General features: G+C 42.7%; 1 protein-coding gene across 1 annotated transcript; it reads left to right on the plus strand.

Moving 5' to 3' along the window:
* The first annotated feature begins 2,901 nt into the window (after positions 1 to 2,901).
* Positions 2,902 to 117,048, plus strand: ADAMTS18 (ADAM metallopeptidase with thrombospondin type 1 motif 18). Its single transcript, XM_087827240.1, has 21 exons — positions 2,902 to 2,961; positions 50,082 to 50,368; positions 52,478 to 52,671; positions 52,940 to 53,023; positions 54,607 to 54,766; positions 56,106 to 56,211; positions 59,177 to 59,314; positions 61,966 to 62,119; positions 66,415 to 66,510; positions 74,291 to 74,439; positions 80,015 to 80,187; positions 84,106 to 84,236; positions 85,043 to 85,166; positions 86,110 to 86,354; positions 101,339 to 101,474; positions 103,770 to 103,896; positions 106,908 to 107,112; positions 108,381 to 108,566; positions 110,394 to 110,606; positions 112,836 to 112,983; positions 115,162 to 117,048. The coding sequence occupies exons 2-21, from the start codon at positions 50,107 to 50,109 to the stop codon at positions 115,275 to 115,277; spliced, it is 3,147 nt and encodes a 1,048-aa protein (XP_087683366.1). The 5' UTR covers positions 2,902 to 2,961; positions 50,082 to 50,106; the 3' UTR covers positions 115,278 to 117,048.
* The last annotated feature ends 27,131 nt before the right edge of the window (positions 117,049 to 144,179 follow it).

Raw genomic sequence — 144,179 nt, forward strand, 5'->3', positions numbered from 1 at the left:
CTCTGCACTTACCGAAAGAATCAGTGCCTCAAGCTCCAAGTCACATAGGTGAGAAAACAATACTTTCCCTTGTTCACAGATGGCTTAAGAAATAAAATCGTACCGCGGTGAGGAATGAGAAAGGAAGTGGGTCTGGGCCAGGCGGTTGATGTCTAAGGCACCTTCCTCCGCTCCTTCCTCTTCTGGGAAAGCCGGCGGGGACTCAGTCTTGCTGGGGATGAAAGAGCATGAACCCATTTCCTTCCCCGCACCTTTCCTCTCCACTTCACTTCCTTGTTTCCCCTTTCCTCTCCTCTCTCCATTTCTTTGCCAGTGTGTCCTGGGTTCCCAAAGGCCACTTAGAGGGAAGATGAAAGCTTGAGGTCTCCGGGGTCTTTCTCTCTGCCGAGGTTCCCCAGCCGAAAACCTCCAGAACACCCTTCACTTCTGTCATTTATTAACTTCTGGTGGCGCCCAGAAGGAAAATCCTTGTTTCTGTGTTGCCACCAGCCCGAGAGCAGCTGATCCCCGATCCAAGGTGTCTAGCAGGACCTTGATGTCCAGCGAGATTCTCTAATTTTTTAGCCTTGCAGGGTCCTCTCTCTCTCCTGTCAGGGGAGGAGGGATCCTGGCAGAGTTCATGGAGAGGGGCTGTGCCAGGGGGTGGGTGAGGGAACAGGACAGAGTCAGGAATGAGCTCTTCAGTTCATCTTTGGTCCAACCAGATAGGCCAGCTGCAGCGTCTAGAACAACCTGCCGGCGTCCCATCTGGTCAAATGGCCGCAGGTCCGCTCTGTCCCGGCGACCACCTGTAAGGACCTCATCTCGGGTCAGCCCTGAAGCTGGCTGATCAGATCGGTCTCCGCAGGGGACTCACTGCCCCTCTTGCATCGAGGACTGTGTTACCATCAGCCCGCTGACTCTCCCCTTGGAAACAAACTAGTAGCAGGTGTTGGTGTCTGAGCGGGTGGGGTTGGGGGGGCAGCTTTGGGGGCTGATCGCGTTCAAGGCTGGCTGGATAAGGCTCTTACGTGGCCTTCCAGCTAGGAGCAGGCAGGGTGTCAGATGGTTCTGGACAAGGGAGGTAAGACACAGCTTATTGCGGAGCACTCCTTTGCATGTGCCAGGGATGGTTTTCACAGTTAGGTTTTAGTGAGGGAGGAAGTGGATTTTCACTAAGAAAAAGCTGCAGTTCATCGAAAACCACACACCTGTAAAGCATCATAATAGAGATTTTTTAAAAGAAGAGAAATCGTGTACACCTGCTCTGTTTCTTAAGCGAGGAGAAAAACATGTTTTTCCCAATCATTTTTTTAAAATATATATGTCAATTCAATAGTATTTCTACTTAGAGTCAAGAGAGAGTGAGAGAGGCAGGACCTCAAGAATAGTGTAGGAATGAGAGTTGCTCAAGCAATAAGAGTCACAGATGGTCATACAGAGAAAACATTTTTAAATTGTCATATGGGTGGGTGTGTTTTTCCAAACATAATAATACTTAATGATTCCTGTTAGCTACAGGGCTTCTTTATCTTTTTTTTTTTTTAATGTTTTAGGTTGTTGACTATTTTGGGAAAAGGGAAATTCCTCTTTTCCTCCTATAACCAAGGGCCCAAGTGACTCAAACATGCCTCTTAGTTACTCAGAATCTTTCTAAACACTTTCCAAATTAGTTTCCCATTCTGCGCCCAGGACGTGGAAGTGCAAAGCGCTTTGTAATGCTCAGGGGGCATATTCCACATCATTTTTGCGGGATGCTACTTTTCAGTTTCAATGTTTTGTGATAGAAAGCAGTGTGCTGGCTTCATGTTTTTTTCAAGCAGCAAATTGTTTTCTTAGCTCCTCCTCTCTGGAACAAGCAGCAATTAGTGCTGCTCTGGGGAGCAGTGGGGAAGGTATTTCTAAACATGCCTCTCCAGGTGTCCCTGATCTGACAACATGTCTGAGCAGTTTTAAACATCAGGCTGTGTAGGAAAAGTTCTGACAATGCTGAGGCATTTTAATGCATCCACTGTATTGGGTGCTTACAGTGAAATAGGATTGTCCCTGTGAAAGCTCATAGTAAAACGTTAAAAGGGCTACAAGTTCTGGAATTTTATTGCCACATATAATTAATGTTGGAAGTAGGAAACTGTGGTTACTTGTACGTTTTTGAGGTATCCTCTCAAGTTACTCCTGCGCTGTGAGTTATCATTTGAAATTTAAATTCTGCCCCCCCCCCCCATCCCCAGTATGCTCCCAATTCTGGTTAAACACAAAGATAGTAATCTCCTTGAAAAAAATTTTCCTTTCCTTACTTTAGTAGTTTTATATTTATTCATTTTTGTCTCCAAAACCATCATTTTTTATGAATGAACAGCTCTGTGACGAATATATAAAAAGCCCATCTCTCTCTCCCCCCAGACCAGGAGAGTTTGTGGCCTTTCCCACAAACATTCTTGACCCTCATCAAGGTCATGCTTGGTGTTTAGTGTTTATAGGAACTGCTGAGGCAGAGCTAAGCGTCAAGACCACAGGGCCCTCCTCCGAATGATAGTCCATGTAGACGCATGGCCATAGGAACAAAGGTATCTTTGAGCTGTGCGGCGCTCTGCCAGCTTGCTGAGAAGTGATGGATCGGCAGTGCGGGCCCTGGGTGCTGACAGCTAACCCCTTCCCCTTGCAGATTACGTCTTTGTCACACCGGTAGAAGTGGACGCGGGCGGGTCATATATTTCACACGACATTTTGCACAGCGGCAGGAGGAAGCGATCTGCGCAGAGTGCCAGCAGCTCCCTGCATTACCGATTTTCAGCATTTGGACAGGAACTCCATTTAGAACTTAAGCCCTCGGCGATTTTGAGCAGTCACTTTATAGTCCAGGTACTTGGAAAAGATGGTGCTTCAGAGACTCGGGGACCCAGGGTGCAGCGATGTTTCTATCAGGGATTTATCAGGAATGACAGCTCCTCCTCCGTGGCCGTGTCTACTTGCGCCGGCCTGGTAAGTACCCCACACTTGGCGTCCGCTCCCTGTGTCGCGTGCGTTTTGTATAACTTGAATGAACAGATGTCTGCAATATTAAGTGCTCTTCCCGCCAGCTCGACCCATCCACACTGTCAGCTTTGATACTTATAATATTCTCAATTGGATTACTCTAATCTGCTCCCAGAAAGAGAAAATATAATAGAACTTTAATTACCATTTAGAGCTTTTCTTTTGATGTTTAATGGTCTTCATGCTCCATGGTTGAGACAGTCCCCAAGGAAATTAATTTGATGGATGCTGTTCGCATTGGGAAGTCTTGAGAGACCAGGCTTTATATAAATCTAACGAGCCGCACGCCTCCACGTTGCTTTGAAATGGGAAGACTAGTTCCGTGCAGAATTGCGTTCAGCAGCCCTGCTAAGCCCGACCTCCACGTAGAAGGGAGGCCTTTGGTCCTCTTTGATCTTTTCCTGTTGTCCTGCTCGTGTAAAATGTCCTCTTAGAGTGTGGTGTGTTCGAGGGCTGGCAGGGCTTCGAGGGTGCCGTCCAGGGCCGCATCGAGCTTAGAAGTGTTTGGGACAAGCTTCCCCCTCCGCGTGATCTTCATCTGCTGAGCTCCGGGCCGAGCATCTTCGTGTAAATGTACTTGTCTCGGAATCCAATCAAATATATGAGGCGGTAAATGGCCTTTGGGGTTGATTTCATTCTGTGTTGCAATTGAGAAGTGCCTTGAACTCACAGAACTGGGGCGGGGGGGGGGTGGAGACACATGCTGGACATGCTCTGGGATGGCTAGAAGGAGGGGAATGTGAGAAAGCCCAGTTGCATGTGTGCTTGGTAATAATGCACATGGTACATGATGACACAAAGCAAGGGTCACTTGGGTGCCGGTGAATGGGAACCCCCATGTTCCTGGCTAGTTGAAACTTTACTATTTAACAACCACCACCAGCCCCATATTGTGCTTTGAAATTTAGCTAAAATCATCACCATCAGAGCTATGCTATTCCTTCGTATAGCCTTTAAGGCATAGAGTGAAACAAAAACTTACCAGTTCCCAACTAAGCTTGATCCATTTAAATGATCAAGGTGGCTCTCTAATAACCTGTATATTATAACATGGCTATATACATGTACATGTGTGTGCACAAACACAAATACCTTTTTTGTTTTGTCATGAGTTTCCTGCTCTTTGGGGGGGGCGTCCTCCCACATTTCCCTCTCTCCTGTCTATTCCAGTGTCCTGATGTCTCAGTGGAGTGTAGGCACCCCACTATAGTGGTTTAGATGACCCCATTCCATAAAACAGTGGTTAAGAGCAGCCTGTCCAGGGTCATTCTCACACCAGCACTTACTAGTAGGACCTTGGGCAAGTTACTGGTCTCTGTGTCTTAGTTTCTTCATCTCTAAAATGGGATGGCAACAGTTTAGGTGATAGTGCTGTGGGGATGAAGCGACTTCTTACATGGGGAGAAGCTGTGACTTCTTACAGCTGTTCCTAGAAAGGAATCATTGCTCTATGTGTGTTCTGGTTCCTGTAGAACGTAGGTGCCTCGCATTTAGTGCTCTCAGGATTCCACTCTCTGTGAGTGATAGGAAATCTGATCAGTTGTCTCATATGAATAGATGTTGGGTTATATCTCCTAAGGAGGAGATTTTCTTTGGAACAGGGAGCAAATGCTCACTTAACACATAAGAATGAAGCGAGTTAATGTGATGGTTGTGAAAGAGGTAGTGGGCAATCACATCTGCATCTGTATAATCATGAAATTCAGATTCTATCCCACCGTTGTCCACCATATTCTTAATTATATTTATTTCTGTAGACCTCAGTTTACTCTCCTGAAACATGTAAGATGATTTCTATAACCACTGCCATTTCTAGGCATCTGCCTCTGATTATCCAATTCATTGGTCCTGGCAGGACCCATTTGGCATGCGGTAGGGAGATAATCAAGCTTATCTCATTTGCATTACCCACCTCCCCATGACCCTACAAAAAACATACACCCAGACTCTATTCAACAATAAGAAAATAAAACAAGAAAGGGCACAGAGCCACCACGGAGAAGCTGAGATACCACGCTGTATTAATTTGTGTAACCTTGTATTGAAATATAATGTATATGTAGAAAAATCATAGAGTACAGCTTAATGAATTTTGGAAAGGTTCACACCCATGTAACTACCAACCAGATCAAATAAGACATTACCAGTGCCCCAGCAGATACCTCATGTCCCTTTCCCAGTCACTACCCGTCATAGGTAACCACTGTTTCAACTTCTAACATTGCTTAATTTTGCCTATTTTAATATTTTACATAAATGGAAGCATACAGTATTCCTCTGTATGAACATTTCACAATGCTTCCATTTAATTATTAGTGGACATTCAAATTGTTTTCAGTTTTCAGTACTGCTGACCATTCTTGTGTATGCCGTTTGGTGAACTTATAGAGACATTCTAAGAATGAAGTTTCTGGGTGACAGGTTATGTGTATATTCAGCTTTAACAGATTCTACCAAACAGCTTTCCAAAGTGATTGCACGTATTTACACTCCCATCAGCAGTGTGTGAAAGTTCCAGTTGCTCCACATCCTCACCAACACTTGCTATTGTCTATCTTTTCCATTTTAGCCACTATCATGGCTGTAAAGTAGTTATGGGTTTAGTTTGTATTGTCCTGATGGGTGTTGAAGTTGAGTATAATTTTTTATGCTTTTTGGCCATTTGTATATTCTCTTTGGTGATCTATCTATATCATACATGGACAAGAAATAGTATAACTATTTTCAGCCTAAACTGTAGTGGTTTTTCCTTTCTCAGTGAATGGAAACAGGAATTCTGAGCAAAAACACCTTTGTCAGCTTAACATCATTGTTATTATGTCTTTGAGTCTCCAACGATGAGTTGACCTGCTTATGAAATCCTATCAAATAGGAGCAGTGACCCCTGTGAGATCACATGAGGCACCACATTGAGGGGACTGTTCACTAGGGACTTTGAGAAATGGGGATGGAGGGACATAATTATGTTGGGAGAAGGAATTTGTTCATCCTTTCTGCTACTTGGAAACCATAGACATTGCCCAGCTTCTTTGGCCAAACAAGAGGTTAATACTTTCTCTAAAGTTAATTAGCAACTACTGTAATGGACTCAGAATAGTGAATGATTTGAGAGTTCAGGAGAAAGACAACATACCTCTAACATGCTTGTTGGAGAGTCTCATCAAAGTCCACATGCTAGAAGAGAAGAACAACTCTTCTTAATACAGAAACTGACATGAGATGAATGAGACCAAGAGATGAAGCTTCTTCCACTTGATGTCTCTACACTAGTGTATCTGCAAGAGTGGGGCTGGGTGACTTGGCATTGGAATGCCTTTAGGGATCAGAGCAATCTCCTAGTGTGCGTGCAGTGTGCAGTAGGAAAGTCATAAGTCACCTTTGGATGACAAAGTACCAGTAGGGAAGCTAACCATTATCCTGACTGCCAGGGAAACCCCAGGAGAGAGTGAGAATGGCTGGAAGGGTTACAATAGTGAAATATAAGCACTTACATGGTTATGTGCCTACTCCAGCTAGGGTTTCTCTGGCAGGGAATTTCCCTCAATAATTCAGAATTAAACTCTACTTAGAATATTATCTGAAAAGGCACTCCCCTAAACTGACAGGTCTCACTTTATTCAGGAGATGCGTAGGCAGTTATTGACTTGGAGTAATTCATAAAACAGGAGTTGCGAACTTCCCTGAGTGAATTTTGCCTCCCTTTATGTCTGGGGTGATTGTTTTTTTAAATTTCAAATGCCTTCATCGAGGAGCAAGTCCTCTCCAGCTCACCACTGCCCCCTACACCTGGCTGCCTTGCACTCTGTGAAGGTATTTGGGTTTGCAGCCATTGTCCCAGAATCTCCGAGTTGCAGATTAATTTCATCCATGTCACCATCTGCCGTGCATGTCCTTCCTACTATATCCAGCCTCTTCTTGACTATCACAGTGATGCGAAGGCCATTAGATCCAGGAAGTCCGTGCTGTTGTTGAGACTCTTAATCTTGCTGTTGAACTTCCACCTACCTTTTTATAACTTTCACTAATATTTCTTAATTTTGTTTTCTGGTATGATAGGAAAAACCCTGTATCATTCTTCTTGCACACTGGGAGATCTAAAAGACCTTTCTTCCCAGAAATGTTCCCCTTTAGTGATCCTTTTTATCAGGACAGTGATTTTCAGTACAATCCGATGCATTACCTTTACCTGAGGTGTTAAAAATTTGGATTTCTTTACCCACAACAGAATGTCAGGGAAGCTGGGCCCAGGAATGGATATTTTTAATTCTCCAAGTGATTTGAATGCACACTAACAGTAGAGAACCATTGGATTAAGACTTTGGACATATAGGAAGATTGTTTCAATCTGATTTGTTGTTGTTTTGACAGATCGATCCCACTTTAGAAACTTAGTGCAAGTGTATTTTGAGAAGCGGCCAGAAAGACACATTGAAGGATTATTCTTTTTTCCAACAACTATTGATGAGCTTCTGTTATGTCAGGCACTGTTCAGAGCACAGTGAGTAAAACTAGGAATTTCACTCTATGGTAATTTTAGACCTAGAAACTGATATTTTATTTTGAACCAAGCAATGATTCAACAGAACCCTGGAACAAAGAGTTCATGGGATCTAGTTTTAGAAAAGGGGGCAACACTGTCAAATTAGTGCCAGTGCTACCTTTTGGAGTTTGACCACGCGCGTTAGCATATAATAACCAGAAATGTCCTACATTAAAGACATTGGTTTAACTCTGTTTAAACCTAGAGTTTCCCTAATTTATTTGGTCATGAAAATTTTTTTCAAGGAGCTTCTCTTTGCAGTCTTGTTGTAGTAAGAAAACCATCAAATCAATGATTCCCCAAAGAGATATTATAATATTATGTATTGATTTCCAACTGTTAAGTGATGCTTCAGGGGGGAAAAAGGGTTTCATGACCATATAAGTGGTTTCTTGGCTATATATTCCCATGTAGTTGGGGAAACATTAAATATAAATATAATTAGGCAAATGTGTTTTGTGTAATACATTTCATACCTTTTAATATGCCAGTGTGCATTGTGAAGCTCCAAAAGGTGGAATTTTGATACAAATTTAACTACCTCCTCCCTTTTTAAGCCATACTTCCATCAACAATTTGTCCAGGGTTCTGTGGTCTAGTATAAAGGAACAACATCTAGGTCTAAGATTATTTGCACTTTACTGGTACCTGATAAATCAAATATCCATGTGTTCCAGTTGGGCAAATGCACCCTTTGCTTAAGAAACTCTTAACACCAAACACCATTCACAACATGAGGACCAAGTGAAAAGACACGCAAAAACTGTCACCCCTATTGCATTTGTGCCCAGATCTGTAATAAATCAGAACTTTACCTTTGATTCATGACCTCACTTGGGGAGAGGGGTAGACTGCTGTGCTGCTCCTCTTGGCATTTTCGGTCCAGTCTCTGATTCAGTCCAGCCTGAGCACGGCATCAGGAGCTCAGTGTGAAATGTGTGCTGTGATCAAGACTGCCACCGGATCCCTCCAGCCTCGACTCGGATGCACTGTCCAATTTTGTCACTTGGCTTTCCTTCCTTTCTCTTTCCTTTGTCCCCAACAATTAAACTGTAAGTGGCATTTCTCCTCCATGGCTGGCTGCCCTAATGTCCTCATTGTATCTTTCTTAGTGGTGGCCTTTGTAGCCTGACGGCAGGGACCCATTCTCCAGAGAGCCTGGGTCCCTGCGAGGAACCTTGGAAGCAGTTAGGTTTCAGTGGGTGGCAGGGCCTTTTGATCTCTCCTTTTCAGAAGTATTTTATGACTCAGAAGGCTCAGCCATTGAGTTGTCTTTTGCTGGTCACTGCCTGCCCAGTAGTCTTTAGAAAGCCGATTTCCATTCATAAAAGGGCTGAAGTTAAATGACCTTGGTCCAGACAGGCAGCTCTGCTGCTTTGTGAAGCCTTGTTAGTTAGCAGGGGTTTGCGGAATTACATAGACCCCTTTGGAACTTTCCAGTCACTTGAGAGGATCATGTGAAATTAAGGATTAGCCTGGGTTGTATTTACAAGTTTTTGGGTGCAGGCTGACCCAAATCAGAGAGATTTTCTTGGGTTTATTACTTGATTCATCAAGGGTAAAAAAAAAAAAAAAAAAAACAATTTTTTTTTTTTTTTTGCCTCTCTTTTGTGTGCCTTCTTTTGACATGGTTTGTGAAGACAGTTGTTTGCCCATAGCAACATTTTTAGCAAAATTCCACCCAATCTCTTTTTTAAAAAAATAGCCAAAGTTTTAGCCTGAGAGCTGGACCCCAAGGCTGAGTTGAGGGGTGCTCACATGGGAGGGAGGCAGCAGGACTGATCCTTTCCCCCCGGCTATCTTCCTGTTTATGAGGCCACCAAAGCTTCGGACTCCCCAAGCTGCCTTCACAGCTCCGAGAGCTCCATGCCTTGGTTTTCACATCTGTGAAGTGGCCGTGGTAACGCTGTCTGTCGCATAGGACTGTGACACTTCACGATGTGCACTGAGCCTGGGTCGCTCTTGATTGATCTTGACTTTGGACGAGGAGAGCGTCCGGGAAGCAAATGACAGTGGAGGCTCCCGTCCTGGATTCTCTCCCAGCCGGTTCAGACAGGAAGAGAGCACTTGGACGTTCGCCACCATCCCACTGAGAACGTTTGGGGATTTTGTTGGGGGGGGGGGCGGGGAAACTAACCCTTTTATTTAATCAACTCTAAAGAAATAAAATGGGAGAAAGATAAAGAATCAAAGAGGAAGGATCCACAAGTAGATAAAGATACAGCTGCACGCATGTGCGCTAGAGCAGGTCAGTGTAACGGCTTTGAGGGCCGACTCCCAGGTCCCAGCTCTGGCCTTTCTTAACTGCATGACCCATGTCCAGTCACTTACCCTCTCTGGGCTTGATTTCCTCATTGGTAAGATGAGGATCATAGTAGTACCCCTCCCATGGGGTTTATGGATGCTTAACTGAAAGAAAAATACTCCATGTACAATGCTTAAACTAGTACCTGGCACCTAGTAGTAATATTGGCCATGGTAATGGGAGAGTAATGTCCTGATTGCAAACCTTCTTCCATAAAGGAGTTTTCAAAACTGGCTAATGTCAGTCCTCCTTACCACCCACAGGCAGGGAAGTTTTAGCCCAGACAATAAGAATCATTTCTATTTATGAGCACTTACTGGGCTATTAAAATTGGAGCCATGGAGAGAAGAATCAGCTGAGACCCAGACCTTGGCCTTTATAATATTTTCCCTCCACTCAGCATATGGGTATTCAAGGTCTGCAGTAACATATTTTTTTCTTTTCTCTGTACACTTCAAAAAGAACTGGACACTTTGGAAAAAACAAAAAACAACATACAGTTGGCCCCCACCCCTGCAAATTCAGGAGGCCCTGGGTAGGGCCTGATGTCCATTTGAGTAAAGGAGAGAAAAGCCTCAAGTAGTCCCAGCAGCCACTGGGGACTGTGAATCAGTGTCCTACAGGCGTCTGCAAAGGACCATCTCATGGCAGTGGAGCACTACTGGAACCTCTTCTGGAAGATTGCTTTTCTTGGTGGAAGGCATCACACTGTGTAAGTGTGGCTACCGATGCTCTGACTAGCGTTAGCCAGTATATATGCTAAGGTGGGCAGGTTGGGTGGCCAGGGTAAATCGAAATGTAGAGATTATTCTTATTTATATATTATAGGACTTTTCATTTGCAAGTAGACCAGTTCCATCTGCAACTAGGCTCAGCATTTTTAAAAATGGGGCTTTTTTGGCTCTGAAGTAATCCTTCAAACTCATCCCTCCCTGGGCTAGGATGGCTGGTTGTTAGCAAGGTTGGATCCAAGGTACCCAATGATGTTATCACTGTTTGGGTGTTTTGTTTTGTTTTGGGGTCTCTCAGCAATTGGCCGTTGCTAGACTTCCTTTAGCATACAGGACATCCTGAGCTCCAGAGATCATTCAAACATTTCCTCAAGTGGCTGGTATCTCATGAGACTTATTCAGCAATAATGCCACAGCTGTCACCTATATCGTACCTGACAACAAGAATGTGGGACTTGGGGCTTTCTTTGATCTCTCACCTGTCTGTAAACCCCAGAGAGCCACACTCAATTCATCTGTGTATCTGACTAAGGCTACCTTATATACCTTATATTTTAATTTATGTGTGGCTGTGTGAATTAATACATAGAAGGATGTCTGGCCTGTTGCACAGCAAGCCAGGAGCTCCACAGTTATCTGTCAGCTTGAGCTCTTTTTGAAACCAGAGTTTCTTATTTCTGTTGTGTGTGTGCACCCATGCATTTGAAATGCACATAAATTGCATTAGTCAATACTTTTCCTGAAGCATTTTGGGGAAGGAGGAGTGCTTTAGAATAATATGTCCCTTGGAGTTCCTTCCTTATTGCTACATATGCACCTATCTTGTTCTTTTAACTGCTGCATTTTTAATCATTACCTTCTGGTTCACGTTTGTTTTTTGTTTTTTTGCTGTTGCTGAAAAGAGCATGCATGTATATGGGTTGAATGCAGTTCTGTATTTTATGGGGGGGAGGGAAGAGAGAGAGAAGAGAGTGAGAGGCCTCCTTTGTGAGAAGCTGAGGTGCCAAACACATGTGGGACATGAGCTGTGGCCAGAAATTTGCTTGCTGATACTGATGTTAGTCACCCAGTATGGCTGTAGCTATCATCTTGGTTGTATAACATGCAACGTTACTGAGAGCTCATTTCATCTTTGTTTTCCCTGAGCCTACGACGGAGTCAATTCGAAGAGTAGTTCTGTCCCACGGAGCATACGTGTCGGTAAAACTGCATGCTGTTCCACCATCGGAAATAAACAACTTAAGAGAAAAATCATACTGACGTCCAACTATTTACAGGCCCAGTGATAGCCATGCACATGAAATCTTTCATAACCCAAAATATTTGCCTGGGCTTCCCGCAGCTCTCAGCCCGCGAGCCCAGGAGTTCTTCCTCCGTTACATCGAGTTATTCCCGTCGCAGCCCGTTCCCACGGTTTTCTCTCCAGTTACAGGGCGGGCCGCGCTCAGATACCACCCGGCGAGTCTGGCGAGAGGGGTCTGTTTGGACGGCAGGCTCACCTCTCCTGAAGGGCTGCCTTTGATGTATCTAAGGATTTCATTTTCAGCTGAATTCTTTTCATTGCTTATTCATGCTTAGCTGGGGAATGTTTTATCTGCCCCTGTTCCTACTACACGTCAAGGGGGATGCCTTCTAATATAAATTATCTAGTGCACATCACTAATTTACTAGACGTCGGCTGTGTGCACAGCCCTTCTTGGAGAGGCAGCCCTTGAAAGGGTTTGAGATAAGCTAGTCAAGGGAGGTTATCTTTCCGACGATTTACTGAGCTCTCCTCCAGCCGAGGGCCGGCTGGTGTCTGTGGGTTCATTCTGTGACTTTACAGCTCCTCACCCCTCTTTTATATTTTACTTGGCCATTTCCAGGCGGCAGAGAGTTACCCAACAGGAATTTCTCTGTGAATAAATAACAAACTCAATTTTTTGTTCCACTGTAATAGTTGAGTTTAGGTCTATTTTATGCAGCACAGAGATGGGGGAAAGAAAATATTAGCGAAATGCATTCTCTCAATTTGTGAGTGTGTTTTCCTACTTCTTAGTTTTACCATCTCTGGCTTTTGCAGTCCTTGCTTTCCAGTAAAATGCATTGAAGTAAGATGAATTTCATTCTTTCAAAAGGATTCCTTTGGTATGTAAAGTAAATACTAATTTCTGTTTAACAGACATATTTAACACTGTCATTTATAGTGTCTAGATCAGTGATTTGTAACATACATGGCTTTAAAAAATAGAGGCCCAGATCCCACTCCTGACCAATGAAAGCAAGGGTCTAAGGGCAGGGCCCAGGCATCTGTGTTCTTTAAAGGGTCCCCAGTTGGTTCTAATGCAGAGAAAAGATTGAGAACCCCTGGGCTAGATAAATGTCAGGAACTTTAGAGACACTATCACTTTAGAAATGCAATAATTTCAGAAAGCAGGATGTTATAATGCATGGGATTTTAGAAGCCTCTCTCTCTCACTTACTAGTTACATGATCCTGATGAAATTACTCTTTTTGAGGCATTTTATTTTGAAATAATTTTAGAGTCACAAGAAGTTGTGAAGATAATACAGAGGGTTCCCATGTACCCTTCGCCCAGTGTTGGGACATTATCAAATTATCTGAGAATCTAGTTTCTTCTTCCATAAAGTGGAGATGGAAGGACAACTTCAGAGGGCTGCTGTGAGAATTCAGTGAGATGACGATACCGTATACACATTGTGGTAGGTAGAATTCTAAGTTGGCCCCAAGCTTCTGGGCCCCTGGTATACACTATGCTCTCTTAAGGATTCAGTCAATCACTAACTCAGGTCCTGCCGGGGAGGGCTTTTACAGGTAGAATCAAGGCTTCAAATCAGTTGACCTTAAGAAAGGGGGATTTTCCAGGTAGGTTTGACCTAATCATAGAGAGTCAGGAAGAGTCAGAGAGGTTCATAGCTGGAGGGATTTACATGTGAGAAAGTCTCTGTTTCTCAGAGCTTGAGGGGGCCACGTGGCAAGGCATGCAGGTGGCCTCTCGGAGCCGAGTGGCCTCTAGCCGACAGCCAGCAAGGAAACAGGGCCTTAGCCCGACAACTGAAAGGAACCGAATTCTGCCAACAGTCTGAATGAACTCGAGGGTGGATTCTTTCCCAGAGCTTCCAGAGAGGAATGCAGCCTGGCGGACATCCTGATTTTAGCCTTAGGAAACCCTGAGCAGAGAACCCAGTCACACTGTGCCCAGACTTCTGACTTGCAGAACTGTGAGCTCATAAATGAGTGTTGTTTTAAGCTGCTGTATACATGTGGTAATTTGTTACACAGCAATAAAAAAAAGCTAATATAGAAAATTTCTATAGTGCTTACTCTGTAGCAGGTATGAACACCTAATGACTCTCTTTTCTTTCTGGAATCGGTCATCTTAAATCATCCATCAGCTACTCATACTAAATAGCAGGTAACTTTAGGGCTTATATTACTCGCTGTCAGCAGCTAATTGACATTTCTTCTTTGTTTTCCCTTTATTCCTTCCTCTTTCCTACCCACCCATGCTTTCACCCTCCCATTCATTCACCCACACATCCACCCACCCACCTATTCACCTCCTCACCCATCCACCCATCCTTCTAACCCAAAACATTTATTCCCAGGTCACTATGCACCTTAGTACTATGATAGACTATGGGAATTCAAAATTGATAATGTGGTTCCTAAATTCTAGGATATTCCAGTGGGAGAGTGGGGAGTAATAGTGATCGGAATATAAACACATAAAGACAGTGTGACAAAATCAATATTATGGTTAAGGTATGTTTAAAGCACCATGAGAGCACAACTGAGGGAGTGATGAGACCAATTTTTAACATGATGGGCAGGCAATTTCAATGATTGCATCAGCCTGTGAAGATATGTAGATGCCTGGCGATCTTACGCACACATCTGTGTCGATTTCAGTGCTTATAGGTCAACTCAAAATACCCCCGATTCTGACCACTTCTTATCACCTCCACTGCGACCACTGTGACCTAAGCCACCGTCACCCTCTCACCTGATTCCTGCCGTAGCCTCCTGTCTGATGATTCTCTCTCACCTCCTGTGTCCCCATAATCTATCCTTCCCACAGTAAATTTCACTTTCTTCTCGACCATCTAATGGCTTTTCCATTATCCGTAGCCTGTAATCCAAGTTTCTTACCATGGACTGCAAGGCCCTGTGTGATCCAGCCCCTTTGGCCTAGTTTCTACCCTTTTTACCATCACACACTACACCCCGGCCCTTCTGACCTCCGCTGCCTTTCAGTGTCCCCAGGTGCCCCTCCTCTAGTGACTTTGCCCATTGAAGGCTCTTCCCCAAGATACTCAACCGGTTCCTTCCTTCACTTCCTGTGCTCTTCAGTTCTCTGTGCAAATGTCACCATTGCAAAAAGTTCCTCTCTGACACCTGTCACTCCCCATTCCCTTGCCCTGTTATATTTTTCTTCATACTATTTACTTGTTTATATTTTCTTGTACATGCCACTTTCCCCTCTTGAATATCTGCTCCAGGAGGGCCTTTTTTGGTTAACCCAGTTTAACTTTAGTTTCATTTTGAAATGAAAGTCCTCACTGTGAGAGAGATGAGCAAGTTAGGGACACTTTCTGCAAAGTGCTCATAGTCTCACAGAGGACACGGGCAAGCATAATGCGGTAAGGGCCCTTGGCACAGAGTGGCCGACAGGTAAACGCAGTGGCGGTTGGCCTGCACGCATCGCGAAGCAGCGTTTATTGGGTGCGGTGCCCCACTGTGAGGGCTCACTGAAGCTAGCCTTGTCAATATTTGTTCCTGCTCTGTCAGTCGTCTGTCTTGCTGTTACACACCTCACTATGTCTGCCAACAATAACTGCAGATGACTTTAAAGCGGCAAATACAAGCGAGCGCGTTTTATGCCTGTCAGTGCGCAGTTGGAGGGAGATGGAGACGCGGTGGTTGGCTTAGAGGATGACTTCACACGCTGTATCCACTTTTAATTGACTTCTTTGATTTGTTTGGACAGTGACATGTGGGGCAGTGTTGTAAACCAAGAATGCTTATTGATGGGTTACATTGCTCAACATTCATATGCAGTTCATTTGTGTCTTTGAAGATGTTTATTTTAATGGATCTAATTTTAGTGTGCAGTAGATTTTTATTTTTAAGTAATGACAACATTTAAAAAATGTACCCCTCCCCCATACAATCCTCTTTTCTTTTTATGATGCATGGAATTCCATCTCCTCTTTGCTCTGGCACAGTGCTGTCTGGTAGAATGTAATGCAAGCTAGCATATGTAATTTTAAATTTTCTAGTGGTCATTTTAAAAGGTGAGGAAAAAGACAGGTGAAATTCATGCTGGTATTACATAGCTGCACATGGATTTTAGACTGAGCGGTAGGTTGGCCCCTCTAACCCCTGCTTTGTTCAAGAGTCAACTGTATGTTTTATTTAATCCAATATATCGAAAATATTATTTCAAGATATAACCTATACAAAATTATTAACGAGCTACTTTTATCTTATGTAATCCAGTGTGAGTATTACAATTACAGTTATTGGCCAGTACAAGTCTAGTCATCTCCTATCCTGAAGTTCCCTAACATGTACAGTGAAAGCAAACAGGCAGAAAAGATTCATTTTTTAAAAAATATATATGTTTTTATTGATTTCAGAGAGAGGAAGGGAGCGGGAGAGAGAGAGAGAGAAACATGAATGATGAGAGAGAATCATTGATCGGCTGCCTCCTGCACGCCCCCGACTGGGGATCGAGCCCGCAACCCAGGCATGTGCCCCGACAGAGAATCAAGCCATGACCTCCTGGCTCATGGGTTGACAGTTAACCACTGAGCCACGCCAGCCAGGTGAAAAGATTCAACTTTTGATTGACTAGCTTGTTAAAACTGCTTGTTTTCCAAACAACTTTCACAGCATCTTCAGGTTTCTTTTTTAATACTCTCTGCTGTGGACAGTCTGATGTTTTTGTCTGGAGGCATCACATTTATACAGTTACATAGATAATTGTACAATTTTGATAATGCTAAATTGAATATTTCCCTTGCAAATAAATGAAAGAGCTGTCTTGAAAATTTTCAGAATATGCACATGGATTTTCTTCTAATTATATATTTGATCATATCTTGCCAGTTTAACTTTCACTTTTCTAAAAAAATGGAAACTTTAGTAAGCCTCATCTTTCTGGTTTGTTTTAATAGTTATGCTAATTGACAGATTGCAGAAGCAAAGCAAAATATAGTTTTTAAAATATCCAGGTTCAGGACATTAAAAGCTAAAGGTACAGTATTTCAAAATTCTCTCTCTAACTGAGGGATTCAGTGGCAAAAATAATTGCAATCAGTGAGCATTTAAAAATATATGGTATCTGATTTAGGATTACATTTAATGTATCAGAATATTTAGTTAACTCATTGTATTTCTGCCCCAATGGATATCCGAGCAAATTTCCCTGGCTGGTAGCAATGCTAACTGAGGCTGGCAGGAGAAGTCGGCGGATAGGAGGTTTTCTCTGTGCCAACCCTGAAGTGGTGTCTGCCCCAGCTGGAGAGTTCAAGCGCCTGGCTTTGATTCTAATGTTATAATCCTTTGCCGAGTCTGACTTTCTTAGGCCAGAAAAGAAAAGGGTTTTCTCAGAAAGATTTGAAGTGAGGAGCAGGTGGCCTTTATTCTACAGAAAGAAAGGAGACATTCTTGGTCCAGGGAAATGGCAGTGGCTGCTTTTCAGGTGCACCCCCTTTCTCTTTCTATTTGTGGTGGTGGGCTCAGTGTGGGTGGAGCTGTATTAGGTTTCTCCGGAGAAATGCATGTGTATTATATATTAACATGTAATTATTATATAATACATTATTCATATATAATACATCAATATAATATATAACATTACATATATAAATATAAGGAATTGACTCGTGTATTATGGAGGCTGAGAAGTCCCAAGATCTGCAGTTAGCAGTGGGAGACTCAGGAGAGCCCTTGGTGTAAGGTCCAGTCATAGTCTGAACGCAGTAGATGACCAAGGTCCCAGCTCAAAGACAGAGAGAGCAAATGCAACCTTACTCAACCTTTTTGTTCTCTTCAGGCCTTCAACATTTGGATGAGGCCCACTCTCACTGGGGAGGGCAATCTGCTTTACTCTGTCTACTGATTCAAATGTTCATCTCATCCAGAAACACTCTCACAGGACACACCCTGAATATTTAACCAGCTATCTGGGCACCCTTTGTGGCTGATTTAACAAAACAGCCATTGCAGGGTATTTTTACCATCCTTTGATAAAGTTAATGTGGTGTCTTTCCTTCTCATAACATACTCCAGTTGTGCTTTTATAGTTAGTAATGTGGTTATTTTAATAATGCCTGTCTCCCAAGCTAGACGGCAAGAGTCATTGTAGCTCAAGGACCTGTCACAGTGCCTGACACTTGTTTACTTAGTCTTCAAATATATATATTCAAATATAAATATATACACATATGTAATTCCATATGTGCATTAGTCAGTTATGATGACCATTAGTAACGGGAAATATTATAGGTAGCATTAAGTACACTAGACTAGACAACTCTGGATTATTGTCTAGAAAGAGCATTGAATGAAGTTTTTCAATGTGGGTATGTGTGTGTGTGTGTTCACTAAGCCATGTTATAAAGTGTGGGGAGGCATGTATGCTAATATTTTAGACATGGCCTTTAGCCAAAACTGTTTAAGAGACACTATTATAGAGCATCTGTGTTTAACAGCTATGCAGTGTGGTTTGTGTAATTGTCCCTCAAGAAAGGGGTATTGTATGGGCCACTCAGACCCGACCCAGACAAACACTGAGGGTTGTACTGTGGTAACATTAGCAGGAGCTATGGAGTCACTGAATAAATGTCTTCACTATCACTGGTAGGTCTTAAAGATTATGTATATCTCTGTACATTTGTGCCATTACTTTTTTCTTTACCCCCAAAACACCAGAAAGGTTTCCATTAAGTATTTGAACAGAAACGGAGCATTTCCCCTCCCATGTTAGCAAATGCTTGCCTTTGATAGCCCAGCTTTTAGCTGAGCTCAGATTCAAGACAAGGCTTGTTTGACGAAGCAGACCTGTCAGAGTGCTTCGCCGTAAATGCCATAAACCTGTTGATTTAAGGGTTTCAGTGTACACTGTAGGTCATCAAGCCCCAAACAGAGCACATGGTTTTTGATCTGAGGATTCAGTTCTCCATTGTAAATCTGTCAGCCTCGGCTGTTGAGTCAGCTACTGAGAGCAGAATGTCTGTGATACTATTTATCCTGTCATATCAGCTTAGGTGAACAGTTTTTTGTTGCTCTCCCTGTTAAATGCTACTTTTGACTCTAATGCAGTCTCTTATCTCTACTTTCTGCACCGTCTGTTTCGGTGGGACAAGGCTTCAGGCAATGTAGCTTTAGTCTAGCTCTTGACTAAAATGTGGCCACTCAGTTTACAAGGTGCTTCTGAAATCCTGCATACCACTTCGCTCCTTTAAAGACTGTTTCAATTTCTTGCTCTAAAAAGTTAATTGAAATAGCATAAATATTAAAAGATACACAAATAATTAGTATAAAGCTCAATTAATTTTTTAGAAAGTAGCCACACTCGTGTAACTGCCACTGGATCAGAATATAGAATGTCACCAGCCCCCCAGAAGCCCTTCTCTGCCTTCTCTCAGTTCCTGTGCCACCTCTACTCCTCAGACACAACCATTACAATGACTTCTATCACTGGTAGATGTGCCTAGTATGTTCTTTTTTATTGAAACTTCTTGGGGGTTTTAATGCTTCCTGGATGTGTGGCTTGAAGTCATTATTAGTTTTGGAAAATTCTTGGACATTATATTTTCCGATATTTTGTCTGCTTTGTGTTATTTCATCTCCTCTTCTGAGACTTCAATTGCACATGTATCACACATATATCTTCAAATTACCCAGAGCATGTATATTATACATTTTCTACTGACCTGTTTTCCAAAACATTAATTCTCCCTTCAACAGAGTCTAAATTTTTGCGAAATCTTCTTGAGTTCTTCATTTCAATTATTATAACTTCCATTCTAAAACTTGACTTTTAAAATAAATTTTGGTTTTTGAGTGAAATTTTTCTCATCTCCTTATTTTCCTGAGCGTGTTAACCACAAGTACTTTAAAGTGGCTAGTAACATCAATATTAGCTTCACCTGAGGCTCTCTTCATAGTTTCTGGGGTTCACCCCCACTTTGGTCCTGTTTATTGTTATGCCTTGTGATTTTAATTACATGGTGAACTTTATGTATGAAAAATGATAGGGATTCCAGATGGGCTTTTAGCTTCTGAGGCAGGTAAGGGTAGAATCTATCAGGTAGATCGATTTAATCCAATCAGCTGTTTTGAGGATGAACTTCCGTTTTTGTAGAGTCTAGCCTACTTCCCATTTTCTGTTATGCCTAGGCTGCACTCCTTCAGGTGGGCTCAGCTGAAGACTGGAGGTGTTTACCAATTTTCTTCTTCCTCGGTAGTTACTGAACTCCATTTTCTTTTTGTCTCCCCATGAAACTGCCAATATCTTGGTTTAGCCCCCTCACATGTTGGGTTGGTTGTCACTTGCTGCTCAGCTTCTCTGAATTGGCACCATTTATTAAGTGGAAAATTCCTCCAAGAGATAAGTGTTTCAGACTATTGGGTTCATTTCTTTGTACTTCTCTTCTCTCTAGGATGTCGGCTCTTCTAAGTCCTGGATAGTTTGGTAGTCTGAAATACAAGTTTCTGTCTTCCTAGTTTCTTGACTCAGCAGAAAATTATGCTGAGGTTTCTGTCTCTGCATTTGCTTTAAATCAGTCTTTTTGGCTTCTTCAATGAATGCCTTGAGGGGAAAATGCTGTGGAACACGCAGATGACCTAATTGTGTTTCCCTTCCCTCTGAGATATTGACCCTTAGGGTCCTGAATGTTTTAATAGTTATTTAATGTCTTCAAATAGATGTGTTTGGGCTATGGGGGTGGAAATCTTATAAAGCTTATGTAGTTGTTATCAAGGATAATCTATAAGATAGTCTCAACTTATATGTCTTTATTAAGGACATATAGAAAAGAAAGAAAAGTAAAATTTGAGAATGATGGGAACGGCCAACATAAACTTCCATTGCACACCTGTTTTGTGGTTGGCACTGTGAGGAACTGAGAGACCAGCTACAAAGGTATTGACAAAGAGGAGTCATCATTTTGCATGTAATGCCACTTTATTTATTATAAGCCCTACTACTAACACTGTGAGCTCTTCCTAAGCAGGGTCATGTTTCTCTTTGTCCTATTTCTTTCCTTTCTTTTTTAATTTATCTTTATTGCTGAAAGTATTACCACAGACCATAGTGCACTTTATTTTTTATGAAGAGTTGTACTTAAGAAGGTAATGGAATAATTCATTCCCTTATTAGGATTCCTTCCACATATAGTAAGTTTAAATATTTTTTTTTGTCCAGGGCCTAATATTTTGAGCACTATGCTGTACTACCTTTCAATTGATAATAACAGTGTTTTCTTATTTTTTCAAATATGTTCTGAGTGCTTCACTTTGTAATTCAGCTATGTCTTATAATAATCACACAATAGAGGTTCATTATTATCACCATTTTACAGAAGAAGAAACTAAGTACTAGAGAGGCGTTATGAACTGAATGAACTGGACATTGCAAGATGTTCTCTCATGTGGGTTGGAAAGGTGCTCAAGATATTGAAAAGAATTCCATTGTTTCAGTTTTTCATCCATGGCTTAACTTTGGGATACATTTGACCAAGAGCTGCTTATCTGGACCTGAATGGGTTCACTTAGCTGTCAACATACCACTGAGGCATCCAGATTTTCTCTCCCTGTACCTGCACAAGGGTGGCCAAATGTTGCTTCAAGACAAAGTCTTAAATTGAGTCTCTCCTTTGCATTCCCCTTGCCTGCATATCAATGTCCCTTCTAGTCAGAGCTGACCTGCCCAAGATCACTTGGAATTTTTTTCCTCACCAGTGGCTAAGGTGGTTAACAGCAGCACTAAACACATTTTTCTGGAGGCTCCAGCCTTGTTCTTAAGATTTTGTTCAAACATCCTTTCACCAGGGAAATCTTCCCCCGATGCTCCCACGCTGAGTTAAGGACTCATGCCTTGTGCCCTCGGGGCTTACCTTTGCGTTGCAGTGACCCATTTACTTAGCTGTCATCCCCACGAGATAGGTAACTCCTTGAGGAAAGAGACCAGATTATAATCTTCGCCAGTCTCAGAAGCTGGCATCGAATCAGTCACACTAGATGCAAAGGATCACCGGGTGGCCTGGGTCAGAAACACAATACAAATCTACATGGACAAAATGACCTGGACTGGGCTTTGAGAATTTATAGCCTTTCATTATACAAACAGAACAAGCAAACAGAGAACTAGAGCATTATTAACTACCCCGTCTGCCATGTGTTTGAGAGTTGCCATGTTCGCTGTTGTTTCCCATGTTGATTTAAAAAAAACAGAAACCACTAGCCATGGTGTTTACAGTCAGTTTTCAATGATTTTATTTCTTTTTAAAGATTTTTAAAATTTGATTTTTAGAAAGAGAGGGAGGGAGCAGGAGGAAGAATCGAGAGAAAAGTCGATGTGATCAGCTGCCTCCTGCATGCCCCCTACCAAGGATCGAGCCTGCAACCAAGAGGCATGTGCCCGGACCGGGAATTGAACCAGCGACCTTTCGGTGCACAGGACTGTGCTTACCAACTGAGCCAAACCAGCCAGGGCAATGATTTTATTTCTTATTTTTTTGTTATATTACTCTCATTGGTTTGGTTATCAACTTGTAAAGAAGCTTTGGATCCATGTGGTAATATAGTAGAGTGGAATTGAGGTTCACACTCAAAATCCATTTTCTCTCAAGCCTATTATTTTGTAACCCTGAGAGGTTATCCTCAAAATCTACTTTCTTACCTCTCTGAGAAACACCCTCTTCTCTGGTCACAGGTGTCCATTGCCTCGTGGAGTTTTATGATGTTACACCAGGAATGCAGAACTCAGTTCAAGCTCTCGATTCGTTCGTTCATAGCTTTTTCTTTTCTGCTTCCTCCTCTGCAAGCAGACAGAGGATTCTTAAAGGCCAAGGCTTTTGATTTATAAAAATCAGCATCTGAAAACTTTTCAGAGGTCATGCCCTGAAGAAAGCTTGCCCCGTGTAACTCCAGTTGTCCTCAGGTCTCTGTTCCACCCTTAGGAAAACCCTCCCCCCAAAGTGGATCTATTCAAGTCCTTTTGGTTCACATGGTTCACAGCACCATGTCCCTTCTTTTCAGAGTGCACGTCTCTATTTGTAGTTGTACACTTAATTGTGTGGTTCTTTTGGGTATTGTTTATCTCTCCCACTAGACCATAAGATCTGTGAGGAAGGACTCTGTCTGATTTCGCTCACAATATCTGACATATACAAGTACTCCACATATAAATATTTTGGATGACATGAATGACTCTGTCTCCCCTAATAGTTAAGCTGGCTGAGACGGGAAGATCATTTAGATGGATGTTCAAAGGACCTAACTCAGCAACAGGCTGTATTCCAGGCAGAGGGACTTGGATGTTCAGAAGCAAGGAGACTGTTGACTTTTAACCATATGGGTCCCAGAGACCTCCCACTGCTCTTTCCCAGCCTCATATGTCATACTTTAGTGGGATGAAAGCACAGGCTCTAAACATAGACAATCCTAAGTTCAAACCCTGTCTCCGACACTTAATAGCATGTAACATTGCTAAAATTGCTTAAACCTTCATTTCTTTACACCGTCTTCCAAATATGGATAAAATATTCCCCACATTCAAAAATCATTATGTGGATTAAATGAGGTGACTCAAAGAAAGCATTCTCAATGTATTCATGCATTATTATTTCCAGTAATATCAAATCTTAGCCCCGGGATAAAGTCTCTCTTCACTTATATCATTCCACCTCTTAACAGATACCAACATCCTCTTATGATAAATTCCTGTATTTTCCTCTTATCTATATGATATTGGGCAACCTACTTAACCTCTTTGTCCATCAGTTGTCTTAACTATAAAGTTGACATTGTTAATATGGGCCTCATAGTTACAATGAGCATGAAATTGGGTTAATGCATGCAGAGAGGTTTAAACAGTACTTGGCACATCATAAGAAGTTAACATATTAGCTTTCTTTGTTATGATTTATAGTGATGATTATAAAAGTAGTAATTATTAATGCTGTACCACCATGTGATTGCCCAGTAATTGCTTCATGTGTATTTGATAAAGACTGTATTTTTATGACATTGTGGGGCATTTCCCACAGGGAAGCCAGATGCAGAGGTAAAGAATTCAGGGCATTCAACCATGGCCAGAGTTCTTGGTCTTGAGCCAGGCATCTCCTAAGTTAGGATACTTTTGTAAAAATAAGAACTGGAAAGGAAAAGCTTTGTGTTGTGTGTTTTTTTTGGGGGGGGGGGGGCAACAAATGCTAATCCAGTCTTCTTTGTTTTGTAAAAATGTATTTTCCACTGTTAGTTTTTAGATTAATTATCCATGTTGATCAAATGCAAGTTCATATATCCAAAGGAAGAGAAGGCATATAAACATTCTCCAACTTAAGGTTGATTTTTAAAGTTGTTTATATTCTATTTAAATCTGGAGCTTAAAAATTGACTCTCTGAGTTTAAGGTCCCATTAGTAATCTCAGCCAGCACTCAGAAGTGGACTCCTTCTCACTTCTCATGCACGAATCTCCCGGGCCACACTCTGGGATTTTCAGGAGCCTGGAAGAGCCCCCTCTGTGTTAGAATCTCTGCTTAGAAGGATGTCCCGGGACTGTCAGCATAATGAACACTGCTGGCCCCTGGGGTTGCCTCCATGGAGAGGACAACAGTGATGAGACGTAGGGGACTGGGCACCTCTCAACAGAATGGCCCACTCTTTGGTGGTTCATATTTTGTGCTGAAACTTAGGAACTTTAATATATCATTATATAACTAAAGTTCTTCTATAGCTATGCTTTCTCCACTGTTCTAGAAGGAGACGGAGCTTGCGAATTCTAGTGTCTGAGGAGGACAGGATAACAGTGATTAAGGCTCTGTCTGGAGCCAGACCAGGTTCGAATCCTGCTTCCGCCATTTAGTGGAAAGTTCCTTAAGTGCTCTGTACCTCAGTTTCCATGTATCTAAAGCAGGGTCAGTAATATGACTTACGCCCAAGGACTGATGAATTAATTTAAATAAAGCTCCGGAAATGGCACCTGGTATGCGGTAAACGTGTTTGCTGTGACTTCTTGGACTATGTGCCTTAACTCTGTCTTCATTTGGTTTCTCCCAAAGTAAAACCTGAGGCGAGGATTTGGGTGCTTTCTATTTTGGGTAGTTTATTTGGGAGATGATCCCAGAAGTGGGAAGGCAGGGAGAAGGTGATAAGCAAAGAAAAACAACAGTATTGGGGTGCTTTCTAGAGGATTCTTCTGGGGGCCCAGTGAGCTGTATTCTGCCAGGATATCTTGAGAAGCGCACATGTGCCCCCTGATCTCTCCCTGAGGGTGACTTTCCCTGAGTCCCATCCTTCACTGGTGGAGGGTTGTCCCAGGGCCCTTCACGCACTCCATGCTCAGTGCGGGGCCGGAGCTGAGTGCGTGGTGACAGAAGGCCATGAGGCAGCATGCAGCGTGCGAGCGCTGGCGCCGGCTTGGGAGGGCCATGGCCCGCTGCACGTAGCCGGAGCTCACTCTCAACTGGCCACGGTGGTTGGGGCTAAAGCCACAGGGGGCTGCGGGGGCTGCGATGCAAGCACCGCAGAGGGCTGCTGTGAGGTCCTGGATCGGGGGGGGGGGGCTTTCCACTGTGCAGGGTCAAAGGGTCCGCTTTCCACTTTATTAGCTTATTCGAGAGACCTGGCTGCAAACACTGGGTCACTCTAACCAGTGCCGCCCTGTGCTTCTTGGTACCAGAAAGTCTTTGTAGTTATTATAAAGAGACAGGTGCCTGGGCAGGTGTTCACATAAGCCACCATCTTCTTAAAGACAGACCCATGGAAGATGCTAGGCCGTAGGTAGCCAAGCTATCTGTACATCTCCAGAACAGTCACTCTATGGCCTTTCCTCATCAAACCTAAACTTCTAGATCCCATATATTTTAAATCCTTCCTGTATTTGTTCAGTTTTTGAATTTTTTACTTCTTAGCCCATTTCTATCTGTTTTCTACCTAGAACAACAGTTCTCAACCATAGGTGATGGGACATTGGGCAGTGTTGAGAGACATTTTTGGTTGTCACATCTAGGAGTGGGGAAGCAGCTGCTGGCATCTCGTGGGTCGAGGCCAGGGATGCTACTAAATATCCACTAACACACAGGACAGCCCAACACCACAAAGTCTTACCTGGGCCAAGGTATCAATAGTGCAGGCCCTAAGAAGCCAAGGTCTAGATCCATGCCTTAGAACTGCTGTGACCAAAATTACCATGCCCTCCTTTCGACCGAAGCTGGCACGTTGCTGATAGCCCTTAGGCAACCTGGCCTGTTAGAAGCATTTGACAGTTTTGATCATGGCCTTCTGGAAACCCTGCATTTCCTTGGAATGTGTGATTGTTACACCCCTGGTTTTCTGCTGTCCTTTTGACTGCTGCTTCCTGGTATCCTACGCTAACCATTCTTTTTATCAGGTGTCCCAAGTTCAAGTCCTGCAGCCAGGCAGGATACATGAGGAAATAAAGCAATCCTGATGCACGTGGGGTGAGGGAGGGGCACAGAGGGGTCGGTGTCATGCAGGGGCAGGGTCCTCCTCAAACCAGGGAAGCTGCTTGTCACCTCCGATTTCTCAGGAATGAGACACAGTGTCAACAGCGTCTCTGAGTTTCCCAGACAAGCCATATACCTGGACAGCCTGTGAAGTTTAATGTGAGCGACTGATTCAACATTTTCGTAAGAAGCTCTAGGTGGACAAAACAAGCACATCTCTGTGTTAGCAGTGTGTAGCCATGTCTGCCTTAACTATCAGAATTTCCTGGGCATCTTTTTTAATGAACCCAGTTTTCTTCTCCTGCTCTGTATAGTGGCAGGTTTACTCAGTTCCTTGGAATAAATATCAATATGCTAATGACTAAATTCTACAAGGTCTACGTATCTAGTCAAGAGGGTCTATTAAGCTTGTTAACAGAAGGGCACTCATTGGAATGGAGTTAATTATGCATTTTTTAATGTAATATCTGCTGGATGATGGTGGCGATGAAACCGATCACAGAGGGGAAAAGTTAACTTGATGTTGCCACAGCCATTGGGAAGTCTGACATCCTCTTACCTTTGTACCTAGGTAAATTTGGAAAAATGCGTGTCCTGCCCCTTTTTTCTATATATTTCACTTACATAGGAATCAATAAATCAGAAAAGAGTTCCTCTTTTCTATATGGTTGACTTTTCTTCAATCCCACATCTAAACAGATTCTAAAACTATTTTTTATTCTTTGTTCTACTTGTGGTAACAGTAGTATTAGATTTGGGATAATATGAGTGTATTGAAAAGCAATGCAGATTGGCACATGTTTAATGGACAAAACTGGGATATTGTTTAATGCAAACTCTCTGAAAACAATAATGTTTTTGGAATTCACCTGGTCTGTGACTTTGGTTTACAAAATAAACCAATCCCTGTTTCTCATATGCTTTCTTGGAATCTAGATTTCCTCTGTATGCTGGTATTTAGATCTTACTCTTTGCAGGTTTTCTCTTGACCAGTCATCCTACCTTCAACATTTGTTTTTCCATTAAGGTTTTTACCTTTGAATATTTCCTGCGGTTTTGGTCTAAAATGATTTTTCAACCTTGTGGTTCTGATAACAACTTCCTTCAAAAATTATACTAATCATGTGAAACTGGTACATAACCCATATGGTATCTGGAAATAGTTATTTTTAAATGACTTTATGCTGAAATGTAGTCATATTTTTGTAAAAAGGCTGTGATCTGTTTTTAATTTGCAGCAGTTTGAAGCAATATTGATATTTTTTTTTCTGCTGATATTTCAAATTTCCCTTTATGGCAAACACAGTAAGTCGATTAACCTCTTGACTTCCCTTGCAGTCAAGTGGCAATAGCTTTATTTACCCTATTGGAATGTCTAGAGATCAAAAATCCTTTGACCCAATGGAAGACTCGGGCGGAGTGTGGTGGGGAGCTATGTACAGAAGGCTGTGGTCTAGAGCTCCAGCTTGGTAGCCAAATGGTTAGTGAACACCCTGGCTTTCCCGGTTTCCCACACCAGCTGGGTGGCCCTGGGCAAGTTGCTTCACTTCTGCTGAGTCTCGGTTTCCTCATCTACAAAATATTAATAGCATTTTTCCTACTCTAGAGTAGGAAAACCGTTATGAGAACGAAATGAGATGAAGCAGCTTGGCACCCTGCCCTGCTCATAGTGGGAAATGCTTCGTAAGCGATGGAAAGCACTCCTCCTGACGCTGGTACTTGAGTCACTAGGGCAGCAGTAATAGTAGCCGCCGTCAGTCACATTTCTCTAGAGTGGATCTAAAGTAGCCTAAAGGCTGGTTTCAATTCGGGTTTCTCCAGAGTCCTGTTTGAGATTGTCCATTCCACCCTTTTATTGATTTTTTTAAAACTCCCACTGGATATCAGAGCCTTTGGTAGGTGCTAGAGACGGAGTGATTGCCTTTTTAAAAGGAATGCGCCTGCCCTTGTGGAGTGTGTAGCTTAGCACCTTGTGGGGGCAGATGTGTCCTTCAACGAACCGTAGAAACAGGCAACGAGAACTTTGGTGAGGCTGCAGCGGTGGGCAGGGCCCGGGCCCCGGGGACCTCGGTGGGCTTTCAGAGCGCTGTGGCCTCCTGTCTACCAAGCACTCTCCCGACCCACCTCACCCACCTTCTAAGCCCATCTCTAAGCACACGCACTAACTGATAATCGAGTCGGAAAGAAGATGTGGGTATGGTTTCTAGTTTCTCCAGAGGTAGATTGCACCAGCCGGCCTGAGGTCTCCTTTGGTACTTACTGTAGCTTACTCTCTCTCTCCTCACACCTACTGGGACCAGTAGTGAGACTGGTGGGCAGCTGGGCTGAGAAGGAAAGATTATCCATCGGTAGTTAAGCTTTTCTTTCTTGTGATGAGGACTTTTAAGATTTACTCTTACCGGCTTTCAAATATGCAATATAGTCACCATGCTGTACATTATACCCCCATGGATTATTTCTTTTATAACTGGAAGTTTATACCTTTTGACTCCTGTCACCCTTTCATCTGTCCCCCACCCCCTTACCCCCTACCCCCTTACCCCTTACCCACTACCCCACCACCCCACCCCAGCCTCTGGTAACCACCAATCTGTTCTCTGTATCTATGAGTTGGCTTTTGGGGTTTTTTTTCTTCTTAGATACCACTTATAAATGAAATTATACGATATTTGTCTTTGTCTGGCTCATTTCACTTAGTATAAGGCCCTCATGGTCCATCCATGACTTTGCAAATGGCGAGATTTCCTTCTTTTTATGGCCGAATACTATTCCATTGTGTAAATGTACCACATTCTTCTTTATTCATCCACCGAGGGACACGGAGGCTGCTTCCATATCTCTGCTAATGTAAATAATGCTGTGGCCAATGTGGGAGACCATGCATCTTTTCAAATTAGTGTTTTCGTTTTCTTAGAATAAATACCCAGAAGTGAATGTTTATGCTGGATTACATGGTAGTTCGATTGTAATTTTTTTGAGGAACTTTCCTACTATCTTCCATAGTGGCTGCACCAGTTTACATTCCCACCAGTTCTGCGCGAGGGTTCCCTTTTCTTCACGGCCTTGCCAACGTTTGTTATTTCTTGTCTTTTGTAGGAAGGGGAAGTTTTTTTATTCTTATTCATGAGGTAAATCAAATTCACTTTATCTTAATCTCTGGTGGATCTTTTTTCCTTTCTGTTTATTAGGATATTATAAAATACCGTTCAGTTCCCTTTGACTCAAATTTCTAATGCCTACATCACATTTGCTTTCTTCCAAACTTTTCCTCTCAAAATAACACTAATTAACGTTTGTCTGTGTACCAGGTATTGGATAAATACCTAATTCTCACGTCAGCCCCCCCAAAGAAAGCTTTTGTTTTCTAATTTTTTTAAATGAGACTACTGAATTTCAGAGAGGTTAAACAACCCGAGAAAGGCCACCTGTGACCAGGATTTGAAACTAGGCTAACTAAGCCCTTGCCTGTCCTGCGACCATGGGCTGTCCCCACATACAAAGCAATGCATAGTTTGTAAACAGACACTTAAGCGCAGGAACCTATTTGTGAAGTTAGGTTCAAAAATCTCTTGGAAGTGAGACCAGTATCCTCCCCACCCCCTACTCCACCCAAGTGGCTTCGAGGGTTGTATATTAATGGACAGTGATATCAAGTTTAATGGATTCTAGGGGATAAATCTTTACAACAAAGTTGATGGTCTTGAAAAAAACAAACAAAATTATCATTAATCATGTGAAGCCCTGTTAACGTGAATCAAATATCTCAGCAGCAGTAATCCCATTGGGCTACATGCAGGGTTCATAGCCAGGACATTTGTCAGTGTCAGAAGTTATTGGAAGAAAGAATGGACCTGGAGTGAGAGTCACATTAGAGGCCACTGGACCATAACGGGCCCGGCCCATTGGAGGTGTTTTTTCAGGCTGGTTTTTATGGCAGCTTGGGGTTTAGAAGACTGTCCATTGGGCTATGCATGATGTCAGTGAAAACTGCTGAGCCCATGCTGGCTCAAACCTGCCTGGCTCCCTGTTTGGGGTGAACTGCACACCCCCAGGGAGCCTTTCATGTTGAGACCCCTGCATTAAGCCCACGGTGCAGTAGAGGCTGTGCTGAACTGGTGACTAACTTGGGAGGGCTGCGCATTGGGTTGTAGGCAGACCTTAGCCACTCTATGACCTCATACAAGCTACACCAGCCTCTGGACAGCTATTTTCACCTCAAGGGTGACCAGATGGCCATTGGGAGCCCTTTTAGTTTTATATATTTTTAAATTACAATTGACATATAATATTATATTAGTTCACGTGTACAACATAGTAATTACACATTCAGACACCTCACAAAGTGATCATCCCCATAGGTCTAGTGCCCATCTGTCACCATATATAGATATTACAATATTACTAACTATATTCTCTATACTATACTTTACATCCCTGAGACTGTTTTTATAACTGGCAATTTATACTCCTTAATTCATTCACCTTTCTCATCTATCCCTTGAACCACTTCACATCTGGAAACCATTAATTAGTTCTCTGTATCTATGCGTTTGTTCCTGTTTTGTTTGTTCATTTATTTCCGTTTTTAGATTCCACATATAAGTGAGATCACATATGGTATTTCTCTTTCTCTGTATGATTTATTAAGCTTACCATAATACCCTCTAGGTCCATACATGTTGTCACAAATGACAAGATTTCATTCTTTGTTATGGCTGAGTAATATTCCATTGTATAAATGTACCATAGCATTATCCAGTTGTCTATCAATGGACGTTTAGGTTGCTTCCATATCTTGGCTGTTGTAAATAATGCTGGTAATGAACATAGGGATGCATATATGTTTTCAATTTAATGTTTTGGATTTCTTTCGATAAATACCCAGAAGTGGAGTTGCTGGGTCATATGGTAGTAGTATTATTAATTTTTTGAGGACCCTCCCTACTGGCTGCACCATTTACTGTCCTACTAATAGTATGTAAGGGTTATTTTTCTCCAAATCCTCACCAGCACTCATGGTTGATTTATTGATGATAGCCATTCTGACAGGTTTGAGGTGGCTTTATATTGTGGTCTTAATTTGCATTTCCCTAATGATTGGTGATGTTTGACATCTTTTCATGCGTATATATTGGCCATCTGTATGTATTCTTTGGAGAAATGTCTGTTCAGGTCCTCGGCCCATTTTTCAATCTGATTGTTTGTTTTGTTGGTGTTAAGTTGTATGAATTCTTTTGTAATTAGGATACTGACCCCTTACTGGATGTATCATTGGTGAATAACTTCTCCCATTCATTATGCTGTATTTTCATTTTATTGATGGCTTCCTTCAGAATGAAAGAACTTTTTAGTTTGGTGTAGACCCATTTATTTATTTATTTACTCATTTATTTCTTTTGTTTCCCTTGCCCAAGGAGACATATCCAAAAAAATATTGCTACAAGCAATGTCCAAGAGTTTACTGCCTATGTTTTCTTCTATGAGTTTTATGGTTTGGCATCTTACTTTTAAGTCTTTAATCCATTTTTAGTTTCTTTATATAAAGTATAAGAAAGTGATCCAGTTTCATTTGTTTATGTACCTGTTCAGTTCTCCCAACATCTTTTCTTGAAGAGACTGCCTTTACCTCATTGTATATTCCTGCCTCCTTTGTCATAGATTGACCATTAGGTGTGGGTTTTTCTCCAGACTCTATTTGGCTGCAGTGATCTATGTGTCTGTTTGTATGCCAAAACCATGCTATTTTGATTTCAATAGCCTTGTAGTATAGTTTGATATCAGGCAGTGTGATAACTCCAACTTTGTTCTTTCTCAATATTGCTTTGGCTATTCTGGGTATTTTGTGGTTATGTATAAACTTCAGAATTCTTTGTTCTACTTCTATGAAAAATGCCATTGGTATTTAATAGGGATTACACTGAATCTGTAGATTTCTTTGAGTAGTATGGACATTTTAACAATGCTAATTTTTTCTATCATGAGCATGGCTTATTGTTCCATTTATTTGTATCTTTTTCAGTTATTTTCTTCAGTGTCTTATAATTTTCTGTGTATAGGTCTTTTACCTCCTTGGTTAAATTTATTACTAGGGATTTTATTGTTTTCGGTGTAATTGTGAATGGGATTGTTTTCTTAATTTTTTCTTTCTGAGAGTTTGTTATTGGTGTATAAAAATGCAACTTAATTCTGAATATTTAGTTTGTATACTACTTTGCTGAATTCATTTATTAGCTCTTATAGTTTTTTTGTGTGTGAAATCTTTAGAGTATCATGTCATCTACAAATAATAGCAGTTTTACTTCCTCTTTTGCAATTTGGATACCTCTCATTTTTTTTCTTGTCTGATTGCTGTGGCTAGGACTTCCAATACTATGTTGAATAAAAGTTGTGAAAGTAGACATCCTTGTATTGTTAATGATCTCAAAAAGCTTTTAGCTTTCACCGAGTATGATGTTACTTATGGGTTTATGATATACGGCCTTTATTATGTTGAGGTATGTTCCCTCTATTGCCTCTGATGAGAGTTTTTATCGTAAATAACTGTTGGATTTTGTGGAATGCTTTTTCTGTAAGTACTGATAGGATCATGTGATTTTTATCCTTTATTTTGTTATGTGGTGTATCGTGTTAATTGATTTGTGGATGTCAAACCAACCTTGTGTCCTAGGAATAAATCCCATTTGATCATGGGGTATGGCCTTTTTTAGTGTATTGCTGAATTTGGTTTGCTAATGGTTTGTTGAGGATTTTTGTGTCTATGTTCATCAGGTATATTGGCCTATAATTTTCTTTTTTTGTAGTAATCCCGGCCATGTAAAAACAGTTTGGGAGCTTTCTTCCTCCTCAATTATTTGGAATAGTTTAAGGAGAATAGGAATTAATTCTTCTTTGAATGTTTGGTAAACTTTACCTGTGAAGTCATCTCATCCAGAACTTTTGTTTGTTGGGAGTTTTTTTGATTACTGATTGGATTTAGTTTGCAGTTATCAAGCTGTTTAGATTTTTCTCTTCCTGATTCAGTTTTTGTTTCTAGGAAGTTATCCATTTTTCTAGGTTGTCCAATCTGTTAGCATATAATTGTTTGTCATATTTTCTTAGAATCCTTTTTATTCAGCTGTCACTACTTCCCTTTCATTTCTGATTTTATTTGGAAACTTTTTTTTTTTTTGAGGGATCTGAATAAAGATTATCCCTGTCTTTAGAAGTAGTTTGACATCTTTTAGTTTAAAAAGGAAAACAAAATATAAATGTATGGGGTAATGGACAATTTATTAAAGTTGATGGGAGGATGGTGGCGTGGTTCAGCCAGTGCAACTTTCTGTTCTGTCTGGTGTGGTAGCCGCTAGCAGCATGTGACTAATGAGCACTTGGAATGTGGCTAGTGTAGCTAAGGAACTGCACTTTTTATTTTATTTTAACTTGATTTAATTTAAGCATAAATAGCCACATGTAGCTGCTAGCTACTGTATCAGACAGTAAAATTCTGGCTATTTGGACATCAGCTGAATGTAAGTTTTATGAAAGATGCTTTAATTTGGAATTACATGCGGGTACACATTATCTTACTAGTATTTAGGGCTTTTAAAAACCTGCCCCTTTCCACTCTCCGAAGAAGCATGTGCGTGCCAGTGCACATAACCATCCTGTGCTCAGCAAATCAAGTAGCTGCAGGCAACTGCGCGGCTCCTTCTCTTTCACCTTTGCTCCCTCACCTGGATACCTACCCCCGCCCCTTCGCCCGGCTGACACCAGCCTCATCAAAGACTGAGTTTAGATATTCCCTCTTCTAAGGAGCCTTTCTAAGAATTTGTTAGGTGCCCCTTCATGATCTCCCAAGCTCCTTGGGAGGCTGCCTTGTGATGTCTGCTTGGTCTCCCTGGTCAGAATCTCGGCACCCTGAGGTGCAGGGGCCAGAACTGTTTCATTCCCCATCCCCAGGGCTCAGGTCTGCGCCTAGTCCATTATAAAGGCTCAATATTTATTGAATGAGTTAATCTAACAGTCACATGCTATCATGTGGGGAGTTTTCCAGAACCCCCACCCCAAAGTAACAAATTAAAACCAAGCTTTTTATATATAGGTTGTCATTTTGTGTACTTTTTGTGGAACTAGATGATGCAAAGTTTGGGATATTCTTGTTTTTATTTGTATTGACTCACATCCCTGGATCTGCACCTAATGACTTCTTTACTTAGCCGACTGCCACCAACATCATTAGTAGCTGCTATCTTGTCACAAAAGCATCATCAGACACTACTCCTGGTTCCGAGAACTTAGGGACACACAAAAAGGGACAAGGTTCCTCCTCTCTGCTACCCCACTTGCTACTAGGAAAAAATAATCAGTCAGCCGAGAAACATAATACTTTCAGGTGGTGAAACAGCAAATGAAACAGACCGTTCAGACACTCACTGTATGTCAGAGACCGTTCTAAGTGGTTTACATGTATTAATGTCTTTCATTTATCCTCAGGAAACAAGCACAAGGGGTCAAGTAACTCAATCAAGGTCACAAGGAGTGGAGCCAGAACTTGAACCCCGATATTTGGTTCCAGTCTGTGGCATGACAACAATGTTGCCCACAGTCGTGGTGTCAGGAGGGGTGTTTTTAATTAGATGCTCGGGGAAGACTTTTCTGAGAAGGTGAATTCAGCCTTACAGAGAGCTTGGGCTTTACAGCATTCCTACTAGAGAAAGTCCCAAACAGGTTTGGCAAGTTTAAAGAACAGCAGCCAGGCCCGCATGCTTAGGACGTATTAAAGGGGGGCTGGGGCTGGGTGCAGTGGTGAGAGATGGACTCAGGGCCATAGAGCAGGCACTGTCTTCCCTACTGGAGCTGTGTAGGTGGGTCCACAGCACCCAAATGAGGGCCGCAGTCATCAGGTAAATAACGCAACTATTGCGTAGCAAAGGTACAGTTCTGCTCACAGTCTCGGTTGTTGACGGATAAGTGTAAGATATTAGCTGTAATCTCAGCACACGTGTTATCTTAGCTATGGTTGTAGAAACAAACAAAACTCTTCTTGGCAGAAGCTAAAGAACTCAGCATCCTGCTGCTGATTTTCTTACTGTGATCACGGTAAACCACTGATACGCAGCCTATAATCTCTGATTAAAAGGGAGACATGACAGCAAAAGCAGTTCGCTTTAAAATGCTTTACACTCCGAGAGAAGAACGGGCTGGGAGTAAACTGGAGCCGGTGTGTGAAGCACAAGCGCCGAGCTGTGAGAGCCGCCTTCGCGTGCACGCGCGCCCGGTGCACTTTGAGATCGCGGCCAAGCACCTCGTCGCCTGTTTTCCTCGGTCACCAGGAAGCCTGCACATACTTGGCTGGAAGCACAACTCACCCGAGGACAAGAGTGGCCAGAGCCGTCTGACATTCTGAGTAACTTTGTAAACTGATCTGTGACCCATGACAGACTAATATGTGACTATTGACATGGGATGGAAGTGACCCAACGTTTGGCGAGGGAGCCCCTTCTCGCCTTCCTGCCACACGGTGCTTGTAACAGGAAGCGAGCTTGCATGACATTTGGGTAAGCCAAGGAAACTATGAGAGCCGAGGAAAAACTTGGAAATCACCGCACATATTTAATTAATCCCTCTGTTAGATGTTAACGAGTTAACAGCGTATGCATTTGCCTGACATCCTATCTTATTTGTGTCATTCTGAAGCTGAATCTGGATGGAGGGCGTTGCTCTAATTTAACACAAATGGTCCTTTGCTATTTTTGCCCCCAGGCTCCCCTCCTCCACCCCCAGCATCTGTTTGGAGTAGTAACTTGGATGCTACAGAAGGCAAGTTTGGTTCACAGAACAGAAATGTTTACCCATTTGCAGGCTTCTGTAGTTTGTTTCTGCATGAAGGCACCAAATATTTGCAAACTCAGACTTTACAAGGTAAATAAACTATGCTGCTGTTGCAGCCTTCTAAGAAAGCCGTGTTTATCTGCCCGCCTCATGCAAACAGTGATCATTTATTGATCTCTTAATGAATGCCTGTCACCAAGCAGTGTGATTTACCTGATATCCCAAGCAATGCTAAAAAGTAGACTTCTAGGTCATTCTCATTTTACTGGTGAGGAAACTAAGGCTAAGGGGGGGAAGGAAGGGAATGCAAATGGTTCAAGGTTGCAAAGATTTTAAGGTGTGGAGTCAGACTCCAAATTCCAGCTCTTTTTCCCTTTGCTCCACATAGACTCTTCATTCATAACCAGATACTTTTGAGTCAGTAATTACACTTGTAGAGTTAGCACTGTGCTCGGTGATCCTGCAGATAAAAATGGAAGGAAAAAGAAATGTCTCTGATAATAAGACATCGCTCTTATATAACCAATACATCAAATACAGGGTTGAATTAGGGCAGAGGTCACAAACCCAAATGTCCACAGCCACTAGACTAACAATGTAATGAGGGACGTGGACAGTAGGGAAGGGTGGGCACTGCGATGAACTAAAGAGCATATACCATACCTGTTGCCTATAGGGAGGGATCCTCATCTCCACCTGTTGCTAGTGGGGGTGCATTTCTTGCAGTATCCCAAGAAAAAGAATTTTCTGAGACTTGCACAGGAAAACAAGAGGTTTTTATTTGCATGGAATCAAACCCTTGAGTTTCCAAGGTCTCATTTCCCTTTGTCCTGCCAAGAAAGAAGTCCCATTTTGCCTTTAGCAGGGCTAACATCAGAGCCAGTGTCTAGAGTTTCCTTTCCATGTTAGGGCATAGTCCAATCCAGCATCAGGCTAGCTTAGTTTGTGTTTCCCACTGCAGCCCATCAGTCCATTGCGTGTAGGGACCACATGGCCATGGGCCATATGGGCAAATGCAACAGAGCCAAGAGAGAGTCCAGAGCCAAGAGCCAGAAGAGAGAATTCCTTTATTTAGGGGATTTATATATATTCCCAACTTTTCGAGGGCTTGCGGTGGCCCCACCCATTCTGGCCAATGATCTCTGTTCCCAGTTTTGACTGACAGGAACCTTCCCTGCATCACCCTGACTTCACTGCACATGAGTCCATCTCCTGTTTGTCCAGTTCCTTCCCCCGCTGCTCTACAGATAATGGGCCAGTGGTTTCCTGGGGAGTGTGAAGTTGCAGCTTCCTGGTGAAGCTGCCCAGATGACACACCTATAATGTCTGGCTTTCCCCTTTGCTTCTTTCCTATTATTAACTAATTACAGTGCTATCATATCCTCAGGGGGCAGCCATAGCTGGTGACCAATAGTTGTATAAACAAAACAATTTCCGACTTCTTTTGAAAAATGGAATGAAATGACAAAATTGGGTTCAAATTCCTACATGGAAAAAAAGTGTTAACAGAGTTGTACAACAAAACCTGCTGATGGGAAAGTTTTCAGCAAGATGGTGGAGTAGAAGTTTCCAGTGCCTGTCCCCTCGTAGAAACATCAATTCGAACCACCATTCATGCATGAATAAACCTTCACAACAGCTAAGCTAAGTGAACTAAAGACTTAAATGTAATAGTGGACATTGTAAAAATATAAGAAGAGACTATAGGGGAAATGCTGCTTGACATTGGTCTGAGCAATGAATTTCTGGATATGACCCCAAAAGCACAGGCAACAAAATAAAAAATAGACAAATGGAATTGCATCTAACTAAAAAGCATCTACACAGCAAAGGAAAGAATGAACAAAATGAAAAGACAACTTACAGAATGAAAGAACATATTTGCACACTGTACACCTGATAAGTGGTTAATATCCAAAATATAGAAGGAATTCAATAGCAAGAAAACAAATACCCTGATTTTAAAATGTCCAAAGGACCTGATTAGGCATTTCTCGAAAGAAGGCATGCAAATGGCCAACAAGGATATGAAAAAATGCTCACCATCACTAATCATCAAGGAAATGCAAGGCAAAACCACAATGAGGTATCACCTGACACCTGTTAGAACAGATATAAAAGAGATGGGGAGATAACTATTGGGAAGGACGCTTGTACACTTGGTGAGAATGTACAGTCATTACTCAAAACAATGTGGAGGTTTCTCAAAAAAAAAAAATAGAACTGCCATCTAACCCAACAATTTCCCTTCTGGGTATATATATCCAAAGGAAAGGAAATCAGGGTCTCACAAAGATAGCTGCACACTCCCATGTTCATTGCAGCATCATTCACAACAGCCAAGCTATGGAAACAACTGAAGTGCCCATCAGCGGATGAGTGGATAAAGAAAATGTGGTATACACATACAGTGGAATATTATTCAGCCATTAAAAAGGAGGGGATCCTGTCCTTTGCAACAGCAAGGATGAGCATTTTGCTAAGTGAAATAAGCTAGGCACAGAAAGACAGATAATGCATGATTTCACTTATATGTGGAAAAAAAATCATACTCATAAGAATCAGAGAGTAGAATAGTAATTGCCAGGGACTAAAGGGTGGGGGAAATGGAGAGATGTTGGTTAAAGGGTACAAACTTTCAGTTATGCGGGATGAATAAGTTCTGAAGGTCTCAGGTGCAGCATGGTGACTATAGTTAATAGTACTGTATTGTATACTTGAAACTTGCCAGGAGACTAGGTCTTAAATGTCCTCACTACATATGCAAAATATATGGCAGCTGTGCGAAATGATAGATATATTAATTAGCTTGGTTTTGGTAATCATTTCACAGTGTGTACATATATCAAAATAAATATATACAATTTTTAATTGTTAATTATACCTCAATAAAAGGTGGGGAGGGAAACCCTATCAAAGGCCAGGTTGTGCCTACAGGCACCAGTTTGTAGTCTATTCTAGAAGACTGGTTGTCAAACTCTATAAATTGAGACTGAAGGTCTGAGTTTGGTACAGGTGTCTACACCTTTAAGCCTGATACTCAGCCAGGTTGAAGATGGGCTCCAAGGCGCCTAACTGGGTTCCGATGCTATGCAGCACTGTCAAGAAACATGTTTATTGCTACGTATGTACCAGGCTCTTACACAAGCTTGCTGTCTTTCTACACAAGAAATTGTATTCTGCATCACAATAAATAACCTGTATGTCATCCCAACTCATAAAAAGAATAGAATTACAGAAGTAGAAGGGCCCTTAAATGATCAAGTCCAATCTCTTAATAAGTAGGTGAGAAAACAAAATGCTAGGCAAGAATGATTGGCTGCTAAGCAGTTGTGAGACTTTGGGCAATTTCTTTGTTCTTTCTGGATCCTATTTCCTTTCTCTGTAAAATCAGGGGGATGAAGTACATAATTGCTAACATCCCATAATCCTGTGATTATTTTCCTTGGTTTTACCTTAAGGCAGGGAGTGAGGAGGGGCAGGAGAAGATAAATAACAGAGGAAAATTGGGAACAGCAGTTTCCAACATGGTGTTCATCTCTGGCTCTGCCACACCACCCCTGGGAGACCTTGGAAGGTCCAGTCAGTCACCCAGCCCTCGGTGCAGCTACCCAATGGGTTGACGCCACGTGGTGTGTACTTCATCACCTCTGTAACAGCTGGTTACTGGCATGGCTTCCAGCTCCAGCTGTCTTTTTAAAAAATGAATGCTGTTAGTTCCAAGGTGGGCAGGGCAAGGTAGGGTGGAGGGCTTGACATAACCCATCAGCACTACAGTAACAAGTATAAACATATGTCTTCCTGATGCTCTGCATCAGCAGGCAGCCGCCTTGGGAATGCAGGAGCACCATTTATTTCCAAGCTGATGGCTCCAGTATCTTGCAAGTAGAACAGACACTATTCATGCAGCGCCAGCTGAGTTACAGGACCCGTGTCAGCTGTTCCTCCTAGGAAAATCACTATTTTCAGCAAGTGTATATTAAGCATCAACTACGTAAATTCCTTCCTGTCCAAACTTAGGAACCAAATAAATTTGGATAGTGAGAAAATTTAAATAGCAAGGGACAACAATAATGTAGTGATTATTGATTTTCAGATGGCAAGGAGTTAGAGTTTTGATAGCAAAGGGTACTAATCTTGAAAATATTCACTGTAATTAATTTGATACTGAGAGTTAATTTTTTCTTTTAATTTTATTTTTCAATTATAGTTTACATTCAGTATTATTTTGTATTAGTTTCAAGCATACAGCATAGTGGTTAAACTTTAAAAGTGTTTCCCCCAATGTTTCCAGAACCCACCTGGCACCATACATAGTTATTAGAGTATTATTGACTATATTCCCTATCCTATACTTTATATCCCCATGACTGTTTTGTAGCTACCAATTTGTACTTCTTAATCCTGTCACCCTTTTCACCCAGTCCCCAACCTCCCTCCCCTCTGGCAACCATCAGTCTGTTCTCTGTCTGAATCTGTTTCAATTTTGTGTATTTTGTTCTTTAGATTTCACATGTAAGTGAAATCATATGGCTTTTGTCTTTCTCTGACTGATTTATTTCACTTAACATAATACCCCATGCTGTCACAAATGATAAGATTTTATTCTTTTTTGTGGCTGAGTAATATTCCATTGTATAGATGTACCACAGCATTTTTTATCCACCCGTCTTTTGATGGGCACTTGGATTGCTTTTATATCTTGGCTATTGTAAATAATACTGCAGTGAACATAGGGGTGCATGTATTTTTTCAAATTAGTGACTAGGGTTTCTTTGGACATATACTCAGAAGTGGAATCACTCTGTTATAAGGCAGTTTCATTTTCTGAGGGCCCTCCATACTGTTTTCCATAGTGGCTGCACCAATCTGCATTCCCATCAGTAGTGCACAAGGGCTCCCCTTTCTCCACACCCTCACCAGCATTTGTTGTTTGTTGTTTTATTGATGGTAGTTATTCTGACAGGTATGAGGTGTTCTCATTGTGGTTTTAATTTGCATCTCCCTGATGATGAATAACATTGAGCATCTTTTCATGGTTCTCTTGGCCATCTGTATGTCTTCTTTGGAGAAGTGTTTATTCAGGTCCTGTCCATTTGGTAATTGGATTGTTTGTTTTTTTCAGTGTTCATTTGTATGAATTCTTTAAAAATTTTAGATATTAACCCCTTATCTAATGTATCATTGGCAAATATCTTCTCCCATTTGGTAGGTTGTCCTTTGGTTTTGTTGATGGTTCCCTTTGCTGTGCAAAACCTTTTTAGTTTGATGTAGTCACATTTGTTTTTCTTTTGTTTCCCTTGCCTGATGAGATATATCAGAAAAAAATATTGCTAAGAGAAATGTCAGAGTTTACTGCCTATGTTTTTTTCTAGGAGTTTTATGGTTTTGAGTCTTACATTGAAGACTTTAACCCATTTTGAGTTTACCGTTGTATATGGTGTAGGAAGGTGGTCTAGTTTCATCTTTTGCTTGTATCTCTCCAATTTTCCCAGCACCATTTATTGAAGAGACTGTATTTACCTCATTGTATGTTCTTGCCTCCTTTGTTAAATATTGATCATATAGGTGTGGGTTTATTTCTGGGCTCTCTGTCCTATTCCATTGATCTATTTATCTGTTTTTATGCCAATGCCATGCTGTTTGGATTACTATGGCCTTGTAGTATAGTTTGATATCAAATAGTGTGATACCCCCAACATGTTCTTTTTCTCAGGCTTACTAAGGCTGTTTGGGGTCTTTTGTGGTTCTATATAAAATTTTGGATTATTTGTTCTAGTTCTGTGAAATACACCATTGGTATTTTGACAGGAATTGTATTGAATCTATAGATTGTTTTGGGTAGTATGGACATTTTAGTGATGCTAATTCTTCCTATCCATTAGCACAACGTATGCTTTCATTTATTTGCATATTGAGAGTTTAGATTTCCATACTTGAATACCTATATCTGTAATAATTAGGCTCTTTAAAAAAGAAATTTGAAGCAAAGACAGCCTAGTAAGAGTTGACAAACTGGATGTTAGCTAATGTGTGCTCATTATATAATTTTCGAGTCTTGTCTAAATTTTTTGACATATTTCACGATAATACCAGGCATAATATAACGTATCAAAATAGTTTATCCTTCACTGTTACAGGAGGCAGAGAGTCCCTACAACTTGGGTCCAGCTAGTTTTCTATAACAGATTGGTTCTTACAGCTTTTCCCTTCAAAACCTTCTGTGTTCCTCACTATACAAGAGCTTTGAATATTATCCTCAGAGGCGGTCTGCCATAGTAGAAGTGTCCTTAAGTGCAGGCACCAATGTGTTGCTTGCTCTATGTCTTCCTTAATTCCAAACATGTTGCCTTCTCTCTAGCTCATTCATTAATGCCACAAAGATTTACAGAACACCTACCATGTGCCAAACACTGGGTATACAAAAATGAGCAACATAAGACACAAGCCCCAGGTTTATGGAGTGAATAGGAGCCATGGGCAGTAAGCAGACAGCTACACAATGCACCATCAAGTAATGATGAAGGCTCTACAGAAAAGTAAAGCTGACTGACATGGAGAATGACCAGGTTTGCTTTGTTCATAGAGTGGTTTGAAGAGGTGGCCGTTGGGCAAAAACCTAAATGCAGTGAGGTATCTGGAGAAAGGACATTCTAGACCAGCAGTTTTCAATCTTTTTCATCTCACGGCACACATAAACTAATTACTAAAATTCTGCGGCACACCAAAAAATATGTTTTTTGTCGATCTGGCAAAAAAAAATAGATATAATTCTGATTTATTCACACCGAATGGCTATTGTTCTGTTGGCTGTTGCCATTTTTAAATTTGACAATCTAAGGGAAAAAGAGGTCAGTGCCCCTGGCTGAATTAGTCAGGTATGGCATGTTTTCAACATTCTTTCGGCACACCGGTTGAAAATCGCTGTTCTAGACACAAGAAACAGCAATCACAAAAGTCCTGAGGTGGGAGCTTGGCTGTCCTGTTGATGGAACATCAATGGAGCCAGTGTACCCTTCAGTCAAAAGGGGTAGAAGATGGGTAGAGAGGTGACCAGGCGCTGGATTTAGATTGAACTGGACTGCAAAGTTGTTTGAAATCCATATTTCTTGTTCTGTTATTACTCATCTTGTAATAATATGGCGTGAATGTGGCCTGTTCAAAGCGATGCTTTAGAAAAATGACTTTGGAGCAAGAGAGGGTAGGCACTGCCCACAGGGAGATGGGAGAGGAAGCCACTGCTTTATTCTAGGCTTGGGATGATGCATGACAAAACTGGAATCAGAACACAGGGAAGGACAGAGTTAGGAGCTCCAGAGATCAGTTGGATGTTGAAATTTGTCAACGTTGTTAACCGCATAATACTGCATTTGGTAGGATGTTATTTAGAGAAAATGGAAATTTGAGGTTGGGAGCACAAATTTGAATACTGAAATTGACATTAAAAACACACAACTCTGATGGGTATGAGTTATGACTGTCTCCTTCCAGACCTCTAGCATGCACCCCCTCTTCCAGAGGACGTTGACGTGACATGTGGAGGAGGCCTGTTATTAGCAGACACAGCACTAAAACCTGGAAAGATCTAGGGGGGAAGGCTGGCTGCGTGGTCCCATGTGAAGTTGGTGGAAAGTCTGGTTTCTGTTAAATCCAGACATACTAGCTCTCTCAACTTGGTCCCTCACAATTAACCAACAGCCATGATGGTCGTCATGTGTTTTCCAAATGGAATCCTTCCTTTGAAATGATTCTCAAGGAAAGACTGGAGCAAAGAGGATTGTGTGACACAAGACTGTCAGAGACCTCCTTCCTTAGTCTTCCCTCGATGAGAAAGTCTTCATGACCAAGCTGCTGGTACGACCATGCAGCTTTAACACGTGGCCTTTTTGATTGTCAGGGCATGTTTAGCTATTGGAGCGACAGAGAAGATGGGATGTCACTTATCACCCTCCCAAAGGTATGTGGTGTACCTCTGGCATACAGGATATGCCATGGCTGTTGCAAAGCAGAGCAGCCCAGCTGTGCCCTGCAAGTACTTGCAATACAGTAGAAGGGGGAACACAAGAGCATTGCAGGGTGAACCTGAACTAGCTTAGTAATGTCCAGAAAGGCCACATTCCAGAGAGGAGGCGAGCCAGTCATCTCCAGATCCGTGGAGCTTTCTCAGTGACACCGTTGGTGTGAAAATCGAGAGGGGAAGCCAGAAGGATGACTCTGGTTTTAGCATCACTTAACCCCAGCCTTCATTTCTAGAAGATCTGGGTTTATGGGTGTCTCTCAGTGTCCTATTCCATATGAAGTGGCAGTAAAAGGTAGTTGACAGGAGGTTAGCACTTATGTTAAGCCAGCCCAGAAGTGTTTTGTTCTTAAGAGTCAGACCTTATGAGTCAGTTATTTGGGCTGCTAGCCTACTCTCTGGAACCCTTCTTTTCTTTTTGAGCTTTATTGGGGTATAACTGATAAAATTGTAAGATATTTAAGGCCTATAACGTGATGATTTGACTACATCTACATAACGAAAAGAGTTTCCCCATCGAGCTAATGAACATGTTCTTCATCTCATAGATTTACCCTTTTTTTTATTTTTTATTTTTACAAATGCATTCAAGTTCTCTCTTAGTACATTTTAGTTATACAATGCAGTGTTTCTGGAATTTTTCCTGCATCCTAATGGGATGTGCGTTGAAGGCTGAGGGAAGGCTGTGTGATACAGAAAGTTTACTAAAAGCGTCCATCAAATAGGACTGCTGTGAGAGGCAGATGCAATTTTGCAGATAGGATGTTGCGCACAGTGTCCAGGACGTAGGAAATAGTGAACAACTGTTCCTCCACGTGGGGCCGGTAAAGGTAGGTGGGGAGAAAGGAGAGAGACATCTATTGCTCAGGTTCAAACTGCTTGGATTAGTTGACAGATGTTCAAATATAGATTTTGGCTGCTCATTAAAACTGTATGTATTTATGAGCATTTGTGGATTTATCTTTTTTTTTAAATTAATACTAAAATTTATACAATAAGCTATGGTAAACATGCCAACCATTTTTCTATTAATACATTGTTTAAAAAATAAAAGCTTTTTAGATGTATATGCCCTTCTGAGAATAGGCACAGCCATGTGTTGGACAGAATCGGCTCACAAGTCTCAACCCAATGTTGAATTGTAAGCCACTGTATTCTGGCCTCATGAGATTTGGGCTGTTGAAGTCATCAAGTAGTTATTTCAATAGAAATATTGTTAATTAGCCAAATAAGTAATTTTCATCACTATGTTATTAATATCTCTTTAAGAGCCACTAGAATGGCATAATCTATACCAGTAGAGACAGTTTATAGTTTAAATGCTTTGAAGAAGGGACTGAGACAATTTATCTTTGTGTCAGTAGCATAAACCATTGCATATGGTCAAAACAATTTTGGCTGATATTATTTTGGAGCCAAAATTCATTAGTATAAGTGAAAGAAAGGGATAATTTGTTTTGAGCCTACTGGAGTATTTGAAGGAGCTGAACATCCCAAGCTAGGAAAGAGCAAAGAGGCAAGCATTTCTGAGAACTGAAAAGCAAGAATTTTGGACTTTTTCCCCCCTAGTCCATCACTATCAGTGTGACTCAGAAAGCCATGGAGACGGAGAGTGCACGGAGACTCTACCTGCCTAGCTGAGGTCAGGGGTCACCTGCATCAACACCTCGGCCAGTGATGTAGCTGCTTGTACCACGGGCAGGGTGCTCGGTGAGCACCTGTTGAGCAGCCTTGGAGCGATCTGCCCAGGTGTTCACTGGGAGGAGGTGGGCCTTCGCCTGTCCCATCTAAACTGATGGCCAGCATGTGGCTCAGGAGCTCTAGTCCACAGCCGTGGGGTGTTCAGCCATATGCCCCAGAAAGTCCACTTTCTGTCTCCCAGCAGTAACTATCCATTTATTCCTGGAAGGCCGATCAAAAGTACTCTTTCCCCCGCGCTGCTCTTTCCCTCACTCCACTCTTTCAGTGGAGTGCAGGTGGATAAGAGATCTGGTGTTCAGAGTGGACCAAAGTGGGATTTAAACATTTTGACCCGTGAACATTATGGATCCAAATAGGGTCCTTGAAGAGGAGCAGTCCAGCAACTTCCTTCCAACGTGCCATCTCACTCTTATATTGAGCATTTTCCTTCATTCGTTGTCTTTCTGCTGTTCCATTTATCTTCATTTTGGTTGCTTCTTCCCAAAATCCTAAAATATCATCATGCGATGGTTTTTCTCAAACATTTCCTCGGCCTGCCTTTTCACTTCGTGGATGCTTTCTTCCCCCGCCCCCAAGCCCGGGACTGCAGACTTGTTTCATAGCAGCTACACTTTCTTAAGCTTCCGTTGAGTCTGAACTGAGGTTTCTCCTCTGGGTGGCCTCATACATGTTGGACAACAAATCAGTTATTCTCTAGTGCTGCTGTTTGGACAGGATAATTGTGTTTTGTTTTTTTTCAAAAAATGTGATCTCTTGACCAGAGTCACAGTATTTTTTGGTGCTGTTGATTGGAGATAGGTTAAAAATTACAAAGTGAAACTTAATTGACATTATTTGATTATAGCACTTTAAATTTATTGATAACCACAAATATATGTCTTTGCCAGTATTTCCCCGGCAGCTTCATGGGGGCTACTTTGTTAGTCTGTCAGTTAACCCTTACTAAAATTAGAAATAGAATATTGATACTGGCTGCGGGGATCCTTTTCAGTATTAGTTCAAGGTATTTCTCTGAGATATATTATCTCGCTTAAAGCTCTCGTTCACTTTCAGCAAACAACATTAATCCATTAAGTCTTTTAGTTCTTGATTATTTAACAGGTATAAGTGCTGGGATACAAGTCACCTAAGACATGGACCCTGCCTTCGGAGAGCTTGTAGCCTCCTAATTTTCATTGATCTTAAAGGCTGTTCACTCTAAACTTAGAAAAAAATTGTGCGTTCATACCACCACTGAATTAATCTGTTTCTGGAATCTGCACTCTCCCTTTTTCTGTTAATTCTAAAGCCTTTGATAGAGTTTAAATATGACCTATGGGGGGGTGTTTAAAAGGGAAACTGAGGGAATTTCTTGAAGCGTGCTTTACACCTGACACGAGTCCTTTGGGAATTATCCTGTCCACTGAAATCTAAAAGAAGAAACAACTGCTAATAAATAAAACATTTTATCTTATAGTATCTCCTTTTCAAAAGTATAAATGGTAAAATATAATCTGAATAGAATACTGACTCTTGGTCAATATCCATTTAATTTTTAAACTTAGCATTTAAATTATATGACTGAGTTTCTAGCTAGGTCTTTCAAACAAGAAAAGATTGAACACATAAGAAGTGAACAGTATTATGAGCAGACCTTTTGGTCCAGAGGGGACACAGCCAGTTCTTTATCTCTGGCTCCCTTGGTCTTCTGAGGAAAGGAGTCCCCTTGGGTGGGGAGTTGGGGTCGGCTCTCAGCTAACGTCACCCATGGACTTGGGGCCTTTCCTGTCCTCCTCTCGCCTAGGGGAAACCTAAGTGTGTCCTCATGCTCATTCCCCTCCTCAGCAGGTCACTGGGTCTCTGATTCCCTCCTCTCCCTCACCAACCTCTTCCCTCCTGAGTTCTGAGTTGCCCATCTCTTAATTCCATCAAGGCTTCCCCTGCACCCACCAGGAAAGGGCTTCTTCTCGGGGACAGTGCCCATCCTCAGCAAAGCCGCCCATCACCTCCCGCTCTCGAATTAGTTTCCCCATTCTCCTAACCCTTTCCGTTACTTTCTCTCATAGAACCCTGCTTTTTTTTCTTTATACTTTACACCAAAGAATATTTCATACCCATTCATGATCTTCATTTAATTCCTGCTTCACCCATTTAATCAGAAGCCACAGGAGAGCACCAATCCGTCAGAACATCACCTGTGCTCAGTAACTCCAAATGCTTCACACGTCCTACAAATACACAGACGACTCCTTTTTGGATGTACTGGGTTTATATTTTTAAACCATACAATGTGTTTATTTGGTTACACTCCATGGTTTTCAATCAAGCTAAACCCCTCCCCCCAAAGAATATTTTTTTCTTTAATATTCAGCACTGTAAAATCCTAGTTTTGTTACAAAGAATTGTTCTATTGTTCTAGATTTTTGTCCATGTCACTCTGAACTGAAAAACAGAGGGCCGCGTGGGTCCCGTGTGTGTCCCAACATAGGCTGAGAATGATTTTTTTGTATTGCTTTCTCAGAACAGAAGTTTTCGCTCTGTATTTGAGTTGCCTGCAATTCTCTTGAAATGGAAGAAAAAAGAAAGCTTCCAAACTGGTTAGTCCAGTTAAGGCACTTAAGTGGTTTAAGCCTTTGATATGAGTTTAACCAAGTTAGGAAGTTACTAAGGCTGGAGGGCTTTCAAGAATAATTCACTTTTTTTTTTTTTTCCAAACAGTTAAATCTGTCCACTGTGTTGGGGACTGTAAATGGTGTCCCTTGGAGTGGTGCAGCTGGGGAGAGGCGAGGGCCCTGTTCAGGGGACGGGGGCCTGAGTCCCACCCGTGCCCCCAGTGGAGCTTGGCTCACAGTAGCTGAGGGGTCTGGAGGGTCGCAGGGCGCATGCAGCGCTCTTCCCAGCCGCAGGGTGGGAGGGCTCCTGGTGTCTATGGACGTGAACATGTCACTTCCCAGTGGTGGTGGCATGTCCTCAGCATCCCCGCCACTCCGCGTTCCTTTAACTCACTTATTCAACACACGTTTGTCGGCTAATAGCTATTGATCGGCTGCTGCTGTGTGGCACGCACCAGGGACACCAGCGCAGCTCCCGCAGTGGCAGAGCGTCCCTTGAAATTGCACATCAGAGGTGGCCTGGGAAAGGCTGCAAAATAGACTGAAGCAAGTAGCCTGTGGCCCGAGGTGATTTGAAGTGGGGGAGGGTAGTGTGAAACGGGGTCCTGGGTGCAGCCGCCCTGAGGACCATGGTGTTTAAGCTGGGGCGCAGGCGATGGGCCCCAGGAAGCCAAGCCAGTTTGAGGGGGAAGAAGGTGGCGGGGAAGGAGGTGTGTGCAACCTCTCTTTTAAAGCGTGTGTGGGGGAGGAAACGTCACTTTGTCTTGACCCCCTATTAACCTAAACATGCAAAGCAAAGTGAGAGGCCACGAGCATTTATTTAAGATCCTAAAATTGCAGTCCCGGGGCCCAGAGTCGTGCAGAAGCCCAAGTTGTGTCCTGATTACAGGGTGAGGAGAGGGGCATTTGTGAGCCGTGCAAGGGAAACGGCTGCCTGAATCAAGGGAAGGCATTTCTGTCGGCGCTAACAAGTTGTTAATCTTTAGCTGTACACGCTGATTACTGATTCTATCTTCAGAGAGTCCACGATCACAGTCCTTGCGGCCAGGATGTCTGCTTTCCTGTTGGTTTTGCAAACAATTATATAGTATAAGACGACGTTGCTTTGGCTCAGTCCAAAGGTTATGTCGTCTAGTTCAAACTTTCCAAAGATTCAGGGAGCAAGACACTCGAGCGTTTCCTCTGGAATGGCTCCACTGTGCCAACTTTTCACACCTCCTAGGATCTTGGCTGAGATACGCCTGTAATAGAACAGATTTAAGGTGATGGCTTGGCCCATTTCCAGGACTTGCTCAGCTTTCCTGAGCATCTCCCATGCATACAGGAGGTATCCATGTTATTAAGCATCTGTTTGTTTTTCCCCTGTTAATTTCATTTTTCTTTTTTTATTGCAGGGGGTTCTCAGCCAAGAACCTAGAAGGATAGAGGGGAAATTATTTTTCCTTCCCCCTAGTGCCAGTATTCGCTTTCCCACTTACTGTCTTAGCCCCGGTTTCCTCATCCGCAAGCTGGGGGTGACAGGAGCTGCAGCTGCCGATGGTGCAGGTAAAATGAGGTGCTCCGTGCGGAGTGAGCGCAGGGCCTGCACACGGCGAGCAGCCGCTGAACAGCTGCGGGAACAGCACCCCTGGCGCCGTTAACGTCCTCTTTGTGTTTGGCTTTTTAGTCAGGCCTCATAAGGACACGAAAAAATGAATTCCTCATCTCGCCATTACCTCAGCTGCTGGCCCGGGAGCACAACTACAGGCCACCTGCAGGCCACCACCCTCACGTACTGTACAAGAGGACCGCCGAGGGGACCGTCCAGCGCTACCGTGGCTCCCTGGGCTCCAGCCGCAGCCACCCTGGCCGACCCCCAGGTCAGGCGCCCCCCACGGAGCGGAGTCAAGAAAGAGCGCAGCCCCGTCCAAGGGGGCCAAAGCAGCATTTTTGTGGACGACGCAAGAAATGTATGTAAGGAAACTTTTTCTCGTTCTGTTCTTACGTGGGCCCTCAATAGCTTTCCTTGGTTGCCAGCGGGTATGCTGACTTTGCAGGTTAAGATGGGGCTACACGGAGCACCCCCAGATTTTAGTCTTGGAGATGAGACAGACATCAGCAAACACTAGGTGATCAGTTCTCAATTTTTCTTGGGTAAACTAGAGAAGATTTTAATGTTTTTTTGTTGTTGTTCTTTTAGCATCTCCTACATTTTAGGCACAGATTCCAATGTTATCTCTGGGCTCATGAGAGAAGTTCCCAGTCTCCCAATAACTAAAGAAGTCAGAGGTGAACCCTCAGGGGTGGCTGGGTGTTCCTTTTAAGGATTTGAAGGAGAAACTTCCCAGGAAACAAGAACATTGGCACCTGAGTGGAGGTGGCAGTGAATTAGCTGGACCCATGGGCATGGTTTGCTGACCCAGGCACAGCCTTCTGCATTTTCTAGACCAGCAGTGTTCAGTAGAAATATAATGCCAGCCTCAACTGTAATTTTTAAATGTCCTAATATCCTCATTTTTAAAAAATTAAAAATAGTTAATTTTAGTAATATAGAGTTAATAAGATATTTTGTTTAACCCAGTATATACATAAAATATCATGTTGACATGTCATCAGTGTAATAACTTATTATTTTTATATTAGGTTTTGGAAATCTAGTATTTATTTTGCACTTAGAACACAGTTTTAACTGAGATGATAAACTGTCATCAGAAATGCTTAATCTGTAAGATTTCATAAAATTTAAGGTTGAAAAAGTAGATTTACATATTCAAGTTGTTCCAAATATACTTACATTTTTAATAACTGAATCAAGTGTTGTTTTTTTAAATATAAATGTGAATTAAATTTAAAATTAATGTCCTCCGTTGTCACCAACCACATTTCAAAGGCTCAGTGGCCACGAGTGGCAAGTGAGTTGGACAGGCAACCAAGTGATGGTTCCACCCCCGAGCAGGGAAGCTTCTGTCACTGAGATGTTGACCGGGAGCAATAACGAAAGACAGTGTTTTACCATTTTAATTGGTTTTTGCATTTGAAGTGTTATTGAAACATTCTCTTTTAGAGACACCCATTTGGCATGGATCTATAGTAATAGTAGTAGTAATAATTTTAATGATAATCATAGCAGCAATGAGATATGAAAACTGAACTCAAGGTCACTCACCAACATGGCCAACCTGAGGTTTTAAGTCCACCTCTAAATGGCTTGCTCTTTTAATTTCACTCTGTAGAGAGTGGACGTCACTATTTTAAATATACCAGTTGTTAAATACTAAAATAATTCTATATTAGTCTACATAGTCATTGTCCTGAGCTTTCCAGATGCCCTTTACCTTCCCAGCCACCCTTGGACTGTCACTGTCCATTCACTAAAGGGATCGTGCCTGGCCCAACGGGCGCGTTCAGGGCTCTGCTCAAAGGCTATGGCCAGTAACCATTCTGTTAAGGTGGTGTCCACACCTTACCTGTTAGGAAGTATTTGTACTTTTAAATATCCACCTGACTTTGCTGTTTCCCCATAACTAAATCAGTATCAGGCCAAAGACCTGATTGACCGCTTATTTTGTGCTACATCAAAGTTTGTGTTGACAAAACAAGAGTATAAGACTTAAGCAATGTTCTACAGGATATATATTTCTAAATTTTATTTAGGAAGTAATACATAAAGGGTTATCATGAATTCACATGCAAAGAATGATGTCTTTCTTCAGGGGTTTTTTAGCAATAAAATGAGCATTTTCTGTTTTTAAAGACTATTCTCACAAAATTAATTTTTCTTGACCCATTAGAATTGTAGCTTTTCTTTTACTCGTTAGAGCATTTTGAGTTATTGAACCCAGCCAGCCAGCCAGCCACCCACCCACCCACCCATTCTTCCATTCATCCATCCAATCTCCTATTGAATGAATCTTTCTTGACCACAACCTAGGTGCCAAGCCCCAGGACAGGCAATGACAGCGTTACCGATCAGTAGATGAGTGAAGTGTTGGTTACATAGTCCTGCTCCCCTCATTTAGATTTCTGTCTCACCCAAATGTTCTGTACTGATATCCCTTCCAAATGCTCTTGTGTTCATTGTAGATGCCCCCAAGCCTCCTGCAGAGGACACCTATCTCAGGTTTGATGAATACGGGAGCACGGGGCGGCCCAGAAGATCAGCTGGGAAGTTACAAAGGGGCCTCAACGTGGAAACCCTTGTGGTAGCAGACAGGAAAATGGTGGAAAAGCATGGCAAGGCAAACGTCACCACTTACATTCTCACAGTCATGAACATGGTAAGGGAGGCTGTCAGGGCTCCAACCCTCTGACTCTCCAAAACAGCTCGAAAGCCTAGAATTCTCTTGGGTGGGTTGATTAGTAGACGCAGCCATGTGTTTTTATTGAAAAAATTTGAGTTTTGAGGAAATTGGCTTCATCGTACATATATTTGGTAAAATTAAAGCCTTTATACGTACAAATATTTCTCATTGGTTTCCCCCTTACCCAGTTTTGGAAATTTTCAGATTCTGTTTATTTTATTTTTTACTTCAATTGTTCCAACAGGTTTCCAGCCTATTTAAAGATGGAACCATTGGAAGTGATATCAACATTGTAGTAGTGAGCCTCATCCTCCTGGAACAGGACCCTGTAAGTGAAAAACTGAATCTATTTCTTCGTTCGGATTCGCTTATTAAACACCTACTATGTACCAATCATGTACTTTCTGATCAATAAAAATTCACATTTGAAAATATGCTGACCCTAACCTCTAGGAAAGTACATTCTAATAGGATTGTGTATTCAAATAACTGAAACATTATAAAATAATTATCTGTCTATTACATGTGTATAACATATATGCATATATACACAATGGCACATAAAATATGATTGAATATGCATGTATAATATAAATGCAACTGTAAAATATAAATTTTACATTATATCCAAAAATATAAATATTATATAGATTTAAGGGTTAATTGGATTCTGAAAGTTGGATAGGCTGGGTAATAGCAAGTATATGCAAACGGATAATTTGAAAATAAGCCATCAGAAAATTCTTGTAGGAAACCTCCTGTCTCCCCAGCAGCATCTTGGGTACTTACAGAGAATAAACAAGGAATATTTAACTGCTCTGAATTCATTACAGTGAGGTGCAAGACAAAGACACAGGGTAAATTATAAAATCAGAACATATAATAAAATGTTAAAGTGCACGACACTCACTGCTTTGTGCTGTTTTGATGTTAAAGCTGTATTTTTCTGAGTTGGGGATTACCAATTAAAGAGACTATTTTTAAAGTCCGCTGTGGCTTTTTATCTTTATCTCTAGCCCAATAATGAATGTATAAAGCAGGGAGGCAGAGACAAGGCAAAAAGAACCTAATTGCCCAGCTGTGTAGAGCTGCAGAGGTTAACAACTTGTCAAGTGATTCTTGGAATTTTAGAAAGGTAGAAGGGGCAGGGGGGTGCTGTTTGGGAGACGCTTTTGTCTTAACCTACCCCTTACACTTTGCTCAAGGACATTGAAGCCAGCGGCATCCTAACTCACTCATAACTGAAGATCTTCTCCAAAAACCCTCAACCTGACCCAACTCAATAATTGTAAGGAAACGTTTTGATAAATAATTATTTTAAGGGTAGGTTCTACCTTACCCTTTCGAATCTTGTAACCGTGTTCCTTCATCCATTCAGTGAGCTTTCATTTGATTGCTCGGTTGGTTGGTCGGTTGATTGATTGATTGATTGATTGATTGACTGTAACCTATGATATACCAAGCCCTTTGCTGGAAATTTTGACATAGGGGTAGCTAAGGTACTCACTATCTTTCCCATGCTCTGTTGAAGAGGCATTGAACTTTATCACCACTAATTTATCATTATGTTCTAACAAAGTACTTTTGTAAAGGTGGTACCAGCAAGAGATGCACAAGGATGTTCCAGTCCAACGTCAGGTTACTTGTAGAAATATAATTGGTCGTAAACTACACTACTGAAACTCTATATTCACTTTAAATATTGTGAGCATTTACCCAAAATAGCTTTTAGGTTTTTCTCTTTTTTTTTTCTTTCTTTTTAACCAATTGTCATCAACCTTAGCTCAAGTTTTTTCCTCACCTTCCTCCCTGGAAACATGCTGCTTCTGTGTTTGCCTGTGGAAATGGACTGACTCCGCATTCTCATCGCTGTGACAAATTCACCCTCTGATTTGTGTGGCTTTCCCGCAGGGAGGATTATCGATCAACCATCATGCGGACCAGTCTCTGAACAGTTTTTGTCAGTGGCAGTCTGCCCTCGTTGGAAAGAATGGCAAGAGGCATGACCATGCCATCTTACTCACGGGATTTGACATTTGTTCCTGGAAGAATGAGCCGTGCGACACTTTAGGTACGGCATGAACAGATGCTTTGCGCACACCCCTGTTCACTGAAAACACAGTATGGAATTTTTCTGCTGGGTGGGTGGCCCTTAAGCTCGTTAATAAGGAGACTTAATATTCACATTGTGACGTATCCTCACTGTACCCTCTTGTGAGTGTCGTTCTATTTAACTGAGCTCGGCATGCAATGGGGAGCCCCTTTCTGTATTTTTCTGTTTAACTCTATGGATGCTCACTGAGGCACAAGATAAATTGTTTAACTAGACAAGCTGTGGTTTATTTTGTAAGCATCATGGCTGCAGAACTGGGTAGCTGAAGAGAATTTGATTGGTCTCCATGGTTCTTACCTGTACTCCTAGGTAGCAACATCTCCTTTAGAAAGTCACTTGACCTTTGAAGGTCTCAGGTCTTCTATATTTGTACACGATAGTGTGTAGGCACTGAATCTTTTGCATCTCTACTATATGTTCTAGTGTATTTTGCCGCAGATAGTAGGAACTCAACAATTTTTTAATGACTTAATGGTCCCCTAGATCAGTATTGGTGGTGGTGGTGGTGGTGGTGGTGGTGATGGTGCCACCCATGATACGTGCATTGGGTTCCCTAGAAGATCTCACACCATGACTGCAAGGTGGGTGCAGTCAGTTCACAAGTGTGCATTTAATACTAACTGGGTCCACAGCCTTGTTCTAGTTATAAGGACTCAAAACTGGGAAGAAAGACATTCACCACTATCATGTAGTTCAAGATGCAATCAGGGACTGGCTGGAATGATTTTATAACTGCTCTCAGAAGGAAGTCATTTTTGGAACAGGAATATTTATCACATTACAGTGAACAGGAGAAAATTGAATTTAATCTACTCACATTGTTCAGGCATTTTCATGTTATATGCTTTAAAAATAGACCAGAATGTGTGTCCTCTTAGAAAACAAACCTTGAGCTTTGATAATATTACTGTTGTGTGAGCATTTTGCATTGGTTTAGCTATTGTTTCAGCAGCTCCTTTGACCCAAATAATAAACTTAGATAAGGTATATGAATGTTCTGTGATTTACTATCCAACGTGTAAAGCAAGAATTGCAATATTCAGACCAACTTCACAAGGTTGCTAGGAGTTTCAATTAATGATACTATCTTAAGAAGAAAGAAAATATTAAATACTGCATTTATCTATTTGGACAGGAGAGAGAACCATATATCTCTAGTGTTTTACTGCCAAAGAAAACCCCAAACCCTTGAGTCCATTAAACTAAAACTGTGCAGAACATTTAGAGAACATAAGAAATGATGAAGTATTTGTGTGTGTTCCCTTTGGACTAACGTTTGAAATTGATCTTTCAATAGGCTTTGCCCCCATCAGTGGAATGTGTAGTAAGTACCGAAGTTGTACCATCAATGAGGACACAGGGCTTGGCCTGGCATTCACCATTGCTCATGAGTCAGGGCACAAGTAAGTGAAAACAGTTGGTTCATTCATTGGCATTCCTGTATTGATTACTATTGATCTAAGTAGAATAATTAGGATAAATCTTGTGTGGAGCTTAGAGTAGTGCCTGACTATAAGAAGGACTCAATAAAGGTCATTGTTGATGTTGTGCTTTTTAAACAACAACGTTTAGTAGCCACACAGTATTACAGTTGCAACAATGAACTGCAGGTTGTTCAATGGATCCTCTGGTAACTTAGGCATTTGTTTATTTTCTTTCATGTTTTACTGAAGAGACTTTTAGTTTATTATACTAAGGAAATAATCATGGAGACATGTAAATTCCAAGAATGTTAATGACATGTTAATGATTTTAAAACTTTTGATGCATATTGAGAGATTCTTTTAGTTGGCTTCATTGATGCACTTAATATTATTTTAATTGCTGCCAGCAAATCTTCCTTTTGTGAGAGTATAGTTAGAGATGAGGAATCAGAAACCTAAGAGAAAGAATATGAATGTATTTTACGAGGCATATAATCTCATATGGATACAATTCTACAGAGAATTTTCAAACACTATTTGAGCAACAGCATCTACATTAAAAAAGCATACCGTTTTGCAAAAATGTCTATTTCAAGGGCAAGCTCTTTGGATGTATGAGTTCAGGATTGTTTATGTGTGTGCCTTATATTCAACATTTATATTGAATGCTCATTTTCAGAGCATCCAGTTAACTTCTGACTTAAAAAATAAAAGCAAATGTCACCTATTCCACAACTATAATTTATATTTGATACTTTGGTGTTAGTATCTCATGAGCTAAATTTATTATCTCTAGGAAACTTGAATCTTGACCATTACTGTTATCTAACACTTTTCCAGAATTTTAAGTATGTACACATCTGCTTTCTAAGCAAGGTATGAATGAATCAATTTTACCATGATTGGTGGTGGTGCAAAAATGCCCATTAGGCACAAGACCCCTTTGTACAGAGCAGGAAATAAAATATCTATGAATGTCAAACGTGTGTCTAAATTTGTTTCACCAGCGTGAAATCCAAATTAACAGGTCTCTCACATTTCAAAATACTGGTTATTAAAAACTAATTATTCTTGGTTATGAGTTAAAGTTACCAAAATTGAAATCCAACGTAAGGAAAAACAAAGACATTCTGCAGATGGGGTGAGGAGAGAATGGTCAGAATTAGAAGAAAGAAAAGATATAAAATAAAATATACATACTCACACTCTAAATAACATAGCCTTATAGAGGTAAATTTTGAAACGGACATTTCATGAGATTTTGGTATGACTTTTGACATGTGCTAAGGAAAATGTATATTATTTTCTAAAAAGCTGTTGAATCAAAATAAATTAGAAAATGGAACCTTTTTAAGTTCAATTTAGTTCAAACTTGGTTTTATTATGTTCATAAAACTCCAGTGAAATGCTCATTTAATTACCATTTCTTCTTTGAGTAAAGGCTTTAATCTCTCCTCACCCCATCCCCATATGTCTGATTCTTACCCTTTCCTCTGGTACTTCACATATAAATTTCCTTCTGTTTTTGACTTTCACAAATATACTTAGAAGGGGGCATCTCCCAGACTAACCCCCTTAGCTTCTTGGTTCGGTATAAAGAAGAATTGAATTGGGCAAAGCTGAGGAAGAGAAAATGCTTTGCCTGAGTATATGTTGCAAGTTAATGAATACTTATTTGTGAATCTGTCGCCTCTAAATAGCTGGGCATTCACTGATGCTGTCACAGGATACAGTCATCTGGTATTACCTGCTTATACATCGAGAGGAATGTTAGAAAACTGGCTAGTTCTAGACACGAGTCGCAATAGAATCCCATCCGTGGTTATCACATAATTATGAATTTACATTATATTGTAATATATTATTTGGTGTAGGCTACCTTCAAGGGCTAACCGTGTTAACAAGGTTATATCAGAATGACACGTTTATTTCCGCAGGAATCCTATCTGCCTCATAAAAATATGTTCTTCAGAGGCATATGCTCCTTTTCCTAAGTAGGTTAAGAATAATCTAAATTAATGGTAAAATTGATATCTGTCTACCCTCTGCCTCCTTAGAAAAACCACAAACAGCTCTTTTGTGTACTGAACTCTCTAGAGATGATTAAGCCAGCTCTTCTCCTCTTCACCACTGGAACATAGCGCGTCTTTATGGCGTGGGTGTCGCATGTGGTGTACCCGCTACTTACTCTGCCAGTCAGGAGATTTGGGAACCATCTAGGGGTCATGCACATGATCTCTGGAGAGTAAACCACCTAAAATTAGTTTTACTCTGTGATTGCTAGGACCTTCTGTGGTGAAATGGGACAAATCAAAGCTTTCTCATAAAGTGCATTCCAAAAAACTCCTTTATATGCCTTCAATAGGGGGGTTCCACCACTAATCTTTAAAGATGTTTGTGACTTAAGGGAGTTTCATTATGATCAGCGTTGGCGATTTCAGCTCATAAATGGCTCGCGGTTAGAAGTGTGTATGTTGCGCTCGCTTTACGCGTGAACAGACCACAAACAACTTAAAATTGGCTTCTCTCCATCCCTACCTCCTCCTCGCTCTGAACTTCCTTACCACACTTCTGTGATTGGTGGCAAGAAAGAAAAAATTTTGCTATTTGAAAAAAAAAGAATTTGACTCTCTCATCACTTCAGTTTAGCTTCAAATTCTTGACCTAAATTTTCTCTCTTAAAATAGCTAGCAGATATGCCATCCTCTTATTTCTGCAGCCAAGACATACTGTAACAAAGCCCTGGGCAGCCTTTAAAATGTTCTCCATGAGCTGCACAGCGCTGTAAGCAGTCGTCCGTTTGTGCCTTTCCCTTTCCTCGCACCCTTGGTCAGCCCCCGTCCTTGGGCCCGTCCCTCCTTAGCGCGTCCCCCCCCCCCCCCCGGCCGCGGTCAGGGAAACGGGGTGCTCAGCGCAGGCTCTGTCGCTTTGCCTTGTGCTTCAGCTTCGGCATGATCCACGACGGCGAAGGCAACCCCTGCAGGAAGGCCGAAGGCAACATCATGTCCCCCACGCTGACCGGCAATAACGGGGTGTTTTCCTGGTCTTCGTGCAGCCGGCAGTATCTCAAGAAATTCCTCAGGTGAGACAGGCCGCGAACAGTGCTCCAGAGGCGCGAACACCCGCCGGGGAAGCCCCCCGCCCCCGACGGGGACGCGGATGGGGGACGGTGTCACTGTTGAAAAGCCAGAGGGAAGGCCTGGTGTGGCGCTCTGCGCGCTCCACACGATGCCGCCTTCGATCCTCGCAGCAACCCTTTTCCCCAGAAAGAGAGGGGACTGTGTGTGCAAGGTCCCGCAGCTGGTGGGCTGCACACATAAGACTCACACTTAGGTCTGCTATGACCCCAGGATGTGTGACTATAACTATTACTCTGTAATCTCCAGAGATTGCGAGATATGTTGCATTTTTACTGTGACTAGTTATTTTTAACCTGATTGATCAATCTGGCGGTAAGAGGAGTAAAAAATGCTAACGTGGTGTGCTGGATTTTAATGAATGGAGATGGTCTTGATTGGCTATTTTGGTTGGAATGGCGGGGAGCTAGCTGTATGTCCAAAAGCTATCCAAAGGGGTGATAGCGATGTAAAATTTTATTTTACTAATGAACTCTTAGGTTACATTAGTAAAGTGTGAATTAGAAAGGTAGTGCTACTTGATTCATCTTAACTGATGAACCCAAAGTTGAAACTCTTTGAAGTTTCCTTTAATTTTATTTAGCTATGATCTGTATTTGACTATTTGACCGTTGTAACAGCACTATAGCTGTTACATATATAAATATATGTAATTTTACATGCATGTAGCTATAGCTCATTAATCTGTGTTGACTCATAAGAACTGTCAGGTTCTAATCCCATCTCCCTTTGACCGGATGTTAGGGGAACTAACAGAGTTTCTCTGGGAATTGATATTGAAGCACTAGTCTCCTTCTCTGAGGTTTCAAAGACGTATGGTCAGCCATGGTCCAAAAATAGTAAGTGGAAAAATTCAGAAATTCAAAAATTCAGAAGTTTTAAGTTGCTCATCACTGTGAGTAGCGTGATGAAATCCACTCCATCCTGCTCGGGGTGCGAATCTTCCCTCTGTCCAGTGTATTCACACCATACACGCTACCCACCCGTCAGTCATTTAGCAGCTGCCTGAGTCATCAGGTCAGTTATCAGAGCGAGCAAGAAACCACGTTCACATAACTTATTGTAGTGTATTGTTATTATTTTATTTTATTACTAGTTATTGTTCATCTCTTATGGTGCCTAATTTATAAACTTTACCAGGGGTATGTATGCGTAGGAAAAAGCATAGTATATAAAGGGTTCAGTGCTGTCCACGGTTTTAGGCATCCACTGGGGGTCTTGGGATGTACCTCCTGCAGATAAGGGGAGTCTACTTTTTTTTTTTTTACACCTCTACCACTGCATATTACTTACAAATGTTTACAGAATTATCAATATTCACAGCACAGGCAAGGCTGATTCAATGTTAAGGTGTCTGACAAATGATGTCCCAAAAGGCAGTGAAAAACTGACAAACCTTTTGCTAATAATAAGCTTTGTCACATGGAAAATTTTCTTTTTAGTTTTAAGTCCATGACTTGGGGCCTGGAATTACCTTTTCTATCTCATGTGAGAATAAATATTATAAATCAAGGTCAACTATTTTAATATACAGAGTGGGGCAAAAGTAAGTTTACAGTTCATATGGAAGATAATACAATAATTAATAAATAATAATACAAGAATACAAGAATAAGCTCTGTTTCGGGTACTCACAACTGTAAGCCTACTTTTGCCCCACCCTGTAGATTCAGTATCCATCATTTATATGATACAGTTACATGCTTTTAGGTGATATTAATAGCAGCAGCAGCTAACTTTGAATGCTTACTATGCTGTGTTGAGTGCTTTGCATTTTCTTGTTTTATCTCTATAACAGATTTTATGGGCGTCATTGTCAGAAATGAGATGTATAAGAGTTGCATGGTTGACTTAGGACCCTGTCTGTCTGACTCCAAAGTCACACTTAGCCACCATGCCGTTTTACCTCTCATTGATAAATAGTTTAAGTAAGTCAATGGACATAAGGCTCTTTCTAAGAATATCCATGCCATCAAGACTGATTTTTTTTTTAATCTCAGCTCATCCCAGTTAAACATGCCTTAGGAAACTCTTCTGCCTTATGCTCCCATGTGTCCTTTCTCCTGATTCCTTTCAAAAAACCGATTCATTTTTTTTACTTCTAAAGATCCTTTGAGGTAAAGTACATGTTCGACTACTGCCCCATTATGTGTGAAAAAAGGTAGCATGACTTTCAACTCCATGAAGACAGGCACTCTCTCTGTGTTTGGTTTACTCTGTACCTTTAGGACTTAGCCTAATGCTGTCCACAGAGTAGGCACTCAATAAAAATTCGTTGGATATTGTTGAACCAGACCATTGGGGAGAGTTTTCAAATATGTAGACCTTTCCCATCTCTTAGTGGGCCAACCAGGTCACTAGGATGGCTACAACTTCAGTACCAGGTGAAACTCTTTACGTCTGTATAAATTTCATCTTCTTAGACCAGGGCAAAACTCACTATTTGGAATAAATATGCATTTTAACTTTAAGCATATTCCTGTTTTTTTTATCCATGTTATATTTTTCTCTGCATGAATGCATTCAGAGGTGTCTGATTTTAAGTGGCAGATCACAGATAAACAAGGTCATTAATAAAGATTTGTTATCACTGCAGTACACCTCAGGCTGGGTGTCTGGTGGATGAGCCCAAGCAAACAGGACAGTATAAATATCCGGACAAACTACCAGGACAGATTTATGATGCTGACACACAGTGCAAGTGGCAATTTGGAGCAAAAGCCAAGTTATGCAGCCTTGGTTTTGTGAAGGTATGTTTGCTTGTGATTCGAAACTTACTTTAAGATCCTGCAATGTGTCTGTGTACCTAACCGAAGTATAAACATTTAGTTTGCTAAGGCCAAGGGTTAGAGTCTGGGTTATCTCCAAACTGTCAGTTGTTTGGCATGATAATTAAGTGGCAATTTTGCTGTCAATGAATTATCCAGTCTTATCCCCCATAGACCATGCCTGGTTTTCATACCATCTGACTGCATCCTTGAAAGAACATTCCTCTGCAGTAGACCAAGATTTTTATCACAAATAGTAAATCTGGGTACAATAGCTTTTACCTACTGCTCATCTCTGCTTTCGAATGTGTTCACATTCCCTTTCGATATGATCTATTTGAAACAGTCACCACCCAAAATACATACATGTGCCTCTTATATTACACAAAAACTCTTGACGATAGCCAACTTTTTTTGATACGTAAAAATTCAAGGTGTATCTTGAGCCGTCTTAAGATATTTGTGTCAAGTCTTTCATTCAGCATTGTGAGAAAAATAGATGGGCAAAAGCAAGCTGAGGATGTAGAAATGGTAGGTGGACCCTGAATGTGGAATATTCCCCCCAATCCACAGCCGACCTTTCGGTATTGTTCCCAAACCTGTTTATAACTTGAGCCATGACTGCCTCTCTGAGGATCATAAATAGGTGCCTGCCAGGCCCTGAGGAGGAGGGGTTTTCAAAATAGCTGTCTCCTGTTCCTCCTGCTGGCTGCAGTGGGTCAGACCAGCTCCAGCAACACAAGAAAAGGGTGCGTTTCTGTTCAGGTTCTTCATCGTCTTACCATTATGATCCCTTTCTGACCTTTTCTCCTTGCAGCCTATTTTTTCCTCTGTGCCTCCTAGAAAGGCAGTTTTGCGTAGTGTTTAGAAGCAACAAGAGGGAAAAAATAAGAGGGTGTTTTCAAAGTGTCCTGTCAAACCAGCAGGTGCAGTGTATCAGCATCACCTGGAACTTGGTAGAAATGCGGACGCTCAGGTCTCATCCAGGCCTAGAGAGTGAGAACCTTTGGGGTGGGGCCTGGCGATCTGTGTTTGAACAGGGACTCTTAGTTGAGTCTGATGCATGCTCAAGCTCGGGAGCTACTGAATTGGACAGTTTTAAACTTTACACACACATACACATACACACGCACACTCAAGCTGGGGAGCTACTGAATTGGACAGTCTTAAACTTTACACACACACACACACATACACACCACCACCCCCCCCCCACCCCACCCCCCACCCCGGCTTTTGCAGTGAGATAGACCTGAGTTTACAATCTTATTCCACCACTTCCTAGAACCCTGGGCAAGTGACTTGACTTCTCGGCTTTCATGTCCACATTTGTAAGGCGAGGATAACAGCTCTATCCTGGTCATTGTGAGGATTAATCTTTTAGTACATTTTCAGCACTCCATAAATAATAAGGGCTTTCCTCTTGCGCTCCTCCCAGATCTCCAGTAGCATCATCACCATCACATCTGGTTGTTCCCTCACAGTGGCTTCCTTGTCAAAGGGCCTGGGGCTGGCTATTTTTATCACTTATCTTGTCTCCCCGCCTCTCCCAGCCTCATATCAAGCTGGATATCTGTTCCCTTTCAAAGTGTTCAGGAAAATGAGTGAATCTGGCGAATGGTTGCACATTTTTTGGACAGGCCTGAAGGAGGGAGCACTTGCATTGGATTATTATGTACATATTAAATGCTTACTGACTCAGTGAATGAGTCAGTGCTTCCTGCCAGAGTGCCCCAGCCTCTCAAAAGACTGATCCATGCTTCCATGCTGGTTATTTTACTGTGTTAGAAATGCTCAGCTCATACTCTGTGCCTCAGTAACCAGCAGTTACTGTCACATGGCAGGAGCTCAGTAAATGATCATTTATAGTAAATGATCATTTATAGACACACCAAGAGGACTTGAAGAAGACTAGGAATTATGGGAAAAGTATTTGAATTATCCTAAATAGTTTCGGGCTCGTCACTTTAGAGAGCATTCTCTTCGAAGGCAAAGGCATGCCAAATAAAATAGGATGAGCATGTTTTTCTTCTTTCGAGAATTTGACTTTGGCATCAAAGAATGGAGAGCCAAGAGGAACTTCCTAGTATCTAAATCACACCTACTTTGTAATCTGCTAAATTTACTACATCATATTTCAAGTTCCATTATCTTTCCCCATGGACTTATGTTCCAGCTGTATTGATGTCCTGGTATGTTTTTCAAACATTTCCTGCTCTCATATCTACAAGCCTTTGCATATATACTTCCCATTCTAGAAAGCTGCACAGTCATCCACGTGACAAATATCTAATCGTTTGTTGTCGTCGTCAAAGATTCAGCTCAAGTGTTACCTCTTCTCCCCCCGTCCCCCAAAGGAGACTTAAACACTCCTTTCTCTGGGCTCCATCTCCACCCTGTATGTCACCGTGGGAACTTTGTGATACTGTATTATACCCGTCTGTGCAGACCCCTTGCCCCAGTAGGTGGACAGTCCCTGCAATGCCTAGCATGCACCTGACGGATTAGCAAATGCTCAGTAGTTATTCATTGGATTCTCAGTGATAACCAAAGAAAACATTTTCTAGCACTCCCATTTTCATGAAGTGGAGGGGTTTTGCCCCGGTCCCTGTCTCATCTCAAGGAGACAGGAGTGACTTAATCTGGGAGAAAGAAGAGAGTCAAAGACGAGGCTGGGATTTATCAACTGAGCACCTAGCAGTGTGGAGGCGTCATAAAGTGAGCTGGGAGGGGCTGAACCTGGAGGAGGTTTGGGGGGACCGACGGGGAATCCCGTTTTAAAGGTGTTAAGTTTGAGATACTTTATGAACTTTGATTTGCAAGGACCGTGAACATTTTTTAGCATGTCGGGACTTATTGGAAGGGACATCTGTCCTTTGGAATACAGCTGGAGAAGTGGCCCCTGAGTGACACGACAGAAGGCATTGGGACTCTTCTCAAAAATCACATCCAGGCAACAGGAGACCTGGAAGTCTCTGGTTCTTTCTTTTTCCCTTAAATTATGACTTAAGCCTAGGGAATTACAGATAAGGAAAAGTTAGTCGAATATGCCGGGGGAATGAATTAAAAAAAAGTGCAAGCTCCCCTTTCTGCTTGCTTTGAAGGGAGCGTTCTCAGAGGCGCATGGTGGCCGAGGCGTGCGGCTGGCTGTAATTACGCGGGCCTTCTGGACGTCACCACGAGAGAAATAACATGTTCGCGCGGCCTGCCTTCCTTCACTCTGGAATCCCTGTGTTTTGGAGTGTTTGCTTTATTTCCCTGGCTTCTCCAGCTGCCCCTTCCCCTTAGCCCTGTGGCTTGGCATTGGCCGTGGAGACTGGGCCTCTCTGCTTCGGTCTGCCCCGGGGTCACTTCGGTGGCTGCCACATAGGTGATGGGTGTGCGTTAGGGCTTTCCCCTGGCTGTAAGAAGGAAAACAGTTTAATTCTGAAAGGCTTTCTCACTGTGGCTTTTATTGTTTCGATGGTTCCATCCCATTCTTCCGTTTTGATGTCGTCTCCCCTTTTCCCACATTATCTGGGCCGCCTCAGGCCCAGGGTGACACAGTAAGGCGGCTGGCGGGCAGGAACCTCATTCACGTCCCTGGAAGGCTGCCTTCCACTGTCTGCTCATGTCAGCGGCAGGTCCATCTCCGTGGGAAACATTTGCATGTTGTGTCTTCTGAGCTGTTGGGAGGTTTGGAAATGGTGTGCGTGGCACCTGTCTGGGCCTGTTGGTGGCAGGGCCGTTTCCAAGCAGTGTCCTGAACATCCTTCCAGTCTCTTTGGGGGAAGGGGAGACAGGATTTTATAGTCTATTAGAGCAGACTCACTACACGTATCTCTGGTCCCCTGTGTTTTCTTTTCTCAGTCCTGTGAAGATAAAAATAATAAAAGGCTTCTATAACACATCCATAGGACATGCAACCTGGAGTTCCAGGACAAAGCTTTGAATCAGGCCTTATTCCAGTCTTGGCCTCTTCTGCCTCACTGCTTGTTATATTGTTGTTGTTTCTGTTGTTTCTAGAAAACAGACCTTATAGCTTCAAGCCGAATGGTCTCTAAATTAACTATTGTTATGCCCCAGTCACTCCTAAACATACATGGATATGTGGGTAGTGTAGAAATCTCATTGGGTGGAACATAGCACTGGTTACCTTGCTACAACCAACTTCTCTTGCCTCTACTTTCTGAATAATGTCTCATTTCAGCCACCTCAGAATATAATGTGTACAAAAGCTTTGACTATTTTTGTTTTTATTGTATCATCACCCTGACCACTTCCCCCTTTCATTTCAGGACATTTGCAAGTCACTTTGGTGCCATCGGGTGGGTCACAGGTGTGAGACCAAGTTCATGCCTGCAGCGGAAGGGACCGCGTGTGGCTTGAGTATGGTAAACTGCGTACTTGTTAGTTTTTAGTTCTAGAAACTTGATGAAGTATAGAACCCAAACTCTTTGTGCTGTGTGACCTCAGGATGCATGTATTTTCTGACTTCTCTGTAAATTAACCAGCATTATCTAGCAGCTATTACTCAGCGCTAACATAAGCCAGTTGGCTCAGTTGTTTATGAAGATGATTTTTATTTTGCATTTTATGTTTATTTTTAATTTTAAATGGAGGTTTGGGTCAAAATATTTATCTTTCAATGAGCCAGTACGTGTCATTGTATGCTGTTTGTCTTTTAAACTTGATTTGGCATAGAAAGGCCTCAGGGAGCAGCCGGCCCTTTGAGTAACAAAGACAAGACTGTCCCTCCCTACAAGGCCTCTACTAATCCCTCACAGGACCCGTCACGGAGCTTGTGTTAGGCCCAGTAGACTCCCATCACATATAGCGACTCCTGCTGAAGGGTAAGCGACGTCTCCATCTACGTTGTATCAGAAAACCCTTTTGCTAGCCAGTGTCTTCAACCCTAAGAACCACTCCCATTGTGGAAGATTATGGGAGATTTTTGCATTTTGAATGAAGAACTCTCACATATTCGTTTCTCCTTTTCTTCACATTTCCCAGTAGAATCTGGAGGGAAAGGTACACTTGAAGTACAGGAAATCATCCAGATTTGGGGTGTTCCTTTGAAAGACCGAGAGAGGGGAGTGCAGAACAATGAAAGAGCATATGATGTTACAGGATTTTTTATCTCCGCTTTTGGCTCTCCTGAGACAGCACCAGGCTGCGTAGAAGAATTAGTCATTGAAAGTGAATTCAGTTCCACAATAATTTCCTGACTGTGTACTAAACATCAGAGACAGAAAGCTCTGGGGATGCCCAGATGGATAAAACTTACAGATGGATATCTCTTCAAGAACTTACCATCTAGTGGGGAAACCAGTAACTCTAACTTTCTTTATAAACACACCTTCTTGAAGCACGGAATTGCTTTCGAGGCCCAAATGAATGAGAAATGAATCTTGCTGGGGATCAGGTGTGCACTTAGAATAAACTACAATGAGTGGGTGCACCAAGGTGGATGCTGGAATTTGAATTGAAGCTCTTCGGTCGGATGAGAGACCTACAGTGACAGAGTAACAATAAAGGCAAGGACAGACACACATGAAAATAAATGTTCAGAAAATGCTTTCCGACATTTGTTAAGTCATTCAGCATCTCTTCAAAGATTTGCAATTTTTAACTATTTTTTTTTTTATGTTTTTATTGATTTTAGAGAGAGAGAGGAAGGGAAAGGGAGAGAAACCTTGATGAGAGAGAAACATCGATCCACTGCCTCCTGCACACCACCTGCTGGGGATCGTGCCTGCAACCCAGGAAGCAAACCTGCAACCTCTCAGTGCATGGGACGGTGCTCAACCAACTGAGCCACACCTGCCAGGGCTTAGCTCCTTTTATTTTAAAGAAAATAAATGTTTTAAAAGTTGAGGTGTGAGGAGGGGACCACGCCTTCCCAGTGAAACAACACGTCTAATGGCAGCAGCCAGGACAGGAGTCTTTGACCCCAGGTGACCACAGGAAAGGCTGTCCCACAGTGTGTGGCTTCCAGATATAAAGGGGCCAGAGGGCTGCGCTGAGCAGCCACCTACAGGGACCCCCTGCTTTCCTGCGGGCACTGTGTAGAACCCCAGAAAGCATTTGAGCTGTATGGCAAGTGGAAGGGGAAGAGAGCCCTCCCGCCGCTAGAGAGGGACCAGGGCCGCCAGCGGGGTGACCCCGGAGCTGCTGGTGGGGTGAATCTGAGATTTCTGACCCTGTCTGAGGGGAGCCGGGATAGCGGGCATGGGGCTGCCCCAGCTTTATTGAGGTCAGGAGTGCGGGGAGCTGACTTTGGGTCCCCTCCTGCTGGGGGCCTTGCTGGGCCGACTCTCTGCCTGTGTGTTGCTTTGTGCGGTTTTGAGTTTCTGATCCCTGAACTGGCCCCCACCTTCCTGGCTTGCACTGGGCAGGCAGACCAGCGGAGGCTGGGATTTGTGCGCAGAGCAGAGAGTTTGAAATATGCGTCCAGAGCAACCAGCCAACCAGAGCTGAGCAGGGAGGGGTGGAGCCGGCGGCCGCTCCCGCAGCCGGGAGCACCGCCCCCAACAGGACAGGGGCAGGTCCCGCTCACTGAGGCCCCAGACACCCCGCAGGGCACAGTCCTGAGGGGGAGGGGAGAGCAGCTCACAGGAGGACATCATAGGAATAAGACTCTCGGGGACTGTTGTTTGGGAGCTGGAGGAAACGCTGAACACCCCTGCTGGGGGCTGGGCAGGCAGAGGGCTCACTGGAATGTTCTTTAATCAAACCCACTGAGGCCAGGCTGCTGAAACGACCCAGACAGAAAAGACAACAGGTTGAAATCAATCTGAAGCTGCAGCAGGCCAGAGCCTGGGGAACTAGAATCAGAGGACAGGGGAGGGACTGAGGAGCTGGCGGTGGAGCAGAGACTAACTCCTGCACAGTGAGTGCCTGACAGCGACACCTCTACGGGGAGTGACACCCTGAGCTACACTAGCCACCCTGCACCCTAAAGACTCTACAGAAGACTCTGGAGCAAGACCAGGCAACCACAAGGGAGAGGCAAAATAGCTGACAGGAGGTGGCCTGTGGAGAGCCTCAGATCAACCATCTACCTAAGGACACCAGAGCCCAACCTAGACTGTTCCTCACATTGGCTGACACACAGGTACCTCCCTGGAGACCCGAAATCAGCCCACAAAACAGTGAGCCACAGACAACATAAGCTGCCCAGACAAAACTCACCTGATGGACTTTTTATAAAAAAAAAAAAAAAAAAAGAAACATTTCTTTTTTAAATTGTTTGTCATTAATTTTTAAAAAATTTGTTTTGCTTTGCTTGTTTTGTTTTTGTTCTATTATCAAGATTTTCTTCCTAGTCCCCGCTTAATTGCTGGGATATTATCATGATAACCAATACGTTTACTGCTTTTCTCTATTGTTTCCCCCATATCTCCTATTGGCCTCCATCCCTGCCCCTGCTTTACCCCGTCCCTCTTTCTCTCTCTTTTGATCCATTGGCATAACTTTTTTTTTTCCTTTTTCTCCCCTTTTATTCTCTGTCTTCCTGCCTTTTTGTTTGGTTGGTTGTTTCTGTTTGTCTCTATTGTATTTTTATTTTTTATTTTTCAACTATTTTTCTATCCTCTCTACCCTTAATTTTTTGCTTGCCCTTCTTTCAGAATCTTTCCTCTGCCCCTTTTATTTCCCAGCAGCATCTCTATTTTTTACTTTTTATTTTATTTTTTATTTTTCTTTACTATTAGCAATAATATCCTTTTTTCTCTCTCTCTCTTTTTTTTTTTTTTTTTTTGCCTTTTAGTATTTGTGTTCTCACTTCACTCTCCCAATTCTGTTTTCTCTTGGGATGTTTTCATTGTGATTGGAAGGATGTTTTATAAGATACTACTTGTTTCCTGGCAGTCTGGTTGTGTATTGTCCAGCTTTGCCAGCACCCGTACAACAGCTCACATGACATGGTTGGGGCTGAACCCCACAGTTAGCCAACTTGAGAGGAGAGTCCGCCCAAGGATGCGTCGATAATACTCTAGACCCGATCACAACAGGAGAGTACAAAGAACCCACAAAAGGGACACCCACAAAACGGACATACCTACAGCAAAGAGCTCAGAAGTATAAGGAAAACACACCTCTGGGTTCCACTGGGCACACACTACAAAATCCCACCCCACAAGACTGGGAGACAGCAAATATATCTAATATACGGATACAAACACTAAGAGAAACTAAAATAGGGAGACAAAGAAATACCCCCCCCCAAACTAAAGAAAAGGAAAAATCTCCAGAAAAAGACCTTGATGAGAAGGAGTTAAGTTATCAGAAACAGAGTTCAGAGTAGTGGTTATAAACATGTGCAAGGAAATTAATGAGAACCACAAGACACTTAATGGAAAGGTCCAGGAACTTGCTGAAAACATGAAAAAAGAGCTAGATATCATAAATAAGAACCAGGCAGAAGTGAAGAGTACTATATCTGATATCAAGAACACGCTGGAAGGAATTAAAAGCAGGCTCAATGAAGCAGAGGGTAGAATAAGTGACTTAGAAGATAAGGTAGAGGAGAACATATGTGCCAAGGATGCATCTGATAAGGGGCTAATTTCCAAAGTGTACAAAGAACTCATACAACTCAGCACGAGGAAAACAAAACAATCCAATTAAAAAATGGGCAAAGGACCTGAATAGACTCTTCTCCAAAGAGGACATACAGATGGCCAAGAGACATATGAAAAAATGCTCAACATCACTAATCATCAGAGAGATGCAAATTAAAACCGCAAAGAGGTATCACTTCGCACCTGTCAGAATGGCTACCATCAAGAAACCAACAAATGACTCCTGCTGGCGAGGGTGTGGAGAAAAGGGAACCCTAGTACACTGCTGGTGGGAATGCAGACTGGCGCAGCCACTATGGAAAATGGTGTGGAGGTTCCTCAAAAAATTAAAAATGGAGCTGCCGTTTGACCCAGTGATTCCACTCCTAGGAATATATCCTCAGAATCCTGAAACACTAATCAGAAAGAACTTATGCACCCCTATGTTCATAGCAGCACAATTTACAATAGCTAAGATCTGGAAACAGCCCAAGTGCCCATCAGTAGATGAGTGGATAAAAAAGCTGTGGGACATATATACGATGGAATACTACTCAGGCATAAAAAAGGACCTCTTACCCTTTGGGACAGCATGGATGGACCTGGAGAGTATTATGCTAAGCAAAATAAGCCAGGCAGAGAAAGACAAACATCACATGATCTCACTAATATATGGAATCTAAGGAACAAAATAAATTGACAAACAAGATAGGACCACAGACATGGAAGCATGAAACAGACTGACAGATCTTAGAGGGAAGGGAAGGTGTGGGTGGGTGGGGAGAGATTAACCAAAGAATTTATATGCATAACCCAAGGACACAGACAATAGTGTGGTGAGGGACCCGGGAGGAGTGTGGGTGCAGGGTGCAAGGGGTCAATGGGGAGAAGAGAGGACATCTGTAATATTTTGAACAGTAAAAATAAGTTGAGGCATTACATTCAATTTTTAGTCAGATGCACCTGTCTTAGGAAATCCCAATAAGGATTCTTATGAAAGCATGACCAGGATTGTTTTAGTTGTGATGGCACAAAACAATGAATGAATTAAATGATTGACAATATAGAGACTTCTCAAGTCATTTGTATTGTTAAAGCATCAAAGCTTAGAACTTGCAACTTGAGGATTCATAGATATTTTTGTCATTAAGAAAGCAACAGTATTAGACATAAGAGGCATGTACAAGAAAAGATTTATATAATAAATGAGGAAAATACGTGCAGCATGGCATAGGTCTAAGGTTTATTACATAAATACACCCTGGAGCTAGTTCCAGGGGGGCAAAAATGCCCCTGGGCTATACTTCAACCAATATAACATGTGACACATGAAACCAGCAGTTAGAAAACACCCCATTATTTTGAAAGACCACACTGTGGATGTATATACTGGGGGAAAGCCCTTAATTGTAAAGCCACCCTCAGTAGGAAATATTCTGGTAAGTTTCTTCCATCATCACTCCAGTATAATTATTATTCATTCATGTAGATGGTTCTCTTGAGTCTCCCTCCTCAGGGTGGGATGCAATGGGCTATTTATTAGACTGTAAACTCCGTGAGGCCAGGGCCATTCTCACTGTTGCTTTATCTCGAGGGTCTTGTGGGGAGTAGCAGTTGCTCCACATTTTATTTCTCTATAACTAGAACCCAGCTGAATCCTTCCCCATCGTTCAGTCCCTCCCTTGTCATTCAGTGAGAGCTGTGCCATGAATGTTCAGTAAATGTGCGAGGGTGTGAAAGCCCCATTGTTTTATCTAAGAGTACATGTGCAAGGAAAGAAAGGTCTGTGCTCGCTGTCTATCATTAAAGACATTTGCCCAGTTGGCCATTCCATTTGAAATTAGAAAGCAGTGCTAGAAATGCATCCGTGTGACTAGATACAGTTCTGTGTGTGTCTATTTAATATTTACATGTTATATGTGGAATTTTATATACACACGTGGATTGTGCATGTATGGACGTATATTCCTGTATGTTCCTGATTCCTATACTCATAGAAAAAACCGAGGAGACTGTCAGTCCTAGGATGAATACTGGCATTAAAGGAAGTCAAAATAATTGAAGGGTTGGAACAGATCTAAAAACCACATTCCTAAAAAAGAATTTAGATCAGAGGTTCAGGAGTTGTGGCTGCTGAGTTTAAATCCAGCCCCAGCTAGTTGTGTAGCTACTTGGGCAAGTTAGTACCTCTTTGCTCGAGTTATTGGCCCCTAAGCACTTTGTGACGGTTACGTTAGACACTGCGTGTGAAGCCCTCCCTTCCTCCCGTCTGCACCATTGGGGCACATAGATGGAACTTAATAAGCTGTAGCTGTAGCTGTAGCTGTAGCTGTTGCTGTTGCTGTTGCTGTTGTGGCTGCCGCCGTTGCTGTTTTGTCTCAGCCACTGAGCTCTGTCCCGGAGCGTTGCGGGGACTCCTGCGAGGGAAGAGCCAGAGATTCCTGCTTATGGTAGATGAACTCCTCAAATGACGGACTGCTCCCCGCCCCCTAAGTCCTCAACTGTGTTTTATGATTTCGTGCAAACTCTGAAATGGCAGTTAGTCCAAGGGAAAGAAAAATTATAAACAGAAGAGTTAATCAGTTCATGGCAAAAAAATTGAAGACAGGAAGCAGTATCTTGACCTAGACAAAGTGCACCAGCAACACAGTAAATAGCCACAAGCCAAATGCTTCACGGGGGAAGAGTGAAGATTTGAAAGTCAGACCTCCCCGTAATTCTGTAAGCGAACCCCACTCCCCGGCTGAACCTGGCGCAGTGCAGACCCCAGCCCTCTGGATCTGATTGCAGAGGCTTTCGGAGAAGTGTGCACTGATCTAAGTCGGGCAGAGCTTGCTCATCAGAAGAGCACCCCAAGAAAGACACCACTACCAGAGGCTCACGCAGCCCCCCGGGACAGAGATGACCGGCAGCGCCTGGACTGTGTTCTAGAGGAAAACTGAGACGAAAAGGTTAGCGCAGAAAACCCTTCTCTCCCTGGCTTGGACAGTCATTGGCAAGCGGAAGACCAAAAGCTAATCACAGAAGACCCTCAGTTCCAAGTCGTCCGAGGGACTTAAGTCGGGGCCTTTTGTACGCAGAGAGGTGTTACTTAAAAGCACTGTGTGTGTCAACGGAAAGCTCTTCAGTTTTATAAGACATGCAGTATAGGTGGGATACGCAGCAATGTGTGCATAGTTGTCTCTGTTTTTATGAGATAACCATCTGGAATAATGAATTTTGTTTCTTAACAACTGGTTCTTGGTGAGTGCGTGATCCAAATGCTCTCCACACTGTGCTGTTTCTGTACGTCCGGGGAGGCCCTGCTGTCACTTTTCTGCTCTGACTCCCTTGGCTGTTGGATGGGATCTCATCTGCACAGTTCACGTCCACAGCTCAGAAAGCATCTGTGGGTGACAGATGCCTCTTCTCTCCAGACCTCAGCTTTTCAAAACGCAGACTAAGCCCCCTGTTTGCACAGCACCGCCAGCGAAGGAATCCCGTCGGGGTGTCCCGCGCTCTCCCCTTTGCCAGCAGACTCGCTTTTCCTGTTCCTGTGCAGGTGTTTGCATCTCCTTGCCCTTTCCCAGGTGGCTTCTTACAGGAAACATGTCCCGTATTCTCTCCACAGTGGTGTCGTCAAGGCCAGTGTGTCAAGTTCGGGGAGCACGGGCCCCGGCCCATCCACGGCCAGTGGTCGGCCTGGTCCAAGTGGTCGGAGTGTTCCCGCACCTGTGGCGGAGGAGTCAGGTACCAGGAGAGACACTGCAACAGCCCCAGGTAAGGCTCCAGCAGGAGGTCGGGGTTTGTAAGGCGCTGACCTTCAGCGGGGAACCTACCTGTTTGGCTCTGTTTTTAAGGGCAGTTTTCTTCTCTCGGGTTCATAGCAATCAGCGAGGGTCTGGCTGTTGCGCGTAAAGGTTGTGCGCCCTGCGGGGAGGCACTGTGAGCGGAAGCAGAACCGGCAAAGGCGTTATTCCACCTGGGAGCGTGATGATCACGGCTCCAGTCACGGTGGTCATGGTCTGAGCCGCTTTCTGAATCGAAGTTAGGGTTACACAGTCACATACCCGAGGGCCTGTGCGACTGGAGCAGGGAGGCTTGCCTGGGGGGGCACGTGTCTCTCTCAGACTGATGACCTGGGGAAAGCAGTGCGCTGATTTTTGCCTCTCAGGAATGTATGTCAGCTCGTGTTGCCAGATCTGCCTGACTTTTCAAGAGAAACCAGAAATCTAAAAGAATGTTGCATGTGACATTTTCCTAATTTCTAAAATATTGATAACAAATTCAATTTTCTTTAAAAAAACAAAACAAAACACAACCAAACATTATGAGGATTAGTCAGAGTATCTGTGGATTGAAATTGGCGGTGATCACCTGTGCGGTCCTCTGGTCTAGGACTGGGATTCTGAACCATAGGTGGTGCTGTGCGGAGAAGGTGGTTTAATGTTACTTTTATCAGCTCTAATTCCCGCAGGAAGCACGTGTGTGTTTCCTGATTGGCATGGTTATGTGGAAAGAGCCCAGGTTCAGGAGACAGAAAGATATGACTCCACTCCAAGTGTTTGGCCTGCACTTACTCACTGCGTGGCTTTGGGAAGGTCGTGTGAACTTCGAGCTTGGGTTTATGCATATAGGATGGAGATAATGATACTCGCCTCTGGAGGTTTGGGGAAGATTAAAAATTGCATCTGTAGAATGTCTGACCATGGAGGTGCATCCAGTGGGCATTCAACAAAGGTTCTGGGGTCCATGTGGTTTTCGTCATTTCATCTTAGGAACACAGGGTAACAGAGGGCCAGCCCTCAGAAGCAGTGGGGAGGGGCCTTACTAATGAAATTGGACTTTGGAGGATGCTATGGAGTGAGGACGTGATGGGACTCTGGAAAATAGTGGAGTTGATTTTACATGATTTGAGTGGTGGCGTAGCATGGGGAGTGAGGATACAGATTTAATCCCAATAACCTGGGTCTGCCTCGGGGCCCACCAAGCAAAATTTTAAAGAAACAAATGATACTTCATGTGAGTGAGCAGGCTGAGCTGGACCAAAAGGCCAGTTTGTTCCAAAACACAAGGAAGGATTGGGAGATTCATTAACCGTGGTTTGTTAGGTATTCTTAGGATATCTCAGGCTAATGTAGGATTTCTCATCTTTGGCACTATTGACATTTTATTTTAATTTTTTTTTATTGATTGATTTTAGAGAGAGGAAGAGAGAATGATTGAGATTTGTTGTTCCACTTATTTATACATTCGTTGGTTGAGTCTTATATGTGCCCTGACCAGGGATCGAACCCACAACCTTGGCGTATCGAGACAAAGTCTAACCAACTGAGCTAGGGCACTATTGACATTTTAAGCCTGAAAATTATTTTGGTGTGGGGGTTGGTCCTGTCCGTGGCAGGCTCTTTAGCAGTATCCCTAGCCTCTACCCGCTAGAGGCGGGTAGAATGACTCTCCCTCCCTCTGCCCCCTCCCACGCCCCCCAGCCTCCAAGTTGTGACAACCCAAAATCTCTCCCGACCTTGCCAAATGTCCTGCAGGGGCAAAGTCATCTCCAGTTGAGACTAACTACTCTAATCAGACCCAGTCACTATGTACAATGGTAGGGAGGTTTATGATACATGTACAATTTATATCAGATTATTAAAACCACTCTTGTCTACTTTGAACATGGCCCGTGTCTTGGATAGAATTTTCAAGTTCATCATATTACTTTTCATTTTTTGCAACAGATTTCATGGATCTGGTTTTCATACATCGCAACATTTTACAATCTTGATATTTTCCCAAGGAAAAAAATCGATCGCCTAATTTAATAGCCCTGCTGGTAAAGTGTATGAATGACGCCCCTGAGATTTAAACGAGAACCTCTCCCATATCTGTGGGATTGAGAGCTCTCGTTATAATAGGGCATTGTTCATGGAAATATCATATTGTAATGTTAGAGGTGCCTAATAGAAGAATTAATCACTAAAGTAGTTCCACTTGGTGCAGTTTTAATTTTAAACGAGATTAAGTCTAATCAGGGTACTGTTTGCTTTAATTAAGTTTGAAGTCATAAATAAAACAAGCAAGTGACCGGCTATCCCAAGGCAATTGAATTAGTTGTTCTCTGTTCCTATTTCACTTGGTTGTGGTACAGCTGTTTTTTCTTCCCTATTTCGGGTTCCCGATTTCTTTCTTCCTTCAGCTTAAACATTTGGTCTGTTCCCATCACTCAGCCTGACCATTTTTATTTTTTCATGTGAATGCAGTGTGAGCTTTTTATTTCACATGATGATGGTTTTCCCAGAACATATTTTTGTTTCATAAAAAATGAATGATTCCTGGCTGATTCAGGGATGTATATTAAGCTTTTTCAGCTTCATAAGGCTTTACAGGATATCTGGTCCTGGAATGGCCAGTGCCAGGGACATAGGACCGTTTTTATTTCTCCCATATCTGTGGCAGACATTTATAATTGATTGGAGCCCTATGTTCTACTCGGAGCCCTTGGGAACCTTCTCCAAACACTTCTCTGGGCATTTGTTCCTAATCAGGTTAGAACAGATACATGAGTTGCAACCCGTTGTCTAATCCGGTTATTTTACAAGGAGGTAACAGGGGTGGCAGCAATTCTCACTCAGGTCACCAAGCTGGTCATGTTAGAGTCAGACCAAGAGGCCACAGTCTTAGTCCTTTGACATTTTTCCTGGGTCCCTGACTATTAAATCATAACACCTAACAGAGCCTGGTAAAATTCCTATAAACTCTGTTTAAGAAAACAGTGAAATTAAAAACAGTGAAAATTAAACCTGCTAAGGTATTCTAGAACTTTCCTAAAATGCTAGTCTAGTTGAGAAATAATAACAGGCCACTAGGGTCATAGCTCCAGATTAATAATTGAATCAACTCTCTGGCTCTTTTCCCAGCCAGTAATTTCCAGGCTCAGCTGAGGATCAGAGTCCCCAGCGTGCTTTACAGAAACTGATGTCTGGGTCTTCCCCATCACGTATGCTTATGGAGTGTCTGGGGAGGGGCCCGGGAATGTGTGTGTGTGTGTGTGTGTGTGTGTACTAGAACCAATTGGTTCTAGTATCAGCCAGCCAGCCAATATGATAGCCATTTATAGGGAGGACCTGATAAATTATGCAGAAGCAAATTACAGGTATACTTCATAATAGTCCAGTATAAACACAGAGTCATGTGCCTGGACATTTGTTTTCTGACTGTTTATATTTTTGTTTTTAGTCTTAAAGAACTTATTATATACCAAGGGATGCCATAGTAGAATTTTCTGTTAATTTACCCTAACATGCATGTTCATAGCTGCAGAAAAAAAAAATGTACCTGTATTTGAAGATTTGATGTAAAAATCCAAATTCTTGCCTGTCATTAAAAGTAGAAAGCATTTAAAAATAGTTACAATTGATTTGCGCTTACTGGACCCTAGACTCTGCCCTAAAATTTCTTTCCAAATGCTATCTCAGTTCATTGTCACAGTTGCCCCCACTTTGCAGATTAGGAAGTTAAATAAAATTGCCTGAAAATAAGCTGGGAGGAGGCAGAGCGTATTGAAATCCAGATCTGCCTCATTGGAGACTCTCTCCCCCGTCCACGCACGGTCCCGGTGCCTAACTCAGTGAAGTGCGGGCGGAGTGGAGCTGAGCCCGCGACGGGGGCTGGCCCTGCTCTCTTGCGGCCCTGTGACCTCTCTGCAAGTTTTGTGAGCTCTCCCAGCCACTTGTCTCTTCATCTGTCAAGGGAGCAGATGGCTACAAGAGTTCTGAAGTCTTTTCCACGTTCCTCTTTCCTGAATTGAAAAAGTAACACGCACGGTCCTCTTTGACTTTATTGCATTTAACTCGCCTAAATGAAGGTTATTTGTAAAATCTCAGACAGAGCGTCTCACGCTGAGGAAGTTTGGCATGTGCTTCGTAAAGATGACCAGCAACAGGAAGGCTGTCAGATGGCACTTTCAAGTTTTCCTGAATGCTTTTTAGATAATGATTTAAGAAGTCCTCAGGGATTTGATGTAGCACAGTGACTGCTGGATGTTTAAGTAGTTACTCCAGAATGTTTTGAAATAGCAGAAAAATCTCATTTTGGCAGCATGACACTTCCCGTTTCTGTTGAATCCATTTTAGCATGCAGTTATAGGAGGACTTGGTAAAATATGCTGAAGCAAACCCAGGGGTGTTTTATAGCATTCTTGTGCTTCCTAAAGAGACAAGGAATTTTAATCACATAAATTTATTAACCTGGAGCCTTCTTTCATGTTACATGTTTGCATTGAGCTTTGGTGTGAGACGATCCATCGTTGGGTTTTAGCCTTTGTAGAAAACTACTAAAAAAAAAAAAAAAAAGTGGGAATGAAAAGAGGCGATCGCTTCGTGCCCGGACTAGGCGGGATAAGATGCTAGCGGTGATTTTTCAGTGTGGTTTGTGCTCCTTTTACTCTCTCCTTTGCTTTCTGGGTTTTGCCGCCTGCCTACCCAGATCTTAGTTTGCCATTAGATCCTAATTATTTATGTTCTAATGGGATCCCCTACTCTTGAAATCCATTTCCCATCACGCTTGGCAGGAAAAGAGTAGGCCACCTGCAAAGTTAAAAAGTGATTGTGCAGATGAAAAAGAGGGAGTGTTTTGCCTTGGAGTTTAGGAGCAATTAGAGTAAAACGCACGAGAGTCAGACAGTAATCAAAACATCAGCTCAATGACTGACAAAGCTGGAACAGAAAACATGGCAGATGGGCCTTCCTGCTCTTTCTCCCCAGTGTCCCCAATTTCTGCATAGCAGCAGGGGCAGGGCGACCTGTGGAAAGATGGTGAGTGTTTAGAAATGGGAGAGAGGCTGGGGAGTTGGTTGGGTTTGCATTTGAAGAGCTTTGATGCCAACATAGAGTGTATGTATGCAGGGGGCACACATCTATATTAATAAAACATTGAGGTGTACTTACAGATTTCCTAATATATAAGGTGATAAGGCGAGTGTCAAGGCTATGCCTTCATCCGTCTTTAAGGAAATTTTCAGAATGTAAAAATTGGATCAGAGATGGCAAATAAGTTTGATCTAACCAGTCAGTTCCAATTGATGAGCAGTGGTAGGGGCTACCTGAGGGCTATGTTGAGAGGGAGTTTGAGGACATATCAGTTTCTGCTTAAAAAAAAAAAAAAAAATCTGATTGATTAGTTATGTCTGCCATGGATACAAGAAGGGCTGGGACACATTGTATGCTACATGCTTCCATTCTCATAACAGGCTGTATACACTGCTACAACACCCATCTGGGTTATTCCTCCATATACTACTCTCTGTGACATAGTGGGCCCTTTGACTGCTAGCATTAAAGTTCTTTAATTTTATTTTTAGGCCTCAGTATGGTGGCAAGTTCTGTCCAGGTTCTAGCCGCATTTATCAGCTGTGCAACATTAACCCTTGTAATGAAAATAGCTTGGATTTTCGAGCCCAGCAGTGTGCAGAATATAACAGCAAACCTTTCCGTGGATGGTTCTACCAGTGGAAACCCTATACGAAAGTGGAAGGTAATTTGGTCCCCGTGCCCCTCAAATAAATGTGTCTCTATGTGGATGATAACGTGAATGAACACCCCAGAAGAAATTGCTGCCTATATGAAAGAGTTTCAATTTTTAATCTTTTGTTCCCCAGACCCATCCTGGCTCATATTTTTTATTCAATTCCAAAGATTTTGTTTATTTTTCCACACTTTTTTTTCCCCACAAGACACCCCTTGTGTCCCACATCTGTAAGCCAAAGTATTCATGTGTTTGGAATGCACTTATATTTCTAAACTTACCTTTGACATTTCAGCAATTAAGTCTCCCAGGGATGTTAATTGAAATTGGTATGAATTATCCAGACCAAAAACTCATGAAACCATATATACCCCATAGAGACACCATACTCAGTAACTGACATGTTAGATGATTACAAGCATGGGAAGGTCTATCTGCAGAGTATGTCCACACACACACACACACACACACACACACACACACACACTCAAATAAAAAATGTCTCCATACTAGGTTCTTAGTACTTATTGTAACTTAAAGTAATGGCTTGTATTTTACTTTTAAATAAATTTGTTTTTATTTTGGTTAAGCATCAAAACATTTCTTTTAGTTGTAATATCCAATTTTGATGTGCTTCCTATTACCTGTGCAGAATAAGCTGTCACTGTTCCAGTTGCTTCCGTTTCATTTTTTTCGTTCACTGAATTAATCTGAACTCATCCATGCTCCCTTGAGAAATGATAAATGGGAGTCTGAACCACACATGTGTAAAATGGAAAGAGACTACTCATGGGGAATCAGAACGAGGGTTATTCCTGTGCAAAAGTTGAGAAGGAACCTAGATTACCAATTCCCACAGAGCAGCTAATGTACTTAGAGGCATCATTGTAACAGGGAACACCTCCCCTCAGAAATGTGGTGCCACTTTGCTCAGCCGTTGCAGAAGCATTGGCCTGTCTCCGGGTCATAAGTATCCAAAGCACAGATAAAGACAGGCATGAAAAGCCTGAAATCTGTGTCTTGGAGGAAGCAATGAGGAATCTATGTAGATATTTCCTATAGAACAGAAATTAGTTACCTTCAGAAATTCAAAGGGTGATTGAGTAGAAGGGGATTTAGATTAATTTGCAGTTGCTTTCAGCAAATAGCATTAACTCAAGGTCTGAGAACTTTCTAGCCATATCACCTCCTCAGAGAGACTCTGCTTGCCAGGCTACCCAAAATGTCCTCCTCTCTTTATCATTCTTGGAACCCTTCATCTGCTTTATTCTTCATAGTTCTTACCAGTGCATGAGTTTATATTAGCCATTTATTACCTGTTTCAATGGAGCCACTGTCCATTTAGAGCACGCTTGCATCTCCAGCATCTTAGAACAGCACTCAGCACATACTGTAACTTTTGCAATGAGTTGTAAGCTCTCCATCGCTAGAGGCATTCTATGGAGAAAGAAGTAATTACCTGCAAAGGATACTGTCCAACAGTTTCAGTGGACAGTTGAATAGAACAGCTGCAGTTGCTTTCAGTTCTGACGTTTGAAGGGTTATTTTCTCTTGGTCGTACTTTCCCGTAATTCCCTGTTTCTTATCCACGGTTCTTTCTCCAAGACTCTGTCGTCCTTCCTTTCGTTTCCCCTTCTGCTCTTGGCTTTGTCTCCTTGGATATCCCTTGGCCTTTCCCACATTACATCTTCCATTCAAATATAGTGTTTATGGGATCTGTTAATGAATCTTTAAATAGGCCCCATCTTGAATACGTAAGGAGGAACTTAAGCAAATAAGTTTTGCAACTTGGAAGATTTGGGGGGGTTTCAAAGCCCTTCCACTAATTTTGCTGGAGTTTTTACTAAGTAAGGAGCATGCCATTTCATTCATTCACTTGACAGACGTTTACAGAGCATGGCAGACGCCCTGCCCGATGCAGAGGAAACTGCACTGAGTAAAGCAGAGACCCCAGCCTTAGGATCTCAAATCCAATGGAGGGAGACAAAAAGTGAAGGCTGCCTTGTCCTTCCCTCTTCTTTTTTATTTATTTTTTAAAATAGATTTTTATTTATTTCAGAGAGAGGAAGGGAGAGAGAGAGAGAGGGGGAAACATCAATGATGAGAGTCATTCATCGGCTGCCTCCTGCATGGCCCCGACTGGGGATCGAGCCCACAACCCGGGCACGTGCCCTGACCGGGAATCAAACCTCGGCTCCTGGGTTCATGGGTCAGCACACAACCACTGCTCCACGCTGGCCGGGCCCCTCTTCTTCCAATACTTAGAATCAGAAAGGGCTGACCATGATTTGAAGATCTTGTGACTTTCCTTCTGTTTGCGAAAAACAAGCAGTGGCTTACGCATAAACGTAGACCACCTTTGTCTTACAGTAGTGAGCTTTTCTTCTGTGTTTCTAATCGACTAATTCTTAACTTGCTCAGGAACCTGTGCTGGGAAAACTTACTTGTTAATTCCAGCTCCCTAATCTCATATGCAAAAATCGGCCGGTGTTAAAGCTGCTATTAAAAAAAAACAAAAACCCTAGGTGGGAGAAAAAAAAAAAATCCATGCACACATCTGCATATTTGGGACATAATAACTGAACTTCTCTCTCATTTTTGGTTTAGTCCTGTATTGAGAGGTTTTATGAAGCACAACTGTTTGCAAACTGTTTACACATTTGTTGTAAGGCTGTTGTCAGGGATATCACGCAGCGTTGTCCACTTCAGGCCTCGTGAGAAATGTCGTCTGGAGTTCCTGGCCTAGAACTCTTTCTATTGGAGAAATTAGTATAATAACTTCTTTCCGATAATAAGAGCTCTATAAGTATAATACTTTTTCTTTTTGCCTTTGATACCAGAAACTTCTCAGAAACTTAATGGTCAATGAAAATTACATTGTTTTAGCCCTTAGGTTCAGTTTATTGGCTTCCTTTTCATGGTATGATTCTTCTCTGTATGTTTTACAAACATCCTTCACCATATGCCTTTTTTTCAGACACGCCTAAATTTTTTTTTCCTAATTGATTGAATAAATATCTAAAGTAAGCCATGTCCTAAATCACAGGTCAGCACACTATGGCGCGTGGGCCAAATCTGACCTGCTTTAAAAAAAAACAACAAAAAAACCATAAAGTTTTATTAGTAAAGGACAGATAACATATCATTTCACTTATATGTGGAATCTAAAGAACAAAATAAGTGAGCAAACAAAACGGAAACAGACTCACAGATACAGAACAGACTGATGGTTGCCAGAGGTGGGGGGCCCTGGGAGGCTGGGTGAAAAAGGTGAAGGGATTAGGAGGTACAGATTGATAGTTACAAAATAGCCACAGGGATGTAAAGTTCAGCATATGGAACATAATCAATAATATTGTGATAACTATGTATGTTGCCAGGTGGATACCTGAATTATCGGGGGGGGGGGTGTAATCACTTTGTAAATTATATAATTGTTTAAGCACTATTCAGCATACCTGAAACTGATATAAAATAACATTGAATGTCAACTGCAGTTGAAAAATGAAATTTAAAAATAAATAGAAGGTGTTATTGGAACTTTAAACACTCCTTTATTTACATATTGTCAGTTGGCAGACCACAGGGCCTGCGAAGCCTCAGATATTTACTATCCAAGGGGAGTAGCTACACAGCCCATGTGTGTATCATGGCTATTACTAAGGATTAGAAAAATAAAATTGTTATATATTAATTTTAAAGCAGCTTTATATGGATTAATAAATGGTATTTACATTTTTTAAAGCCACATGCATAAGCACACATGCGCCAACATGCACACACACATGTACACACAAAACTGTGTAAATAACGTTTTGCATTTTGACCACGCTAGCGTTCTGAGTCCATCCCACCCATCCTCGCGGGCATGCCATTTGCCTACGATTTCCTCGTGACCGTGTCCTATCTTGCTCTCTTTGCCTCTAGAGGAAGACCGATGTAGGCTGTACTGCAAGGCCGAGAACTTTGACTTTTTTTTCGCAATGTCCAGCAAGGTGAAAGACGGAACTCCTTGCTCCCCAAACAAAAATGATGTTTGTATTGATGGGATTTGTGAAGTAAGAGAACCTTTCTGCTTTGGGATGTCTGGTCATGTGTGTGTTTCCTCATATCAAATGCAAATGTGAGAAGTGTGGCAAGAGATTCTGTCTGCAGAGGAGCAGGTGGCGCAGGGTTAAAGGGCAACAGTCTCACGTTGGATGTGAGCACCGTCTCCAAATTCCCCAAATTCCCCACTTACTTGCTGCGTGGCCCCCATCTGATTTCTCAGTTTCCTGTCCCCTCCATTTTTTACGTATATAGAATAGAGATGATATCGCCCACTTTACCTAGCAGCTATAGAAATGACAAAAGAGCGTGTGTAATAGTAAACTTAATGTATTCACTGAGTACACTCACCATGTGATTAGGATCTCACAAATGTGTTTGAAATAGTGCTACTACTTATTTCTGTTAGTTGTCCTTTCTTCTTGGGTATCTACTTTCTCTCTTAAGTTGACTGTGAGATCTTTGATCTCTTGGGTGGGGAGGGTGGTGTTGTCCAGCATTTTTAGGTTTCAGTAGTAGAGCTGGCCCAAATACGCTCCCCTGCCGTTGGTAACAATGGTGAATTTTTATTTTGGTTTTATAGATGAAAAGTCTAAGCCTAGATGAGTTAAACAGACGCCTAGGCGTGCATTCTGGTAACAGCAGAGGAAGGATCTGAACCCCGAGTCAGTCAAAGCTTGACCCTGTGTTTTTAATCATAAAGCGAGCCTCCTCCCTAATGTCCTGGAAACAGAGAAAACCATAAACCTCTGGGTTGTTCTTAGGCACCGGCTTCTCTGACCTGTGATCTTTCTCACCCCCCCCCCTTTTGTCACAGCCAGTGGGATGCGATCATGAACTCGGCTCTAAAGCCGTTTCTGATGCATGCGGTGTTTGCAAAGGTGATAATTCCACTTGCAAGTTTTACAAAGGCCTGTACCTCAACCAGCATAAAGCAAATGGTAAGACTTGCTGCTGTTTCATTGCTGTCACTGGTGGGACACGTCTTTTGTCACTGAATAAGTTCAAGTGATGCTAAATGTGGTTGAGCCTTTAGCTGGCTCACCTGACACACAGCAGCAGATGATGGCTTTCGACACGTCTGCAAGAGCTGGGGAGGAAAGATGGGGTTTTTAACGTGAAGACTTATCAATACACACATCTCAGAGCTGTGTTAAACAAATGTCCTTCTGCCCGGCAGGTGTGGCTCAGTGGTTGAGCATCGACCTATGAACCAGGAGGTCACGGTTCCATTCCCGGTCAGGGCACATGCCCGGGTTGTGGGCTCGATCCCCAGTAGGGGGTGTGCAGATTGATGACTCTCTCTCATCATTGATGTTTCTGCCTTTCTTTCCCTCTCCCTTCCTCTCTCTGAAATCAATAAAAACATATTTTTAAAAAAACAAAACCAAATGCCCTTCTACTTGGCAGTTTTAATATGCTGACCAGGCTGCTATACGCCCCGCATTCACTTGTTAAACAGAGAACTTACTGTGAAACTTAGATAATACCTCCTCACCATGCTTGACGAATATTTGAAGCAATTATCTGAATGTCATGAGTAAGATTAAACTTGGGGCCCTGTGTTTTGAATATCACCGTGAGAATACATGACTGTCGCTTTCTTGTAGGGAGATGAGACATAAAAAAGCATTCTTGAGTTCCTTGGCCTTGCAGACTGACTTCTGCCCACACGCGGCCGTTTGGGAAAGCCACATGTATACCTTCTCTCTCGTGTTCCTACCACTTGGAAAATGAAATCATTGATCATTTACTTCATAAGAGTAGAAGTGAATGTCAGCTAATGATTCCAAAACCTCACTCTATAAAAATGGCCACGACATGTCTCTGCATCTCTCTGGTCACTTTCAGTGGAAACAGGACTGTTCTGTTCTCTCCACTTAGAGTACTATCCAGTGGTCGTCATTCCGGCAGGGGCCTGGAGCATCGAGGTCCAGGAGCTGCAGATGTCCTCCAGTTACCTCGCCGTCCGAAGCCTCCACCAGCAGTATTACCTAACGGGGGGCTGGAGCATCGACTGGCCCGGGGAGTTCCTCTTCGGGGGGACGGTGTTTGAGTACCAGCGCCCCTTCAACCACCCCGAACGTCTGTACGCGCCAGGACCCACCAATGAGACGCTGGTCTTCGAAGTAAGCCCCTTCTGGTCCTTCCCTTCTCAGTGCCTCTTGCCAAATTTATAATCATGACCCCACTTTGAGCTGGCTTAAAGAACCCCAGTCCTTCTGGTGCATGTTTCCAGCAGGCTAAATGTCAGGGTGCAAAGGGGAAGAGGCTGCAGCTCCATGTGTGGGGAAAGGACAAGGATCCAGTGGGTCCCCAAGGGAATGTGTGTTTCACGTGTAGGTGCCGGCCTTTTGCTCTTGCACTCGCCTGCCCCGAATGCTAAGGGGTCCACAGAGTAGGAATACGTTCTACATTGTTCCAGTGTGTCTGTGTCATTTGGATAGTCCATGGTGGCGTTCACCACCTGGGCCCACTGGCCCAGCGGCCAGAGGGTAGAGCAGAAAGAACCCTTGCTTGAGCGACAAGAAAGTTTTAATCATAGCACACCACCTTGCCTTTGGAGGCTGTCGTTTTCTTAGAGGTAAGAAAAGAAAACGAATTAATGGGCAATGATGATCATGAAAACAGCCGACACATCTGCAAGTGGCTCTGAGGACTGTTCTCACAGGTACATTTTCTTTGGTCCACATGTTTAGTTTTCAAGACCGGGCTGCTCAATGGCTTTCCGAGGCAAGTGACTTGCCTGAGGTTGTGAGGAAGTCACACCGGCTCCCACGTCCTGAGGGCGGACACAGCCAGGCACTTGTGTTAGTCATTTTGAGCTTCAGTTTCTCACCCATAAAATTGGGATAGGAAACCTACCTCACCGACTTGCCAGAAAAACAAGCAATGAAGTGTGAAGAAAGCTTAAAAGATTTGCCTAACTCACGCAGCGAGGAAAGAAGCAGAGCAGAACCGTAGCTCAAATGTTTTCCAGCTCGGTCCAAGCATACTGCTCTTCTCAGTTAAAGGAAATGGTAGCTTAATTCAGTAATAATAATTATAATAATTATAATTATACTACTAATAATTATTATTAAAGGCACTAGCCTTAAGCATTTACTAAGGAAAGTGAGCAGAAGACAGCTTTAAAAAATGACCACCTGTAACGTTGGATTCTGAGTCTTAACTAGCTATAAACTTGGGCAAGTTTCTTAACCTCTGTGTCACTTAATACCCACATTTAAAAAATGGGCAGACAATACTAGCTAATTATTAGGGCTGTTGTGAGGATTATTTCAGATAAATTCAATGCTTACAGAGTACTTGGCACATGTTTGTAACCATGATCATCATTTCGCCTTCTGAGCATATCACATATATGTTTTTAAAACCTAAACCTCAGACTGTGGTTAGCAATCTGCTGACCACAAGCCAGCTTCAGCTCCCAGATATGCATATTAAAACAAAATGGGTCAATGCTTTAATATAAGGTGATTTCTTTTTTTTTTTTTAAATATAGATTTTTGACATCTCTTAAGAAAAAAGAACTTCTAGCCCCAGTGGGTACAGCATTTGAGTTTGCAACACAGGCCCTAGATCCTGACCATGCGTTCACTTCCCATTATCTTATGAACTTGGGGTACTGGGTCCTGTCACTTCTGATAGAAGGTCCCTCAAAGATTTCACAACACTAACTCTGAGAGAAGCCATCCATACAAAACATTCTTGTTGCCCTGTCAGGGCTTTCAGAGGATGAGCCTAGGAACCCCTAGTCAGATTGGGTTAAAGTTAGGGTGGGTGGAACTCCACAGAGAGGCCAGCCCCTGAAATTATACATTCATTAGACCTATGGGACAAGAATCGAACACTCTGATTAAGGATTTCTGGACTTTTTTTTCAAACTGTTTTTCAGATGTGTGTGTTTGTTCTATATCTTCTCTATTCAGCATCTAGGCCACAAACATCTTTCACTTTTCTCTAGAAAAGGTATATTTTCTTTAGGGGGGTATACTGAGCTTGCAAGGTTGAAGTTTGAGAGCAACGTGGCTCCATTTGTTTTGCTAGGAGGCCTTCGATCCATCTCTAAGCAAATGCTCACACAAGTTTCATGGCTGAAAAATAACATATTAGGAGAAGTGGGGTGAGGTGCCTCTCCTGGCTTCAGCCATGTGCACTCACAACCACGCGTAGATCATGCCTCTTGAGAAATGTGTGTTTTGCTCCCTTGTGACCAGCAACCCTTCTTTGTTGTTGTTTCTCCAGTTTTGTTCATAAACACAGAGCCGTGCCAGTGGGTGTGGACAGTGCTGTGGGTAATTTCAGGTTTGCCATTAAACGCATGTCACCCGTAGGGAAACCACAACAAAGGGCAGGACAGGAGTGGTGGAAAGTGCAGAGCAGAGCGGCAGGGTTGCTTGGTGCTTTCATCTTCAGAGCCCAAATATCCCCAGGCGCTGTCTGCGCCCATCAGATTAACCAGGTGATCCACACGTTGTCACTCAGGGTCGTCCCCGCTTCAGGCTGAGAATTTCCCCTTGTGCTTTGTTTAATCTAAGTGTAGCTCCATATCGTATTTAGCTATATTATTCAGCCCTGGCGAAAATTAAATCTTTGGGTTGTTCATTAGATCCAATTTTTTTTTCTGATGTTTAGTAGCTATTTTTGAGAACTAGAAGAATGACCCCAGTTGATGATGGAGTTCTCCAAAATTGGTCAAGTTCGTCAATCTGCTTGCAAATATAGGCAGCGCCTTGGGAAAAAATTATAAGGGAAAATATTGGGTAGATCTAAATAAAGTTATAAAAACATAAAATCTTCCCCAGTCCCAACTGGATACGTGTAATATATTTTTTTAAATATTTTGTTTACTACTATATGAATAGAAATAAGAACTATAATACTATCTCTATTGATACAAAAATCATAGTTTCACTGCAGTGGAGTAAGGTCACAGTTGCTTAGCTATTGCTTTACAAAGCCATAGTTTCTGTACTCACTCCACTTACAGAATCAATGAAAGCTTAAGTTAATGTCCTAGGAATGTGACCTGTCTGAAAGGGAATCTAGAGGGAACCTTATTTGATTAATTGGACATGAATTACTGGTATTTTTAAAGGAGTTATGGTTTCATTCAAAACTTGCAAATATGTTAGGAGCTTTAAAAAAATCAAATCCAGTGACCTAGTATTACATCTATTTTATCTTTTAAAAATATTGGGGTTAATGACTTTAATATTTAAATTACACTTTATTCCTCTCGGGAGAACATCAGATTTCAGGCCAGTTTTTATCATGTGTTCAGACCTCTCCTAAATCGATATAACACAGTGATTTTAAAAAGTTAAAATCACAGTAAGCAATAAATTACATTTTTTCCAAAACTAGACTGTATATCAGTATCCAAGTGATCCGTGGCTGTGTTCTTTAAAAGAGGTTCAAGTTCATACGCCTTCCCATACAACTGTGAATTGAACCAAAATGAATACTTTCAGAGCCAAAAATATGTTCACTCCAATATAAAAATGTTGAATGCATTTTACAATCCTGTGGGATGCTGAAAATCAAAGTGTGGGAACCTACCAAAATAAAAAATGCTGTTCCATCCACAGAAAGTATAAGCCTGCGAAAGAAAGCACTTAAAGTATCTGTGTGTTCACAAAGTTCTCATTATAGTGTGAAATTCAGCAGAAGGGTGTGTTTGCCAAAACACACGAGGATGGCATTTTACGGACCATGTCCCTATTTTTGTCTCGTTGATATATCTTGGTCAGACCCTCCCAATATCTTCGCTAGTTTCCATCTTCAACCACCTTGGTCTGTATTGATTTAGGTAACTACCTCCAAAGTAATTTTCCTCTGCTTACTTCCTCTCGATGCCTGGGGGGGAAAAAATTGAGCATTTGTTGGATGCCTTGCACTGGACATTGGAAATACACAGTGGCTAAGACATAGATCATGCCTCAGGTCTTTAACGGATGTAAAGAGTGAGTTTTGGAATGTGGATCCCATACGTTTTGGAAGCACATGGTCTAGAGCAGGGAGCATCTGTATAAATAGGTGACAGTTGCCCTAACTGGTTTGGCTCAGTGGTTAGAGCATTGACCCACGGACCAAAGGGTTTTGGGTTCCGTTCCAGCCAAGGGCACATACCTCAGTTGCAGGCTCGATCCCTGGCCCATCAGGGTGCATTCGGGAGGCAACCAATCGATATGTCTCTCATATCGATATTTCCCTTCCTCCCTCGCCCTCTTCCCACCTCCCCTCCTCCCTCTCTCTCCCACCCCCTCTCCCTCCCCCTCTCCCTCCCCCTCTCCCTCCCCCTTCTCTCTCCCTCCCCATCTCTTCACCTCCCATCTCTCTCTCTCTCTCCCCTTCCCCCTCTCCCTCCCTCCCTCCCTCCCTCCCTCCCTCCCTCCCTTCCTCCCTCCTTTCCTCCCTTCCTTCCATTCTCTCTGAAAAGCAATGGAAAAAATATCCTCTGGTGAGGATTTAAAAATAAATAAATAGTTGGCAATATGGGTTACCGTGCACCTCCTCCCTGTGTCACTTTGCATGAGTCACTTAAACTATTTGGGTCCCAGTTTTCTCATTTGGGAAATGATTTCCCCAAACTCATAGTAAACGAATGTCTTCCACTATATCCTACAGCACTGTCCTTGTGCACTTTAATAGCACCCGAGACCCCAGGTTAGCAAAAAGACTTATCTTTGCAGCTTCCAGGGCTGGCTTAGTACCTGGGACATCGTAGGTGCTCATAAAAATACTTACTGGATGAAGGACATCCAATGATAAAATTCACTTATACATTTTAAAAGTAGAATCTTCTTTCCAAGTTGAAAAATCATACGTAGAGGCAATAAATAAGTGACAGGAGTTTCTCTGACCAAAGTCAGGAGCGACAGGCCCAGAGGCCAGCCTCTTCTTACCCCATTTCTTTCCTAGTCCCAAAACCACAGTTAAAATCTGGAGTTCTCTGAAAGGCCCAGACTTCTAAAGGACACATTTTAAAAAACCACTGAATTTCATCATCTCTTAGGACTAGTCTTAGAACTGGGTAGAGTTTAAAGTTAAGTACAGTGAACAGCATTTAAAGTATATGAAATTTGATCTCCTAAATTGCATTTGAGGAATCAATATGGTTGCTAAAATGCTTGCCTTTCCCAAAATGAATAATTTGCACAGAAGTTGCTGACCAGTTGGTTCACAATAGACTCACCCCAGTCTGAGAGAAGAGCAACTTGCCCTCCCAGGGTGGTGGTTTTCCAAGATCCTTTTGCTTATTTCTGATTGTTTTCTAGTACAAGGCAGAGTGATGCAACCCTGGGAATAATTGATGGCTGTCAGTTAACCCCAAGAGAAAAGCACATGGCCTGACACCAAATACAAGGGTCTTCTGCTTCTGGTTATGTTTATATGTCAAAGCTGTGCAGAATGTCTTCATAGGGAAGCTCAGTCTAAATGGAAAACAGACCATTACTTTTATCCCTGAGTCATGCGCCCGCCCAATTTTAAAATGTAGCCTCCCTTACAAGCATCCGTTCTTCTCGGAACCTTGGCTCTACGTGTTTCCACATTTGCAAGAGGTGCATGTCAGTTGAAACAGTGCTGGCCCCATTGGTTTCCTCGGTTGCCAGGGGAAATTCGTAAGGATCATCAGGGATTTATATGATTATCTTAGATCTTAAAATGTTTGTGCATTTAAGTCCATCAATCAAATTCTCATTTGGAAATACACATATATATGTAAATGAGTTGAAGGAAAAGAGCTAATTTTAAAGAACCTGTATTATATTTCTTCATTGCCCAGGCACGTGCACACCCCAGCACCAAAAGAAGTCAATATTGACCTGGCAATCATACACATTCTGAGGTCACTGCAGATACATTGTTATAAACTAGATAATTTCCACATTTTTAAAATTAATTCAGGGAGAGGAAGGGAGAGAGAGAGAAACATCAGTGAGAGAGAACCATCCATGGGCTGCCTCCTGCACGCCCCCTACTGGGGATCAAGCCCGAAACTCAGGCATGTGCCCTGGCTGAGAATGGAGCCAGCGACCTTTTGGTGCCTGGGATGAATGCTCAGCCAACTGAGGCACACGGGCCAGGCGCCACATATTTTATTCAACTCATTCCACGCAACATAAGCCTGGATAAAGTCTAAGGAATTTCTCATTGAACTAGTGCACTTGTCAGTCATCTGAAAGATTTCAAAGGCAGCTTGTGTTTCAATTGTCTGTAGGATATCATGTATAGACCAGTGCATTGTTTATTTTATTGGGTTTGGGAAGACCAAGGAAAACTAAATCTATGTTACTTCCACAGCCCACACTTAATATGTGTGTATGTGTGTGTTGGACTTAAATTTTGAAGTGGTAGAAATGTGAAAACTGAAGATCAGAGTTGAAACATACATCTTGTTGAAAAATTATCATTTACTCTGAAGTCGACATATATGTCCCGGGCTTTTGAGTGTGGCTGAAAAGTTAATTTTTTTTCTATTTGGGGATAAGATATAGTCATATAAGGTCACTGGCTCTTTTTTTGTTTAAGCACCATGCAAAAGGCCTGTTTAATATGTACTTTTAGGGGGCCTTGACAATAATAATTAAAAACACATTCTTTTTTTCACAACTAGCGAAGGTGTCCACTTAGAGATGCTGCATTCTTTGGCAGGGACTAGATGGGCCCTTTTGCTAGCTGATCCCCCCTCTCATCCCCATATCCCTGTCCAGCTTCTTTCCCACATGCTCTCTCCTTCCACCGCCTCTCTCTCTCTCTTTCTCCCCCAGCTCCATCTCTCTCTGTTTCTGTCTCTCGCACACCCAAAACCCGGCATGAGTCACCTTCTCTATCCAAGGGCCTCGCAGCGGGAGGGCCGGTGAGGGAATTCATCAGGAGCGTTTCATTATAAACTAACTTCACCTCTGTGTGATCAGCGGTGATTCAGAGTGACATGATAACACAGGTTGCTATTCTAAGACTGAAATGTGATCATCTGTTTTTACAGTATTCTTTTAAAAAAAAAAAAAAAAAGTCTTAAAAATAAAAGCTCTCCTTTAAGGATTTTTTTTCTCCTCTCTGGTGACAAAAGGGGCGTTTAACTCTTTGAAACTCCCTTCCCAATTAATAGTGTTCCACGGGAGAATCCTGAGGCTGAAAAGGACAGCAGCCTTTGTAATGACAGCAAGTGAGAAATAGGTTAACGACAGGCCAGTTTCAAGGCAGAAAAAGACATCTAAAGAAAATTACTATAATAAACAACTTCCTCCACTCCTCGGCAAACGGGGATGATGGAGTGGCGGGGACCAGGTGGACGGGCACATAGATCAGCCAGATGACAGTGTGTGAGCAGCACTGCCCTCTCATTGAGCTCCCTCCCGACCCTGCCGCCTGAATTCCCCCCCGGGGAAGGGAGCTGAAAGGAGTGAAGATGAGCCTTTAGATAAGCCGGGTTGGAAGGGAAAGCAGATTAGCCAAGCAGCCTGGACTGAGCGCAGACACCGCACAAAAGGGGCAGAGAGACAAGACGGAGGAATAATTCAGAGCAGATGAGCTAAAACTCGGGCTCCGGGGGACAATTCGGAGGCGCTCTGGCGACGCCACGTCACTTGTCGGGAGGGTGCCATTTGCTATTAGAAGGGCAGGCTCTGGTGAATTCGGGCACATACTCCTGTGGCGGGTGGGGGGACCGCCTCGCTCCTCGCTGAACTCTGAGGAATGCTGAGGAGTTGAATCAGGGCCGCCGTCGGGGCTCGGCGTGTCCACCGCACCTTTGAAGCTGCCTGACAGATGCGTTTGCAAGTCCCCGTCAGCGTGTCGGTGTTGCCGTCTCTTGTCAAATCTGGCTCACTCACACCTCATAGCAATGATGACACCCGGCCGTGCTCTTCAAGCCTTGACGCAAACGGGAAGGCTAAGACAGCTGGCTGGCTTGTCGTGTCGCGGGGGCGTCCAACAATGACAGGAACGTGCGCGGCCACAAACCCGCACCACGGACGTGTCCCTTCCGGAGCATCGGTCCGCATGTAAAGGACGGTGCAGTTCGTGACTTCCCGGGAAGGGCTGATCTATAACGTGTGTTGTGTTTCAGTTGTTCAAACAGTGGCTAAATAACAGATCTAAATAAGCCCAGGGGGAAATGGATTTAGGAGATTAAAAATCCTGGATGCTTGAGTCAGATATTAGCATGTTCAAGAAATAAACTGCTCTGGGTTGAAAGCCAGTAGCACAACGCCCAGGGCACAGTATGCCTTGAATCCTAGAGATAAAATCTTTTCAACAGCGGATACAGGTTTTAGAATTTTAGAATTTTGAGCCCTACACACTGTTTCATAGCTAGGGAGGCAGTGTCCCGGAGTTAAGATGCTGAGTTTTGGAGTCAGGCAGTATTAGAGACTCTAGTCCGGTGCTTCTGTTAACTGGCTTCGTGATGCCGTGTATTGGTTTATTGGTTTATTGATCTACAGTATTGGAATATTAGTAGCACTGTCCTTTCCTCCTAATGTTACCAACTCTAAATGAGAAAACGCATGTGCAGTACTTTGCCTGGCGCACAATAAGCACTGCTAGTAGTAGTTTGTAAGCACTCAGATGCGTGACTGAAGGGGCAAGCTTCCTAGCATGCATTAAATAAAAAGCCCGCCTTTCCTGCCTGCGCCTAACTGATTTCCATGGGAGGACTGGGATAACCTCTTTTTTGTTTTAAAGGCCTCAATAATGAAACAAGCACAAAGCTGGTCGAAGTCATTTACAGTTTTAATACTAAAAATTAAACATGAGGGCAGAAGAAAGAAGGCTGTCTACCCAAGATTACTCAATGTGTCCTTTGTTTTAGCTCCGTGTGCCCAGAGCAGAAGCTGAACCCCCTCCTTCAGAGGGCAGTTGGTAGAGTCCAGCCCCCCCTCTGTGGTTTTCCAACTTAAGAGGCTGTAAATTTTATAACTCTGCACCCTGTGGTCAAAGCTGCTGAGCGTTGTGTCTGAAGTCAGGTGGTTCGTGTGTTAAAGGTAGACATTAAACAGTTCTACTGAGGACCTGGAAGCATTTAAGGAGGTTGCTTGCCAGCTGTAAATTAGAGACCCAATGCCAGTTGGCTGGAAAATTCTCTGGACTAAGACCAGTTAAGTAGACTGAATCGCTGGCGGTCTTTCCAAGGCTGTGCGTTGAGCAGAGCGGCTTCGGTCTGACATGCAGCGAGGGGTGGCTCGGGAGCAGGGCTCCTGCCACGTGGGGCCGGGACGGAGGTTGGGGAGGGGCGGTGTGGCATTCCCGTGGCCTGCAGGGCATTCGTCTTCTCCCCTAGTACTGAGAAAAGTTATGGACTGCTCCTGACAAGGTTGCTGAAAATGTTTTAAAATCAATATGAGTGATGGGAATTATTTTCAAGTTACGTATTGTCCCAGATGTGTTCCTCGGCATTCACAGAGGCGGTTAGAACCTCAGCTACGCGGTTATCACGCACCGTCCCCAGGTCCTCCCACTTCCCAAATTCTTGGTGGGACCAACTGTCTGCGGTCAAGATGATGGTCATGGTCATTCTGAAGTATAAACTCACACAGCAAATTGGGGCTATAGCCTTCCTCTAGGAAGAACAGGCGAAGCCGTCGTTCGACCACAGGGCCATTTGGCATTTGGAAGCCTTTAAATTGTGTCTGCAAACTGCAGCAGTGAGGAAACCTCCACCTTAAGGTTGGACAGAGCTGGCTGCACAGATGTGGGACCTGCAAAGTCACACGGGACCTCATGCCCAGAAGGGCCCTGTGTCTGGTTTAATGCTCTGCTGTCACCAACTTGAAATTCTTCATAATTTTTTAAAGTCCAGTCTTTTTGAGAATCTCTGTTCTATTAGCCAAATGGACAGTCTGCTTCCAAAGGAAATAGGAGAAATAGGAAAAAGTGAGGAGACGATTACTGCTGCGTGTCCTGTTCTTCGTCACTTTTTCCCTCAATACACCTTAATTACCACCGAGAAGCGAATAGTATGTTACAATCGGCAAATGCTCATCTTTTATAATTTGGTCTCCGCATCTATTCGTTTCAATAATCGCTACCTTTAAGGGGCTTGTCGGAGGGGTTGCTAAATAAATTCTGAAGTCGGCATTCTGCCGGTTTATACAAATATTGTCTTCTCGTGTACACGATCACCCATACAGCTCCCGACGTGAATTTACAGCTGCGCAGACGTTAGTCAGGCCTCGAGCCGTTTGAATTTTAAAGTGGAGAGCCTCGCAGCCACTGTGCGTTCACTGCATGCATTGATATGTTCAACAAGCAAACGATAAACAACAGATCCTTTATGCCATTGGCTACAAAACTATAGTAGTAATGCAGCGATAGCTCTACGAGTGTTGTGAGTTAGTGATTTAAAGTCGCATGATCCTGTGAACAATTACAGTAAATTGTGTGAGTTATTTCTCTGGCTCTGGCTGGGAAAGTAAACTCCTTATTTCCTTGACAGTGCAGAATGGATCCGTTGCCTTCTTGCGATTAAATACTCTGTTTGCTACTATACTTTCTTTTTCATCACCATTTGTCCCCTCTCTGCCCTCTGCCACCTCGGCCCGCGCGCCTCCTACCCATGCCCATGTGCTTTCTCTCTCTCTCTCTCCCTCTCTCTTTCCTTTTTTGCTCAATCCCCACCCCCAACACCCTCTCCCCACCAGAGCTGTCTGCTTACTCTCCATCTATGAGGCTGTCTCTCTTTTTGTTTGCTACTATTCTTGATTTTTGCTCAATAATTTTATTTTTCAGGCCATCTTTACATAGTTTTGTTCAAGCTGTGAGAGAAGGCACATGGGAAACTCATTATAAAAGTTTGTCCTATTGAGGTGAATAGAAATCCTCAAAGAAAACTTAAGCTCTCTCTTGTTGTTTTGTGGGGTTTTTTGTTTGTTTGTTTGTGTGTTTGCCAAAATCACCCACCAGCATGCTTTATGAATTAAATGGCAGCTACAAAGCTTCACTCCTGTGATCCCCGCCCCCAATTTCACAGCAACGGTGGGTTTTTCTTGGCAGGAGTGTGGCACTTTGTTTTCGGCCTCGTAAGTAACTGTCACTGTGTCCTTTCTGTGTGTACCTGCCTCATGTCTTCCACTGCAGACGAGGCCTCTCCTATCTAGTGAGTGCCATGCTGTGGAAATCGGAAGAGGTGACAGAACCTTAGATCTGGGCAGCCACAGTAGCCTAGACAAAAGGTGACATGGTCAGACCTGAGGTTTGTTGAAAGTGAAGGTAACACCGTTTCCTGATTGATTCGCTGTGGAGTGTGAGAGAGAGAGAGAGGAGATCCAGGTGCCTCCGACTTTTAGTTTTGGCCCGAACAATGAGAAGGATTGGGCTGCCATTCTGTGAGATTCAGGAGAACAGGGGGAGGAAATCAAGAATTCAGTGTTGGACGTTGATGTACCTTTTATTTTTTTTAATTTTTATTTTTTAATATGTCTTTATTGATTTCAGAGAGAGGAAAGGAGAGGGAGAGAGATAGATAGAAACATCAGTGATGAGAGAGTGATCGGCTGCCTCCTGCACGCCCCCGACTGGGGATCGAGCCTGCAACCCGGCCATGTGCCCTGACCGGGAATCGAACCCTGATCTCCTGGATCCTAGGTCGCCGCTCAACCGCTGAGCCACGCCCGGCCGGGACAGATACCAAGTAGGCCTTGAAACTATAAATAGGGAAGTCAGAAAGTGGTTTCGTCTACAGCTCTACTGTCCGGTACGGTAGCCACTGCCCACACGTGTTAAATTTACATTTTAAATGATTTAAATGTAAAGTTTTGTTCTTCAACGACACTAGCGTACTAGTGCCCAATAGCCACATGTGGCTTGTGGCTGCAATAGGGAGCAACGCAGGATTATAGTGTATTATCATCATTGCAGAATGCTCGATTGGAAGGCACTGGTGTGGTGGCACAGATCTGAGAGTGGTCAACGTGTAGATTTTATTTAAAAATCGCAGGCCTAGGTGCAGTCACCTAGAGAGGCGAGTATAGGTAAGTAAGAGCAGCGGTCAAGAGGTCGGAGGGCACTTTGGTATTGAATAGTTAGGAGGTAAGGAGGATTCAGCAAAGGAGACTAGAAATGCAGGTCGGTGAGTCAGGAAAAAGACTGAGAAAATGGGGTTCTGGGGCCAAAGACAGGAAGCGATCAACTGTGTCCAGTGCTGGTAATCGGTTGAGTAAGACGAGGCCTATGGACTCCCAATGTAACAAGGTGTTCTCGAAAGAGCAGTTTCAGCGGTGTGGCGGGGAGGGACACCTGGCAGAAAATCATGGACTAGTGAGGAAAGATGTGGAGACTGGGAGTAAAGGCACCTCTTGGAGGAATTTTTGCTATAAAGGGAAAAAATGGGATAAGAGCCGGAGGGATATATGGAGATCATTTTTTTCTTAAGATGAGAGATGATATATTAGCACATTTGGATGCATTGTGGGAATGATCCGATTGACAGGGAAATTTAATTAAGGCTCAAGAAAGAGTGGGCAACTGTAGTAGTGATGTCCTTAAGCAGGTGAAGGCCAACCTGGACTAACCCAGAGTCAGGACTGAGCATCCTGGGCAACAGGAGAGGAGGAGTCTGTGGGTACAGATGCAGAAGCAGGTCCTACAGGGAGAGATTGTCTAAGTTCTCTTGTTAGTAGCAAGATAATTTTTATACTTTTTTTATGGTTGGCTTTCCTGGAGATCTGGGGACACCTGACATCTTGGTTGGTTTTGTTTGTTCAGTAGCAATGACACTTTGATCTTCACAGTCTTTTTTGTTTGTGTGTTTTTCTTAAACTCATCCTGCTGTTCACAGGAACATTTAAAAATGTTTTACAGTAAAACCACATGCCATGTATGGCTTAAGTTCTACAATCTATCTAAAAGATGGAAGTAGAATATATTTTAAATGCCCTTTGAAAATGTGTTAAGCCACTATTAAACCACCAGAATATAAATCCTTGAAATCCCAAAAGCAAGAACTAATGTTTGATTTTCTTTGCATTCCATTAGGGGTCACTTTCCCCTATGGCAGTAGAGGTCGGGATCTAGTTTGAATGGGTGAGATGGGTGGTCCTAGGAAGGGGAGATACGTGAGTGGATTTCTTGATCTCACTTACACTTGAATATGCCTACCTTACATGCATGTGCGATGCAACTCCACTGTATTGTAATATCATCCTGCCTCATGAGCCTTAGCTCACTATTACTCTCAGGCAATTCATGCATTTTACTACGTGTACACGTGGTCCACTGCATTATTTTCTCCCCTACAAGATCTCCGCATTCCTATTGCATAAAGAAAGTAGCAATCCACAGTGTTGCATTTGAGATACCACTTTAATTGAAGGAGAAACTGAGTTGAGAAATCAGTGAGCATCAAGATTATCTTCTGAAGGTAAAACTTTTCTCAAAATTCCAGTTTGATCGTGAAAAAACCCTCAAGTGTCTATTTACTTAATAGCACACAAAGACATTTACAGAAACACTGCAAAAATCTCAAATAAGGAGAGCATGCTATGTATTCAAAATATATGAAATGCTATAACACAATTGAACACATGGTTCTAAGAACAGTTGTATGATTTAGCTGCAAAAATAAGAAAAGCAGAGACTGAAAAGGTCCTCAGGACTAAAATTCCCCTAGGATCTCGACTTTAAGAAGGCTTTCACTGGTCACTAATGAGAATTTGGCACTTGTCTATTTTAATGGTACTACCTGTTGGTTTTGGTTTTGGTTTTGGTTTCGGATGGGGGTGAGGGGAACAAAGGCCCATTTTGGTTGTTTCTGGGAGGCACCAAGATTTGTTTTGTTGTGTAATAAATTATGTCCACGCCATGGAATCTCTCCAGTAAGCCATTGTATTCCTGGATACACTTAAGCTAATAGCAGTGTGGAAACCATGTTGTAGCATCCTAAGGAGTGGTCTGGGTTAATGGAGGTCCTTGAACAGCGGCCACCCACCCAACTTTAAATTGAGATGGGATCCCACCAGACAGAGATAGAGCCAGAGGTTTCTATTTTTAACTGGAAATCTGCTTTGCTTCTTGGGCATGAATGCCCAGTTCTGGTGGTAAAGCATTTTCCACAAGACTCATAGGGGAGACGAGCAGCTATTTATATTCAAGCATTGAGCTTGAAAGAAGAGACGAGAGGAATAGTTAAGAAAAGAGAGAATCAGGAAGGGAGGCAAATAATTTTGGTGTTTTTGTCCACACCAAAAACACAGTGATATGTGGCAGTATTTAGACACACCTTGTTGGAGGTCCCAAGTTGTTCTGTTTTAAGCTCATTCACTAGTCACCCATGTGACTTCCACAAGGTTTTGTTGGTGTGTTTTTTCCCCAATGAAAAAATAGGCAGCTACATTATAAAGTGGTTAGAGGGATATTTTGAAATAATGCATATTTTGAAAAAAGTTCAGCAGGGTGCCTGGCACCTAGAATGTGCCAGTAAATGATTGCTCTTATTTTAGTAGTCAGGTCTTATAGGATCAGATTTAGCCAAAGTTCTTGCCCTTTTAAGGTTAAATCCATATATATGGGAACTATCACTGGAGAAAGCATATATATATAGAGAGAGATATATATATATATATGTGTGTGTGTGTGTGTATATGTGTATATATACATACATGTATATATGTGTGTGTGTGTGTGTGTGTGTGTGTATATATATATATATATATATATATATATATATATATATATGACCAATCCCTACTTCTCATATTTCTTTTTGTCTTATCTGCTGCTCATTCTGGTACGTAGTTAACAGACACATTCTCTTTGATTAAGACTTCATAATATAGCCTTCTTCAGTATAATGTAAACATTTTTTTGTTTTATTAATGTAATTATTTTTTATTAAATGCATACGTAGAGTTGAGGGCTGCGGGCTTATGGCAAATGTCAAGTCATGTTTCCCTATGCAGCATTTATCTTAGTCAAAGTTTTGATGATATGGCATACACATTTTTAAGTGTCACGGGGAAACTTTAAATCAACATAAAACATACTTGGGAACCATGATGTGAACCAACTTTAAGGTCCGAATGTCGCACAAACATCTTGAGCATGTTGGGCGAGCTCCCTGGAATTGCAGGCCGCCCTGTCCTGATCTCCGCCTGTCTCTCCCGCCCAGGTCCTGATGCAAGGCCAAAACCCCGGCATCGCCTGGAGGTACGCGCTTCCCAAGGCCGCGAGTGGGCCACCACCAGCCCGGCCCACGCACGCCTGGGGCACGGTGCAGTCCCCGTGCTCCGCCTCCTGCGGGGGAGGTAGGTTGCTCTCTCCCTCCCATCTGCCACGTCCCACCTTAAAGCAGGTTCTTTCACCGCGGGCCTCTTTCAATTGCGTGGTTCGAATAAGCAGCAGAACTGTCTTCTATGGGAACCATCACCGCAGAGAGCAAATGTTACTGTACTACCTGAGGATTTCCCATGCGGAAAGGGACGGATTCTCAGAAATTCAAGTCAGCCGCAACCAGGACTCAAAAGTTATACATCAGACACTTGCAGGGGGAAAGATACAAAATCTGTTTATTTATAAATATAAGAACAGCTATATGTGTTTGTATGTTTTTAAAATTTCTCAGCTTACAGTTTAGTTGCTCCCTGCCATGACTTTTCTGTTGTTACAAACCTCCCCCTGGGACTTACAGAAGGTAGGGTGGTGACAGGCGAGAGCCCACGCGAGGCGGACTCCAGGCAGCTCCGCAGTGCGGGTGCTGTGCCCATCCATCGCCTCGGCGGGGAGGTCGGCTGTCTCTCGGGAGGGAAGAGAAAACAAGTTATGCTCTCGGCAAGCAGAAGGCTGGCATTTTATCGAGATCCAAAAACATCACCTGTTTGTTCACTCATTTCCTCATGCTCAGAGCGCCTGGTGACTGGGTCTCCTAACTCTGCCATCCCACTTAGTAAAGTGGGTGCCTGGGAACCCGAGACAGAGCTGAGGCCTGATCTTCAGGTGCTCGTGCTAACAAAATAGGAGGAAATACTTTTTCAAAAAATACTAAAAGATGTTTTTATTAAGAAACATTTTTAAAGGCAATATGTTATAAAGAATAAAAATAATTTCCCATAACCTCTTAGTCATCAACAGCCAATGTTAAATACTTTGGTCTATATTATTCTACTCTATTATACAAACATAAAAAACATGTGTTTGACCTCCTCGGACACGTGCCGTATGTACCATTCTGTTTGTTATTTTTACAGAACAGAAACCATGCCTCAGACCAGTGATTTTCAACCTTTTTCATCTCACCGCACACATAAACTAATTACTAAAATTCTGCGGCACACCAAAAAATATATCTCATTTTTTTGCCGATCTGACAGAAAAAAAAAGTTATAATCTTGATTCATTCACACTGGACAGCTGTATTGTATTGGCTGTTGTCATTTTTTTATTTGACAATCTAAGGGAACCGAGGTCAGTGCCCTGACTGAAGAGTCAGGTAGGGCATGTTTTAGAAATTCTTGCAGCGCAGCAGCTGAACATCACTGCTGTGGACATGCACCTTTGCATTTCTTTTGCTTAGTTTTGGAGCACGAGCGGTTTTTCACACATCACATGTTCTTTGAGATCATTTGCAGTAACTCCCTGAGGTTCCAGAGAGAGCACAGTTCCTTGGGAAGGAGAGAGATTCGATCCATTTTCCATTTACAGGGAGGGTGCTGGAGAAGGGCACTGTGGGATCCCACTTGCCTCCATTTAGCAGCCCCTTGCGTGACTCCCAGGCCATGCGGTGCCTGAGGCACGGGGCAGGAGCCTTCAAATGAATGAGTTCTGGGGAAGTAAGCTCTCAACTTCAGGGGACCCCAGGGTGGCTTTGTCATGTGCCTCCTGAAGGCAGGTCTACTTCAACCTGCTCGGAACAGCAGGAGTGACTTCGCATTGCTTCTCAGATTCATTGTAAGGAAAAGAACCGTGGAAATATTAACAAACAATTCAAAGAGGAGGCAGAATTCCTATTTGGGGAGCTGGCAGAGACAGCTGCTCACAAAATGAACACGGCAGGCGAGGCGCAGGCTGCCACTAGGACAAACCCAAAGGCCTAGCTAATGGGTACAAATAGGTACATACTCGGTGAGCTCCGCTTTTTTTTTTTTTTTTTTTTTTTTAAATATGCATCATACACCATGAAAGTAGAAGATGCTTCATGGAAAAGCCGAATCTTAGTTTCCACGCGTAGCTCACCAATGGTTTTCCTTTGAAGAGCATTTCCATTTGATGTGTGCAGTGCGAGTTACAGTGTGTGGGGTGTTTCCCTTCCAGCTGCCCTGTTTTCAAAGAGTCGTGTGTCTCACTGTGTGGTTCTGGAACCCACAGCAGTCTTGAAAATGAAGAACCTACACATTAAAATTAAGATAGGAAAACTATTACCTTGGGGGGAAATGGGATTCAAATTAGTTGCAGATTTTACCCAAAGGAGGCGGTCTCGCACAATATATGGACTCTGTAACTTAGATAAAATATCAGAACCCTGGCAAATCAGAAGCTAAATTTGGAAGCGAAATTGAGCTGGTTATCTGTGATTTTTACTTTGTAACTTTTTGATGTCTTACTAGGTTACGTAAGTGTAAAGGCCATTTGCTTACGAGATCAAAATACTCAAGTCAATTCCTCATTCTGCAATGCGAGAACCAAGCCAGCAACTGAACCCAAAGTATGCAACGCTTTCTCCTGCCCTGCCTAGTAAGTCATCTGGAAATGTCTTTCTGGTTATATTCTTTATTCTGCCTTTATTGTTGGTACGAGATAATTAAAGCCCACAGCTCAATGCTTCTGATCAAAAGTGATCTTAAGATAGATAGAATGCCCAAAAAAGTAATAGAAGGTAGTTGAGTTTAAAATATAAAACTTGAAAAATAAATTTGCTTTAGACATTCATTTAACTCTGGCTCTGCAAACCTAACCTTAGGATACGGGTGGTGGTGTTTTTTTTTTATGACTTTACATAGAGACGCCTCTTCTCTGCACTAAGATATTTGACACAGATTTGTATATTAGTTAAAATTTACATGTGGTTGTGTGCTTAACTTTTATATAGTTGTCTAAGAATTTAAAAAGCATAATATTGTGCAGGCCATGAAACCCCAAATGCAAATTACACAGTAGCAAGACACAGTAAAAGGAAAGGGGTAAGAGACCAAGCGGTCATCCGCTTCTGATGGTGGTAACCGATGGGGAGCCCAGTGGGTTTGTTTCTGGATGGATTTTAGCCACACTATTGTTTGAACAATAATTTTAAGTCATCTTCCCAACCAAATGGAGTCTTTTCTTGTGTGATTTATCTTCTGCCAAATGTATTTATATAGAATCAACAGAGTTTCTTCCAAAGCAAGGTTGTGTTCACCAATGTTTCGGGTCATCTTAATAAGTAGTGTTCGCTTTGTGGTAATGCAATGATTTTACACAATCTTTTTATACACATAACATGTATTTGTCATCATTGTTTGGGGCTTTAGCTCTCTACCAATCCCATGTGCCCAACAGTCAGCCCAGTTTTTCTCTTAGAATCTGGAACCAGCTGTATCCTAAACACAAAAAAAGAAACAAACTTGGGGCTTTTATGGATTTTTCCCTTTTGCTAAGAAATACCTGGTTCTAAGATGCAATTACCAGACAGTATTATTGAACCCTGTGGAGTCCTCTCTCCTGTGGGTGGGAGGTGTGTGTGTTTATGTACCTGTAGGAATTGTAGGCTTGAATACAAGCTGCTGCTTTCTTACTGTAAGGTGCCTTCCCATCATTAGTTAGCTCAGCCAGCCAACGAAAGGGACTCCATGCACATACACATCCAAGAAAAGGGGGAGAGCCTCGGTCCTGTCGAACTCCTAGGACTTCCCCAATGGCTCCATGTAGAAACGATACTCTGTGCAGTAACAGGTTCACTGGCTCTTGAAAAGTAGCCAAGTTGGAGCAGTGACACGGGCAGGATCTCGTTGCCTTCTTTCTTCACCCCATTATTTATTTCTCATTATTTTCTGGTGTAATCATGGAGACTCTCAGGGACTATTCGTCCTTAGGGATATACTAGAAATAAAGTTCAGATTCCGACTGTTAGAGCTAGAAGGAAAAAGAAATTAATCTGCAGTAACTCCACTCTTTCCCCACATAGCAGTCGTGTCATGTGTGTACTTACTGTACGCCAGCCCCGAGCAAGGACTGGGGTATGGAGATGAATGACTTGTAGTTCTTGCCATCAATGAACCCCCAGCCAAATGGACGAGATGGGAGTGTAAAGAATTAATAAGATGCAGTGAGATACATGCTGTTACAAAAGTTACATAAGAAAGCAGTAAAGGAAGAATGGACTTCATTAGGGGTCCGGGGTCTGAGGTCAGGGTTCATAGGGTAGGAGGATAGGTGGGAAGTCAGCCTGGGGTCCAGATGTGGGGAACCACACAGGTCATGCAGAAAGTCTATGTGTGTTATGCTTCTTCTAGCACTTTTATAAAATCATCATCTCTGCCACATAAAGGAAAGAAACTTGAATTTGGTAGACATTAAAATGCCATCTTTATAGACAGATGTTGAAGCTACTAATGTTGTAACATATGTCTTCTTTACATCTTAGTATAAGATACAAATAATTGTGCAAACATAAGGAATTTTTATTTGATGCAATCTTCCTTTAATTAATAAGATAATATGGACTATGTAATGTTTTAGAATACACATAATCCTAGACCCCATGTGGTAAACTCTCCAGGCTAAAGGTCTTTCATTTCCCACGTGAGGCTTGTGGGGAAGCTAGAGATAAAATTTATAGGACTAGGAAAGGTGAGAGAAATGCAAGGATGTAACAAGAACGTATTTGTGATGTTATAGTTCTTAAAATGATTCTTAGAACACAGGTAGAACAAGCCGAGTTTTAGACATCGCTGCTGTGACTCAAATGTATTAAATGTCCTATCTGATAGATCTTTTTAATGCTAGGCCTTCAAATCATAGACTTTCAATTAATCAAAAGTAGTTGTTGAAAAGGATTAATAGTTTCTGTTGATTACCGTTCAAATATAAACCAAGCCTCAGACGGCTGTGAAAAGGCTGGTCTGGCAATTTTTGAATAAAGACCCATCAGTAAGTTTTAAGACTAAGCAGAAAATAGTTGGGAGAGTTGCCTACTTAGAAATTTCTTCCGTGAGACCTCTGAATGCACCCCTCTCTCCTGCATGTGCACACGGGTACGAACACACACACACACACCCCTCTCATTGATCACTTCCATTAATCAGCATTGTAGTTTATATATCAACTAATATTGTGGCAATTATCAGAAAGCATTGTCTCTGTTCCCATATCTGCCTCTTCGCTGTGCTGTAGGCTCCTTAATGGAAAGAACATTGCATCATTCCTTTTTCCAACCCTAATGCCTAGGAGAGTCCCTGGCACAGAGTTAGGATCCCAAGAAATTTGGCCGAATGGCTGGATTGCTCAGATTTCCAAATGGCACACGCTTCTTCCCCTGCAGAGGGCAGGAATGCGTTTTTCCCCAGCACTGTGTGGTGACTAAGTGACTCCTTCTAACTGGACCATACTTATGTGGGCTTCAAATTCTGTAGAAGAAGAGTTAGCGTGAATTGCCCTTACTGGTTCTAAAATTGGCCTAAGGCTTTCATCAGGTGGTTAATCCTCTGCTTTGGAAGTGATGAGCCAAAGTCTCAGCTTCGTTGGAAGTAATTTTTGCTTTTCACTGGCAGTTGGAAGCCAGGCGAGTGGAGCGTGTGCAGCAGGCCGTGTGCGGGGGGCCAGCAGAGCCGGAAAATCCAGTGTGTGCAGAAGAAGCCCTTCCAGAAGGAGGCGGCAGTGTTGCACTCCCTCTGCCCAGTGAGCACGCCCACTCAAGTTCAAGTCTGCAACAGCCACGCCTGCCCTCCCGAGTGGAGCCTCGGGCCCTGGTCTCAGGTAACTGGGACAGACGTCGAGTCTTTGGTCTTGTTCCCCATGGAAAACGAAGGTGACAAAAATATAGGTGGTATCTTTGCTTCCCAAGAGGCTCTCAGCTGTTTACACCTTCAAGAGAACCACACTGAGTTAATGCGATGGGCCTTTTAATGAACGTTTTTAGTAATTCTTATGCAACCTGCAGTTTGGGACCCTTAGAAGTCCAGAATTTAGAATGTGGGGGACAGGCTAGACTAGTGAGCCCAGCTAGATAGGATTCAAGAGTCAGAGGACTGGCAGATGAAACTGGCTACTGAATTCTCCAAAGCAAATGGAAAAAAGAAATACGAAAACTGAGGCCTAAAAAGGTACTTAACTCTTGCTTCCATGACAGAGGCGGGGTTAAAGGACTACAGAGAGGAGCTGGGCCTAAAGTTTGCTGTTGTCACAAACTCCCAGTGAAAGGTACAAGGTTGTAAAGGTGCAAGAAACGTAGAACCACCTGTCATTCACGGCTCAGAGGTTCTCAACTGGGGCGGGGCATTTGGCAATGTCAGGGGACATTTTCCATCGTCACAACGGGGGTACTACTGGTGAGATAAACATCCTACAATGGACTGGACAGCTCCCCCAATTGTGCCCAGGGTGAGAACTCTGCTGCATAATCGCCCAACCTCTGCTAAACCACAGATGGTGAGCCCATTTCAGGCAATAAAAAAAAATTCAGGTTTTACCGCCTGAAGTAGGAAGCCAGGTAGCAGCCCCTGAGCACATTTCTGCCATGCTTCCCTTTAGGGCACATTGTATTGTGGAGGGTAAATGCAGCAATGCACTAGCATGTCCCCAACAGAGGTCAGAAAAAGGTTTTGTGTTCTTAATGATAGGACATTATGGAAAATGTTTTCTGATGTTGGGGGGAGAGAACGTCTTTGAGCATGGTTAGGTGCACTTTTAAAATGAGGGCAAACGTTCATTTATCGCAGAGGGTAAATCTAAGTAGTGCGTGGGGCTGAGTCTGCTCCCTTTCTTCGCGATTAGGAGTTATAATTTACAAAAGGGAGAATTCAAAGGCCTGTTTTAGCCAAGTGTGTGTGGTGTGCATGGATAGAGGAAATGGGGGGGTTCTTCATGAAAAGGAGCCTTCATTTATGGAGTTTACCCCAGATTTCACACGGAAAGATTTTGAGAGTATTTTATTTTTGTTTCTTGACTACAAAAACCAAGTATATCTGAGAACTTGAAAGTCGTTTGAAACTAGCACGCCAATGGCGTTTTGCTTTCATCTCAAGTGTTCCAAGACCTGCGGGCGAGGGGTGAGGAAACGGGCAGTCCTGTGCAAAAGCCCCTCCGCGGCAGAGGGCCTCCCCGAGAGCCTGTGCTCCAGCAGCCCGAGGCCGGACTCGCAGGAGGGCTGCGTCCTGGGACGGTGCCCCAAGAACAGCCGGCTGCAGTGGGTCGTCTCTTCATGGAGCGAGGTAGGAGTTCGAATGCACTGCTGGGGGCTGGGTCTTGGGTGTGTTTTTAACGCTCAGCTTACCCACCAGCATCCGGATGCTCAAAGCTTCTTCCTGTTCGACACACATATACCAGGTACCTTCTAATTATTTGTTCGTCCCACCTGATTTCTTCGTCAAATATTGATAAAGCACCCCTCGCGCTGATCAGGCAGCGGAGGTCCCAGGCTCCATAGAGCACTGGGATGGAACATGGGCAAGGGACGCAGAGAGCTGGCATGGGGTCTGTCACCCCATGGCTCAGCTTGAGAACTGCCTAACCCGACGTCAGGAGGGATCCTTGTCAGAAGGGACTTTCCAGGGAGTGAGAGCCTGGAGGACGAGGAGGAATCAGGCGGAGGTGGGCTTGGGGGAAGGTTGCCCCTCACAGGGAGAGACTATCCACACTCCATAAGAAGGGACCCGGGTGTGGGGAGCCGGAAACGACATCGGGGACAGAGCATGAGGGCCTCGGGGAACAGACTAAAAATATATCCTTTAAACATTGGGGAGCCAATTAAGATGTTGACGAAGTGGAACAAGCAGGTTTTCATTTCAGAGAAAAGGGGAATCGATGCAAAACGGGCAGAGGCAGGATAGGTGTTTGCCTGGGCGCCGGGGTCATTAAGACCAAAGGGGAAAGCGCTTCAGCGATGGGGAGAAGGGATACCTCTGAGGGATCCGAGGGAGGCCATTTGGTACCTTCAGGATACGTGGGCAAGGCGAAGATGCCCCCGAGATTGCTGGCGTGGGAAACACGAGGGCAGGAGCCAAGCCAGAAGTGGGCTCCGGCGAGCTGTGAGACGAGGTCTCTGCTCTCGGATTCAGCCTGCGGAGGAAGACAGATGCTGAGAAATGAAAGTCAATAGTGGGGCTCAACACAGGAGGGGTTTCTATCTATCTCAACCGGCTCTTTTCCGCCGAGGCCCTTTTACCCTGCCTGAGTGACAAGGATAGGGCAATATATCCATCTCTCTTTTCCTCGCTGTTTCTTTAAGAGGCATTTAAAGTCCTACTGGCTAAATGCTTGGGTTGGAATCAAGCTTACCCCATTGGAAGGCAGCTTTCAGGATTTACTGTGGGCTCGGGCTTAGCACGTACCACGGCTCAGCCTCAGTTTGCTCGTCTGTACAATGGAGCCGACACTTGCCCTGCCTCATAGGGCTGCTGTAAATAGGAGGCTCAGCGCCATCCTTTACTGCTTATGATTGTTACACTGACACCCATTCTTATTGATTCAGCTCATCAAGGCCCTGCCCTTTATCCCAAAATAATGTTTAAAACAGAAACAAGTCTTCTCATACTGATTTCATCAGTCTCCACCCTTCTTTCTCTCTCTTTCCTGTCATAACACGACACCAGGTTCTCTCTCAGCGAGAGCAGCAGGAGAAATAAAATAGAGGCTCCTGAGTGAGAACAGCCCTAAGTCATCTTTGTGTCCTGCCTCCCTGGCACAGACTCCCAGCTTTTTAGGCATCAGGTAGACCTGGACATACAAATAAACGCCTCCCAGAGACCCTGATCCCATCCTCTGCCATCTTGTCTTTGTCTGGACTTTGCCTCACTGACCTCCAAAGGGGCAGGGCCTGGTTTTGTTTTATGGCGCTGATGAGCCCCGTGGCTGCTTTTCTCACCTGTAACACGAGGGACTTGGTGCCATGTCCGTGGGATCCTTGCGTGCGTGTGGCTGACCTGCCGTCACCCAGTCCCCCTAATTCCACGTGGACCGCGCGGCCTGAGCGGGAACACATCTGCTCAGCAGACTCGGCTGGAGCTCTGCACACTGACGCCTGCTTTCTTGGCTCCTAGTGCTCCGTGACCTGTGGTTTGGGTGTGAGGAAGAGGGAAATGAAGTGCAGCGAGAAGGCCTTCCAGGGAAAGCTGATAACTTTCCCAGAGCGAAGGTGCCGCAATATTAAGAAACCAAACCTGGACTTGGAAGAAACCTGCAACCGAGGGGCCTGTCCAGCCCGTCCGGTGTACAATGTGGCGGCTGGATGGTATTCATCGCCATGGCAACAGGTGAGCGCGCACACTTACAAGGCTTGCATTTAAGCGCGGTCAAAGTAAGAGGCAAAGAGGCAGTCCACCACAGGCCGCTGTTCGAGACCTGTCCACACGTCAGGAACAAAGGGCTCACGTTCTTGGGCCAGCTTTACCCCCCGTGGGGCCCGCGCTGGTTATGTATAATCTGTGAGCCGCCATTTTCACATCTCAAAAAATTGAGAGGATAACATCTTGCAAGGTTTGTTGTTGTTTTCATGAGTAAATAAGATATCAAGCACTTAGTACCTGGCTCGTGACATAGTGCTAGTGTTTGCGGTTGCTGTTAAATCCACCACTAGCATCTTCTACATTCTAGAAATGCTGCGCACAGTCTTGACTTGTTTGGTACTTATTTTGTGTTTCCGAATAATATAAATGGCTAACGTTTGTCAAACCATTGCTGTGCACGGTGCTGTAAATACCTTACATGCATTTGCTGTTCTCTCACTGCATCCCTTCAATGGTCTTATTGGTGGGTATTCTTGATCCTACTTTGTGGATGACGCGGGCAAAGCTCAGAGTCAGGCATTTCAGCCAAGGACCCGCAGCTCTTTCAGCTCAGCAGATGTTAGATGACATTTTGGTCACATTGGTTTGGTTCTCATTGGTAGGAGTACGTGATGCTAAGCCTGAGAGAGCAGCATGTCCTCAGGAACTCAAAGGTCTGTTTGGGCCCCTGCAGCATTCCAACCAACAGGCTGGGCACAGCTCTCCAAAGAACTCACTGGCTCGAGGGGTGCTGCCCACGCCTCACCCTGAAACATAGGGGTGCGTGTGGGTACAAGTATGTCTGCAGTTGACCCTTGAACAACATGGGTTTGAATTGAGCAGGTCCACTTATATGCAGATTTTTTTCAATAAACACTAGGTATATTTTCTCTTTACGATATTCCTCATAACATTTTTTTTTCTAGCTGACTTTATCATAAGAATACAAATAACACAAAGTATGTGTTAATCTACTATGTTATTGGTAAGGCTTCTGGTCAGCAATTGGCTATTACTAGTTAAGTTTTGGAGGAGTCAAAATTATATGGGGATTTCCAACTGCATACAGCGTCAACACCCCTAACCCATGTTCAAGAGTCAACTGTGTGTGTTTGGGAGGATCTGAGAAGTAAAACATGGAGAAAAGGAAGTTGACATGATTTTGATATCTTTAATTGGCTAGGCACTAGACCTATGTGGTTACCTATGTACTAGGTGCAATACCTATTGCTATGGATTGCTTTTTAAAATTTGTATTATTTTACAGATTTGGAAATTGATTCTTATAAGATTATTTAGGTCAGTAAAGAGCCACCAGCATGCCAAATCTGCTTCCTTGACCCCTGCCTGTTTGTCCTACAAAGGCAAAGTTGAACCATTGCAACAAATGGCCCATAATGCCTAAAAGTTTGCCAACTCCTGGTTTAGATGATGTGATGACAATCATACATGTTCTTTCCACCCGAACATATTTTTTCATCCCAAATACCAGTCTATATAGTAATGGTTGTCCAAGATGAAGTCTTCACCTGTCTGCAACAAAATAAAAATGATAATACAGTGAATTATAAAAAACAAAAAATCAATTTAAAGAGCTGTCTTTTCCCCTGATAACATATTACTTAATAAGAAAATGTTTCTCAGACACATGAAAATTAAAGAACGCTAACAGTCCTTGTTAGTCATCTATTTTTAAAAATAATTCCAATTGCACAGCAATAGCACTGACTCCTGGGAAGCACCCTACCCACCATGCTAGCCAGGAACTTGGCTGGCATGACAGGGCTGTCTGAGCACCGTTTCTCCTGCTGTCCTAGTTTTGAACCATCCCCTCCACGACGGCATCTGCAGAGATTACTCAGAATTCTTTAACTGCTGTGATTAATTGCCTAGATGTGTCTGCATTTGTTTCTGCATTCTTACGGCAGCTTCAGTGTTTCTGGAAGCTCTCTTGTTTACGAGTCACTTAACTGGGAGACACACACTCTTGGGTGAGATAGATCATATCAGCCTAAGACCTTTCTAATCGGGTCAGATGGCTCCCACATGTTAGAAAGACTGTGGACCGCAAGCACGTGTACCTGGCTCTAGACGATTCATGTTATCAACAGGCACCTTGGAAATGCCATGGAGATTCTTTCTTCGATATCACTGACATTAAACGGATACCGTCCAGCTGAGTGTTTCTGACTCCTCCCTCTTGTCCCTCTTCTGTAGTGCACGGTGACCTGTGGAGGAGGGATCCAGACCCGATCTGTCCACTGTGTTCAGCAGGGCCGGCCTTCCTCAAGTTGTCTGCTCCGGCAGAAACCTCCAGTGATACGAGCCTGTAATACTAACTTTTGCCCAGCTCCTGAAAAGAGAGGTAAAAAGGACCAGACACTCCTGTCAATTTTACTAGTCTTAAGAGATTTCAAAACCCCGTCATATTTGGTTGTGCAGCTTGTATATTCCACGCCTCTAGGGGGTGCCATTCGCATCAAAGTCTATGTGAGCAGCACTCCTTGGAGGCACACAGGGGACAAATCAAATCCAGGCAGTTCCCCTTCAACATGATCTCTGTGCAGGGAACATTTTGTTCTATGATGAGGCTTTTTAGTTATTAACTTACTTCGAAAGGGAGAAATGGTAATCTTGTGAGCCCATTTTTCTAAACTAAAGTTTAATTGAACAAACACATGAAAAAGGAAATACGTGTGCCAGAGGTTATAGTAATCAGGGGGCTTGCAAGAGTGAACAAGAATTGCCCTCGAGGAGCTCACATTTTAACTGAGAAGACAGATACATTACAGTCCATTACAGTGACTATGTATTGTCCTAGGACTACAGCTGGAATGCTTTCTTAGTTCAAACGAAGTGCAGTGAGTGCTCATGGGAAATCCTTTCAATGAACTATCCCAGCTTATTTCAAACATCACGAAATATTTTTCAGCCTAACCAGATTTCCTTGGGCTAAAGAATCATGTACCTGCTGAGTTTTCATGTAATCACAGCTTTTTCCAAGACTCTCTAGTCTCTTGGCTTAAGCTCATCAGACTGTGGCAAGTCCTCACTTCCCATCTCTGTCTACAGTGTTGTTTATCTACTTCTTAGAGAGCCTTAGCTCCAGGCTCTAGCATCACGTCTCTTCCTCTGCTCTCTCCCCTATCTTATCTGAGGCTTGCACAAGACCAAAATGCTAGTGATATAGCAGTTGCTCAGTCAGGTCACCTCTTGGCAATGCTGGAATTCTACAAACCTGCAGCCTTTCTCAGCAGAAAGCTTATGGGGGGAAACTACACACATTTTGAGCAAATGGTCACATTTTCCCAGACCATCTTTCTTCACTATCAGCGATTTCAAATTTCCACCCTTCAGTCAGATGGCTCCAGACGCAACTACTCATGACTGAGGGAACCAGATCCTGGAGCTCTGTCCCCCAATGCAAGAACTACCTTTTACTCTGAGAGCTGATGGGAGAGTTTGGGGCAGAAGCATTACAGAAACTGGCTTAATTTTTTCCAAGGATCACTGGGGTCACTATTAGGTGGAATGTGTGTGTAAAAGGGAATTTTAGGCAGTGCTGAATCATAGAAAGGCTGCAAGTTGTGAGCTTTGCATGCTGTGACCAGAGGCAGAGTGGAGAGCCACATGTGTGTGGTTTTAGGTGAGCTGAAGGTAAAGGCAACTTAAGGCTTGCATAGAGGGGGAAAACTATCCCGGCCTTGAATGAGAATATCCATGTCGAGGGTAGACCCTAAATATTATTGAAGTCAAAACTCCTTGAGAATCCCATAAAATGACTGGCCCTAACTCCTCAGACATGTATGTATGTTTACATAAATAACATCTTACTTACAGTATCATTTGCATTCTGTATCTCATGAGGCCCTTCTGGGGAGGAAGCCCTGGTGTACAATGTCCTGCTTCTAGTCAATAATCACATCCGTTCTCCTATTTAAACAAAAGTTAGAAAGGACTGGTGTTGACTTAAACCCACTTAGTTGCAGATTGGCTATGGGATTTATTTAAACCTACAGTGTTGCAGCTGGGCCTCCAAACCAGGTGTCCCAGCTCCCCATAATTAGGCTCCTTGTTCCCCAAAGTAACTTGCATGGACCAGCAGCAGCATTGCCTGCATGCTTGTTAGAAATATAGAACCCCAGCACGCAGCATAGACCCTCTAAGTCAGAACCAGTGGTTTCACAAGATCCTTAGGCGATTCTGAATGTGCTGTTCTAGGGACTTCCCTTGGGTGCAAAATGCTACCTCCCAGGCTATTTGGGGAGAATCAGATAATCTCTAGCCAGATATGACTTTTTTTCTTAACATCCACTTTTCCCCCACTTGTTTAAATTTTACCCCCACTTGTTTAAATTTTACCAATAGTCCCTTTTAGTGTCTCAATCCTGTTCCCCCCACCCTCCTACCAAGCCCTAATGGATAAGAAGAACCACTCAGAAGCACAGCCAGGTCAATCCAAGGCCTTTGAGCTGCAGGCCTTCCCCGTAAGAAAAGAGACTGAGCCTTTTCCTAACATGCTAAATACGTTTTCTCATTTTAGAGGATCCATCCTGTGTAGATTTCTTCAACTGGTGTAATCTAGTCCCTCAACACGGAGTCTGCAACCACAAATTTTACGGCAAACAGTGCTGTAAGGCATGCACAAGGAAGAGCTGACGCCCTCCCCAGCCCCTGAGGGCCAGGGTCTCACCTTTCAGGTCAAAGGCCGAGGACTGCAGCAGCTCACAAGAGGTTTGCGGTGTCGAGGGGCCAGCTCTGAAGAACAGAGGCCTGTTTTTCAGTTCCCCAAAGCACATGGTACTCTGAAGCACTTGAAAATGGGAAGCGACGACAAATCTGACTCACAAACAAAAAATAAAAACCATGTTGATTTGCACTGCTCCATGAAAGAAGTGATGAATCACACTGATAGCGTCTTAATTTTGTCAAAGTGAGAATCTGGTCAACTCTGTCATAGCACCCTTTTAAATTCAAAGGGGGATATGTCCCAAAGACATCTGGTTAAAAAGGACCTTCAAGACTTCGGGTCACAGACAGAGCTGGAGGAATTGAACACGGATGGAACGTTTACTTGGAGCTCACAGTTCGACTGCAACTGGACACCCCAAACCAGGAGTTACTCAAGAAGCCAAATGGTGCTCATGACAGTGCTTGCTGCTGGACTAGCAAGCTTCGTGCTATGTTTATTTAGTGTGTGTGTGTTGTTTTTATTATTTTGTTTAAAGTATATTCTGCCTATAGTCTCCAAGACTAAAATTCACAACTTGAAAAGTATTCCAAGGAATATTCTAAAAACAGGGCAACATGGGCTATTTAAGATCTCCACTTAATTGAAATGCACGCTCTGAAAAAAAGCTCATAAGAAAGGTAAATAGTGATGCCCTACACATTATATCAACCTCGTAACTTTTTGGTGCTAGACAGGATCCTCGAGTCTGCTCTTTGGGAATCAGAATTGGTGAAATGTTCATTTCTGGTAAAAATGTAGGAGGAGTTAAATAGCGAAATAGCAGTGTTGAAGGAGAGGAGACCATTATTTGTAATGCTCCCTACTTATTACCAGAGCTGCTTGGAAAATTAAAGGCCACTTGTGGGTTTTTTCCCTACCAACTGACATGTTCAAATCTGCCCGAGGATTTAGTTAACAAGAAAAAAGTAATAGTGGCAATAGAGAAATTCATCTGTCTTCCTGCTATGTTAATATTAATAAATCATAATATGACAAAACCAGTCAATGAATAAGAGTATTTTACAGTCTTTCAGATGATATTTTCAGTCTTCAAAAGCCAGCTGTTGGTTGGCACTAATGAGCTTAAAATTGTTCTCAATTGCAAAAACACCATACTATTTTGCCAAAACCAAAGTAACTTACAAGACTGGGTCCTTCTGTAATTTTTTTGAGATGTGGTTATAAAAGACGTATTTATATCATTCTCCTCCATTCCTCAGTTTTTTGATGAATGTAACCCAGTTTTACTGCTTTAAACGGTCGCAGTTCAAACAGGGATTTGCTAGCTCAGCACAACCAACTAGACAGTGGTTTATTAAATTTAGAGCATCCTTTGTTCCCATTCTAATTAAAATCATGCATTCTCAAATCAGAGAAATGATTAGCATATTCTCTCAACTCTCTTGGCCTAGAGTAGTGGTCATTTTATCAGAAAAAAAGAGTTCTACATCACCACCCTCTGAAAATTTACAAGTTATTTGTTTCTTTATATAATTATCATTTTATTTTATGGAAAAATTAATTTATTAATTAATAGCCTATTGTTATTCTCACTTGCTTCTCTGAGTGATATTAATTCTGAGGAAAAGTGTTGAATAGAACCATGGGTTATAGAGAAAAGTCAAAATATATGTGTAATATGTGTAATATTTAATTATTTTATAAGTTTTATAATAAAGTGTTCTGTTTATCTTTGAAGCTTGTTACGTTCTTGAATAAATTAGTGAGAAGTCAGCTATTTTCAAGGTGATTTAACTGTATAAATGTTAATTTTTCAATGAAAAGTTGAGAAATATTTAGAGATGATTTTTTCTGTGTCTGAGAAAATCAGAAACTATCAAACAATGGGGTGAAATAGATGATATTTGCCACCTTAGGAGGATACTAAATTTTTTTCTACTCTAATGGTCATGTAAATATTTATGGAAATCATCCAAGTTAGTTAGATAAACTTACCATAAATGTAGTTGGTTTTATTTTATTTTTTTCCTAGTTGAAAGTCATTCCGATAAAATTGTTTTGCAAAAAAGAGAGAGAAAAAAAACTAAATAAGCCCAAAACTAAACCCATGCCTATATGGTCAATCTGTGACAAAGGGGGCAAGATTATACAATGGAGTAAAGACATTCTCTTCAATAAATAGTGTTGAGAAAACTAGACAGATGTATGGAAAAAAAAAAAGACCACTCTCTCACACCATATACAAAAGTAAACTCAAAATGGATTACCATGACTTAAATGTAAACCCCAAACCATAAAACTGGAAGAAAATATAGGCAGCAAATTCTTTGACATCACTCTTAGCAATATTTTTTGGGTATTTCTCATCAGGCAAATAAATAATAAGCAGATGGGACAACATCACACTAAAAAGTTTTTTCATTCTTTTGATGGTTCCCTTCATTGTACAAAGACAACCTACTAAATGGGAGGAGGTGCATCTGATAAGGGGTTAACATCCAAAATATATTTAAAAACAACACCATAAAAAAACCATTTGATCTAAAAATGGACAAAGGACCTAAATAGACACTGCCCCAAGGAGGACATACAGGTGGCCAAGAGACATATGAAAAGATGCTCAACATCATGACTCAGAGCAATGCAAATTGAAACCTCAATTAGATCTCACCTCACACCTGTCAGAATAGCTATCAATAAGTCAATGAAAAACAAGCATGTGGAGAAAAGGGAACCCTCCTGCACTGTTGGTGGGGTTGCAAACTGGTGCAGCCACTCTGGAAAACAGTATGAAGGTTCTCAAAAATTAAAAGTAGAACTATGATCCAGAAATTCCACTTCTAGGTATCGGAAGAAACCCAAAGCACCAACTTGAAAAGATATGTGCACCCCTATATATTCACTGCAGCATTATTTACAATAGCCAAGATATGGAAGCTACCTAAGTGTCCACCGACAGACAAATGGATAAAGAAGCAGTCCAATGGAATATTACTCAGCCATAAAAAAGAATCCTGTCTTACCATTTAGAATAATGGATGAGCCTAGCGGATATTACACTAAGTGAAATAAGTCTCAGAAAGACAAATACCATATGATCTCACTTATATGTGGAATCTAAAAAACTAAATAAATGAACACACAAAACAGAAACAAGCTCATAGATAGAGAAAAAGTTGATAGTTGCCAGATGGGAGAGGGGGTGGAAGAATGGATGAATAAGGTGAAGGGGTTAAGGAGTGTAAACTGGCAGTTAAATAGTCACAGAGATTAAAGTTCAGCACAGGGAATGTGGTCAGTAAAACTAAGAATGACATATGGGGTCAGGTGGGCACTAGACTTACTGGGGTGATCGGTAAGTTACATAAATGTTATCACTCTGTTGTGCACGTAAAACTAATATAATATTGTATGTCAACTATAATTGAAAAATAAAATATTTTTAAAAGATGAAAGAATAGGAAACCAGAAAGCAGAAAGAAACTGTGCCTGTGTTCCTTTGGCTGGTCTGCCTCAGATCAGGGCTTAATGGAAAGGCAATGGGCGGTAATTGGAGATAAAGCCCAGAGCTGTGACATCATCCTCAAAGGAAACAATCTCAAAAGGAAACAAAATCAAAGACCTAGAGCTTCACTGACAAATTCTAATTCTGAGGGGTGGGCCCTGCCCCCATTGAGTCGTAGCGAATTTATTTCACCAGAATTGAGTACTCCGTAATCCCCTGCAAAGAAGTTTCTAAAATTTGTACATAATTAGGCCAAGCTTGGGATTGTTCTGGGCCATGATTACAAATTTTACGTGCAGTCCTTTTTATTGAGTATTATACCAAATCCTTGTGTGATCATCGATTTCCTAACCTAACAAACATTCACATTCTTTTTAAAAACTAAAATTAAAGCGCACTTTTTCTCTGGCTTTTCAAATTTTGAATCATCAGACCAGTAGAGAATAAAACTGTCTGGGCAAAGTGAATCCAATTGGCCTGAATAAAAAGTATTTTTCCCTGCGCATGTGATTACAGATGTAACGTGTGGATCATTTCTACACACGTAACTTGAGAGTATATTCAAGAGGATTTTTATGTGAATTATTGCTAATCAGTACACATAAAAAAGAAATTCAGTTAAGAATGAAAAATTGTAGATGGCAGAAAAGAGACAGTATCTTTATACCTTCTGGTAGTAAAATATGGATAAAAGTAACCGTGTGTGTTTAATGGGCGCCGGGTACCGCGAGAATAAGCCCTTCATACGTGTCATCTCATTTACTCCTCACAACAGCCTCGTCAGGGGGACAGCGCTGTGTTCCCATTGCAGACGGGGACTCTGCGGTCGGAGATTCGGCCCCAGGGCACACAGTCATCCGGTGCCGGGTCAGGGTTTAAACCCAGGCCCGTTGGGCCTCAAAGGTTCTCCTCTTGTCACTGCGCTGCACTGCCCTGGGGGAGATGAAACAAAGAGGGCAGGCCTCGGAATCTGCGTGCGCAGAGGACCTGGGAATCGGCGACCTAACCGTGAAGGAGGATGGGCAGAGCCGGGATGGTTCCAGGCGGGGGACTGGGAATGGGAGGTTTGCTGACAGAGTTAGACACTGAGAATCACGATATGAGTGACTTTAGTTCAACAAATTGTTGTGTATAGAGAAGCCATCAGGAGCAATAGCCAGAGAATATATTTTTCTGAATGTGTCCAGTTATTGGTTAGTTTCTGCAGAGTAATGGCAAATTGCCTTACCCACGCACAACCACCATCCTGTCTGACTGTCGTGAAGAGACACTTGCAAGGCGTTTCTAAGTGTTTTCCTGAACTGTGCTTAGTGAGGGTCACAGCTGAGCTCCTAGTCAGGTCATTCAGGAACAAAAAGTCATTTATATAATTGTTGGTTCATTTAACAAACAGATGAGGTTCAAGGGGTGTTTCCAGCATCCTGACTGGGTTGAGAATGAGGCACCAATGTGCAGGAAAAGGAAACCCTGTAGGTCATTTCTCCGACCCCCCCCCCGTTTCCTCCTCTTCCCTGCAGCGCCTTGGCCGCCCCTCTTGGGCTGCCTCTGCCCGCTCAGGTCAGGAGCTCGCCTGACATTACCCAGTGTTGCGTCGCAGTGCCCGCACCACGAGCTGGCACACACCCCTCTAGACGAGCACTCGGTACTCCTGAACCCTCTCCCCCCGTGGCTAGCAGACTTTCTAAAACTGGTGTGCAGTACAAAGAGTGGCATTTTTGCTGGAATAAGTTAACAATCAGAGCCCTTGGAGGAGGAGGTCTTTGATGGTGAACCAGGGCCAGGGGCTATTCCTGCTAAAGACAAGGCCCAGACAGGCTTCTCTCCGACTCCCTCCTCTCTTCTTTTATGCGACTGGAGCACAGGAAGGACAGGGCAGCCCCCTCTTGGACGGAGGCCTAGCCAGCTCTACTGTTCTGGCACTCGCATTCCATATGCTATGGGGCTGAGTAGCTCCCTTTTCTTGGAAAGAGGGTCCTCTCTCCCCTGCCCCATCCCCTTTGAAAGCAAGTTGGATCTACAGTAAGTCTCAGGACAATGGTTTCTAAATAATTAGGGACATCACAATCACAAGAATATTTCACAAAAACTTCCCAGGCCCCATTTCAGAAATTTAATTAATTAAACCTGGGAGAGGGCCTGGGAATTTATATTTTAAAAGGCATTCAAGTTTCTCAAGGAACAGCTAGTTTTGGAACCATTGGCCTAGAGCAAATAAAGAAGTGCCTGGGTCTGCCTGCCTTGTGTAGGCAAAGGAGTTCCCTTGGCACCACACCCTCTGGTGCAGCTCTGACGAGGCCTGGGCCAAACCCATTTAATGATAAAGGGGCCTTGGCCTATTCTTGTCCTCTGCATGCATGTTTCATCTGCGAAACTTGGGGGGCGGTAAATAACGGGTCAAGAGGAGGACTCACAGGCAGGAGCCAGTTTCCCAGACACCTTTCTCTCAGAGCCTTCGCATTCCCAAGCATGTCCGTAGCCTAGAGCAGGGTTTGGTGGGCGGCGGGTTAACAGTATTGAGGGCAATTGACCATTTGTCTCAGTCAAGCACTCACATGCAAGAGCTAGTATATTATGATTTTTTTTTTTAAGGACAAAGCATGCAATAGAAAAACCAGCAAAATCGCCATCAGAAAGTGTCTTCTGGCAAATTGCTCCCAGGGCCTCGTGTGGGTGTGGGTGTGGGGGTGGGGGTGTGGGTGTGGGTGTGTAAACAGTGTGCTCCTAAGATCCAGAGTCAAGGCAGAATGAAGCCTCCTGTTCTAGTTTCTGCCCAGTCATTAGGTGCCAAGAGGTAAATTCATCATTTTTAAGACTAAGACCAACTGTAACTTCCTTATAAATTACCAGAAATGCACTGGCTGACTCAACTGAAGGAAAACAGTAACTTCAGCTTTTGTACCATGGAAGACAAAAGCAGCAACATCTTCGATAATATAGAGAAGAGATACTAGACTGATGCTTTTTGGCCACACTAAAGTAAGAAACAAGAAAAAGCTCCATCTAAATTTACACCTAAAGGAACTGGAAAAAGAGAACAAACAAGTGAGAAGGAAGGAAATAATAAAGATCCGAGTGGAAACAGACAAAATAGAGCCTAAAAAACAATAGAGAAGATCAGCAAAACAGAGTTGTATTTTTTGTAAAAGATAAACAAAATTGATCAATCTTTATTCAGATCCCTCAAAAAAGATCTCTCTCAAGTCTCCCAAATAAATAAAATCAGAAATGGAAGTAATGACGACTGAACACAAAGGATTTTAAGAAAATACTATGAACAATTATATGCTAACTAATTGGACAACTTGGAAGAGACGGATAAATTCCTAGAAACGTACAAGCTGCCACAACTGAACCAGGATCAGAGAATCTGAACATACCAATAACTACTAACAAAATTGAATCAGTACAAAAAAAAAAAAATCTTTAAAGTCCTAGACCAAATGGCTACACAGGCAGATTTTACCAAACATTCCAATTAGGATTAATACTGATCCTCCTCTCAAACTATTCCAAAAAAATTAAAGAGGAAGGAAGGCGCCCATACTCATTTTAAGAGGCCAGTATTAACCTGATCTTAACACCAAAGACACTACAAAAAAAGAAAATTATAGGCCAATATCCCTGATGAACATGGATGAAAAAAATCCTCAACGAAATATTAGCAAACCCAATTCATCAATATATTAAAAAGATCACACACCACGATCAAGAGGCACTTATCCCCAGGGTGCAAGTTTGGTCCAATATGAGCAAATGAATTAGCATGATACACCACACAAACAGAATGAAGAATAAAAATCATAGGATCCTATTAATAGATACGGAGAAATTGTTAGACAAAATCCAACACCCATTCATGATAAAAGCTCTCAGCCAAGTGGGAATAGAGGGACTACATTCAACATAATAACAGCCACATACAAAAAACCCGCAGGTAACACTGCACTCAATGTGGGAAGCTAGAAATGTTTTCCTTAGGATCAGGAGCAAGACAAGGGTGTCCACTTTCACCATTTCTGTTCAACATAGTATTGAAAGTCCTGCCCACAACAATCAGATGAAGAAAAAGTAAGGCATCCAAGTTAGAAAAAGAGCAAAACTGTCATTATTTGCTGATGAATGACACCAGTTAGAGAGAACCCTAAGTATTCCACCAAAAAGTTATCACAACTAGTAAATAAATCCAGTAAAGTAGCAGGATACAAAATTCATATTCGGAAATTGATTGCACTTTTATATACCAATAACAAACTATCAAAAAGAAAAATTAAGAAAATAATCACATTTACAATTGCATCAAAAAGAACCAGATACTTGATGTAAACTCTTTGACATCACTCTTAGTAATATATTCATTTTAGACATGTCTCCTTGGGCAAGGGAAAGAAAAACAAATAAATGGGACTACATCAAACTAAAAATTTTTGCATAGTGAAGGAAACTGTCAACACAATGAAAAGACAACCTATTAAAAGGGAGAAGGTATTTGCCAATGATACATTAATTAAAGGGTTAGTATCCAAAATATATAAGGAACTCATACAACTTAACATAAATAAAAACACATACAAAAATCTGATTAAAAAATATGGGCCAGGGTCCTGAATAGACATTTCTCCAAAGAGGGCATGGAGATGGTCCATAGACATATGAAAAGGTGCTCAACATCACTAATCATTAGGGAAATGCAAATTAAAACCACAATGAGATATTACCTCCTGCCTGTGAGAATGGCCACCATCAATAAACCCACAAACAAGCGGTGGTGAGGGTGTGGAGAAATGGGAGCCCTCCTGCACTGTTGGCAGGTTTGTAAATTGGTGCAGCCACTGTGGAAAACAGTATGGAGGTTTCACAGCAAATTAAAACCAGAACTACCACATGACCCAGCAATCCCACTTGTGGGTATTTATCTGAAGAGATCCTAAACACTAGTTCAAAAGACATGTGCACTCTTATATTCATTACAGCATTATTTACAATAGCCAAGAGATGGAAGTAACCTAAGTGTCCTTGGATAGACAAACGGATATAGAACATACATACAATGGAATATTACTCGGTCATAAAGAAAATCATACCACTTGTGACAGTATGGATGGACCTAGAGAGTATTATGCCGAGTGAAATAAGTCAGACAGAGAAAGACAAATACCATGATTTCGCTTATATGGAATCTAAAAACAAACTAAATAAATAAAACAGAAACAAACTCATAGAGAGAGAAAACTGTTGACTGCCCGATGGGAAGGGAGTTGGGGAATGGGTGAAAAGGGTGAAAGCGATTAAGAAGTACACATTGCCAGTTATAAAAATAGTCACGGAGGTAAGTACAGCATAGGGAATACAGTCAATACGCATGGGGAGAGGTGGGTACTAGACTTATCGGAGTCATTGCTCCAGTAAGGAATATAAATGTCAAATAATTATGCTGTACATCTAAAACTAACATAATGTTGTATGTCAACTGTAATAGAAAAAATTCTCATTAAAAATAAAATGAACCTGTCTGTTTATATATCTGCGTAGTCCTAAACCAATACAGGGATAATAATTGTTATTCTATACAACAAATTCATTCCTTTGTTATGGTGTCCAGGGCTTTTATTACTTGCAAATTGGTCTGCTCAGGGTCCAATGCTTCACATATTCTTAGCGGTTAGTATTTGTTTTCATGCTAACGTCTCTGACCTGCAGAATCACGCTCACCCTTCTGTAGTTTGATCTGCCTAAACTAACTTTTTCTACATTTTTCCTATCTCAAATATGTTCATTCTTTCAGCAAGCATTTATTGATCATCAACTGCCAGGTGAAATCCAAGCACAGAAACAGATCTTGTTCCAGACCCAAAGGAACTGATCATTGAAAATATGGATGCTTACCCACACAACAATTAGGCATCGGTCCACGGTCATACAGTCCTAACATTATTTTAACTCCTCACTTTTACATTCACCCCAATCAACATTCCATAATGCTTGTTTTTAAGTCTTTATTATTGTCAATATCACATAGGCAAATCAGGGTCATGCAGATTGCAGATGTGGTTTTTCCTTCCCTTCTAAAATAAAAAAAATCTCACTAAGGAGAGTGGTCCACTTGCAAATTAATATATAGAAGCTAAGAACTGGAAAAAAAGTTGATCATTTTATTCTCTCTCTCAAATGTAGGCACTGGGACCCAAACATCCAAGGAGCTTTCCTAAAGTTACCTATTGAATTAGTGGTAAATCCAGTTATAAAGTCAGTTTTAATTATTTTCATATAAACATACTTTGCACCGTCTTATAAAATACTTACTAATTTTTTACTTTACAGCCAAAAAATTTACTGAGTTTAAGGACAATTTGAATGAGTAGTGAGTTTGAAATAGAATTCTAATAAGAAACATTACTGAGCCCACATAATATGTATAATATTAACTTAAGTTCCCCTCCCCTAAAAGAAATGCTCTGGTACCATAAGCAGCATAAAAATGTTCTCGTATTTTCTCTCTGTAGGGCCAAGGCGACCCCATGAAAGTACAGTTTTTAAAACTATCTGACCCATTCCCTTTCCAAAAGTCTGGTATCTTCAGGAGACTGAGCTATTGCTCTGCCCTGAGCCATGAATTAAGGAGGATGCTGAAGGCCACAAAACTCTGTAAATATGCTAAAAATCATTGGATTGGACACTAAATGGGTGGATTTTACGGCATGTAAATTATGTCTCAATAAATCTCTTATGCTTGAAATGAGGACTGTCTACGCGCACACCTATGGTCACAGAGGAATTTTTCTGTGTAGCTCCAATTCTTCCCATTGGGGATATTTGCTTAGTACAACACAGCCCTAAACAAATCTGGACTATAGAAGAGGCAACTTCATGCATTTGCTGTCTCACTCAATGAGTAACCATAGGACGGTAACTTGGACCTTGTGCTTGGAACTGAAGATGCCATTAGAATTAAGGTCCACGAGGGCAGTGGGATTTTTTGGTCTTGTTTCGTACAGAATCACCATTACCTACCATTTCCTGAATGGATGATATACAGGGGAACAAGACAGACTCAGTCTCTGCCTCTTCATGCCTATAATCTAGTTAGACATTCAGAAAATTAAATCGTGCTTTTAATACAAAATTATCTATGAAAGAGAACTCTGTGGGGCCAGGAAAAGAGCACTTTATGAGATTGCTTCTCAAGTTCCTTTGTGATTATTTAACTTGATAACTGAGGTGCCAAGGATATATTTAATGTTAGCATTTGTTTTAAAAAAATTTTCTAAGTTAATTCCCTATGCCCTTTCAAAACGGAGAAACATTCGCAGGATCAGTGTTAAGGGCACAGATAGCAAGCATGTTTTGACCCAAATCATACCATGAATCAGTAAGTTTAAAATGGCCATATATGCCTAGTTAAAGGAGTAGTTTGATTTACTGTGCTTGTTGTGTTAAAAAACAAACAAGTAAAAACAGCCATAGGACAACGGAAACAATGACAATTAAGCCCTCCTGCCCCTGACTGGGCCAGAGGAAGAAATAAAGCGGACGGAAAGCAAGCCCTGGACTTGCCCTGCGCTGGCACTGAAGGGTAGGGGCCTGTGGGGCAGGGCGGCTTCTACCGGATAAGAGGGCGGGAAGCGCTGTCAGGGCTCCGGCTCTGGGAGCAGAAAACGGGTTAGAGAACGGGAGCACCGTCCCCCGCTCCCGCAGCCCGCCCGCCAAGGCTGGCAGGAGCCACCTGCCTCCTAAGAGGGGAAATCCACACACACACACACACACGCACACACACACGCGACAAGGCTGAGGGCAGGGAGGAAGGAGGGAAGGAAGAACTAACTCGATCTCCCTCCCTTTTTTCTACCCCACACATCAAAAAAGAGAAAAAGAGATACACCCGGGGAAGTTATTTGGGCACAATGTTCTTGAATATCTTGTCGAGTCTATCAAACAGGTTTTCTATTTTTTAAAAAAATCTATGTTTTAAGAGTCACCTGATGAAATTTAAATGTTTTGCTTCTTTTCGTAAAATTTTCCTAGGACTTAACTTGGAAAATCAAGAATAATGATGCAGTAAGAGGCTGGAATTCCCAAGACTAGCAACAGGACGGAGAGGAGCAGGGAGGGGCAACGATGATGTGATGATGGTGTAAGAACTAACATTAACGTACATCTGCCCTGGCCGGGGTGCTCAGTGGTTAGAGTGTCGGCCCGAGGAGAGAAGGGTCCCTGGGTTCGGTTCTGGCCAACGGCACGTACTTCAGTTGCAGGTTCGATCTCCAGCCCTGGTCGGCACATGCTGGAGGCAACCAATCGATGTATCAATGTTTCTCTCTCTCTCTCTCTCTCTCTCTCCCCCTTCCACTCTCTCTGAAAAGCAGTGGAGAAAATATCCTCGGCTGAGGATTTTTTAAAAATGTATATCTGCTATGCACTAGGGGTATACTTTGTATTGCCCATACATTAATCTGAATTTCTGTAGTTATCTGAATCTTAAACGACATGTGAAATTATCATTAATTCCCCTAATTATGCATATGAATCACGGCTCACAGACATCTCATACAATGACACTGTATTCAGGGAGACACTATTATGTTAAGGGCAAGGAATCTGCATCCACAGGAACCTTTTGAGTCTCCCCAAAAGGCTCATCTGGTCAATGACGATGTCATCTCATTTCTTTGAGCCTGAGTTCCTTCACCTAGGAACAGCATCTAAGCATTTATTCAACAAAGGGTACCCCACTTGTGCTGGATCCGACCAGGGGGAGGAGAAATAGGGTTCTGCCCTCACTGGGCTTACGAGTCATGGATGAAGACAGCCGTTAACCAAGATATCTCACTGAAAAACCCAAACTAAAGGCTCAGCGGAAGAGGCGGACGTCGTAGCAGGAGCTGCCTGGTCGCCGGCACCCCTGCGGATTTTCTTGCACACCAGCCTTCCGAGTGGGTTCACTCACACAGCCAGCACCTGCATTTCTTTTGGCTGCAAACACAGAAAACCACAAGTGCCTGGAAACGGTGACTACAGAAACGGACAATCAAGAAAAAGACGACAATAGCCAAGAAGGCCACAGATGTTCTTGCAACAGCGCAGGTCTGAAGCGTGAGAGTTTCAGCGTTTTAAAGCTTTTCAGAAAACAATGGGAAGCAAGTGAATTCGTGGCCAAGATTTCTCGAGGCCCTGGACCTGACCCTCCGCTGCCAGCCCCCTGGCTCAGGTGCGCGCCTGAGGTCCTCGAGGGACTGAGGCTGCCAGCCCGGGAATGGCCCGCTGCCAGCCCCGTTGCCCGGGGCGGGAGGCAGTTGGTTCCTGTGTGCCTATTAATTAAATCCTAGCTGGGTGGGCACTGCTAACGTCTTTCCCAGCGGCGGCCTCACGAGCGGAGTTCATAACTGAACCGCAGCCAGCGCCCGTCGGGGGGCAGGAAGCAACCTTTGGCGGGGGCCAAGGCACTTGTCTCCCATCCAAATTCACTCACCCAGGTAGAGGTCTGAGCTGGAGGTCAGCCTGGGACTCTGAATGGATCGATTGTTTCCACCCATCTCCCCCCTGCAAGGTCCGGAAGACACGAAATAGGATTTGGGAAGATTAATGGGCTGCTTTACCACATTGTCTATCTGGAAGGCACACTCTGGGTATTGTTTGCGAGCACAAAGGGGCTTTCAGAGTTCCTCTGGAAGGGTTGCTTTTTGGAAGGTTATGCTTGGGAGTTAGGTGTCTCGGGATCCCCACTACAAAGTGGCAGGGAGATTTAGCAGCGATCTAGATAATCTTATCAACCTAGATAATTCAGATGTCGGTTTTACTGCCTTCAAACGCTGTAGCCAAAGAATCACCAGCTAGTTCCATTGCTTTCCAAAGCCTTTACCGCTACACAAAAAAAAAAAGTGGGCTGGTGTTTACAAAGCCCCAGGCATGTGCCAGATATTGTTCAAGGCACTTTATCGGCACTCTCTCCTTTAATTCTCACATCGAAGCCCTTATTATAATTTCCTGTCTTTTAAGGGTAAGGAAACTGAGGTTCAATAAAGGTAAATAATTCACGTAAGGTGACACAGTAAAACATGACATTATAGGGCTAAGAATAGAGGTCTGTTTCAGGTTATAAAATCTTTCCACTTAGAAGAGAGAGGAGTCCATTTTTAAAAAAGCCAATAATAAGATTTGTTTAAAAATTGCCCTGTGGCTTCCACTTATAGGATGATGGTATAAGCCTCCTAAAGACCAACTCTCAGACAGACTTTGGACAAAATGTGAAAAACACCTGCCAAAAGTTCAGGCACCTTGTTGAGGGGAGTCAAATGTGGAGAAGCAAGGAGCAAAGGGATAAGTTTCTCTTCCTTTCATTTCCTTTCCATGAGGAAACCCAGATGTTAGACTTAGTAAACAAAGGATTTAAATATGCTACTTCAAAAATGGGGGGAAATTATGTCAAATGAACTAAAGTATGAGTGATGGCAAAGTATGAGAATGTTGTTCCAAACAATGCCAATAAAAAGACTGAAATTATAAGAGAAACAAGGAAAGACTCTGGAGTTTAAAAAGTTCAATAGCTGAAACGAAAAAAAAAAAATTATGAGAGGGGCTAAGTAGCAGATTTGAGCTGGCAAAAGAATGAATCAGCGAACTTCAACAGAGGTCAGTTGAGATTATTACAGCTCTGTAATGTAATTTAAAATCAGTGCAACGGTGCCGGCCAGTGCGGCGCAGTGGTCGAGCATCGACCTATGAACCAGAAGGTCATGGTTCGATTCCCGACCCGGGTTGCGGCTCAATCCCCAGTAAGGAGCGCGCAGGAGGCAGCCGATCAATGACTCTCTCATCACTGATGTTTCTATCTCCCTCTCCCTTCCTCTCTCTGAAATCAATAAAAAACATTTTTTAAAAATTATAAAATCAGCGTGATGGCTCCTTTGTTCATTTTCTCAGATTTGTTTGGCTCTTTGGATCTTTTGTGGTTCCATATGAATTTAGGGTTGTTTTTTCTATTTATGTGAAAAATGCCATTGGAGTCTTGATAGGTATTGCATTGAATCTAGAGCTCACTCTGGGTAGTATGGACATTTGAACAATATTAATTCTTTGAACATATAAACACAGGATATCTTTCCATTTGTGTCTTCAATTTCTTTTATCAATGTCTTATAGTTTTCAGTGTATAGATTTCTCACCTCCTTTGTTAAATTTATTCCTAAGTATTTTACTGTTTTGATGCTATTGTGAATGAGATTTTTTAAAATTTATGATTGTTGTCAGGATAGGAACACAACTGATTTTTGTATGTTGTATCTGCAATTTTACTAAACTTGATTAGTTCTGACAGTTTTTGGTGGAATCTTCAGGGCTTTCTGTGTATGAGATCATGTCATATGCAAAGAGAGACAATTTATCTCCTTTCCTCTCTTATTTGGATGCCTTTTCTTTCTTTCTCTTACTTAATTGCTCTGGCTAGGACTTCCAGCACTATGTTAAATAGAAGTGATGAGAGTGGGAGTCCTTGTTTTGTTCTTGGTCTTCGAGCAGGCTTTTTACCATTGAGTACGATGCTAGCTGCTGGGCTTGTCCTATATTACTTGTATACCTAATTTGCTGAGAGTTTTTACTCATGAAAGGACACTGAATTTTGTCAAATGTTTCTCTGTATCTATGGGGACGAGACGATTTTTCGTCTTCATTCCGTTAATGTGTGTTTCACATTTATTGATTTGCATATTTTATGATTTGCAAGGTTTTTTTCATCCATAGTCATCAAGAATATAGCCTGTAACTTTCTTTGGTATGAGGGTAACCCTGGCCTTGTAAAATGAGTTTGGACGTGTTCCCTCCCCTTCAACTTTTGGAAGAGTTTGAGGTGGTTTGGTATTAATTCTTTGCCAAATGTTTGGAAGAATTCATCCGTGAAGCCATCTGTCCCGGGTTTTCTTTGTTGGGAGGTTTTTAATTAATGCTTCAATCTTCTTGCTTGTTACTTTCCTGTTTAGGCTCCCTGTTTTCCATTAGTTAGTAGGTTGTATTCCTAATGGCCAAAAGTTGGAAATGACCCAAATGTCCATCAACTGAAGAATAGTTAACCAAAGAGGAGTATAACCATAATGTGAAATATTATTCAGCTATAAAGAGAGACTTTGTTTGGGGCCATGGGCGCACGATACAGTGTGCGGATTATGTTTTGAGTTGTACACTTGAAACCTGTATGATTCTGCAAACCAATATCACCCCAATAAACTCAATAAAAAATAAGTAAAAAGAGGGGAAAAAGGAATGAAGTACTGATATATGCTACAACATCAATGAATTTTGAACACACTATGCTAAATGAAAGAAGGAACTCACAAAAGATTACATATGATTACATTCATGTGACATGTCCAGAGGAGGGAAATCTATAGATTCAGAAAGTACATTAGTGGTTGCCTGGGGCTAAGGGGAAGCTAGGAGTCAGGGAGGTGATAGCTAAAGCATGTGGGGTTTCTTTTGGGGTTTTGAAAATGTTCTAAAATTGGCTATGGTGATGGTTGCACTTATCTGTCATACAGTAACCATTGCATTGTACACTTTAAATAGATGAACTGTATGGTGTGCAAACTATATCCCAATAAAGCTGTTTGGGGGAGGAAAAAAAACTTAAACAGTGTAGCATTTATCAGAACTCTTTTCATCACATAATATCAGAACTGAAACAATGTTCTCTGGGGATCATTAGTCCAGGAATTTTCAACTAGGGATGGACATCAGGATCCCTTGAGGATCTTCTAACATACACATTCCTGAGCCACTGCAGAGATCCTAAATGAAAATACTTGAGGAGAGTCAGAGATTTTCTATTTTTTAAGCTTACCAGAGGCGATTCTGGTATGCAGCCTGGATAGAAAACCACCGCCCTAGACTGAATGCATTCAACATACACGGCATGGCTGGTCTCAGGCTGATACTAGAACCCAGCTTTACCTGACTTGCAGCCCAGCGTGCTTTCTACATGCTCTGCTATCTCTCAGAAATAAAATGCTCAGCCCAATTATCAACAAGTATCGGAGCCCCATATTCTGGTGACTGAGAATCTTGGATGCCTAAGGTTCATTACTTAAAGAGAGAGATTTTACGATTGACTGTCTCTGTTCCCTGCACTGATTAAGTACACATTGCTAAGTGCATTAATTACTAAGTGCATTACTATGGTGCCTTTGAAAGCAGACAGACAGAAAACCTGGAGTTTCAACTTTAACCCTCTGGATGAGCCTGTTTTATTCTCATAGCCTCCTTGAGCCCAAGATATCATTAGATCTCGAGACACTCAACCCTCACTGTATATTAGAACAAGCCAAAGAGAATGTAAAAAATATTATGCCCATGCCTCACCTCCAGAAATTCCAACCCCGCTGATTTGAAATAGGGCTGCAAGTTCCCCAGGTTCTTATTCAGCGGGGCTGGGAACCATTGGTTCAAGGCCAACAACACTGTAGATGAGTCATTTAGGGCTCTTCCAAGCCCTTGAATCTTCCATAATTTTACGACGGTTTCCATTCTCACTGAAAATCTAAGAATGACTTCAGCCTATTGTGTAAGTGGCCTGAAAGTGTGATTGCTAAAGCAATTTATTTATCTTCCCTGGGTGGGTTCAACAAACAAAAATTGAAAACATTTGTGCTGAGTACTAGTTGCTGCAGTGACAGGGACACAATGAGAAAGGGGAAAGCGGTTCTCAGGGAGCTTGCTGGAAAACTCTGAGCAAACCCTTTTAATCTAGGTCACTGCTGCTATGGTGCAAGCAGCACCTCCCTGCCTGCACCTTGTTGGGGGGTTTGGTACAGTGGCCATTTCCAAAAGGAGGAATCTGAGCATCATAACTTCTTACATCTTTTTTTAGCTCTGTCAGTTGTGGTTTCCGTTTTAGCTCAACTTTTCCTCGTAGAAGGTTGTTTCTTATTACCATGATGTACGTTTATGGTTTAAATGAAAAATAACACTCGGTGCCTTTCACTCTATCTTAGGTACTATTTTGATTTTTACTTCCTTGGTAGTAATTTTGGTTCCTGAAAGTAGGTTAGGGATGATCAGATGAGGGAAGTGACATTAATTCATTGACCTGTTCCATAAGTACCTGTTGTTTGCCAAAATTCAACTCAATGCTTGAAACACTAGGTAAGATTCGGCCCTTTCTTTTTATGTCTCTTGGTAGAAAGATCAAACTGTACTTTACAATAAAATGAATCTTTTTATAAGAGATAACCTAATAGAAGGATATGCAAAGTTCTCTGGGGAAACAGAAAAAGAGCATTATTTGTTGTGTTTAATGGATTCAGAGAAAGTAGCATGTGAGATGATTCTAGAAGGATGGCTAGGAGGGTTCTAGGTAAAGGAGAGGCCAGGCAATCCAGGCAAAAGGAACAGCATCTTCAGAGTCATGGTGACTCTGCCTCCTGGATTCATGCCCTCGTGTGGTCCCCTCGCACACTGCAAAAAGCTTACCTGTATAACCTATAAATATCGTCAGGCTAACTGCGTGTGGCCAGGCCACAAGAAATACTGTGGTGTCTGTCCTGGGCCCTCTAGGATTTCACAGTTGGGGGAAGTCAGTCACCCCGTTGTGGCGATGCTCAAGCAGCCCATGGAGAAGCCCCCGAGAAGGAGAACTCGAGCCTCCTGACAAAGCTAGAACCAGGTGAGACCACCTTGGAGTCAGATCCCCCAGCCAAGTGTTCAGAGAGCTGAGAAGCATGACAGGGACTGTTGTCGCGATCTGCCTGACATCTTTCCTACAACCTCAGGAGGGACCTCCAACGAGAGCCACACAGGGAACCGCTTCTGGGTCCCTGCGGCTGTTGTTGTGCCACCAAATATAGGTGGCATCCATGTCCCTGTTATGCTCTGAGATAAGAAGTGAAATGGTAAGGGATCGGGGTATGGAGGGAAAGGGGGAGATCCGAACAGAAGGGTGAACCACAGAGAAGTATAAAAGGGGACTGTTGTTGATTTTAGCAATGAAGTGATGACATTGGATTTGTGAGTTAGAAAGCAAATGCCTAGACACGAGACCATGATCTGAAGAAAAGTGTGGGTAGATATATTAGGTATGAATTATAGCGAATTTTTTCTTCTACTGGATTGTCTCTGTCTACCTTTTTTAGAGGTTGATTTTCAGAGTTGCAAGAGAATTTATGGATTCCAACCTCCTTCCCTCTTCAAGACTCTTATCCACAGCCTACTTGACAGATGACCTTCCTAACTCTGCTTGAATATCTCCAGGGATGGGAAGCTCACCTCCAATTCAGCCAGACATTGACACGTTGAAAAGCTGTATGACTCCCTGTAATTCTGACAGACTACTGGACTGGGGTTTAGGCTTGTTTCTCCCACTAAAGAAATGGGGACCTTGAGTCTAGAACTTTTAAGATCTGCATGAACTTGGATGGAGTTCAAGATTCTAGTGCCTGCCACCAGTCAGCTCACTCTCTTGAGGTGAACTCACAGAAATCAATGATAAAGTAATGATTGTGTATAACCCTGAATATACTTATTAACTCTAGATTGGGATCTGTAGAAAGAGTGATTGAGACTTTATACTCACTATGGTTTGTAGACCTGGCTTTACCAAACTGAGCAACAGAGTCATCTGAGGGAAAGCTGAACCCATCTCAGCCTCTCTACTTGACATCCTATTCTGCAGCTATTTTAAAGCATTGGGTTTAAAATGGCTTTGCATTGATTTGTAGTTTTCTGAATACTTCAGAGAGTTCATACTATAACAGATCCCGTGCCATCCCACTCCGATGGCCCTCGAGTGGCCATAGATGGAGGTGGTTGAAAGGCCGCAGTCCCAGGATGTCTGTAATGAAGATGAGGTCATGGTTAATCAAGCCTTGGCTCAGACCAAGCTCTGGTGGAGGAAGCATCAGAAGCATTCCAGCTTGCATGAATCCCTTGACTTTCCAGCCCAGGGTTACACCACTTGGCGACCATCAGAGCCCTATTAAAGGATTTGGATGTCCATACAGTTGCTTAATCAGTATGTTCAATCATCTGGGGTTTTAATAACTTTTAATCATTCAGTATATTATATGACCCCTGTAGGTTCTGCCAAGACACAGTTTCCAGTGAGAGGAAACAAGAGTAATGGAAGCAAGATTGTGAATGAGAAGGTCACCTTGTATCTGGTTTTTCAGAGGAACTTAAACTCTAGTGTCATATTTATGTTGGGATTGTACTGATCGTGGTCATTCATGTGATCTTTAAAACGATGTCAGCACATGTAAGAGGAGATCCCTTAACTTTGAGAAGTGTAGTACAAAACGGGCTTTAACATCGGATTGACCCACTTTTTCAAATCATGGCTTTGTTGGGACATCTAGATTCCATCTGGCAAGGGGTACAGTTAGCTGAGAACTTCCAGCTGCAGTACCTTCATCACCATTTCTGCTCAACATGGGGCATCTCTACTGGGCAATTTTTGCTCTGGAGTCCCCTGCTGAATTGGCTATTCTTTGTCACACACACCCCCCCCCCCACTCCCCACACACATACAATGAACCACTTGAACTATTAATTCCATTTCAGCGTCTGCTTCCCAAAGGATCCAACTGACGGAGTAAGTTACTTAAATGCTCTGAGATTCAATTTCTTCCTCCTTCAAATTACACCGCTACCACGTGCATCATCAGAATCTGAAGAGGCGACACGCAGCAGAATACATAATATACCCTGGCTTGAAGGAGACGATCGCCAAGGTGTTTTGTTCTGTTCTGTTTTGTTTCCTTCACTCAGCTCACTAGTAGGACGTTTCTCTTCACTGGTGTGTAAAAATAAGATGCATCCTTTGCTTTTTTTCACCAGCTATGATATGCCTAGAACAGCATTTAACCACAAGGGGGGTGGGATGCTGGAAATACACAATTGTAGAAGAGTGTTGTCACAGCTCTCACAAGTCTGTGAGCATCTTGAGGGTGGCCTTCGGGTTTCCTAAGCGCTCTGACAAATGTAAATACAGAGAGGAGCACAGAGGAGGAAAACCTAGCCTGGAATGTCATGAAAAGGCTACCTAGGGCGGGAACACTCTCTTTGAGTCTGAAAGAAAGAGTACACATTCAGCAAGCAAAAGAGGAAGGCTTCTGCCAAAAGAGGGCACTGCTCTTGCCAAGTGTCAAAGACCCTGAGAGCGGGGAAAAGTGGGGCAGAGTCAAGGTGTTCCACAGACATTATACAGAAAACTGGGGTAGGGGGAAGAGGTGTCCCAGTAGAGCCACCCCATGAGGGGTTCATGGCAGGGATTACCTGCCCCATAGTATAGACAAGAAAGCTGAGCAGGGCCCAGTGGGGCTAAATACCTGGCCCAGGGTCACAGAGGGGTAGAGTCGCTGAGCCCCCGAGAGACACAGCCAGGTCTGTGATGCTTCCCTACCTGCAAATGTACAGAGACTACCCCCTCCCTGGGAGTTACTGAGTGATCCAGACAAGCCCCAAGCGGGTCTTAATTATGGGGCAGGGAGAGGGACACAGGAAACAACCTCAAAATCAACACTTGAGGCTTTTTCTGAGGAGAAGATTCTCTGTGCTCAACAGTTCAGGGAATGTGAGCTCCTTGGAAGCACAATTTTGGAGAAACAGAAGCCAATGTACACATTCACAGCATTCAGTTCCCCCGAATCAATTATGTTTAAGTGATGTTAAGGGCCTGACAGAGCCACAAAAGAAAGAACAATCTTTAACCTCAAAGTTGAGGCTGATCCTCGTGCCTTAATCTAATGCATTGTGTCTGGCCCTACTTGCAAGCTCAGATCTGGTTCTCATTGCTTTTGTGGATTTAAGTGAAATCCTTCCCATAACTTTAAATTAGGTTTTGTGTTGATGATATTTCTTTTGTTAAAATATGAAAAGAAAAAGAAAAAAAAGAAAAACACCCAAATCCCCCAAATCCAGGCCATCGGTCTAGTGGACACAGGCTGTCCCAACAGATGGAGAGAGCCTTTTCCCCAAGAATGAGGGTGACATCAGTGTGAGTGTGGCACGTGGGGTGTGAAGTGCAGCCCCTTTTAAAAGAGCCAGATGGGCCGAGCTGTTCCCATCCCCTGCTATTGCTTGTTGCTGCACAGAGGCTAATGCAAACCACACGGGCTCAGATGGCTACTACAGGAGGCTGCAGGGACAGACCGCGGGACTGCTGGATCAAAAGCTGGCTTCCGGTGCCAATTATCTAGAAGAAACCACGCCTCGTGCTGGGTGAGAACACAGAGACCAATCTAGCTCGACGTCTCACCTTCGAGAAGGAGAAATGCAGGATGCGATTGGACAGACCACTTGCTCCAAATCAAGGTCAAGTTCGTGGCACAGGCGGAAGAATCCGACCTTCCTGGTGTCCAGACCATCACTCTGCTTTGGCTCAGCTACTCAGAAAGCAATGAAAGGCTTCTGGTTCCAAGTTTTTCTTTCCATTTGGGTGAGAAAAATGAGATACAATTTTGAAAGAAAAGGCTGCTCAGGGAACAGTGAAAAAAAAAAAAAAGAAAAAATCCAAATAGTTCTGGCAGCAATAAGAGCGTTGTGAAATGCATTTCTCGATTTGGCGCGTTACCATCTTCTCTGTGCACGCACCGATGGGTATTTTACCCACGTGCCTGTGTGTAAATACAGACGTGGCTCTGTCTAAAGACACACCTGTCGGTTGCCTCTGCCACGTGCTCTGGGACTGACAGGTATGGCCCCTATCAACAGGGAGACTATCCCCACTTGTACCTAATGTTGAAAGCACGGAAAGAAACATCAAATGTAGGTGTGTTGGTAGAGAGAAAAGACTGTCGAAGTTGAAAAAGCTCTTAGATCACCTAGTTCAGCATGTCCCAAATAATAATCCATGGGAAGGGGATCTGCCATTAGGGAGAGGAAGGGGTCCCGAGGTCCAATAACTTTAGGAAACTTTAATCTCAATCAAACAGGTTTTTTTAACCAGAGGACCTCTCTACTGCCGGGTCGTTACTATGGTAATGTGCACTGAGGATTTCTAGGAAAGGGGTATAAGATCCAAACTCTCCCAGACCTGCATGTCCACTCAACTTCTTTTCATTCTAAGGACAATCTCATGAGACGAATGTTTCTTGGAAAATACCTTTCAAGGTTGACCTTTTCCAATGTCTTAACTTTACAGATGAGAAAAAATAAAAGTCTGAGAGAAAAAGTGAGTTTCCTTAGGTCGCTCTAGTCATCTGAACCAGGACTCCAGCCTAGACCTTCAGGCAGTAACCAAAGGACCAAGTTCCTTTTTTGCTGCTATATCCCTAATGTGTTTTCAATGGAGTTATCAATAAGTAATAAGGCAATGACTAATAAATAACAGCTAAGTGTTTTACCTGCGTTATTTTGCATCTTGATTAAAATCCTACGGGGTAGATACTCTGATTACCAGTTTTACAGACAAGAAAATAGAAATGTAATGCCAGCCACTGACCTTGGGCAATGGTAGTACATGCAAAATGAGTAAATGAATGAATAACACAGGATAAGATACTTTTTACTACAGATATTAATTACTACCACCCCCCACGAATCTTCCCCCAACAGAGGAAGCTATAAAGGGGATGAATAATAAAATATGGTTTCCCTTTGATCATGACAGATCCTTCTCTCAAATGTGAGCTGAAGATCACACTCCAGATGCAATAGCTCTATAGCTCAGTCCCATGACCAACACAGAGATGCTGTGCAGGTCTCGCAACAGAATGTCCTTCTGAGCTTTCTTCATCAAAGCCTGAGAGGTCCCATCCTAGCCATCAGGAAAGCATTAGCCTAGCCCTCCCACACTTCCATTGTCTCTTGAAAGCCGCTCAAGTCTTTTATGCCATCACAGAAATCCCATCTCTTGGGATTTCACATTGTTTCCCATCCTTGCCCTTAATTCTGTGTTCCTTTCTCACAACAGAAAAACCTTATATCTTAAAGTTAGAACTCCTGGGGCTGGGGCCTGGCTCTGGACCTTACATGTTGTGTGACCCTGGACTAATCATTCGAGGGATAAGAGAATCACCATCACCATCACCACCACCACCATCATCATCAAAGTGCTCATTGGTTGACTCTACCTACCGTTAGCAGCTTTAAACTTCACAACAAACCATTGCCGCAGCTGTTATTATTGTCCACACTTTATGAATAAGAAAATGGGACACAGAGAAGCTAAGCTAGGTCTTCAATTCAAAAGCCCGTTGAGGTGCATGGATCGCATGTGTGAGTGTGTGTGAATGAATTCTCTTTTGTTGTCACAAGCCTAGAAAGTAGGTATTATCATCCCCATTATAAAGATGAGGAGACTGAGTCTCCAAGAGATTTAAAAACCTGCTAAACATCATGCCCAGGGCAAATGAGTGGTGGAGACAGAATTGGAACTAAGAGCTATATGTCTGCAAAACGCGAGCTCCTTTGATTGTATGATTCTGAAGTTTCTGAGCCACAATTTCCTCATTTGCACATGAAGGTCATAAAAGTGCCTCCCTCTTGGTGACTGCTGGGAAGCTCGTGGTATGTGAAAGATGTCATAAGCTGTATGCCCCATGATGGGCGCCTATTCCTCATCTTTGTCTATGCAAACCAACAATGAGGAGCCTCTCTGGCAGGCTGCCATTTGCTGACTCTAGGTTCATGTGTTGGCTGCAAGTTAGATTCACTCACCTAATTTTTTAGGGCCTTTTACAATGTATGAGGTCATTTGTCTTTGTTAGAGAAAGAGATTTAGTGATGAATTCACCCTACAGCATAATTAGCCCCAGGCCTGTCGGTCCCTGAGGGAATCCTTCCTATCTTAGCAAAACATAGGCAACCTGAAGCGCAGGGGCATGTCACTCCATAGAGTCTAGCTAATCTAACACAAAATGCGTTGAATCAACAGGTCTTTCTTTATTCCTGCTACCACCAAGAGACTCCATTTCTCCCCAAAGCAAAACAAAGGAGTCTTTTTTTTTCTTTTTTTTTTTTTTTTTACCAGCATTAAGGTTGATTGAACAACGTAAACCCCAACTGCCAACTATTAAGAATGGCTGGATTCTTGGTTTGCATTTCTACAGATGTTCCTTGGGGTTTTTAAAGGAACAAAGGCGTATACTTAGGAAGCGGAAGACACTTGTTATGCTTGCTATGGCTTCTAGAACATGCCCCTACTTGATTTTCAAAAGACTTTCTGAACATAAAGGCTAGGTGGTTGCCAGCCCGCCTCAGAATGACAGAAGGATTTACTCAAAAGAGAGAATTTGCACTTTAATTTTCAATCATGCTTTGTTCCTGCCCACAGAGCAACGAGAGGAAATGTTTGCTCTCCATCCCCAGTGGCTTAGATCATTTGGCTATCATATGACCTTCGGTGATCTAAGTCACCTCTACCCTGGCTTTGCCAAAAAGTTGATTGCTGTTCAATTCTTCCTCTCCAAGGTCGTTCAGCAATAACATGTCTTCTCTCTACTGATTGAAGACAAATAGGGGGGAAAATCCTGTGGCAATCCAACTGGCGGTAGATGTGTGCTGGCTCAGATGGCTTCTGCCCGCGTGTGCTGAGGCCCACGTGCTCTCGTAACAGTCCTCGGAGTCACTGGTTTCGTGTCCACGACGAAGCCAGAAGGAGCATTTGCAGCCAGCTCCAGACCAGAACCTCTCCTCCACTCCCAGGGAAGCAGCAAGGCCAAAACAAGAGGCAGGACTCAGAGATGAGCACACCAGGAGACGCAGCCGGGACCAACAGGTAACAGACTCCAAAGACATCCCTCTTGGTGTTTTAGAAAGACGGCACACGTGTAGAAAGTCGCAGGAACCTTCACGTTGGAGAAAGCAGATTGTTTCCACGGGAAATCCTCACTCTCTCCCACCCGCTCTATCTAGCCAATTCCTATTCACGATTCTGGTCTCAAATCAGACAGCTTCCTCTGGGAATTCTTCTCCAGCTCTCCTGAGAGGAGGGGAGGTGCTTCTCCGATGGGCTCTTTAGCACCCAGTTCTCCCACCCTCGTTACTGTACATTTTATACCCCGTGGCTGTAACGCCCATTTTCCCTATCAGCGGAAGGTTCAGCAAGGCCAGGAGAGATGCTTGCCTCGGTCGTTACTGTGCTTCTAGCTTCAGCTCAGCACATGCCCTGTGTGGAAGGACTTTCTGCCTCAGTATCTCGTTAGTCCATCAAGTGTTTACTGATCCGCTCACCAGGCCGCCTATTCCTCTTGCCAAAATGAGGCAACGTGGTTTTAGCACCACCAGGATTGACCTGACCAGGCCACAGTAGAGGAAAATCATCACATCCATTAATGAGCACTTGTGTCCTTTTATTACTGCCACTTAGGTGCGTCCAGATTGCCTGGACGGGCTCACTGTGCAGAGCGTAAGGCGGCCCTCGCAGCCTGCGTGACAAAGGGCCCGGGTCGGCGCTCACTCGCAATCACCCCAACCCGAGAACGTGCCGCTGATTCGATTTGATTTACAAACACGTTAGAGGACAAGCACAGCGGCTGTCATTTAGCCTTGTTTTAAAAGGCGTGAGTAACTGGCCTTTCTAGGTGCTGTGGTGATTACAGAGGAGGGGGATGAGGCAGCGCTTCCCTGAAGTCTCAGGAAGCCAGGCTCCCACCTTACATCCCGCTCCACCGGGGTTCGCCTTCGGTAGGAACGTTTCTGTTTAGCACTTGGCAAAAGCCTTTGTTTAACTCAACTGTATTCTATTTGGAAAAGGCAAAACAGTTGCACGTGACACTAAATTCCTTTCAGTGAACTGAGTATTTCTTCAGAGATTTAAGTGTTCCCATGTTATAGGGGAAGCAGCAGAGGAAGGCTGCAGAAAGAGCGGAGTGTTTGGAATCAGGTAAATTTGGGATCGAATCTCTTCTCTGTCACTAGGCAGTTTGAGACAATGGAGAAGCGGCTGAGAAGTAGGCAACTGCTTCTCCGTGTTAAAGTGTGAAAAGGGGCATAGGGTTACTTCTCTCACAAAATTAAACTCTCCGCACGTCTAACATCTCATTGGACATACACTTCCCACAGTTGCTGTGCCAGGCACAGAGAAGCCCAGAATCAGTCCTCGTTCTCCGCTTGCTGCTGTTTCCCGCTGGATACAGCCTCTGTCCATCTGCTCCCCTGGCTGACCTTGGAGTCTAACAAGCCCTGCCACCGAAACATACATTTAATGAAGAACACGTCCTGTGATCGCCAAAGTGTAAAAAGTAGGTAAAGAGAAATGATAGCTCCCTCTGCACCTTGAGATCTGCGGGCTCATTGGCCCTGTCTCAGATTGGAGAGAGAGAGAGAGAGGGAGAGGGGGAGAGAGAGAGAGAGAGAGAGAGAGAGAGAGTGTGTGTGTTAGCCACGGCTTTGTAGACGCCACAGGACCCTCTTTGTGGACAGACGTGGGTGGGTGGGTGTGTGTGTGTGGGTGGGGAGAGGGTACTATCTACAGGGTGGAGAGACCCCAAGAGGACTGTTTCCTGGAGAGGTCCTTTGAACCAGCCCACTCTGTAACCAGCGGTGAGAGCTTAGAGCCCCCTGGCGTTCCTTAACCATGTTCCGTGGGGCTGTGAGGCGATAATGGGGCTGGTTGGAGCATCTCTAGGCAGATGCTGCCATCTCCTGGTTAGAGTCACGCTTAGCAAATCCCAGAACGTTCACTGTTCTAGGCTAGAACTGCAAGGACAGCCTCTCAGTGGGCTCTCGGAAGGCACGAAAATACTAGGGAAAAACAAGCTGACTGTCAGCAGAGCCCATCATTCCCTTAAGACATAATCTGGGCCCATCATGCACTACACAAAGCTCTGCCACTGCACTTCTCAAACTGGCCTGTGCTGGTAGTTTTCTTTCTGGTCTCCAAAACATCAATGTTACATAAAGATTTTGTTGTCAGGAGCTAAGCAACTTTACCAGAAGGTAATTTTTTAAACTTCTTCCTACCCTGAAGCACATGATCCAAAGTACTGGGAAATAGCCTGTAACATAACAGGTATTTTTCACATATTAACTCCCTTTCTAGCTGTTTCCCAACACACTACAAACCAACCAAGCTTTTACAGTTCCATCCCAACCACTGCACATATCTGGGGCAGCACACTCATTAGCCGCAGCCTAACCTGCTTGATTACCTCTGCTGACGGAGCTCTCACTACTCAACATGACTGCTGATTCTACTGTTGGACAACGATATTTGTTAGCAAGTCCTCATTTGTCTCACTGGTTCCTTTTTTCGCATATCTGTTCAGATATGCAAAGGGAATTTTAGTATGCAGGTCTCTGTTCATCAGAATAAATATTCTTAGGTTCTTCAGACTTAGCACTCACAACATACATTTCAAAATCTTTAATCACACTTTCCCTGCTTATTTGGATGTGCTTCATTTTGTAATCTCCATCTCAAACTGAATTTATGGGAGTTTATAAAATGCCCTGAGCAGTGCTACATCAGTAGAACCATGATCTCCCTGTTCTGAACAGTAGAGTTGTATCAATGTGTTTAAGGATGCATAAATGTGGTTTTAAAGGGTTAGTAAACATGTTTGCACAATGTCATCCAGATATTTTGCACAGGGACGTCTGCTAATTTTCTATATACTGACCCTGGTCTTTTAGCATATATAAATCATTCACATTCATACCATGACAAGGTTAGTTCTGGCCTGTTTTCAGACTTCCCATATACTTGTCATCCCTCTGCGATTATGACGGTTTAAGGCTCTGGTTTCTGTTTACCATCCTAGAAGTACGGAAAATACTGACTTACATGCTCCTCCTTGGTCACAAAAGTGACTCATTTTATTTTTGTAAATTTTTCATTTATTGATTTTTTAAAATTTTTTTTTTTTTTTTTTTTTTTTTTTTTTTTAAGAGAGAGAGAGGAAAGAAGAGGGAAGGAGAGAAAGGGAGAGAGAGAAACATCGATTTGTTGATCCACTTATTTATGCATTCACTGGTTGCTTCTTGTATGTGCCCTGACTGGGGATCCAACCTGCAACCTTGGCGTGCTAGACAATGCTCCAGCCAACCGAGACACCCAGCCAGGGCCTTGATTCATTTTATTTTAAATGTTTTTTCAAAATAAACTCATTTTTACTGAAATTTATTTAAAAGATTATTTTTTATTACTATCATATGTGAAAATCTAGCAACACTTGTCTTTAGAGGAAAATGCAAAAGTAAATAGAAGGGAAACTAGACAAATACATTATGTTCGAGAAAAATATAGTCGTTTGCCAAAGGTTTTATCAAAAAGGGGGCAATTAGAGGTTTTAGGCATTATTTAAAATAAGAGTGTTTTTTCAGGGGAGCCTGGGGGGTTATTGCTTATTCGGTAGAATTTCTATTTGAGGGGATGAGACAGTTTTGAAAATAGAGAGAGGTGATGATTGCACAACATTGTAAATGCACTTACTACCACTGACTG

This window comes from Miniopterus natalensis, chromosome 18 (assembly GCF_054644295.1).
Source record: "Miniopterus natalensis isolate mMinNat1 chromosome 18, mMinNat1.hap1, whole genome shotgun sequence".
NCBI lineage: Eukaryota > Metazoa > Chordata > Mammalia > Chiroptera > Miniopteridae > Miniopterus > Miniopterus natalensis.

Coding starts and splice junctions, on each gene's coding strand:
- ADAMTS18 (XM_087827240.1), top strand. CDS start 50,107: ATGAATTCCTCATCTCGCCATTACCTCAGCTGCTGGCCCGGGAGCACA. Junction 56,212..59,176: donor GCTCATGAGTCAGGGCACAA/GTAAGTGAAAAC, acceptor CTTGTGCTTCAG/CTTCGGCATGATCCACGACG. Junction 86,355..101,338: donor ATGAGACGCTGGTCTTCGAA/GTAAGCCCCTTC, acceptor TCTCCCGCCCAG/GTCCTGATGCAAGGCCAAAA.